At 35.4% G+C, this 116787-nt stretch overlaps 6 protein-coding genes and 1 non-coding gene across 13 annotated transcripts; 4 read left to right on the top strand and 3 right to left on the bottom strand.

The window, feature by feature from the left end:
* Positions 1 to 5811: 5811 nt before the first annotated feature.
* On the bottom strand, positions 5812 to 6999 carry LOC142639491 (F-box/kelch-repeat protein At3g23880-like). Its single transcript, XM_075813657.1, has one exon. The coding sequence runs from the start codon at positions 6997 to 6999 to the stop codon at positions 5812 to 5814; it is 1188 nt and encodes a 395-aa protein (XP_075669772.1).
* Positions 7000 to 59741: 52742 nt separating this feature from the next.
* LOC142639190 (formin-like protein 5) lies at positions 59742 to 68315 on the bottom strand. 3 transcript variants are annotated; one of them, XM_075813315.1, is made up of 7 exons: positions 67488 to 68315; positions 65228 to 65927; positions 64371 to 65145; positions 64081 to 64280; positions 62788 to 63023; positions 60388 to 61255; positions 59742 to 60219 (listed from the first exon to the last, which is right to left on the bottom strand). In XM_075813315.1, exons 1-6 carry the CDS (start codon positions 67635 to 67637, stop codon positions 60404 to 60406), a joined length of 2913 nt encoding a protein of 970 aa, XP_075669430.1. In that variant the 5' UTR covers positions 67638 to 68315; the 3' UTR covers positions 59742 to 60219; positions 60388 to 60403. The 3 variants fall into 3 exon arrangements, with proteins under 3 accessions (XP_075669430.1, XP_075669431.1, XP_075669432.1); XM_075813316.1 differs by having other exon boundaries at positions 64371 to 65118; positions 67488 to 68313; XM_075813317.1 differs by having other exon boundaries at positions 65228 to 65923; positions 67488 to 67622.
* Positions 68316 to 85177: 16862 nt separating this feature from the next.
* On the top strand, positions 85178 to 85747 carry LOC142639490 (uncharacterized). Its single transcript, XM_075813655.1, has one exon. The coding sequence runs from the start codon at positions 85178 to 85180 to the stop codon at positions 85745 to 85747; it is 570 nt and encodes a 189-aa protein (XP_075669770.1).
* A 7112-nt stretch (positions 85748 to 92859) lies between these two features.
* Positions 92860 to 94081, top strand: LOC142638846 (21.7 kDa class VI heat shock protein). 3 transcript variants are annotated; one of them, XR_012845069.1, is made up of 3 exons: positions 93145 to 93285; positions 93376 to 93447; positions 93671 to 93808. XR_012845069.1 is itself a non-coding variant. In XM_075812905.1 (2 exons), the coding sequence occupies exons 1-2, from the start codon at positions 92979 to 92981 to the stop codon at positions 93961 to 93963; spliced, it is 600 nt and encodes a 199-aa protein (XP_075669020.1). In that variant the 5' UTR covers positions 92860 to 92978; the 3' UTR covers positions 93964 to 94081. The 3 variants fall into 3 exon arrangements, 1 of the variants encoding a protein (XP_075669020.1); XR_012845068.1 differs by having other exon boundaries at positions 93369 to 93447; XM_075812905.1 differs by lacking the exon at positions 93376 to 93447 and having other exon boundaries at positions 92860 to 93285; positions 93671 to 94081.
* A 1610-nt stretch (positions 94082 to 95691) lies between these two features.
* Positions 95692 to 95764, top strand: TRNAA-AGC (transfer RNA alanine (anticodon AGC)). The gene has a single exon. It is a non-coding gene; the product is annotated as a tRNA-Ala (tRNA).
* Positions 95765 to 103127: 7363 nt separating this feature from the next.
* On the top strand, positions 103128 to 109421 carry LOC142640572 (kinesin-like protein KIN-14N). 2 transcript variants are annotated; one of them, XM_075814734.1, is made up of 17 exons: positions 103128 to 103319; positions 103538 to 103750; positions 104068 to 104212; positions 104291 to 104400; positions 104502 to 104621; positions 104748 to 104930; positions 105529 to 105738; positions 105851 to 105925; positions 106064 to 106210; positions 106283 to 106421; positions 106544 to 106653; positions 107002 to 107163; positions 107263 to 107468; positions 107804 to 107885; positions 107986 to 108090; positions 108184 to 108288; positions 109020 to 109421. In XM_075814734.1, exons 1-17 carry the CDS (start codon positions 103230 to 103232, stop codon positions 109203 to 109205), a joined length of 2388 nt encoding a protein of 795 aa, XP_075670849.1. In that variant the 5' UTR covers positions 103128 to 103229; the 3' UTR covers positions 109206 to 109421. The 2 variants fall into 2 exon arrangements, with proteins under 2 accessions (XP_075670849.1, XP_075670848.1); XM_075814733.1 differs by having other exon boundaries at positions 103129 to 103319; positions 103535 to 103750.
* On the bottom strand, positions 109132 to 110797 carry LOC142640574 (photosynthetic NDH subunit of lumenal location 3, chloroplastic). 2 transcript variants are annotated; one of them, XM_075814735.1, is made up of 4 exons: positions 110418 to 110797; positions 109995 to 110281; positions 109748 to 109899; positions 109132 to 109261 (listed from the first exon to the last, which is right to left on the bottom strand). In XM_075814735.1, exons 1-3 carry the CDS (start codon positions 110692 to 110694, stop codon positions 109801 to 109803), a joined length of 663 nt encoding a protein of 220 aa, XP_075670850.1. In that variant the 5' UTR covers positions 110695 to 110797; the 3' UTR covers positions 109132 to 109261; positions 109748 to 109800. The 2 variants fall into 2 exon arrangements, with proteins under 2 accessions (XP_075670850.1, XP_075670851.1); XM_075814736.1 differs by having other exon boundaries at positions 109151 to 109269.
* Positions 110798 to 116787: the final 5990 nt, after the last annotated feature.

Below are 116787 nucleotides of genomic sequence, written 5' to 3'. Positions count from 1 at the left end.
TTCAACCTTTTGAGATCAGTTTTGTTTCAAATTTTGTAAGGGCTAGGCTTTTTTTTTTTGTGTGGTAAAATTGGTTGGTTGGGCGAAAGTTTTTATTGGTGATTTTGTTGTTGGAATAATTTATTTGGCCTTGCTAATTTGTTTTATGGGATTTTAGATCAGTAAATTTTTTATGGGCTTTTTCTTCTTGTTTAAGAGGGCTAATGATGTTAGGGGGGGCAAATGTAGTTTTATTGGGTAAAATTGCTAAAATTAGTAATCTTTATATAATACTATTTTTTTCCAGAATTTGGGGGGTCCTTGGGCTAATGATGTGGATGCCACCTTTTGCAATCATTCTCACTTGGACTTCCACGACCATCATGGTTACAACTTCCATTATTTCTATTTAATTAGACATTTCCCTTAAATGGGTTCTAAAGCTTGTTTCTAAGCACAATATGGATATGTTAACAGGATAATGGTAGAGATCTTCAAGACTCCCATTTCCCAACATGGAAAAGAATCCATAAGCTTGGATGTGAAAAAATTTAGGGCTTATTTAGCATAAATTTCTTAAAAAGAAAGAATTCTTAATAAACCCATTTACATTATTTTCTTGTCTTTAAATTCCTTTTAATTCAAGTTTTTACATTATTGTTTTACTCTTAAATTCCTTTGAATACAAGATTTTACATTATGTCTTGCTCTTAAATTCCTTAATTTTTGCCTTTACATTCAAGTCTTTATATATTGTTCTCCTTTAATTTAAGCTTGTTTTATTTTCCATATTCCCTTTCTCATGTGTAAAAGGGTTTAAGGGTGCTAGCTCTCTAACTAGCACCATAAACCCTAGATTACCAAATAGTAAAAAGCTTGGGTAAATAGACCTTTAAAAAATATTTTTTCAAAAGATAAAAAAGGCTTTAATGACCATCCATTTTTCTTATAAACGAAGGTTTTCAAAGACAGTTAGCTTTTAAATTCATTAAAGCATTCCAAAGGGGGCCCATTTTCCAATCCTTTTCTCAAAACCTCTATTTTTTTTTTCCTCTCTTTCTTTCAAAATGATTTTTAACCTAAATTTTTGGGCATCTTCTTCCAAAAATATGAAAATCATTTTTTGAGTTTCTTTTAAATAGGTTTTAAACTTGTTCCTAAACACAATATGGATATGTTTCCGGGAAAATGGTAGAGGTCTTCAAGACTCCCATTTCCTAAAATGGAAAAGAATTTATGAGTTCGGATTTGGCAAGAGTGAGGATTTATTTAAGAGAATTCTCTTCAAAAAATGAGATTCTTTTAACAACCTTTTTACATTATGTTCCTTAAGATGAATAAAAAACCATGGATTTATTTTGAGTTTCTTTTGAAAAACCCTTTCATTTTAAACAACCAAACCCTTTTTCATGTAAAATCAAGTGAAACCTTTTTTCCAAAAAAAAAAAAAAGTGTAAACCTTAGTTTCAAATTAAAACTTTCCCAAAAGTCATGAGTTTTCCTAAAAGAAATTGCTCATCTTTCCAAAGTTAAGTTTTAAGGTCTCATTTTGTATATGCTATGTTTTAAACCTTTTGGAAGTGCGTTCTTTTTGAGGTTTGTGTCTATGGTTTATTTCCATTGAATTAATAGACACCAATCAAGCTAACATATTCTCTCCTCCCCTTTGCACAAATGCTTTGGTTCATTGTGTTTGTGCATGAGAGTGAGAAATTGGAGGATAAATTTGCTAAAAGGTGATATATTTATTTCCTTCTCTTTAATTTTTTATGTACGTATTCACATGTTAAATATGTAATAAATAATACTCACATGTTAAATTATATGTATTATTTTTGCAACGTAGTAAATATCTTTCACATGTTACTTGCATTTATTCATATGTTTTGCTTGTAAATACTTTTTGCAATAAATATTCACATGATACTTAATATGTAAATAAATACTCACATGATATTTGTGTGTGTGTGTGTGTACAAAAACTTTTCAAAACCAAAATGCCAAGTATTTAATTTGTTTTCCTCAAAATGTTAACATTAGAGTTAAATTTAAATGGGGTAATATCCTTTGGATAGGCGGCATGGGGTGAATAACACCTTCCCCACCCGTAATCGAAATTCTGAGTCCAAGAACTTTGGTTCAAAGTTTTGGTTTACCTTAAATAATTAATTACCCTTGAATTGGTTTTTAGTTAATTAGGTAACTAAAAAAGAATTAGAAAAATAGGTGACCAATCACACCTAATACAAAATCAATGGTTGGTGGCAACTCCTAAAAATAAAATAAGAAAAAGAGAATCACACACACACCTCACCCTAGAAACACATGCATGGAAAAGAGTCATGTCACCATGGACCCAATGTGCGACAAGCCAAGAAAGAAGAGAAAGCTTTAAAAGCTCTCCCCTCTCCTTTTTTGGGACATCCACACTATGCCAAATGCCATTTTACTATACCAAAAGCTACTTTTTCTATTTTACAATAGTATTTATCATTACACCATACATCGCATGTTTTATTTTTTAATATAACATATAAAAATAATACATACAATACATTAAAATAACCTTTAAAAAATGTCCTACAATTAAAAAAAAAATACAAAACAAACCCAAAACCCATCGCCCACCAAATCAGAACCCACTACCACCATCACAACCCCACCACTACCGCCAAACCCACAACCACCAACCATTGGCTGAAATCAACCAACCACTAGCTCAAAATAACCAACCACCACTAACCATCTCAACAACAACGACCAAAATCAACCCACAATCACTGCAACCCACCAAAATCAAATCAACCCAAACCGCCACAAAAAAAAAAAAAAAAAACCACAACCAGATTAAAATAAAAACAAGCTGGTAAGAGAGGTGGAAGATCGGCCAATGTGGTTGCTTTTTCAACAGTGATTGCTTTAGATTTGAGGTGTGGGTTCAGATTGGTGGTGGTGGCTTTAGAGTGGCTTCAAACGATAGTTGAGATGGGCTTTAGACGACAATGATGGCTTTTGGCCTTATTTGGTTGGAGAGAGAGAGAGAGAGATGGGTGGATAAAAAAACAATAAATTTTTTAGAACATGCTATAGTGCTTCTACTAGTAGAACAACACTGTAGCATATTCTAAAAAAAATTGTGATTTGGCACATCTCATGAAGCAAAGATTTTGGTGTTTGGTGTGCCAAATGCTAAAAATTTAGCATTTGGCACACCCGATGCCAATGCTCTAGACATTATCCTTCAATCTAATTGGTTTTATTTTTTTTATCTATATATACATAAGGTGGAAAGTACTCTCTTTTGCTGAGCACTAAAGTAATTTTGATCTTCCCAAGAGTCCCAACTACTAGCAACAACCCAAATGGTGCACTTGTGCATCTGCCAAAATCTTGCACTACTCAAGATTCAAGGCCATATGTGTGCAGCTAGAAAATTTTGACAGGTAAGAAAAGAGAAAAGAAAGAGCAAAGGAGAGATTGTAATGCCTGAAACAATTTAAATGAACCAAGGGTATACAAGAATTATAACAAACACTTGCATTGATTACTTGACTAAAAAACGCGGATACAGATACAGGTACGCATGGCAACACGACAATTTAATTTTAAAAAAAAGGACACGGGTGCAATAGGATAAGTCTATTAAATATAGTTTTATTTATATTTTCTATATATTATCAAGGACTTATTTTTCATATAATATTAAATATATAATAAATTAAGCAAATCCATAACTATTAAAGGATGTTTAGAAATTAGCTTACAAACTGAGAATAAATATATTTATTTATTTTCAAATGCACAATTACTATTCAAAACATGAATGCTCTCTTTGTTTTGTGAAAGAGTGTTTGATTGATTGATTTTTTTATTTTCATGTCTCAGCCATGTCCTGCATTGTTTTTTTGAAGGACATGATGCAAAAGTGTCCCAAGCATGTCTCAAGTGTATGACACAAGTACAACACTTTAAATGAAGTATATATACTTCCTAGCTTCATGAATTTTTGTCGGTAAACTTACTAGGATCCATAAATGTGTCAAAATTTAGTAGGATTTTGCTAAATAACATCTCTTTCGTTCAAACATAAAAGACAAGAGGACAATCTACCTTACAAGCATTAAGAAATTCATAGGTATTTTTGGAGCATAGGAAAATTGTACTCCCTCCTCTCACTGTTATGATGGATCCCACCATGAATTTATTTAATAGATCCTATTATGAAAATGAGAGGAGTGAACACCATTTACAGTGCTCCAAGAGTATCATTCATCGTACTCCAAGAACACTTAAGAATTACTCACAAGCATTAGCTATGATCGAAAGCAAATTATGTTTATTACAAATAAAATAAAGAGCTAATACTAGCTGCGTACTTTGCAAACGCATGGGCTGTAGCATTACACATTCTACTAACCCAGATGAAAACACAATCTAAGAACTTTCTAAACTCTAGAATACTACCAGTGATAGGTTAAATAGTCCAATCGCTTGTGAGTCATTTGTTCTCAGTGGGTTAAAGCACACCCTCAATAATCACATTTTTACATTTTCTCGGAAGCTACAAGCTGTATAGCCCAGTAAATGGCAGCAGCTTCTGCTTGTAGAGGGAAACTTAGAACTATTAGATATAAACTAAAACCCAAGGACCGACAGTAGGAGGTGATGAGTGATGACACAATGCCAGCGATCGCGCTGCAACATAATTACTAACTAAAACGTAATGTTGTCCCTCAACACCCACAAGAGAAATAAAACAAAATACTGGATTAAATTAAATCATCATTGTCAAATTGTACTAATACATTAAAACTCTTATAGGTTCCACTAATGCTTTACAACCATACTTATAATTACTAACTAACGGGCTGGGTGTCAGCAACCTCAAACACCACTATTCTAACTCAATTACTAAGGGGCTGTTTGGATCATCAATTTTCATAACTCATAATTCAAAAATAGTGGGACTCATAGCAAGAAGTCCATTTGGGAGCACCATTACTCTGTTTCCATCACTCAATTCTCTGATTTTTGAGTTATGAGTTATGAAAACTGAAAACACATTTTAGCTGTTTTCAATTTCCATAACTCATAACTCAATGGCAGTTTTGTAATTAAACACACATGGGGGACCCACTAGTCATAACTCAGCCGCAACTTTAGACCAAATGACTTTTTCTTTCTTCCTTCTTCTTTCACTGGGTTCGGGTTTCTAGGTTTCTTTTCTTTTCTTTTTTCACTGGGTTCGGTCTTCACCAGTTCTTCCTTTTTTTTTTTCTTTTTTTTTTCCCTTCTTCTTTCACTAGGTTCGGGTTTCTGGGTTTTTTTTTTTTTTTTTTTTTTCCACTGGGTTTGGGTGATCTGGGAACTTGGGGGAAAAAAAAAGAAGCTACACCGAGTGACAGGTATGGGACCTACAAATATTGTGAAAAATATTGAGTGATGTGAAGTGAGTGATGGTGCCAAACAGGTATGATATTTTAAAATGATGAGTGATGAGTGATAAGTGAGGAGTGATGAGTGACAGAAATTGGGTGACGAAAATTGAGTGACCAAAAAAAACATCTAAACAGCCCCTAAGGTTCAAACAACATATCTATGAACTTTCACGACTGATTGAAATGCTATAAGACAAAACCCATAAGAAATTAAAAATTTATTGAACAATTAACAAAATGCAGAGATTGAACAAGAATAGGGAATTGAAATTAATAAACACACCATCCATAAATATAATCTTCTCGAAATTACAAATTCCATTTTGAAGGACGAATTAAAAGCAAAAAAAAAAAACCTATGCTATACTAATAATTAGCTAGGAGTTGAGGCATACTAATATTGAACCACATTATCACCCTCGAATGAAACTAGACTCTCCACATAACCTATAGCTTCTGATGTTTTGAACGAGTTTGGAAAATCTCTAAATTGGAGATTTTTTATTTCTTGAGAATCAATGTTATACAAAGCTATTGTCTGGTCATCGTCACGAAGCAGAAGAAGAAGCTCTCCATTCTTGGCAAATCCAAGTGGATACCTAACTCCAAATAGGGGTCCTACCACAAGTTGTTTGGTCCAAGATTCCTGAACCCCAGATTCACGCATCACCCATATTTCAAGGTTGGCCTCCATCGTGGTCCTCTTATTATAAAAAATAAAAGCAAGGCACTCATTGAAGACAGCAAAAGTCTTAATCTGACGCGGAACACTGCGAAACTCTGGCAAACTTAGCATTCGAAATACCTCACTGGTCATATGAAAAGATAAAATTACTACAGAATTTAAAACCCGACCGTGTTTGTCTGTGTCCTCGAGGATACAGCGCCAATAATAGACTCCATTCAAGTATTTTTCATCAAAACTACTTAAAAAAGTAATTTTTGAAAGATCAATATCTGTGTTGATTTTTTGCCTCCATGAATCAGTGCTCAATGTGTAAACATGAACAAAAATGTGGTAGTCTCTCCCATAATTGACAATTCTAACTACCTTGTAATCATTAGAATTGTGATCATAACCAAATGCAAAGTTGCTATCAGTGCTGTAGTCATCAAGGCCAGGAGGATAATGAAGTGTAGGATAAGCAACGACCTTATATTGACGAATAGCTGGATTCCATAAGAAAAAGCCATCAAAGCCGCCACTGAAGGAACCACCAACGCAAATAATGCCGTTAATGCAAGTACAAATATTGGATCGAAGGAATCTCATGCTGATGAGATTCGTATCAAATCGAATGTTCATGTCCACGATGTGTACTTGCGTATCATCAACATCATTATGAGGAGGGTGCAGTAAGGAGATGATATCAATATCATCGCTGGAGTCGTCTCGACTCGTAATGAGAAAACTTGGATTTGTTATGGAACAACGGTAGCGATGGTGTTTGGCAATAAAATTAGGGTTTTGGAAAAAACAGGACCATGACTTTTTTACACACTTGAAACGTATGATAGATTTCACTGGAAGCCTTATAAGAATGTTTTCCAACAATTCACCCGCTAAATTGGTACCCCTCATTCTCTTCATTGAGCTCCCTCTTCACGCACTGAGCTCTCTCTCTCTTCACGCTCTCTTTTTATCGACGATCGCTCGCTATTATTTGAAAACCCTAAAGTCCTATATTCAAGGATAGATTTCTAGAAACTTAAAATTTTACTTCGAATAATAAAACTCTCCGAAAGTTTAAAGTCTCATTGATTTAAATCGTTCTTATCCACTTATTATCTATATATATATATATATATATATATATATATATATATATATATATATATATATATTTATAAAATGTTGTTATTTGAGTTGATGTTATCTTCTTCTTTTTTTTTAAAGAAACCTACATTTTTTTATTTCTACGTTTTGTTGCCACCTGCAAGAATCCTAATGAAAATAAATTCTAGATGATTTTAATGTTAATTACTATAAGAATCCTAGATGATCTTAGTTTCCTAAGTGTGTAAATTCTAGATGTTCTTTTTTTTTTCTTCTTTTTTTTCTTTTTTTCAGATAAGCATAAATTGAGTTTGGAGTCCACAAAAAAGGGAACTCCTTGATTACCTACGAAAAAAAATTATACATTGTCCCCGATTCATTGGATAGCCAAATATCTAGCCCTTACTCTGTTACTAGCTTCTAAGCACACACAAGAGGCTCTTCTAATTTTTTTTTGTAAAAATTAATAATTTACATCTATTATAATTTAGAAATATATATTTTTTATTTTTCAAACAAATAAAAAGAATAAATCTTAGAGATAAGCCCTGTAAATTCTTTTTTAGGAGTTTTCTTTTTGAATTCAAATGAAATTTGTTATTTGATAACCCTATATCTAAATGAAATTACCCTTCATTAATGAGGGTATTTTTGAACCATATAAAAGTCCATCTAAAAAAGAGAATCTTCTTCTATATAGTATAGATAAAATAAGTGGGAGAGCTTAGTTTTGGAGAATATTAAGTTGAATTTTATAGTCCAAACTAGAGTTATGCCCATGCTATGCACTATTTAATCAAGAGTTATATGTAACTTAAACAAAAGATAAAAACAACTAAGTTTTTGTATTTATCTAAAACATTGATTGAGATGTATGGAAAAAGTTGATAAGAATAATTATAATTTTGTGTCTATCTATGAGGTGTTTCAAAAAAAAAAAAAAAATAAAGGTTGATATTAGTAGTTGTATACGTGTACTATGATGTAAAAAAAAAAAAAAAAACTTTGATATGAGCAATTAGTGTGAAACCAAAATTCTAATTCCCTAAAAGGTAAGAATTCTTAATAATACCACGTGAATGATTATTATTATTCCTTTTAATAATTTAAACAATACATAGATGTACAAACTCATTAGGTTTCCCATAAGTATAAGCAGAATGTAGATATAAAAAATATTCATCCACAATGATAATCTCAATGTGAACTGACAAGACTATTTTGATCAATGAAAGTGTAACCTAGTTCTTTGTAATTGTTTAACCTATCATTTTAATAATTAAAAAATAGTAAAAAACAAATTAATAATAAAAGGATTAGATGAAAATTTTGGACTATTATCAAATTAAGATTTTTAGTAATTTAGAAATTATAGATAAATTAATAATAAAATGATTAGATAAAGAACTTGGATTGTAATGAACTTAAAATTTTTATCAAGTTAGAAATTATAGGAGAAGAAGATAAGAACACAAAAAAAATTTATATATATATTAAAAATTGAAAAACATTTCTGCAATTTATTAAAGTCATTTGACACAATCATAATATATTATATGATATATGATGATATGATATTATTGTTTTTCTACACCTTAAGAACAATTGATTCAAAGTCCAACTCCATATTATAATTAGCATTTCAGTAATTATCTTCATCCTTCTCTTTCTTCTCCCTCCTCTCTTAGCCTTATGTGTAGAACTGCAGGTTTTTATTTCTTCTTAAAAAAAAAAAAGTTAATTGTACATTGACATGTTTGGTTTTATGAAGTGTTGTCTTCTTTATTGGCAGCTGATAAATATTTTTTAGTCATTGAAAATTTTGTTTATATGTTTTTTTTTTTTTATCTAGAGAAGACTATCAAAATATGTCTCGCTTGAATGCCTTTTTTTTTTTTTTTGGATAGATGCTTGAATGAATTAATTGGTGGCGCATGAGGGCGAGTGTAGTACTCGATGTTGGTGATTTTTAGCTGGCAGGATAGATGGGAGAGAGTTCTTTCCAATGGTTGTAGCAGTGGCCTGATCGGAGATGTGAAAGTGACGACGTCCATGAGCAATGGACTTTGGTGTACTGATGGCAACATAATTTTAACAACGGTGGCGACAGTCAGTGAGAGACACGAGAAAAGTCAAGATTGACTGCAAATAGCAATAGTATTTTATTTCTCAAGTAATAAAATATACATGAATACTTTCATATATTAAGCAAAATGTGTAATGAAAGTATGTGTTTTATATAAAATAAATAAGATGTTAAAAATACTAAGGCAATGGTATTATACTTCTCTAGTAATAAGATATATATGAGTGTCTTTATATATGAGGTAAAGTATGTAGTACAAGTATGTGTACTATACAAGATAAATAAATAAGGTGGGCCTAAAGCACATATCCTATTACATGTTAACAGCCCAAAACCTTCATCATACTGCAAACAATCTAAATAGAAATCACCCTTATATCGTAGCTTGAGTTTCTGATTTCTTCGTGGGGCCAAAGCCCATGCATACATTGACTTCTAATTGGCAAACATGTCCACAGGATATGAGAAGTAGTCTCAATGCTTTGGTAGCATATTCCTCCACTTTAGATCCTCATCAATTAACTCCTGTACCATTGTGACATCTCTATCTCACCTCTTTCTTCCAAACCAGAGTCATGCCAAAGCCTAATTCTGATTTCTCGACAATATTTTAATGTTATAACTGAATCCTAGAAGTCATCAAATAATGAAAGCATTGAGGAACAATCCCAAAGTATGTAATTAATAATAACTTAATCTGGATACCACAGATTGTTAAAAAAATAAAATAAAATAAAATTCTGGATACCACAGAAAATCAGGAATAAAGTTAGAAGAATTGAAGCAAAATAAATCATAATGGAACCGATCAATCTTCAAAGCTTCATACAGTAAAAAGTTAAAGAAAATTAACTGTTTGTATCGGACTGAAAGAGAATTTACAACATGAGCACAAGAATTGAAAGAAGAAGCTCTAGAACATACTCCGTATGATTTTTTAATCAAAGCTGAAGAATTGAATTAGTAACCATGTATACTTGGAAGATTTGCCAAAACAAACAGTAGTACATCAAACCTCTAGGTGCAAAAATGTGTATCTCAGCCTTACTAAAGATGAGATGTGTATGATATTGGTAACCAAAACTTTCCTCATGAATCAGACTACAGAATAGGAAAGAATACTAAACTCCCTTGAATCATTGTTAACTTGGAAAAAGATCGATAACAAATTGACAATGGCTTAACTGCATCCGGGATCTCCACCTGCAGCATCGGGTTCTTCATCATCATCAGATCCATGTAGCACTGGTGCAATAATCCCCATTTTCAGTAACTTCCAATCTTCTTCTTTTTCGTTACTCCATAACTTGTGCGCTAAATTGAATGCCGTCTGATCACGAGCATCAGAAAAATTGCCACTCACACCCATCTTGGTATTTGTCTCCATGTACTTCTTTCTTAGCGTCACTATTACTTCAAGCAGCTTCTGATTACTGGTTTCGATTTGAAGCCAATTCTTGATGAACTGTTCTAAAGAAACAGAATCAAAATATGGGTACATCATATACGTCTCGTGGAAATTAACAAGGCTAGTCAAGAATCCAATCTCATGATCGATATCTGTCAGCACCATCTCAAGAAACGGTCTTGGGGGAGTGTCATCTTCAGGGACCGTTGTCTTCTGCTTTTTCTCCATTCCCTGAGTGTTTTCTTCATCAGAACCCTGGACTGGTCGTTTAGATGGCGACTCTGGAGGTGGTGAAACAGTCATAATGTCCACAAATTCATCATCTTCTTGTCCTTGTTCTTGTTCTCTGGGCTGTTCTGTAATTGCATGGGATGCATTGGGAGAAGCAGGAGTATGTTGATGATGTTCTTGTTGATGATCATCTTCTCTCTGTGGCTGTTGAGGGAGTCCTTGAAAGATCGGAACTTCTAGTTCAGAAATAGCAGTATCTTCTTCTTCTTCTGACAGGTTCGGAACTTCTTGATCGTGTTCTTCTTCTTCTTCTTCTTCTTCTTCTTCCTCCTGGGTCGTGTCTTGGATTGGAGATCCTTCACTTTGTTCTGACATTTTCGCTACGAGAGATTGTGTATAGAAGCAAGCAAGCCTTATGATTTTCAGTTGAGTGAGTGTCTCATTCATAAAGTTGGTTAAAGAGTAGAGAAGGAGATATGGTTGTGAGTTTCAACTGTAAAAAACGGTGGCAAACCAAGTCGGTGTGAGGTATATATAGGCAATAGAAGAACTTATTTTATTACCACAGCCCAATTCTAGTCCATTCCTGATGATACAGCTCCTCCTGTAATCGGTGACCGTGACTATAGTTAGTCTTTCTCTTTTCGTCGTAATATATTTCTGGGCCTTTCTTTTGGGTCTGGGTTCTCAAAAAATAAATATAAAAAAAACCCACCCAATTATGTTTTGTGCGAATGAACAAAAATGGAACCCAATTTAGAAATAATTCCCCTCTTTTGGATAAAATGGTCACTTATTGCTCAGAAATAATAATAATAATAATAATAATAATAATAATAATAATTCGTTTATTTTTGAAGCAAAGGGGAAAAAAAAAAAACTAAAGTCGGTGGGAGAAAGCATTCCGACAAGAATTGGTAAGAGCAGGGTTTTGTGGATGCATAGGTTTAGATTGAGAATCATAAGACTCTATTTTATTTTCATAAGAAAAAAAAAATCATGAGTAATGACAGTATATGTTAAAGAATTATAAGAATAAAAGTAAAGGTGACACAAATTGAAAAAATTCAAATTTCAAACTTACAAGTTTAAAGTTCCAACACTAAAAATATAGATAAAATCAACAAATCTGTTATGAAAATCATCCAAATTCCAAATTTACAAAGATTTTGCATATGTTTAAATTGTATTAAGATAATGAAAAATGCCATGCCCTTTAAAATTGATTACCACTTGATCAATAAGGATGGACAATCCTAATCTCATCATAGAGCAACATAATCACAAATAATTATAATAACTTTAATAAATGTCAGTTATGTTACTTAAATTCTATATAGGATCATAGGATCCATTATTCAAGATTGCGATACCATGATAATCCTACCTACTGAAAAATTCTCTCTCACACCCATATAGGGTAGGTTTGTAGGATTTTAAGATTCAAAGATTTGAGATCGAGAATAAGGATGGCAATAAAAGCCCGACTCGGCGATACCCAGCCCGGCCCAACCTGACCCTAATGGGATGAATTTTACTTGGTCTGATAAATAATAGGTTCGGATATGGATTTTTTTTTTTAAAACCGGAACGAGTCCAAGTCGGATCCGGGTTTTATGCATACTAGGCCCGAACCTGACCCGCATATATTAGAATTACCAAACTACCCCATGTGTGTGTGTGTGTGTGTGTATCACTAACTAAACCCTAACATCAACTTCTCATTCTCACTTCTCAATCTCCCTCAATTGCCCCCTCCCTTCATATTTCTCACTCTCACCGAGACACCCTCATGGCCTCACACTCTCTCTCTCAACTCGCCACCAACCACCCCCCATAAGCCTCCCCTCCTCCCTATGTTGACGCCATCTACCTCTCTATCTCACAGGTTCGTTCTCCACCTTTTTTTTTCTTTGTTTCGTTTCCATATCTAATGATGAACAAAAATAACTAGCTTTGAGTCTTGAACATATATTCACATGGATTGTGTTAAATTTCTTGTTTTAGTGTTTTACGTTTTTTTCATTTATTATTTCATCTTGAAAAAGATTTAGGATTTTTGTTTTTGTGTTTGTGATTTTGAAAGGGAAAATGAGAAATCTGAAATTATTGTATATTTGTGTGATATTATTTTTATTTATTATTTCATCTTGAAAAAGATTTAGGGTTTTTGTGTTTGTATTTTTGAAAGGGAAAATGAGAAGTCTGAAATTATTGGATATTTGTGTGATATTATTTGGAGTTTCATTTTTTTTTTTTCATCTTGAAAAAAAAAAAAGGATTTGTGTGTTTGTGTTTGTGATTTTGAAAGGGACAATGAGAAATCTGAAATTATTGTATATTTTTGTGATATTATTTGGTGTTTTACAGTTTTTTTTATTTAATCTTGAAAATATTTGGATTTCTGTGTATTATTTTATCTTGAAAATTTGTATTTTTATATTTGCTGGTTTTAATTTGATGAAGTTTATTCTATATTTTAATTCATTTTTTTGGGTAGGTTCTTCAACTATTCCAGGTTCTGTTGAGGAAGTCTCAAGCAATTTCCAAGTCTATTGCAAGCAATTGGAGGAAGCGTGGGAGGCTAAAAGTGTCTGCTCTAACAGATAGTTAGAGTCAAATTAATTAGAATTTTAACCAAGCACTAGGTGCAAATTCTTGATGATGTTGATCCTAATGAAGAGGATGAAAGATTAGTTTGAAGTTCTAGCTTTTGTTTCTTGATGTTGGTTTTTTATGATGTTGTAGTCTTTTGAACTTGTTTGTTGTAAATTGTAATAGTCCTTGATTTATTTTGTAGCTTTTTTTAATAATTTTTTATTTTTAAGTTTATCATGTGATTGATTGAAAAACAAAGAATTTCGAATTGGGCCCATTAGGACCAAGAATCCAATTTTTTGTTTTATTTTTTTGCATTTTATGTTTGATTTGAGTTTGTTTCATTTGGGCTAGGCTTAAGAGATTCATGCAAAACATAAATTATTTTTGACTGGGCCATGGATTGGGCCTTAAAATAGCACGGCAGGGTGGGGACCGTGGAGGCCCGACATGGTGGGTATGAGTTTTTTCAAAAATAAAAACCCATTTATTAAATGGGGCGGGTTCAGGTTTTTGTAGCAGGCCCGCGAGTTGGGTTCGGGTATTAAAAAACCCGGCCCGAACCCGACCCGTTGCCATTCCTAATCGGGATACGTAAAACCATGCTGGCCTTAGAGCATTTGCATCAGTTGATGCAAAATTTCTGTAAATTTGCATATCTAAAATCTACTTTTTACAAAACACCCACATCAGTTTATTTATTCTACACATTTATTCAATAAAATATTCATTTTTTTCCACTGTCATTTCTCTCACAGACCCAAGACAACCCACACAGCCATCATCATCCAACCACCCAGCCACCATCCCATTCAACCAAGCTACCATCAATGAAATTCACTTACCCATTCAACAGAGCCACCATCATCAACCTACCTAAATCCAAAGATCCAAAAACCCATTTATCAGAAAGAGTGAGGGGTGGTGGTAAAGGTCAAAGAGAGTGAGGGACGGTGATGACCTGAGCGACAGCCTGAGCAACAACAAGATCGACGCCGCTGGCTTGAGCAACAAGATCGAACCCACTGAAGAAACAACAAGATCTGAATCTTCGTTGGCCCAAAGCCCATAAATTGACTGCTAATTGACATACATGTCCACAGGATATGAGAAGTAGTCTCAATGCTTTGATAGCATATTCCACCACTTTAGGTCCTCATCAAATAACTCCGTTACCATTGTGGCATCTATCTCACCTCTTTCTTCCACAATAGAGTGAGAGATAACCATGAATAATTCCGAGGCCTAATTCTGATTTTTCGACAATATTTTAATGTTATAGCTGAATCCTAGCAGTAGTCATTAAATAACTAAACTCCCATTCCTATTCTTTTTATTAATGCAAAGCATTAAGGAACAATTAATCCCAAAGTACGTGATTAATATTAACTTAATCTGGATACCACAGATTGTTGAAAAAGAAAACTGGATACCACAGAAAACCAGGAATAAAGTTAAAAGAACTGAAGCAAAATATATCATAATGGAACAGATCAATCTTCAAAGCTTCATACAGCAAAAAATTAAAGAAAATTAACTGCTTGTATCGGAATGAAAGTAAATTCACAACATAAGCACAAGAATTGAAAGAAGAAGCTCTAGAACATATGATATTTTATTCAAAGCTGAAGAATCGAATTAGTCACCGTGTACAATTGGAAGATTTGCCAAAACAAACAGTAGTACATCAAACTAGATTTCCTCAAGGTGCAAAGATGTGTATCTCAGCCATTTTAAAGAAGATACGTAAGATATTGGTAACCACAAATTTCCACAATCAGATTACAAAATAGGAAAGAATACAAAACACCCTTGAATTGTTATTAACTTGGAAAAAGATGACAAATTGACAATGACTTAATAACTGGATCCGGGATCTTTACGAGCTTTGGCCCCTTCAAAAGGTTGATCAGGTCCACATAGCACTGGTGCAACAACCCCTAACTTCAGAAGCTTCCAATCTTCTTCTATTGCATCACTCCATATCTTGTGCGCCAGATTGAATGCCCTCTGATAACGTGGGTCAGAAAAATGCATACTCACATCCGTCTTGGCTTTAGTCTTTATGTATTTCTCTCTCAACTTCACTATTACATCAAGCATTTTCCAATGAGTGGTATCGATTTGAAGCCAATTTTTGATGAAATCCTGTAAAGCAAAGTATTCATAATATGGGTATCGCGCATTCATATCATGGAAGTCAATAAGGCCATTCAAGAATCCAATCTCATAATTGATATCTGTCAACACCTTCTCAAGAAATGATCTTGGAGTGTCATCGCGAGAGTCTTCATTGGAGTCTTGGACGGGACGCTTAGATGGTGTCTCTGGAGGTGGTGGAACAGTGATAATGTCTTCTTTTTTCTCTTCTTGTTGTTCATGTTCTTCTGCATGGCCAGCATTGGATGCATTGGGAGAAGTTGGAGTATGTTCTTCTTCATGATCATCTTCTCTCTGTTGCTGATGAGGGAGTTCTTGGAAGTTCTGAACTTCTTTTTCGTCTTCTTTTGCCTGGGTCATGTCTTGGATTGGAAATATTTTACTTTGTTCAGACATTTTTCTCTCAGAGAGAGAGGGAAAGAGGGAGAGAGGGAGAGAATTTCCCATTACGTTGAGAGTACAAGCCTTACCTTTTTTCAGTTGAGTGGCATTCATTTATATGTTCGTTAAAGAGAGGGGTATAGTTGTAAGTTTTAATTAACTGTAAAAATTGGTGCTAAACCAATTCGGTTTGAGGAAACCAATAAAACTGGATCAGATTCAGGTAGACAATCCATGCTGGGCTTGTCAAGTTCTGAGAGCCGAATCAGGACTATTATTAATACCTACTAAAGTTGGTTCCTAATTGAGTCAAAACTATGATTGAGCTGTACCAGTGGAACCATGTTTAGTTGCTTTATGTAAAATTCATTGTGATCAATATGAAACTTTTCAGTTTGTCACCAGTTGTAAGCTATTCTAAAGCAAGAATTCCATAAATTACTGCCATTTGATGAAGGTCCTTAGCATTTCTATATAGTATTTCAAAGCCTCGTTCTTTTCTTGAAGTGAAAGACACAAAATTATAATTGGATCATGGTTGGGATTTACCCTATCCATGTCCATGCAAAACTATAAGAGAAATGGTTTGTATAGCAGTCTGTTGTGCATGTGCTTCTTCGAGAAGATAATCACATGTGGAAATAAACATGGGTTGTTTGACAGGTACTCTTTGAGGAGGAGGTGTTTGACTCCTTCTATTGAGACAGAGTACCTGTGACCCCCATTAGATTTGGCCAATTCCAATCCACTAAGCAATGCCACTACTTTCGTCCATACATTGAGCTACTGTAGGCAATCAATTCTTATTAATTCCAAAACAACATTCCAATTTGAATCCACAATATATTGTACACAAAAAGTGGCACACTCATAGGCTAGCGCATGAGCATTCCACTTGATACTCTGCTTTAACAGGTTGCCTAGCCAACTCATAGGTTAATCCAACCTTTAAGTGACCATTCCTAGAATTAATCTAAATTAGCAGATCTAAGTGAACTAAGGTCCCCCAATGGGATCGACTTAAACGATTTGTCTACCAGAGGTTCATTCCAACACTTTAGATACACATCAGTTAACTCCCCTACCATTGTGACATTTATCTCACCTCTTTCTTCCACAATAGACTGAGATAACTATGTCCATTAATCTTTCCAAAGCCTTATTTAATGACTAACCTATTCTGTTAATTATTGCAAAGCCTTAAAGAAAAATCCCAAAGTAATAATAACCTAATGTGGATACAACAGATTGTTCAAAAAATAAAATAAACATCTGGATACCACAGAAAACCAGAAAATAAAGTTCAATGAATAGAAGCAGAATAATTCATAAAGAACAGATCAATCTTCAAAGCTCCATACAGCAAAAATTTAAAGAAAATTAACTGTTTGTATCGGAATGAAAGAACATTCACAACATTAGCACAAGAATTAAAAGAAGGAGCTCTAGAACAAATGATTTTCAAAATCAAATTAGTCACCACGCACACTAGAAGGATTTCCCAAAAGAATAAGTACATCAACTAGATTTCCTCTAGGTACAAAAATGTGTATCTTAGCCACACTAAAGAAGAGATGTATGATATTGGTAACCAAAATTTTCTTCAACCAGACTAGCTACCTACTACATATATTGAGCTCAAAAGTCATATCAAATTCCATTAGAAGAACACTATGCACTAAGCTATTAAAAATGGACGATTAGGCCTTGTTTGTGTGGGATTGAATCACTATGAACTAATACTAAACCCCCTTGAATCATTATTAACTTGGTTAAAGATCGATGACAAATTGACGATGGCTTAACTGCATCCCGGATCTCCACCTGCAGAATCAGGTTCTTCATCATCAGGTCCATGTAGTACTGGTGCAATAATCCTCATTTTCAGAAACCTCCAATCTTCTTCTTTTTCATTACTCCATAACTTGTGTGCCAAATTGAATGCCATCTGATCCCGAGCATCAGAAAAATTCTCACTTGCACCCATCTTGGTATTAGCATCCATGTATTTCTTTCGCAGCTTCACTACTACTTCAAGCAATTGCTGATTACTGGTTTTGATTTGAAGCCAATTCTTGATGAAATGCTCCAAAGAAACGGAATCAAAATATGGGTATAACATATACTTTTCGTGGAAATTAACAATGCTAGTCAAGAATCCAATCTCATGATCGACATCTGTCAGCACCATCTCAAGAAACGTTCTTGGAGGAGTGTCATATTCAGGGACCTTTGTCTTCAGCCTTTTCTCCATTCTCTGAGTGTTCTCTTCTTCAGAATCATGGAATGGACGTTTGGATGGTGACTCTGGAGAAGGTGAAACAGCCATAAGGTCCATATATTCGTCTTCTTCATCCTCTATTTTCTCTGCATCAGGAGGAATAGTAGTAGGATTCTCTGGGACGTTCGGAACTTCTTCTTCTTGCATTGGAGATCCTTCATTTTCTTCTGACATTTTTCACTCTGAGAGAGAGAAGGAAAAAGATTTTTGTGCAGAAGCGTTGTTATTTCCAGTTGAGTGGCAGTGGTATTTATAAAGTTCGTTAAGGAGAAGAGAAGAGAGGGATATATAGTTGTAAGTTGTAACCGTTAAAAATGGTGGCAAACCAAGTCGTTTTGACAAGCTAGCGTGCTGAGTCTATAATTCATAAAAGAGGGAAAAAGAATCTCATCGTTCATTTTTGGAAAAAAAAAATTCCCAATGTACCTTAAACATAGGTTTACTGTAGTTAATACTTTTTAAAGAAGGAAAATAGCTAATTAAACAGCCCTGAGTTCTTTGATATAATCATTTTGGAAAAAAATTATTATTTCATTATAGCAAGCGATGAAGTTTTTTTTTTTTTTTGGGCCTAGTGTCTTAATTTTTTCTAAAAAAAATTAAAATTTGAATAAGTTTATTTTGAAGACATTGATTAGTAAGAGAATGTCCTATTTTGAAGGCATTTTAAGTAAAGCTAAAGAGATATATTTTTACCGGATTATCCTCAAGTTTTTTCCCTGTTATACATAAGGTTTATGAATATTTCTGAACCACATAGAAGTTTAGTCTAAAGAGAGAAATCATCTTATAAATAGTACAGATAAATCAATTTATGCTTTTTTTTTTAATTTCACTTTTTATTCTACTAATTATTTTTTAGTTTTTTTTTTTTGGATTTTAAAAGTTTTATACTCATAATTATATTTATTTTCTAAGTTGAAATACAATGAGCAATCCCTCATGTACACCATGAAATGCACCTCTCTGTCTCTCTCTCTCTCTCTCTCTCTCTCTCCGGTTTTTAACATGTACTACACATTTTCTTCTTTAAAAAAAAAACTTTTAGATATGTATTTGAAAATACTATTCAAAATACACTAAAACCATTTGTAAGGACACAATTCAAATTCTCAAACTATGATTGGAAGGAAATGGGCTTGAAAGGCCTTTTTTTACAATAAATTTGTAGAGGATGGGTTTGTAATCTAGATTTCAAGGATGGTTTAGATAATAAGGAAAAGAACGGGCTTTGGGCCCAATGGCACAAAATAAAGAGTTGTTTGCAAGAGTAAGACTGAAAATTCCTCTTCGGACGAAATCCGAGGATAGTTTATAATAGTATTTCCTAAAGTTTGGATACAATTCTTGATTATCATATACTATTGGCCCTTTTTCTTACTGAAAAAGCCTCTCCCTTCTTCGTATGTCTTCCCCTTTATTTATACTTCTTTTTCTTCTCTTCATCATCTTCCACCTCATGGTTGCAATACTGATTTCGGATATTTGTCCCATCAATTCTTCCCTAAAGCCCGCTGGGGTTAGGGACCAAGTTCCAAACTCCATGCTCAGGTCTCATCCTTCCATCTATGCAGTCAACGTGTCAATTTACAGAGCTTTTAATGTATGGGCGGTGGTAGCAGTTTTACCTTAGATATTCCACCGCTCTTTCTATTGTCCTCCACGTGTACTGTGTATTCCCGTAGTCGTAGGATTCTTTATAACATAACCCGAGGACACTAAACCTCTCTTCCTATGTCCTCGGCTTAACAATCTGAGGACACATCTTCTCTTCGGACGTAATTGGTCATTTGTTTATCATATCTTTACTTGGCATTTCTTTATAAGATACATTCAGATACTCCAAGATCTTTTTGATATCTTCGGATTTGGGTTTCTAGCCCAAAGGACTTCGTTGGGCCATCCTTAGTAAATTATTGGGCCCAATGCCCCTACACCATTTTTTTGGAACACTATAAATTTATGTTTTGTGCCAAAAAAAGAGTAAACTTTGTTGCCTAATTACTAGCATCAGTTTCTTTTAATATTTTTACGAAACATACATAATTTGGACTGGAATTGGTTTAATTAGATGAGAATGATAATATTGTGTTTATTATATGCCAACTCAATAAATTAATTTTTTTATATACTTTGATAAATAAAAAAAGGCAAAAGATAATTTTTTTTTTAAAACTAATTGTTAAACACATACGTACTTAATTACACTCTCTCACCAACTAGTTTAAATAAAATATACACTACTTGAGCTGTGTACAAATTATAGCAAAAAACTTCCTTGTAGTGTGTGAAAATATAGCAGTGCACAACTTCAAGACTGCTCAAGACTTTAAATTTGTGAGGGGGAAGGAAATATGTGTGTAGATGCTCATTTTTCTGGGAAGCCCAAGAGGAAGAAGAAGCCCAACAACATGGGCAGAAGAGAGTTGGAGATTGGATAAAAAAGCCATTAAGCCCAAGCGGCAGGAATGATGGATCATAGGTCCATAAAGCAAACAAATAGATTTTGAGGAAGCAAACGGGCCTAAAAAGGCACGGAAAGAGAGAAGTAGCAAACATATGGGCAATATGGATGTAGAAAAAGTGAGAATGGACCACAGCTGCCACAATAGGCCCAAAGTAATGTAAGTAAGGAAAGTAAGGGCAATGGAGAGTCCATAAGCCCCAAGGATGAAGTATAAAGTAATTGGGTCAGGGGAGCCCAAGGAGTTAGTAAAAGCCCATGAGAAGCATAGAATTAGAAAGGGCCAATGATGTTCCAAGAAAGTAAATAGGCCAAGGATGCCTAAATGGAAGTAAACTGGACACGGGAGTCCGCAAGTAATGTAGTAAAAAGCCCAATGAGTTTATTCGGCCATTAGAAAAGAAATAAGTAGCAAGTCCAAAGAGACCCAACAGCTCTAGGTCAAACAGCATCACGCAGGAATAAGCAGAATGATGTGATAGGAAGTAACAGTAAGACCGTAAGAATAAAACACGGAGAATGACACGAAGGAGGGGAAGCCCACAATCGGGTAAAGCCCAACCCCTAAGGGAGCAAGCCATAAAGAATGAGAAATCAGAAAAACAACCCACACCATAAGAAGTTAAGGACAAATGGCAGAATTGGCAGACAAACCTTCAGACCGCAGCAAACATATGAGCAGCAGGCAAATTTTGGACAAACATAGAAGTGAGGCACGTGCAAGGCCCAGACACCACCAGCATGTACCCAGCCAATATAAGAAGTGGTGGGTCATGAGTTAGAGGTAAGAGTGCATGGTCTAGTGGTGGGGAGGGGGGAAAACCTATTTTGTGCTTCCTGCTCAGGCTCTTTTGGAGGAAGTGTCCTACTAGGATGACATACCACCTAAAAGAAACAAAATTGAGTTGAAACCACTAGGTGCATAACATCAAAGACGGAGAGAAGAAGAGAGCATTCACACTGTGGCAGGTAAGAATGTCACAGCAAGCAAACAAACAATATAGTCTTCTTTGTCTGGTGATGTAAAGTGGCGCGGCCAACATAGATAAGTGGCGCTGGCTGGACGACTGACCAATCAGTAATGGTCAGCAAGGACACTTACACCAGACAAAGACGATTAAAGACTAAAATGGTAAAAGTCAGCCGCGGCAAGTATTATATAAAGAACCCTTACTGTGCACAAAAGAAGGAGGACGGTAACAGTAACCTCGAAGGATAGAACCATAACAACTAAGCAAAAACCGGGAGATAAAAAAAACTAAGGGAAAAGAAAGAAAGAATCGAGGAGAAAAGGAAAAACAAAAAGGAGAGAATAGCATAGCAGGCATGCACCGAATAGGATGATTTTCGCCTCTCCCTCTCAAACCACGCTCTCTGCTAAAGGCAAGAGACTTTTCTGGGCACAAGTCATTTAGGCTTGTTCCCTCAAAGCAGTTATTTTCTTCACCGGAAAGATTATTCGCATTGAGGAAATGACTTCCTTCTTGACTTAGACCTCGTAACATAACTCGACACGGCAAATTGATATTTCTTTTTTATTCAATAAGCTTATTATCACCTCTTCCGTATTTATATTTGTTGCTATCTCATAAAACATGTGTTCCTTGTAATGACCTATTATTAACTTCTGTCTAAATAGTGAACAAATTTCTATTAATATCTTTATTATATCTGCTTGCCGTAATTACTATAGCAACTCTGCCTGCCATGGACATGTGATCAAAGTCTTGGCAAAACGGGGCATAGTTTGCGCACAAGTCGAACCAAGGTGAGTTGCAATTGGACCGGTCTCAACTCCCTAATCCAGAACACTTTGAGCCTAGCACAGCAGGAAGCAGTCCAACCCAATACTAGGAGTGGCAAAATTGAACACGACCCGCGAACTCGACACGACACGACACAAAATTAGCAGGTTATAGGTTGAGACTTAATGGATTCGTGTCATATTCGGGTTGACTTGATAAACCCGTTTGATAAGCGGGTTGGGTTAGGGTCCAACCTATGAAACTCGTTTGACCCATCTGACCCGTTTAATTAAATGAAATTTTACCAATAGACCATTCAAACTATAGGTATATAAACTTATTAGTTGTTGTAGTTTATTTTCTTTGACGTATTGTGATTGATTATTTATGATATTGAGATATGCTTTAATTTTGAATGATTATTTGTGATATAATTACTCATTAGTTCTGAATTTTATATTTAAAATATTTATTTGCTTGTTTTTCCATAAATGTTTTTCTTCATTTTGATAAAATCAGATAAACAGGTCGACACGACTGACCCGTTTTAATAAATGGGTCGTGTTAGGGTTGAAGAATCTTGACCCGTTTAATAAGCATGTCGGATTAGTGTTGACTCATATAATCGGACACGTATGAGTTAACACGACACGAACCTGACACGCGAACACGAATTGCCACCCCTATTCAATACTGCACAAAAGGCCCACCACAACGTGAAAATACATGAAACCAGTGATGCAGCTAGCATATATAGCTCATGACACAAGGCCTAATTACACACTCGACGTTGCATCAATACAGTAGAAATAACACGCTATTGCATCAATACAGTAGAAATGGTGACCTCGCCAATTCCTTTGCACAAGTTCAAGTATTTGTTGGACTCTGATTGGTATTTGCAATTTTTGATAGCCTTTAGAAGCATTCTGATTGGTATTTGCAATTTTTGATAGCCTTTAGAAGCATTATTGGAGGTGCTGGAGGAGTTTTGATCGTGTTGCCTAAATAGTGTACAAAATAATGTTGGTTGTGCCTGTTTGATGTCATTGCCGTATTAGTCAAAATAACCTTTTTATTCTATATATATAAACTTCAGTTTGTAAAATTAACACAACTTTGATCATTTGTACTCCAGATTTAGAAAATTAACATTTTTTTTTTTTTTGGTAGTGGGCTAGTTGTAGAGAGAGAGAGAGAGATCTTGGATGAGTTTGGGTTTTATGAAAATGCTTTTGTACCACTTATATAAATTTTTTTTTATTTTTAATGGCCTGTATGGATTGAGGGGAAGAAAAAGAGAATTAGCAAAGAAAAGTAGAGTTGAGTTGATTAGAAATTAAGCTAATTAGAAATTAAACTAATTTCCATTTAATTCCAATTTACTCCCCCTCAATACCATAAGTGAAAATTTATTCTCAGACTACATGTGTGATTAATTTCTCCATTTTTATTTCGCTTAAACCACTCTTTTTAACTGCACACGACACAGCTATCAAAAACTTAAGCTATCTCGACGATATCCTAATGAAAGAACATGCAAAACATGAGCACAAGAAACTCTAGAGCATGATTTTATTTTTAAAGCTCAAATTAGTGACCATGTACATTTAGAAGATTTCCCAAATAAAACAGTACATCAACAGGATTCCTCTAGGTTCTAGGTGCAACAATGTGCATTTCGGCCATACTAAAGAAGCAATGTATGATATTGGAAACCAAAATCTCCTCAATCAGTTTACAGAATAGGAAAGAATACCAAGCACCCTTGAATTATGATTAACTAGGCAAACATCTAACTTGGTAAAGAAGACAAATTGACAATGACTAAACTGCATATTCATAGGGTGCAATTTATTCAGATGTAATCATAACAGTGTCAGTGTCCACTCGTTATTCTTCTTCTTCATCTTTATTATCAGAGGTGAAGGAGCAGAGATGGTATTCACTTCTTCTTCTTTTTTCTCTTCCTGTTCTTGTTCTTGTTCTTGTTCTTGTTCTCTTGCATTGGATGCATCGAGGCGAGAAGTAGTAGTATCTTCTTCTTCTCTCTGTTGTTGTTGAGGGAATTCTTGGAGGTTCTGAGCTTCTTGTTCTTGTTTGTGTTCTACTATGGTCTGTTCTTCTGCATGGGATTCATTGAGAGAAGTAGCAGTATTCCGAAAATGCGTGTCAAGTTGTTCTGCTATGGTATTATCTTCTTCTACTTCTTCTCCAGAGACCTTTGTCTTAAGCGTTTTCTCATTTCCCTGAGTGCTTTCTGCATCAAAGACATCCTGGATTGGGCGTTTAGATGGTGACTCTGGCGGTGGTGTAAAAGTCATAATGTCCACTTCTTCGTCTTCGTCTTTTTCTTCTTCTTCGCTTTCGTCTTCGCTTTCATCTTCGTCTTCATCTTCGCTTTCGTCTTCGTCTTCATCTTCGTCTTTGCTTTCTTCTTCGTCTTCTTCTTCTTTGTCTTCTTCTTGTCCTTGCTCTGGTTTTCTAACTGCATCGGATTCATCGGGAGGACTAGAAGTAGGAGTATCTGGGAGATTCTGAACTTCTTGTTCGTGTCCTTGTTCTTGCTGTTGTTGGGTCATGTCTTGCATTGGAGATCCTTCAATTTCTTCTGACATTTTCACTCCACAGAGAGAGAGAGAGAGAAGGAAAAAGATATGTGTATAAAAGCGTTGTGAATTCCAGTTGAGTGGAAGTGGTATTATAAAGTTCGTTAGAGAGGAGAGGGAAATATCGTTGTAAGTTTTAACCGTTAAAAAATGGTGGCTAACCAAAAGTCTGTTTGTCAAGCTGTGCTGAGTCAGAAACATAATTAATATCAAATCAAGTTTTTTTTTCTTTTTTGGGAAGAAAATATCAAATCAAGTTAGTTTCTAAATTATTGAGCTCTACGATTTAATACAAACTATATATAGCACAAGTCATGGGACGTTACGTACGTAAACATGGGGAAATATTGATCTAAAAAAGTACTGCTTTCACAATATTTTTATAATATTTTTACAATAAATTATAAAAAATAATTTTTTTTAAAGTGAATAATAATTTATTATTGGTTCTCATTTGAATCTACAAATTAAATTACATTTTTTGCTCACTCGTAACAACTAATAACAACATGCTATTTAAAATTTGTTGTGAAATAATTATAAAAATATTGTGAACATAGCATTCAATGCTAAGGAAAATGTTAGAGCTACAATTTTTTTTTTTTACAAATTATTGATATAATAAACAATTATTGGTAAATGAAAAAATAATATTGACAATGGACCTAAATGAGAAATAGTAGAAATTTGCCATATCAAATGGTTTGTAAAATTGTTGTGAAATAATTTGTATTTATAGCATTACTTACTAACTAATAAGAATTAGCACTCCGATGAAAAATTTTCATTAAGTTCATTGCTTTTAACAACTCACCCCATTATAGGTAAATGACCTTGAGTTCTAGGCTGAATTAGAGTGAGTGTGTCTAGTAACACTACAATGGAGGTAAAAATAAGTTGTTTTAGCTTTTCACAAGTACTTTTTTTTTCCTAGGTTTAGGTCTAGAGATGAATGCAAACTGAGACCTAAGCTTAAATCAATTTGGTAAGATGACGAATGACACCACAATGAAGATAAGTAGGCACAAACTTAAATCTACCCTATTGCCTAGGGGAGGATCTCAACATGGGTTTTGAAATTTGAACTTCTAAAGATCCCTTGTCAATCCTACCCAAGCCATTCTTTCTTACACTCCAATCAACTAAGGATAAAAACACACTTTTTTCTTTAAGGGTAAGATTTTTTTTTTTTTAATTTCTTGATTTTGTCCCTTAAATCGTCAAGTGGTGATTTCATTGTACATCCTTCAATCTAAGAGTTTAAGCATTGTTAGTTGAAAGTGCACTATAAGACTCGCTATCCAGGGAAATATCCAAAAATTTTGGTCCCCTCAAGTGGTTGTGATTCTCATAGTGATGTGTATTTGCAATTGATGCTATATGTACATTCAAATTTTTAACATAACTTACTCTGAGTGAGACTTTATCATTAAAATTTCAAGAAATTTCAAGTACTACTCTGATTAAAACTTAATAATCAAATTTTAAAATATTTAAAAAGATTTATTTATTTATTTTTATAATTTATTATAATTTTTGTTATAATAATCAGTCTCACATGATATGTTTTAAAGTAAATTTGGTTTTTTTATTTATACTTTTTATTTGACTATAGTATTTTAATTAAATTATCAACTAGTAAGTTTAAATATTATTATTTTTATATTAATTCATGCACGATTGTAAATGTATAGTATTCATTCAATATGAAAGTAAAAATTATGAACAATGAAGGTATATTTGACCAAAGCACTACAGCATAGAAGTATTTGATAACTTAGGTTGCATTTGTATCAGAATAATGAAGGCAACAAACAGAAGCAAGGACAGATGGGCTCGGCTGAAATGAATCAAGAATGCAAGAGAAACTGCAGAACTAAGATAGAGCAAAACGACAGTAGTTTAGCTAAGAGTGATGAAAACGACTTGTAGTTTATTTTTACTCATAATTGTTGTTAGTGATGGGCATGTATAAATGTTAGTTAGAGTGACTGTACAACACGTGTAAATGTTAGTTAGTTAGTTTTTTTTGGTAGTTTCTCTTTCTTCTCTGTATAGCTTATATATAAGCTCTGTAATTCTTCTTTAATTAATATGATCAGTTTTACCAAAATTCTCTGATATGGTATTAGAGCTCATGCTCTAGAATTTTCTCAAAGGTTCTAGATATTTTCCCAAATTCCCATATAGGGTTTGGTTTTTCTTCGAATTTTCCTTTTCTCTCAAAGAATTTTTCTTGTCATCAATGGCTTCCACTGCTTCTTCATTTGTTCCCACTACAGAGAATGTTGCTCCATCTACACAGGATTCGCGAATGGATGATCCTTTGCTTTTACACCATGGAGAAAGTCCAGGCACAGTTCTTGTGACTCAACCTTTGACAAGTGGTGAAAATTACTTAGCTTGTGCACAAGCAATGTGGAAAGCTTTGCTCACTAAGAACAGGTTAGGCTTCATCGATGGCACAGTCACTCTGTCATCTCCATTGGCATCCACACCTTCAGCAGTTCAAGTTTAGATACGGTCTGATAATATGGTGGGAACGTGGTTGACAAACTCAATTTCTCCCAAGCTTCAAGCCAGTATCAACTATAAAGACATTGCTTTTGATTTCTGGAATGATTTAAGAGATCGTCTTGCTTAAAAGAATGGTCTAAGAATTTACAATCTTCAGAAGGAGATTGCAGAACTCCATCAATGTGAAGTTTCCATTATGGATTTCCTTACTTAGTTGAAAGCACTTTGGGATCAATTGCAGAATTATAGCCCTTTTCCTTCTTGTACTTGTGGAAAGTGTACATGTAATGTGAATAAAAGGCTTAATGACTTGCTAGCTCGAGAATCAATAATGAAGTTTTTGATGGGATTGAATGATTCTTTATCACAAGTAAGGACACAAATTTTGTTGATGAATCCTCTTCCATCCATCAACAAAGTGTATTCTTTGTTAATCCAAGAAGAGATGCAAAGGTTTGTTATTAATTCTTCTAATGCAAGGGTTGAATCAGCTGCTTTGGTTTCTAAATCACAAAATTTCAATGGTAATTCTGGAGTCAATTACAGTGGTAACAATGGAAACAAGGAGAAAGATAAACCAATTTGTAATCATTGTGGTAGATCTAGTCACACTGTTGATAAGTGCTATAAATTGCATGGATTCCCTCCTAGCTTCAAGTTTAAGGGAAAAAATCCAATGGTACATCAAGTGTCTCTTCCATAGCCCCAAGATTTACGTTTCTTTCCTTCTTCAGGTCCAAGTACTCCAAGTTTCACTCCAGAGCAATATCAGCAGCTTCTTGCTCTCATTGGTACTCCTAGCTCTCCACTAACTCCACTTGTTCAAGGGAAAGAAGCGCCCAACACTACTATGGCTAACGTGGTGTCCTCTAATGCCACTACAATGGCAGGTATAAATCTTTCTCGTTCAATCTTTTCTGCACAAGTGGTAAATAGAAGAGTATATGATTCTAATACTTAGGTCATTGACACTGGGGCTACTGACCATATTGTATGTTCTGTGCATCTTTTGGCCACTATTACTATTATTGCTCGGTCTATAGTTCAATTGCCAAATGGAGAAACTGCATCAGTAACACATATTGGCACTGTTACATTGTCATCCTCCCTTACTCTCCAAAATGTTCTTTGTGTACTTTCTTTCTTTTTTAATCTCTTGTCTGTAAGTACTTTCACTAAATCTCAGTCATATTGTCTTGTATTTCTATCTATCTTTTGCTTCATACATGACCTTACCTTTTGGAAGAGGATTGGAGTGGGATACGCAATTGATGGTCTATACCTATTATAGTGTGAGAGTGCTCTCCAGCAAGTCTCATCTACTTCCCTTGCTAATTTCTTAGCCAATAACAAATTAGGTGATGTTTTCCATCCTTTTTCTGTTGCAACATCACATAGTTCTCTTTCTTCACTCTAGCATGCAAGATTAGGCCATCCATCAGATTCTAGGCTATAAGCTTTGAGTCATATATTTCCTTTTCTGCAAAAATCTTGTAATAATCTTTGTAAAGTTTTCCCTTTGGCTAAACAAAAATGTTTACCTTTTCCCTTCAATAATAAACTTAGTGCTTGTGCTTTTGATTTGGTTCATTTAGATGTTTGGGGACCATATTCTACTCCTACTTTAGATGGTTTCAAGTATTTCCTAACTGTGGTTGATGATGCAACCAGAGCAACCTAGGTATTCTTAATGAAATCCAAGTCTGAAGTTCGGTGTCTTATTACTTATTTCTATTCTATGGTTCTTACAATTTCAGTCTAATATTCCAATTCAATTTTGGGATGATTGTATTCTTATTGCTACTTATTTGATAAATAGACTACCTTCACCTTTATTGAATAATAAAACTCCTTGTGAGCTTCTTTTAAACAACCTCCTTGCTATGATCATTTGAAGGTTTTTAGTTGTGAGTGTTTTGCTTCTACTATTGCTCAAAACAAATCTTAAGTTTTCTCCTAGAGTCAGGAGGAGCAAGCCTTTTAATGTCAAAGGTTATAAGGTGTTTGATCTTCAAACTCATTAAGTCTTAATTTCTAGGGATGTTTTGTTTCATGAGTCTGTTTTTCCCTATCAATCTAATTCTGGTACTTCTTCATCTGATCCTTCTATTCCTTTGTCTTGCCCTCCTTTCATTTCTTCTTATATTTTAGATTCAAATCTTCTCATTTAATATTACAAACTGCTCTTATCTCATCGGCCCATCTTGATAATTCTATCATTCAAGTTCATCATGAACTTGATGATGAATTTTTACAAGATGTTCCTACTGAACCACCTAAGCCCCTTGCGGATCCAATTCATCTTCGAAGGTCTGTTAGGATTTCTAAGCGACCCTCTTATCTTCAAGCTTATCACTGTAATCAGGTGTACCCTCAATTCCCACTACTATTGGTCTTCATTCAGGTACTTCACATCCTTTATCATCTCATCTCTCCTATCAGTTTCTTTCCCTTTCATATAAGCAATTTTGTTGCTCCATTTCCTCCATTGTTAAACCTTCCTACTATTACCAAGTTGTTTCTAATCCTAAATGGCAAGAGGCTATGCCTACTAAAATAGCAACTCTAGAGGCAAATAACACTTGGACTTTAACACCCTTACTTGCCAATAAGAAGCAAATTGGTTGTAAATGGGTTTACAAAATAAAGTACAAGTTTGATAGTTCAATAGAGAGGTATAAGGCTAGATTGGTAGTTAAAGTGTTCACTTAGAAGGAAGGGAATGACTATACTGCAACTTTTTCCCTTGTTGGCAACATGGTTTGTGTCAAGTGCCTTTTGGCAATGGCTGTAGTGAGAATGTGGTATCTTGGTCAGCTTGATGTTAACAATGCATTTTTGCATAGGGACTTATCTAAGGAGATTTATATGGCTCTTCCACCAGGGTTTCACACACTACAAAAAACGGGGTCTATAGCCGCGTTTCAAAAACGCGGCTATAGACCCCGAAAACGCGGCTATATCCTATAGCCGCGTTTTCTAGAGCCGCGTTTGTAAACGCGGCCTAAGCGGCGCAGCAACAGACCAAGCCGCGTTTTTGAACCACGGCTATAGGCGTCAGGTCATAGCCGCGTTTTTGGAAAACGCAGCTGATAGCTTGAGTCGCGGTTATTAACGCGGCTACAGGCTGCAGATTATAGCCACGTTCATAAAAAACGCGGCTATAGCCCTCTGTCAGTTCGTTTGCCAACCTTGCATAGAAACTATAGCCTCGTTTTTAAAACGCGGCTATAGCTTCTCTTTTTTTTTTTTTACTGCCCTCTTTTTTAGCTGTTTTCCCCACATGTCAAGAACTGAAGAATTTTTCCCTGCTATCACAAGTTTCCAACACAACACAACCATCCAAAATAAACAAGTTCCAACACAACACAAGTTTCCAAATTCAAAGAGAAATGAAATGAGAAAAGAAAGAAGGCCAAAATACCTCAATATTTTATTCATCACTACATCTATTCTTTCTAGTACATTGAGTAATATATATATATATATATATATATATATATAAGGGCCCTTTCTAAGTCCTTGGAGGAAAGTTAATTCTAAAAGTTGGCAATTGGATTTGTTCCAAAGCAATTACAAGGCCTTCACTTGCAATATTAACTTTTCAAGCATGAAAAGGTACTTCCATAATCTTCTTGTTTTTGGAAAATATATAAAGCTATATTAAAAATAATTCTTTCAAGTTGAGGGAACAAATAAAAGTAAGGGAAACTATTGTCTAAAAATAGTAAAAAATGACATGTCAATTATGAAAGTAATAGAGCGTACGACTTTAAATAGAATAAAATGACAAACAAGAATATTCTGATGCCACTCCTACTCAGGGCCGCAGCCGAATCCTCCTCCTGGGGCATGCCCCATCACCAGCGGCCCGATGCACCTGGCTCCTCCTGCACTGGGGCATGCCCAGCTGCGCGGCAATGATGCCTGCCGCCTCCTAGGCACAGCCCCAGCTGCAGGCCGATGCCTGTATGGGGCATGCCCAGCAGGCGCACGGGGCATGCCCAGGCACCGGCTGGGCATGCCCAGCTGCGGCAGCCACTGATGGCTGCTCCTGGGCATGCCCCATCACAGCGCCTGGGCATGCCGGCTGCGGCCACTGCTGCCTCCCTCCTGATGGGGCATGCCCAGGAGGGCAGCTGGGCATGCCCAGCCTGCGGCTGATGTCCTGCTTCCTGGGGCATGCCCCATCAACAGGCCGCTGCCTGGGCAGCAGCTAATATCAAAACCCTTACCAAGTTCTAGCACCACTTGTTATGCGATAGCACTCACAAGATTCAAACCAAAACAATAAAAGACAATAAATCAAGCACACACATAGAGAACACAAGAAGTTACGTAGTTTAGCAAATTGCCTACATTCATGGGTAACAAAAAGGAGAAACTTTCACTACAAAAATAGGTAGATTTCATAAGTAGCACAAAGGCACTCTCAAGAAGCCTAAACCCAATTACATACATATAGCTCTACCTTACAGAAACAACCAAGCCTAGGGATAATCTCTCCTTTGTAATGAGGAATCCTTTTTCTACTCAAATTTTATCAATCATGACTGACTTTACGGAAATTTCAAGCCACACTTCGAACTATATAGATCTAATAGCATAGACATCCCACTGCAACTAGGCATCAAGGGAATAGGTAGACATGGCAAATTATCGTCTATGTTTCCAAACCTATAGGTTTCTAAAGAGACATGTACATATTAAGCAAGAAATTGCCTTCCTAGATGGGAGCTCAATCATGATATTCATAAAGTGGAACTTTGGTCCCATTTGTGATCTTATGTTTCTCGTCTTTTGTCAAAGATCAAGCGTAGTGTTTGTTCTTCTTAGAGTTCATGGGACTTGTTGGATGATGCTTACTAAGGCATTGGGTCTGTTATCTGGTTCTCTATCCTAGTGTCCCAAGTGAGTTGTGAATTGTGATGTACTACTACTAAGAAAAAAATTTCAGTCCCTTTCAGTTTGAAAATTATTTTTTCCATTCAAATGTAAGATGAAAAAGAAGGGAGGCTAGCCAAAGTGGACTTGTAGTAAATACTGCTAAGACATTGAAGCAACCACCTTGGATTGGACCGCCTCTATAGCTATATTGAAATAACTTATAAATCTAGGCATTCATCAAAACATAAATTTGGGATAGAGTTTAGGAAAGATTTCTAACCTCTGCACCTCGCCATCCACGGTCAGGTGCCAAGCAATGGCTGTCCCCACAAGCAATTTGCTTTATCTTTAGACCATGCAATGCTTTGATTGGCTGAGGAGTGAACAAATCACTAGAGTTTCCATGACCCAACCTCCCAAAATCACCCCTGGAAAATAGGTAATGCACACAAGCAACATGAAACTCAAACCAAAAAAAATATCAACATATATTCGCATTTATTATTAAAATAACACAATGAGTAAAAAGCCATGTTACATGAACATCCAGCCAAGAATAGAAAAACTAATAGAGTTCTGTAAATGAGTAAAACAACATAAAGAATCTTACAATATGTCATGCTGTTTCCACAATCGATGATATATGATTTTTTTTTTCAGAATTATATATGAAAATCAGTAAGCAAGAAACGTAACTGCAAAACCATAGAATACTTATATGTTTTTTCTTAGGAAATATAATAAAATAAAACAATAAATAAAAACCAATATATATACATATCTCACCGCCTCCTAAAACAAATTTAACCCCATGAACATTAACAAGCATGAATCTTTAAGCATTGCCATAATTTATGAACGAAACCATTCAAAAAAGAGTCCATTCGAAGTTTCAAACCAAGAAGTGGACGATAAATTTAGCCATATTGCAATCAAGCAGGAAGCTAAAAATAATGTGATTTAAAAAGCAAAAGGCAAGTACAATTTTGCATATGACAAAATATTAGTGTTGGCAGCCAAGCATTATGCATTGCTGACACCCCCTCAGAGTTTATCGCAACAAGTGATTTATCTAAAAGGCCCAAACAAGCCCCACCCACCATGCTGACCATGGCACTGCATGGCAGCCCAGGAATGACCTACCTAATGTAAATCAGAAAGGGTTGTTTGGCCAACCTCAGGCCAAGGTGGCCCAAAAGCCCAACTCAAGACCTCCAGGGTTTCCTCAAGGACTCAATTACTACCACATACCCCTCTCAAATCTTACAAGCGGGGAGGGTGAACAGAATAAATGGAAACCTTTCTAAAAATAAAAGTTCCCTTTGACAAGAGGCAGGACAAAGAGACCATATTCTCTTATACCCCTTTCAACTTTTTTTTCTTTTCATCCATAATAGTACCACTATCAACAATCTGATCAACCACTTTCTTTCATGAAGAGTCAAATAAACGAAGAACATTATTAAACTAGATCTTAACTAACTTCTAAAACATGTTTAGTTTTTAAATTTAAAATCAATGCAACAATGTGGCAAAGACAACATATTTTGAGGTAAAATACCTAAATGGTGCATTAGGATAGAGGAAGTTACAAAAGAAAGATTTGGATTTCAATTTTAGGTTTAATGGCTTGAATATAGCACAAAATGCCAGATTGTTTTCTGTTGATGAAATTTATGGATGGACTTGAGCTCTGTTAATAGTGGATTTTAAATAAGTAGAATTAAGAATCTTAAGATGTCTTTTCGAATCCATAATATCACAATTGTTTTTATTTGAACAAAGTCTTCAAAACCCGCAACATCATGTGTTATATATATAGCAACTTATACTAGTGATGCTCTTCAAATCCCTTGATTTTAAATTTTCAAATCCAAACGCAATCAAAGTGAATTTCAAAAGACCAAATTGAAAGAAGATAAACAGACCATCCCCAACTATATACTTCCACATGTGACAGAGAATATGCAGTTGTATGATCAGCTCCACATGTAACAGATACTATTTCATGGTCATCCAATGAACTCAATTGAGTAGGTAAAAGTCTATCATGAGCATCGCCATGGCCTAACTGTCCATCCTCTCCTCGTCCCCAAGAACAAATAATGTCTCCAGCTGTATAAAATTAACAAAAGCACAAGAAACAAACGCGTGAAATTTATAACATAGGTATGAGAATGAAGCTGAACATGTTTCCAGAAGAGAACTGGCATCAACTGAATATATACACGAAGGACTAGAAGCCAACAAAAGAGCCATCCATTAAATAAAAGAATAAAGGAAGGTAGTCCTTATATATATATATATATATATACACATCTATGAAGGAAGATAGTCACATTAGAAATTATGGGCACACAAGTCATTCACAGAAGCAACAGTCAAGCCAGAAAGTTTGAAGATCAACAAAACAAACATAGCATCACAAAATATTTCATTGCAGAAAAGAAAATACTGCCAAGCAAATTGCTTGTCAGCAGTAGTAGTTTTTTTTTCTCCTTCAATAAAGGTGTAAATAGTTCTAATTAACTGGGAAAGAAAGTTTGATTACCAGAGGTCCTAAAACAAGGTGCTTGATAAGAAAGATGGCATCACCTTGATAGGAGACGGCAAATATTCCACTATTATAGATTTAGATTTATGTACTCTATTTTAATTGATTCCAACTTATGCTTTTAATTTATAATTTCAAATTTACACCTTTACTGAAAAATTATGTGTTGTATGCTAATGAACAGCGCTAATGAACAGCACCAAAGAACCTTCTTTCCAATTAATTGTTTCATCTATAACTAACACAAAATAAAGAACCGAAACAAACACACACTATCAACTAAAGAACCGAAACAAACAAACAAAGTTAGATCAAATACACCCAATCAACAAACAAATTTCAAAACCCAATCAACTAAAGAACCAAATGGGTCATCATTAAATCTCCAAACCCTCAAAAACTCAAAACGATCTAAAAAAATTCAAATGCGTACATGGTGGTTTTTTGTAGCAGATCAGTCTTGCTTGGTGCGTTTTTTATCAAATGAGTACCTTCAAAAACACTTTCTCAGATCAGAAAGTATCATAACTAAATTTTAAAAAAAAATTACAGATCGAAAAAACGAAGAGCAGAAGAGGAAGAAGAAGAAGAGGAAGACTTACCACAGAGAGATCGGTAGCACCACGGAGAGGCAGAGCAGAGAAGAGATGAGCTGAGATGAGACGGTTCTTCGGTAATCTAAGGAAGGAGTCGATGGAGGCTAGGAGTGGGTGCAGATGATTTAGGGATGATTTAGGTTTTTTTTTTTTTTTTTTTTTATACTAAATGTTGAAGCTGCGTTTGATTAAACGCAGCTTCAACATTTAGGAGCTGCGTTTAATGAAACGCAGCTTCAACATGTCTGGAGCTGCGTTTCTTAAACGCGGCTCCAGAAATAATGAGGAAAAAAAAAAAAAAAAAAACCCTGGAGCCGCGTTTCTAAAAACGCGGCTAAAATCCTACCAGCCAAACGCAGCCTCAACACTAAAGAACGCGGCTTCAGTACGGGTCTATAGCCGCGTTTAGTAAACGCGGCTATACATGTTTCCTGGAGCTGCGTTTTACATGAACGCGGTTCAAAACGGGGTCTGTAGCTGCGTTTTATAAAAACGCGGCTAAAAAACGCGGCCCAAAAGCGCGTTTTTTGTAGTGACAGCCAAGGGAAGATGGTTTGTAAGTTGAATAAGTCTCTTTATGGACTTAAGTAGGCTTCTAGGCAATGGTTTGCTAAGTTTTCAACCACCTTGATTCAGCTAGGGTTCGTTTAGTCAAAAGCAGACTATTCCCTCTTCACTAGACAAAAGGGACATTGTTTCATGGTTCTTTTGGTCTATGTAGATGATGTTTGATAGCTTGTAATGACAAGTAGGAGGTGGATTAATTCAAAGTATTGCTAGATCAAAAATTCAAGCTGAAGGATTGGATGATCTTAGATACCTTGGTTTGGAGATTGCAGATCAGATCAAGGAATATCCCTTTGTCAAAGGAAATACACTCTTAAAGTGTTAAGTGATGCTGGCCTTTTGAGGTGTAAACCAGCTAAAACACCAATAGAGCAGAATGTGAGATTGAGCAAATATGAAGGGGAAGAGCTCAAAGATCTAAGTGCATATAGAAGGTTGATTGAAAGGTTATTGTATTTAACCATCAATAGGCCAGACATCGCTTACACAGTTCATAGGTTGAGTCAATATATGGCTAAGCCCAGGAAGCCACATTTGGATGCAGTGCACAGAATTCTGCAGTACTTGAAAAATGAAATTGAGAAAGGCATCTTGTTTTCAACCAAGACAGAATACACATCAAAGGCTTTGCAGATTCTGACTGGGCTTCATGTCTTGATAATAGAAGGTCTGTAACAGGTTATAGCATATTCATTATGGACTCTTTGGTTTCATGGAAGTCAAAGATGTAGTCCATAGTATCTAGATTCTTAGCAGAAACAGAGTATAAGGCAATGGTTGTGGCTACTTATGAGATAGTGTGGATACTATATTTCCTTAAGGATATTAGTGTCGAACATAAAAGGGAAGCATTGTTATTCTGTGATAGTTAGGCAATTTTACACATTGGATCAAATCTAGTGTTTCATGAAAGGGTACTACAAAAAAACTGGCCTATTGCGGCGGGCCAAAACCGCCGCTAAAGCCCCAAAAACCGCCGCTATAGGTACATTTGACCTTTAGCGGCGAGGGCTATTGCAGCGGTTCTACCCGCCAGCCTTGAGGCGCCGCAATAGCTCTATTGTAGCGGTACAAAAAAGCGCCGCTGTAGAACTCTCTTCCTAAAGTATGCCAAACATGCATATAATTTTATCAATTTCATTTGATTGTCAAAACTGTTGGTAATTTTTCAGTGGAATAGCAAGTTAAAAGTTCAACATTGCAAACAAATCATATAAAAAGAAGTTAACTTTTTAGAAAAACATTCCAAAAAAATCGGTGAATAGAAAAATCCAAAAAAATAAAACCACTGTGAATGATCCAAATGGAGTATACCAATAGCAACAAAACAAAAAACAAAAAGTTAAAAGAGTAAGCCTTTAAACTAGTGAATCCTGGACAAACTTCCACACATTAGATGCATTTCAACCTGATAGAACCTAAAATTTGCTAATCGAGGATCTCCAGCAACAACACGTGCAACAAATGATGACCTCAACTTTGAGAAATCTCCCTTTCAGTTGCCCACTTCAGTGCTTTATATTTTTTCTCATCATTGCTAGACAATTCTCCTATACACATTAGGAGAAAGACACATATAAGTTTTGCAATCTTTTAGATTCATCTAGCTCAATTAGCAGCAAAAGGCACAAATACTTGCATAACCAAAAATTATCTTAATAAATATTAAACAATTGATGGGCCTAACAGCCTATTGCATGTAAATGCTAACCTACAAGTTACTAATGAGAATAAGCCTAACCTTGTTCATATTTCAGTTGTTGTAACTTGCGAAGCTCACTCTTTTCAGATGTGTCAAGATGTCGAACTTGCAAGAATGTAAAATAGGCTAAGAGTAAAACCAACTCACTAAAGTGAGATATCATCAAATATATAGTCACAGCCAATCATTCAAAATAGAGAACCAAAAAAATAGAAAAGAGAAAAACTAGGAAACTTAAGTTATGAAGTTATAAGATTTAATATAATTATTGCTATATAGAAAATAGGACTTTTTTTAAAAAATGGGGAGGGAGGCAAGAGAAAATATGCATATAAAATTTTAATTTTTTTTTCCAAGCCCAACTCTGATGCCATGCCAATTTACTGGTTGCATGTCCAGTGGCCTCTATAACAACATTGTATAAAGATATTGGAATTGTAGGGAAGCAAAATTACATGATAAATACCAAAACCACAACTAATTCTCTTTTTATCATCTACTCCTCTCTCTCTTCATCTCTCAACCTCATGTCAAAACCCATAAATCATAGCATTAGATAGAATGCATGCACAAACTTATGAGTAATATAAAATTGAAGGGAAAATTTAATATGTATATACTGCATAGTAAGGAATCGGCTTGTTAAACCCGCCTAAAGAAAAACGCCACTTAACAAAATAAAGCAATTCACTCATGTAAATATGCATAAAAGTTTCTAGTCTATTCATAGGATGCATCACAGTAGCTTAGTACACATACCAACAATCATTTGAATCAGTTGACACCAACACTCATCACATTATACAACGTGGTTAATCATTATTTTGAAGTATACAATAAACAAACTTGTTCTATAAAGGCCCGATCTACACAGCCAAACACTACAAGAGGATCATCTGATGTAGACAAGTTCCTATTATCTTGTAGTTCCAAAACTACCTGATCCAGAGAATAAATAAATAATCAGCTACTTACAATATATAACCATCTTTTTTACAAATAACTACAATAGACATTTTTTTTATATATATAAGTAAACATCTCTAGAGACATTTTACATATCAACATGCTTAATGAAGACATGTAAAGATCTTTTTGACCTTGAAGCCTACATTTTTGTATGGCATTTTCTTCAACCTAGTCAACAAGATCAAACTTTCAAAAGAATGTTGATGGTCATCACCTAGCATGATGCATATTCCAATTTTGAGAATTGTTTATCAGAGTTCATTCACCAGATTGCTGGTACAAATTAATCTTTTATCACAAAGCATTAACTTAAAGATGAAGGATAAACGAACTAACCCCAAGTCAACTTTATACACACACACACACACACACACACACACACACACACATATCACCAACAAAAGGATGGTATCAATGATACCCATTTTAGCATGAAGCAACATAGCAGGGCAGAAGAAGGTATAAACTAAATGGTTGAGGTTAACATGTGGCTAAAATTTCAAACTCTTCCTGGGCATGGCAGCAAGCATAAAATAAAAGTCAGAACTAACTATTAGCTAGCCCTAAGTTTTTTATTTATTCATGAACCTTAGCTTCCATGCTTTTACCAAAATTAAAAACACAAGCTTTACCATCACTATCAAATACAATTCCCCATGCCCAAGAAACAACTTCTTAAATGGTACAAGATCTCTACAGAAAGCAAAATACCATAGCTTTTTGTCTTTGCCACATTCCACTTCAACTTTCTCAATGAAAGACACCAAAAAAATATTTATCAATGCATTCTTACTAGCTATTATTTTAATCATATTCACTTTTTACAATTCTACAATGCACACATATGTGTGCCTCACCATCAAAATATCAATCTAGTGAGGTAATATTGCCCCACACACACAAAAACAAAGATACCCAACTAATAACAGACCTTATTACAAGCAAAAACTAAAGAAACCCATTAATTAGCAATGCAATTAGAGACTAAAAATCACAAATTTCCATTGATGACATAAAACCCACATCAAAAAATAACTAAAATAAACAAAACAAAAAGAGTTCAAAGAGTGTTATAAGGGCAAAGTAAGATAAAGGATTAGAAAGAAAGGCATACCGTTGGTGTTAAGCTATTAAGTCTGAACTGTGTAGTGGAATGTGAAGGAGAAGTCTGAACTGTGCACTTGTGGCTGATAATCAATAATCAATAAAAAGAGAAACTAAAATAGTACAAAATCAATCTTGAAAAGGAATAATTTTCTTTTACTTTAGATATCAATTAAAAGATAATATATAAAGAAGCCATTTAAAAAAAAAATACAACTAGATTTTAAAATTTTAAAAACAAAAAACACAAAATAAAACTAACCTAAAACCGTAGAAAGCATATGAAGAAGCAATCTACTAGACTGTATGCTCACCCATATCAAACAAGCGATTCTCAAGTATTTTGTCGAACAAGTGGAGGACTCTCTGGAATCTCGTTCCAATTCTTCCCTTGGACAAGCCCACGCTTGATAGTATGTTCTCTCTATTTCTTCCTCTCTCCAACCCTCTTGCCCTTGCCCTCTCTTGCTCGTCCCTCTCTCTCTCTCACCGACTTCCCATGGGTGCGAGTCACAGTGCTTCGGCGGTCACTGTGGGTCACTTGGTCATGGTGGGTCGGGGTCGTGGGTCACAGTTTGATGGTGGATCGGATTTGGTGGTGAGTGAAATTTTGTGATGGCTGGATTATGCATTTGTGATGGTGGTTGTTTTGTGATTTGGGGATTTGGTGGCTGGGTTTTTGTTTTGTGATTGGTGATTTGTAAATTGCAATGGATGGGTTTTGGTAGTTGTTTTTTAATTGGTGATTTGTAATGGTTGGGTTTTGTGATTTGGTGGTTGTTTTGTAATGGTGGTGGCTAGTGGTGGGTTGATTTTGGGTTGGGGTTTACGGTGGTGGAACTGGAAGGTGGGTGGGTAATGGTGGCTGGTGGTGATTGTGGGTTTGCTGTGGGTTTGGTTGGCTAGTGGTGACTGTGGGTTTACAGTGGTTTGTTTTTGTTTGTAATTTGGTGGTTGGGGGTTGGGTGGTGGTGGTGGTGGTGACTGTGGCTGTGGGTTTGTGGGTAGTGGTAGAGATGAGACAATGAAGAGATTTCTTCGGAGAGAGAGAGAGAGAGAGTGGGGGGGGGGGGGGAAGACTAATGAAATGGCTAAAAACCATAAGGCGCTAAAAATGAAAAGGGAAAAAAACCCAAGGGAAAATTTAGGGCTAGGTTGGGGCAATTTAAGGCCTATTGCAGCGAGTCATTGGCCCGCCGCTAGAAGTTGCCTATTACGGCGGGTCATTGGCCCACTGCTGTAGTACGCCCACAATATACCAGAACTATTGCGGCGGGCCAAAAACGCACCACAATAGGCGACTTATAGCGGTGTTTTTCGTACCCGCCACAATAGACCCGCTGCAATATGCCAGTTTTTTTGTAGTGGGACTAAACACATTGAAATAGACTGTCATGTAGTTGGGGATAAAGTGTTGGAAAGGATTATTAAATTGAATCATGTTAGAACTCACTGTCAACTTGCAGATTTACTGACTAAGGCATTGAGTTTCAATCAGTTTTCTAGTCTTGTTCGCAAAATGGGAATGATCAATATACATTCAGCAGCTTCCCTTGAGGGGGAGTATCAGAATGAAGGCTACAAACAGAAGCAACGACAGATGGACTCAACTGAAATTAATCAAGAATGCAAGAGAAACTGCATAACTAAGATAGAGAAAAACAACAGTAGTTTAGCTAAGAGTGATGAAAACGACTTGTAGTTTATTTTTACTCATATAATTGTTGTGAGTGACTGGCACGTGTAAATGTTAGTTAGAGTGACTGTACAGCACATGTAAATGTTTGTTAGTTATTTTTTTGGTAGTTTCTCTTTCTTCTCTATATAGCTTATATATAAGCTCTGTAATTCTTCTTTAATTGATAAGATCAGTTTTACCAAAATTCTCTGATAATTTGGTAACTATACTTTGGGAATGCATTCTAGCATACTAAGGATTTTGCATATATGAGAGTGTTACATCTCAACTAGTACTACCTAGACTGATCAAACTAACCCCAAAAAAAAAAAAAAAATGCATTTTCAAAAATGGATTTTGACAAAATTGTTCCTTTTTAGAAATTTCCTTTGAAATTATACTTACTAAAAAAATAATTATGCTAAAGAAATTGTAGTTAGTTATGAATTCTTGCAGAATTTCATACATTTTTGAGAGAGAGAGAGAGAGAGAGAGAGAGAGAAGAAGCAAGACTTTATGATTTTGAGTTGAGTGGCATATTGATATTCATTAAGTTAGTTGAAGAGAGATAGAGATATAAATGGTGTCAAACCAAGTATTTTTTTTTATTATATATATTTTGATACGAGATAGAAGTTCTACTCTAACATAATCTAAGTGTATATGTGTGAAACTCTCTCCTGGAGACTTGAATCCCGGTCTTTGCCCCCCGCACATACCCCACAAGCACTTATACTTATGGAGTGACCATCGCGCCAAGGGTGTGCAGTAAGTTGGTTTGTCAATCTTTGTGCCCAATTCAAAACTATTATTAATAACAAATTACCAACTCAGATTAGTTTCTAAAAATATCTAACCGACTCAATCATTTAATTTCCCTCTCATTTGGATAATAAACTCTTGTATTAAACACTTTTTTTTTAGAATACTAACTATTTTAACACACACACACACAAGAGGAAAAGGGAGAAGGTTTTAAAGAAGCTAAAAGTGATGTATATCCAAAAGAGCATAACTCTTGGAAACACAGCACAGGTTTTAAACATCTATAACTCACACTCATTTATTAAACACTTAGATTAGATTAGAATGGAATTTCTATCTTGTATAAAAAAAATAGTAATAATAATAACAACAATAAAGCTTCCTTTTGTAGCAAAGGGGAAAAAAAAACCTAAAGTCTCTAGGAGAAAACATTCTTCTGTCAAACATGGGGTGCTGGCCTTACTGCTGTTAATTTTGTTTGGCATCAAACTGTTATCACAACATAATAATAAGATATATTATTTTAAAATTGGCTAAAAAATTTATTATTTGGTCCCCTGCCAAATTGAAAATTAGCTCCAACAAATCCTGGCCGCTAACCCCTATATATGGTTATGGCTCCTCATCCCAAAAAAAAAATAAAAATCTATTTTTATTAACAAATAAAAATGAATCCCCCCATAAAAATTAAAAAAAATAAAAATGATTCCCTATTTTTTTTTTTAAATAAAATCTCCACTCAAAATAAACGGAAATATCTTATACATTATAACCATATGTTCTTAATAATATTTTAATTTACTTATATGAGACCCACAAAACTGAATTATGCAACCATAATTTTGCAAAAATAAAATTATAATAATACATTATGATGCAGTTACCCCTGGACTGACTTAATGCAGCACATATGTGACGTGTTAGAGCACAAATACAAAACTCTTTTGACTCAAATATCCGCACTCATTTGAAATTAAAACTCAATTATCGACAATTAAATGCACAAACAGCAGCACATGTTCCACGCACTCATTTAACCAAATTTACCTTAGTTAAGCAGTGCACAAATTATAGCAAAAAGTTGGTAGTAGTGTGTGAATATAAAGCAATGAGTAATTTTAAGACTTAATTTAAAGGTGGGTTCTAGTTAATTAATTCAACTAATAACGTCTCATATTGTCAAATAAGATACTCGCCTACACTAAAACTAGTTAATGTCTTGAGCCTAATGATAAAGAGAAGTTATCATTAAATTGACATAGTGTGAAATTCTATTGTATCAATAAAATAAATAAAAAAGTATAAAACCTTAAATTTGTGAGAAAGTGCAAGGGTAAGGCAATATGTGAAATCAAATGAAACCAGTGATGCAACTAGCATAGCTCAAAAGACAACGCCTAAACACACTCACTATGGCATCAATACAACATATAAGATGATAGCCCCGGTCTCTTTGCACAAGTTCAAGTCTTTGTTGGACTCGATTGGTGTTTACAATTTGTGGTAACCATTAAAAGCTTTGTTGGAGGTACTAGACCACTTTTGTTTGTGTTGCTTGATCTAATTTAAGTCAAGGTAGAGATTTGTTGATTCATGGCTTGAATGTTGCATAAAACAATGTCAGTTGTGCTTGTTTAATGTTAGACAAAATAACCTTTACCTATTCTTTACAGAATTCTGTAGCTTGCACAAAGCGCACAAAAAGACTTCAGTTTGTAACGTTAACACAACTTTGGTCTTTTCTACACCAATTTTAAAGAATTAACAATTTTGTGGTGTGCTAGTTGGGGTGAGAGAGAATCCTTTGCATGAATTTGGGGTTTGGATTATATGAGGGTGCTTTTGTTCCACCTTCGTAATCTCTCTTTTTTTGTGTAAGTGAAAATTTCTTCTCCATGCTGCCTATATGTGATTTTTTTTTCTTCTTCTATTTTTCCATTTTTAATTCATATAAACCCAATATTTTTAACTACACATAACAAACTGATATCAAAATTGCTGCTATCTCAATACTATCAGAATCAAAGAACATATACAAGAAACTCTAGAACATTTGATTTTATTTTCAAAGCTGAATCAAAATAGTGTCCATATACATTTAGATGATTTCCCAAAACGAACAGTACATCAACAGAATTCCACTAGGTTCTAGGTGCAACAACGTGCATTTCAGCCATACTAAAGAAGTAATGTATGATCATATTGATAACCAAAATCTCCTCAATCAGATAGATTACAGAATAGGAAAGAACACTAAACACCCTTGAATTATCAATATTGCAACAGTCAATTGCCGTGGAGTAATATTTGACTGCAAGCCAATTTTTGATGAAATCATCTACAGCAATGTAATCATAATATGGGTATCGCGCATTATTATCGTAGTAATCAATAATGCAATTCAAGAATTCAATCTCATAATCTAAATCTCTTAAGAAATGGTCTTGGAGGCTTATTGCGAGTGACCTTTCCTAGTCTTCATCTTCATCTTCATTTTCATCTTCATTTTCATCATCACCTTCACCTTCATCATCACCTTCATCTTCATCTTCATCTTCATCGACATCATCACCTTCATCTTCATCATTACCTTCACCTTCATCTTCATCGCCATCATCACCTTCATCTTCATCTTCATCATCACCTTCGCCTTCACCTTCACCTTCACCTTCCTGTTCTTGTTCTTGTTCTCTTGCATGGGATGCATTGGGGTGAGAAGTAGCAGTATCTTCTTCTTCTGCTTCTTCTCTAGGGAGCTTTCTCTTAAGCTTTTTCTCATTTCCCTGAGTGCTTTCTGCATAAAAGACATCCCGGACTGGACGTTTAGATGGCAACTCTCGCGGTGGTGTAAGAGTCATAATGTCCATGTCTTCATCTTCTCCTTCACTTTCGCCTTCTTCTCCGTCTCCATCTTCTTCTTTGCCTTCGTCTTCTTCTCCATCTCCATCTTCTTCGGCTCCATCTTCTTCTCCGTCTCCATCTTCTTCTTCGCCTTCGTCTTTGTCTTCTTCTTCTTCTTCTTCTTCTTCTTCTTGTCCTTGTTCTAGTTTTCTAATTGCATCGTATTCATCGGGAGGACTAGAAGTAGGAGCATCTGGGAGGTTCGAAAATTCTTGTTCGTGTTCTTCTTCTTCTTGGGATCCATCAAGAGGACTCCAAGAAGGAGCATCTGGGAGGTCCGAAACTTCTTGTTTGTGTTCCTCTTCTTCTTCTTCTTGATATCCAAAGGGAGGACTACAAGTGAGAGTATCTGGGAGGTTCGAAACTTCTTGTTCGTGTTCGTGTTCTTCTTCTTTTTCTTGAGATCCTTTACTTTCTTCTTTTTTCTCTTCTTGTTCTTGTTCCTGTTCTTGTTCTGTAACTGCATGGGATGCATCTGGACGAGTAGAAGTAGGAGTATCTGGGAGGTTCTGAACTTCTTGTTCGTGTCCTTCTTCTTCTTCTTCTTGTTGGGTCATGTCTTGCATTGGAGATCCTTCACTTTATTCTGACATTTTTCACTCAGAGAGAGAGAAAGAGAGAAGGGCAGAGAGATAAAGCGTTGTGATTTCCAGTTGAGTGGCAGTGGTATTTGTTGAAGCAGAATATCGTCAGTTGAGGAAGGTTCGTCCAGATGAATGCCAGCCAGTGGGAGTCCGCCCAGACGATCACTATATCACTCCTGCAATAAGACAGGTTTCTTTACTCGGCCACCGGTGTGGTGCCTGCCACAACACCTCCGATGCTAAAGTTAGCCAAAAAAGAAAATAGAGTTTTTCTAAGGAATTAATTTGTTCTTTATGTAATCATGTCCCCTATGTGAATGGTGCTTCTCCTTTATATACCTTTTTTTTGGTGTCTAGCCGTTGCTGCATTAATTCCTGGCTTAATTGTGCTCCTGGCCGAGTAATGGCTCTTTAATATCTTTCCAACGGTCTTCCTAGCTGGTGTTGTAACCGCTCGAGGTATTACTGCTGGCATTGAACCATTTTGGTGCCTTCGTCAGTGACGAGGGAATATTTATATCGTCATGGGGTGCAGGTCGTCTGTAGCATTATACCCGTCTGTGAGACATTCTCGTCATTCCCATCAGATGCCCCCCGGATCATGTGGTCGACGTGACACGTCACGTCGTCCACAGGATGCGAATCGTTCGAATGCGTCGTCCACAGAATGCGAATCGCTTGAACTGCAGATGACTTTTGGGGTTTCGTGCTGTAATAAAGGCGTAGTGGCGGCGCCATTCTGATTGTTGCCACGTGGCGCTTACTGGTGGGTGCAGTTACTGTTTCTTTTGTGCGACCCTTGGGTTTCCCGCTAATTTGCAGTTTTTTTCTGGGCTTTGTTTAAAAACTCCCACTTTTCTCTTTTTTTGTTTCTCATCTTCTAAAGTTTCCTGTTTGTGCTCCTTCCTATTCCTTTGATTTTCTCTGTGGGTTAGTGCGCATTCTCCATTCTTTCAAAGCTGGTGCAAGGCAGAGTTCTTTAGCTTCTCTATCCGAGGTGCGTTCTTTCCTTCTCGATTTTTTTTTTTTTCCCTTTCTTTTTGATAATGAGATTCTGATGCCCCCTTTTTCCTTCTTCTCTTTTCCCCCTCTTTTTTTTTTAGCTTCTTTGGTCTTTCTATGATAGATAGTTCTGAGGTTTGGGTTATTTGTCCTTCGGTTTCTTTCCTGTTCGCACGTTTAGGAGGGTTTGTAGGAGTTTCCCCAAACTTTGAGGGTTTTATCTCAGAGGGTAACGGTTTGGGAGTAGTGGTGGCCGATTTGTTGCCATTGCTTCGTCTATCCGTCAATTGGTTAGGGAATTTGTTAAGGGAGGAGGAAAGGATGTCTGAGGTGAGGACGAGTGAGCTCGAGACCGGGCTGTCATCCAGTGACGACCCAGTGGGGGGAGATACCGCCGTCTCTTCCTTCCGGGAGGTCAGGGCTTTCCACGCCCTTAGAGAGGTATGTGGGCTGGATCCTGAGACTTTAGGTAGATTTAGGGAAAGATTTCAGTTCCCGGAGCGGGTTAGGGTTCGTTTGCCAACCAAGGAGGATCGGGCTTGTCATTCTTTTCCTGGGGAGGTCTGTTTTTATGAGTCTTCCTTTATCTGCGGGTTGAGGCTCCCGGTCCATCCCTTTTTTATGGAGTTGTTAGATCGTTACGGCATTGCTCCGGGGCAACTTATGCCTAACTCCTGGAGAATATTGGTCAGCTGTATGGGAATATGGCTGGCCGCTACGGACGGGGGAGAGCTTAGGGTGGACGAGCTCACCTATTTGTACCGTCTAAAGGAATCTAAAGAGTTCGGGTATTATGAGTTAGTCCCATGGGAAAAGAGGACTCGGATCGTCCGAAATCTACCCTCGTCTTTCGAGTGCTTGGAAATCCCGGTTCTTCTTTGTGTCGGGGGACGATTTTGAAACCCCCTCTGGAGGGGTTTGGGGTGAACTCCCGAGGCTATCTCGTCAATGGAGGACCCCAAACTTAGGTGCGTCATTACTTATCCCCGTCACCCGAGTTTTGTTGAACTTGACTTTCTCCTTCTCCCTTTTTTTTTCTTTTTTTAACTTCTCTGTTCATTGTTTTGCGCAGTAAAAAGGCGTCCTAAGCTCAAGAGCAGATATAAGGAACGTGTGGAGAAGGCGATCGAGTACGCGCGGACGATTGTGGATTGGGACGACCTTGTAGATCCGCGCACTCTCGCGTTCTATTGTCTCGGCCCTGAACCTTCTGCTTTCGTGTTGCGTAACCTCAGGATCGAAGGAAAAAAAAGTAAGTTTCGCCTCGTGTATTTCTTTCTCATGCATGTTCCTTTCACATGTTTTTTATGTTCCTTTCTTGCAGAGATGACGACCAAATTTAACAAAGGTATGTATGACAAGATGAGGGCAAAAAAGGACGAACCTTTATCCCACCTTGGGAAGAAGGTGGTACGCATTACCGGGAAGGGCCCTCCGGTTACTCCTGCAGTTTCTGTCACACATCTCGCCTCCGGGACTGACACGACGAGGTCAGCCTCTCCTGCTGCCTCTATCGAGGAGATCCCCACTCCTGCTTCTAAGAAGCAGCGAACTTCAGACAAGGGGAAGGAGAAAGTTGACTCCCGTTCGTCATCAATCTGGGACGACGAAAAAATTGCTGTGGACAGGGCTCGTGAGGTGGTGACGGCAGAGGACTTGAGGGTCTTCTCGGGCTCATCAGCAAAGGACCTTGTGGGTCGTCATTTGCACAAGCTGGTCCAGGTAATGTCCTTGTGTCATTTTTGCTTCATATACCCGTTCATTTTTTTTTTTTAATCTGACCTCCCTATGTGTTCTACAGGTGTTGGGGGAGAGTATTCATCTCTCCTCTGAGTATTTAGCTCAAGAGGCCAAGGTCGAGTCTGCTTTATCGCAGATATCGGCCTTGGAGATGGACAACTCAAAGCTGAAGAAGGAGCTTATAGCCGTCGTGGGTGAAGCTAATGCGCCAAGGAGGAGGCCGGGAAGATTCGAGGACGACCTCGAAGCCGAGGCGGCGATTGGTTCTAGAGAAGGACGAACAACTTGCTTCTTGCTCGGGAGAGGCCGAAAGGGGTTGCTTGCAAGGAGCCATAGAGGGCTTTCGACAAGGCGAAGAGTACAACTCCGTCCTCTTCAGCTGGTACTTCAAGGGATTCGAGTTGCTGCGGAGATACCTGATCAAACACCCTTCTGGAGTAGACTTGGAGATGCTAGATATGGAGGAGGTAGATAAAGAGATGTCTGCTGACGAGGTTGCGCAGCAATCTGCTCCTGATGCTAGCACCCCAGCTGAAGTCCCCCCTGCTGATGAAAGAGAAGACGAATGAAAGCTTTTTATATTTTCTGCTTGTGTTGTTTTTTTTTTTTTTTTGGTGTGCCCCTTGTATTTTGGGCTTTAATTTGAGAACAATTTTACTCATATTTTGAGAATATTTTGCTTTAAAGTAATAGCTCACTGCTCTTGGTTTTATAGCTACTTGTTTTGTTTTGCTTAGAATATACATCTCTTTATCTCGTCAGTAATGCACACCTGTCATTACTTAGATTTTTAGGAGACACTTTGTGTCTCGTCGGTAATGTACATCCGTTGGTGCAAGATCTCATTCCTTAGATATTTTTAGGATTTTGTTCCTCGTCAGTAATATACATCCGTCGGCGCGGAATTTTATTACTTAGATATTTTTAGGAGACATTCTTTGTGCCTCGTCAGTAATATACATCCGTCGGTGCGGAATTTTATTACTTAGATCTTAGGAGACATTCTTTGTGCCTCGTCAGTAATATACATCCGTCGGTGCGGAATCTTATTACTTAGATCTTAGGAGACATTCTTTGTGCCTCGTCAGTAATATACATCCGTCAGTGCGGAATCTTATTACTTAGATCTTAGGAGACATTCTTTGTGCCTCGTCAGTAATATACATCCGTCGATGCGGAATCTTATTACTTAGATCTTTCGGAGACATTCTTTGTGCCTCGTCAGTAATATACATCCGTCGGTGCGAAATCTTATTACTTAGATCTTTCGGAGACATTCTTTGTGCCTCGTCAGTAATGTGGACTGGTCTGTTTGCATGACTGTAGGCAATGCTTTTATTGATTTCAGAAACATGAATACATTTGCTTGTTACACCTTTTGATGGTACTTCTTTAAATGTTCAATGTTCCATGGTCGAGGAAGTGCTTTCCCGTCCATGGTTTCCAGGTGATAGCTGCCCTGCCTGGAGTAATGAGTGACTCGGTAAGGTCCTTCCCATGTCGGGCCGAGCTTTCCTTGGGTGGGGTTTCTGGTTGCCGTCGTCACCTTTCGCAGGACGAGGTCACCAACGTGGAGTCGTCTGAGTCTCACTCTTCTATTGTAGTACTCGGTCATTTTCTTCGTATGATGCTATCTGTTCGAGGCTCTGTCTCTCTTGCCCGTCCGAGGCCGGTCCGGAGTTTACTCTTAGCTGTTGGTTATTGCTTTCATCGTGGAATGCTTCTCGCACGATCTTGGTTATTACCACTTCGACCGGGATTCTTGCTTCGGTGCCATATGTAAGCCTCGAATGGGGTTTCGCCCGTTGGAGTTCTTCTTGTAGTTACGTAGGCCCGCGGCACGTTGGGTAATTCCTCCGGCCGGGTACCCGCCGCATCGTCCGGCTTGGTCTTGATCATGCGGAGCAATGTCGATTTGTTACTTCGGGTCTGCCGTTCGCCTATGGATGCCCGGGGATGAGAGCGATTTTTGATGCGAGGCCGGAGCGAGAAATCTGCGAAGCCTTGGTTATCAAGCGTCGCCCATTGTCCGTGACGATCGTCCGTGGAATCCCGAACCTGCAGATGATACTCTTCCATACGAAGCTTCGGACTCGTGCTTCGGTGATGGATGCCGTTGCTTCGGCTTCCACCCACTTTGTAAAGTAATCAATAGCGACGAGTAGGAATTTTACCTGTCCTTTCCCCGGGGGCAGCGGCCCGACGATGTCGATTCCCCATGTGCAAATGGCCACGGGGATGATATGGTCGTCAAATTCTCCGCCGGTAGTCGCTGGATGTTCCCAAATCTTTGACACTTGTCGCAATTTTTGATGAGTTGCACTGCGTCTGTTTGGACGGTTGGCCAGAAGTAACCTGTTCGGATGACTTTGCTTGCCAGGGATCTGGGGCCGGCGTGGTTCCCGCACACTCCTTCGTGTATTTCTTCTAGGATGTACCTGGCTTCGTCCTCGTCGACACACTTCAAGTATGGTAGGGAATAACCTCTTTTGTACAATTGGTCATTCAAAATGGTGAATCTGTTCGCTCTTTGCTTGATTCTCCTGGCGTCTTTGGGGTTCTGGGGGAGGTGTCCGTCTTGGAGGAAGGATATGATTGGCGTCATCCAGCTGTTTATTCCCTGGACTGTGAATATCGAGGTTTCTTCGATGCTGGGGCGTTCTTGTATCTCCATGGTCAGCTCCGTGCATGCTGGTTCATCTTCTGACGAGGCTATCTTTGCAATCTCGTCTGCTTCCATATTCTGGCCTCTCGGGATCTGCATGAACTCCAGTTTGTCGAATTCCCGGGCCAAATGCTTTGCTATCTTGAGGTATTTCTGCATTCTTTCCTCCTTCGCTTCGTACTCCTCCTTGATGCTACTACCGGCTTCGAGTCACTTTGGACGACCGGGTTTTTGCTCGATTGCCTTCCTTAGTCTCGGCCACTTTGTCGGTATTCCTTCATGTACTCGGCTTCGTTATTGGTGGTGGGAACTTGAGTCGAACTCCGTACACGAGTTTTTCTCCGTCGGGGAAATTTGTTATAACGATCCCTACTCCTCCCCTTCTTCGAGTGATGATCGTCGATGCGGATCGTCCATCGTTCTACGGCGTCTTCCCAATTGTCGTCGTCTTTAGGGGTGAACTCGGCGGCAATGAAATCCGCTAATGCTTGGGCTTTGATGGCGATTACGGGAAGGTACTCGATATCAAGCTGGCTAAGTTCCACGCCCATTTGAACCATTCTCCCTGTTGCCTACGGCTTGTTCATGGACTTCACGATCGGTTGGTCCGTCATTACCAATATTGGGTGCGCCTCGAAGTATGGTCGCAGCTTCGTGAGCTACTTATCAAGGCGAATGCAATTTTCTCAATTACGGGGTATTTGGCTTCTGCCACTGGAAGGCTTGGCTTACGTAGTAAGCGCGAGTATCTCTTGTCTTCTTCCACGATGAGGGCCGCGGCGAGCTGGTCCCCTACTAGATATAAGTAGAGGTTTTCCCCTTCTTTTGACGGACTTAGTAGGGGTGGATTGCTTAGGTAGCGTTTGAGCTCTTGAAACGCGGCTTCACATTCGTCAGTCCAAGCGAAAGCTTGTTTCAACGTTTTAAAAAAGGGGAGGCATTTGTCCGTTGCTTTGGAGACGAACCTGTTCAGTGCAGCGATCCTCCCTGTGAGCTTCTGGACATCTTTGACGGACTTCGGTGACGTCATGTCTAGTATTGCTCGTACTTTCTCCGGATTGGCCTCTATCCCTCTTTGAGACACCATGAATCCCAAGAATTTCCCTGACGTTACCCCAAAAACGCACTTGCTAGGATTCAACTTCATCTGATACCTCCTGAGAGTGTTGAATGTTTCTTCCAAGTCGTCCAGGTGTGCCAGTTCTCTTTTGCTCTTGACGAGCATGTCGTCCACATATACCTCCATGTTTCTGCCGATTTGCTTGCTGAACATTTTGTTTACTAACCTTTGGTACGTTGCCCCTGCGTTCTTCAGTCCAAAAGGCATTACCTTATAGCGGTAGAGCCCACGGCTCGTGATGAAGGCGGTTTTCTCTTGATCTTCTTCACCCATTTTTATTTGTTTGTATACAGAAAAGGCATCCATCAACGTCGAGATTTTATGCCGTAGTGGAATCCACCGATTTGGTCTATCCTAGGCAAAGGGAAACTATCCTTTGGGCATGCCTTGTTTAGGTCCGTGAAATCTACACACATTCTCCACTTTCCATTTGCTTTCTTCACCAGCACGACGTTGGCAAGCCATTCGGGATAGTACACTTCCCTGATGAAGTCTGCCTGCAACAATTTGTTAACTTCGTCGTTGATCACCTGGCTTCGTTCGGTGGCAAAGACGCGGCGCCTCTACTGGACGGGTTTCTTTTCGGGATTTACGTTTAATTTGTGCTGAATCACTTGTCGCGAGATGCCGGGCATATCCTCATGACTCCACGCGAATACGTCCTGGTTTTTCCTGAGGAATTGAATGAGCTTCGTTCTCGTTTCGGGGCTTAGTGCGTCCCTATCCTCGTCATCTTCGCGACTTCCCCCTCCTCGAGCTCAACGTCTTCCAAAGCCTGCTGCTTTGTCTTCTTTCTCTTTTTCTATCGTCCATGTATGGTTCTCCTTTGTGGCCACCACGGCCTGGTAACATTCCCCAGCCAAGACTTGGTCTCCTTTAGCTTCGCCGATTCGTCCTCGGTTGGGAATTTCACCTTCAAGCAATATGTGGACGTGGCCAGCCTTCCATCTGTTTAGCGTAGGTCTACCAATGATTACATTGTACGGCGGCGGGCAATCTACTACCCGAAGAAGTCCAGGTGACGTGTTCTTCTTTGTGGGTACGTTCTATCGTGACTTTTAGTGTTACTATACCCACACGGGGTATACTTTGTCCCAGTTTGAAGCTAACGAGGGGAGAGTCGAAGGGCGCAACCTCTTGGGATCAAGTTTCGAGTTCTTTGGAAGGTAGCAGGTACATAATTTCTGCAACGAGAACTACCATTATCTATAAGTATCCTCTTCGTGTTGAATCCCTCGATCGTGAGTGTTATAACCGGGGGGTCATTGTGTGGCTGCCTTACTCCTCGCGCATCTTCTTCGTTGAAGGATATGTCGTGATCTGTTCGTCTCTGCTTGAACGGGGGTAACATATGGACGCTATTCACTTGTCTCTAGCATGCTTTCTTGAGGGACTTGCACGACCCTCCCGACGGTGGCCTCTCACCGATCGTGTGTATTTCTCCAATCACGTCTTGCGGTCGTTGAGGAGTGCGGCCCCATTCTTTAGCGAAGGCTCGCGGCCCTTGTCTTCGTCTTTGAACCTGCTCGGTTCTCCGCTTCTTGACATACTTCTGCAATTTTCCTTTTTGTATCAACTCTTCTCTATCATCCTCTTGGGTCTCGGCAATCCTACGTATAATGGCCGTGATCCTTGTGGAATCGAGCGGTATTTGTTCTTGTCCCGCACGTTAGGGGATGAATGTAAAGGCTTTGGCCATGAAGGTAATGTTGATCCGGATGCATGTCAAAATTTTGTCAATAGGCATAATCGGAGGGGTAAACTTTACCGTTCGTGGCGTCTTATCTTCCTTTCGTTTGTGCGTCACTTCCTCGACGATTTGGACGCTCCCTCTTTTGCCCCTACGTTCGTCTTCGTGCCTTCCTTCTTTTTTGATCTGCCCTCGTCGATGTCATTGCCGATGCGTCCTCGGCATTCATGTATTTTTGCGCTTTCAGGAGCATTTCTGCCATCGTTCGGGGCGGATTCTTTGCCAATGAGACAACGAATTCTCGAGACCTAAGCCCGGCTTTAAATGTCGTCAGCTGCACTTTGTCATGCATCGTCCACTTCCAAGGTCTCTCGAGTGAAGCGCTTCACGTATGAGCGCAAGGTCTCCTTTTCACCTTGTTTAATAGTGAGCAGGTGGTCCGCGGGTCTCTTGGGACGTTGCCCTCCGACAAAATGGCGCGCTACTTAACTGTTCGAAGTTGTCAATAGATGAGGTGGGCAGCCTCGTGAACCATTCCCTACCCGGCCCCGCCCGGCGTGGTAGGGAAAGAGCGACACATTATCTCGTCGGGGGCATTGAAGACCCAATGTCGTCTTGAAGGTGTTAAGATGGTCTTGGGGGTCCTTGAGTCGTCGAAGGGTTCGAGTTGAGGTAACCGAAACTTTGGTGGCATGGCCGTTCCAAAGCTTGCCATGGTAAAGGGTGAATGTTGCCACGACCATTTTATCTAAACTCCGATCTTGTCTTCTCCTTGATGGAATTTTTCGGCTCGTTCATCTCCTTCCTCATCTCATGGAGGAGATCGGAATGTTGTTCCTCGGAGTGATGGTTCTTCGTCGATCGGTTCTCCATGGCTATCTCCTTGATCTTCTTGGGTGCTCTCGATCGGTTCTCCTCCTCCTTTGAAGCCTTTGCTTTATTTCTTCGTTTTGTCTGGTGAGCTCTTCCACAGTGGCCACAAGGGTTTGAATTTGCTGAGCCAAAGTTGTTGGATCTTGGTTGGACTCCATCTGGATGTTGAAGTTGGTAGGAACTGCGTTTTCGGATCGTAGCGCGAGCACGTCGTTCCCACAGACGGCGCCAAGCGGTGAAGACGGGAATATCGTCGGTTGAGGAAGGTTCGTCCCGGATGAATGCCGGCCGGTGGGAGTCGCCCGGACGATCAGCATATCACTCACCTGCAATAAGACGAGGTTTCTTTACTCGGCCACTTAGGTGTGGTGCACGCCACAACACCTCCGCTGCTAAAGTTAGCCAAAAAAGAAAATAGAGTTTTTCTAAGGAATTAATTTGTTCTTTATGTAATCATGTCCCCTATGTGAATGGTGCTTCTCCTTTATATACCTTTTTTTTGGTGTCTAGCCGTTGCTGCATTAATTCCTGGCTTAATTGTGCTCCTGGCCGAGTAATGGCTCTTTAATATCTTTCCAACGGTCTTCCTAGCTGGTGTTGTAACCGCTCGAGGTATTACTGCTGGCATTGAACCATTTTGGTGCCTTCGTCAGTGACGAGGGAATATTTATATCGTCATGGGGTGCAGGTCGTCTGTAGCATTATACCCATCTGTGAGACATTCTCGTCATTCCCATCAGTATTTATAAAGTTCGTTAAAGAGAAGAGAAGAGAGGGATATAAATAGTTGTAAGTGTGTAAAAATGGTGCCCAATTCAGAACTATTATTGATACCAAGTTATGGATCAGGAATTGGAATTGGGCCAGCTCATTGCTTGGCATCCGGGGGCCTACTCTATAAGCGACTTGGACCTATAGCTGGATGTAATTTCCCTCACTTTGAATAATAAAGAATTTTTTTATTATTAATAAAATAAAATAAAAACCAGTCAAAAGTCAGTTGGGGAAAACATTCTGGCAAAAATGGGCTAGCTCATTATTACTACCATTAATTTTGTTTGCAATCAAACTGTCATCACAGACCCGGAATCTTTGAAAAAAATTTAATAGTACATAATAATAAGATATATTGTTTCTATATTGGCTAAGAAATTTATTATTTGGTCCCCTACTAAATTGAATATCAGCTCCCACAAATTCAAAAATTAAAGTGGTCGCTAACCCATATATAATGTGGTTGATGGCTCCCTCATCCAAATTAAAAATAAAAATGAATCCCTTTTTTAAATATAAAAATTTAAAAAAAAAAAAAAAAAAAACTCCATTCATAATAAAATAGAAATTACTTATAGATTATAACTGTGCTTTGTATACTATTTTGGTTGGCTTATTTCAGACCCAGAAAGGCAGAAAACAGAAATATGCAAAACTAGAATTTTGCGAAAAAAACAATGTAATGCAAAAATTTGTTTGTTAGAGCACATACATATCAAGTGTAGCATGCAAAAGTCTTTCACTCAACTGATCCACACTCGTTTGAACTCAAAATCTCAACTGTAGAAAATTAAATTTTATAATACCAACACAGGTTCCACACACTCATTTAACCAAATTTGAACAAAAAACACATTACTTTAGTTGTGTACAAAATTATAGCAAAAATTTCCGTGTAGTGTGTGAAAATATAGCAGTGAGCAATTTTGAGACTTTAAATTTGTGAGGGGGAAGGTAATTTGTGAAAACACATGAAACCGGTGAGGCAACTAGCACAGCTCATGACACAAGGTCAAAACACACTCACTATTGCATCAATACAGTAGAAATGACGATTTATTGGACTCAGATTGGTGTTTACAATTTGTGATAGCCTTTAGAAGCATTATTGGAGGTGCTGGAGGAGTTTTGATTGTGTTGCTTGGATAGTGAACAAAACAATGTTGGTTGCTTGTTTGATGTCATTGCCGTGTTAGACAAAATAACCTTTTTCCTTTTCTTTATAGAATTGTGTTGCTTGCACAAAAAGCACAGTATATAAATATATATATATATATATATATATATATATATATATATATGACCAGACTTCAGTTTGTAACATTAACACAACTTTATTTTTTTACACACCAGGTTTAGAAAATTAACAATTTTTGTGGTGCGCTAGTTATGGTGAGACAGGGAGCTCTTTGGATGAATGGGTTTGGATTCTATGAGAGTGCTTTTGTACTAACTTTGTAGTCTCTTCTTTTTTTTTTATGTGAAAAATTTTAGCTTCTCGGACATGTGTGATTAATTTTTCAACTTTTCTATTTTTATTTCGCATATACTCACTCTTTTTAACTACACACGAGACAGATATCAAAAACTTATGCGATCTCGACAATATCATAAGGAAAGAACAGGTACAAGATGAGGACAAGAAGCTCTAGAGCATATGATTTTATCTTCACAGCTGAATCTAGGTGCAACAACGTGCATTTCTGCCATACTAAAGAAGCAATGTATGAATTGGTATTTAAAATCTCCTCAAATCAGTTTATAGAACAGGAAAGAATGCTAAATACCCTTGAATTATCATCAACTTGGAAAAGATGGTGAATTGACAATGAGTTAACTGCATATACATCAAGGGTGCAATTATCCTCCAGCTCCTTATGGAAAAGGTGATGCAATAAACCGTGATTGCTTCAGATTCTTCCAATCTTCTTTAAATCCAGAATTAGTCCATATCCTTTGTGCCAAATTGAATGCCCACTGATGACGGGGATCAGAGAATTTCTTAGCCACACCCATCTTGGCCATAGTCTCCTTGTATTTCTTTCTCAGCTTCAATATTACATCAAACAATTGCCGTTGAGTAGCATCGACTTCAAGCCAATTTTTTATGAAATCGTCAACAGCTATGTAATCATAGTATGGGTATCGCGCATTATTATGGTAGTAATCAATAATGCAATTCAAGAATCCAATCTCGTAATCAACATCTGTTAGCACACTCTCAAGAAATGTTGTTGGAGACTTATTGAAAGTGACCTTTGTCCTAGTCTTTTTCTTTATTCCCTGACAGTCTTCGTCTTTAACATCAGATTTCTGGGCAGGACGTTTAGCTGGTGTCACTGGAGATAATCTCCACTTGTTCATCTTCATCTTCATCATCAGAGGTAAAGTAGAAGAGGAAATGTCCACATCTTCCTGTCCTTGTTCTTGCTCTCTTGCATTGGATGCGTTGTTGTGAGAAGTAGCAGTATCTTCTTCTTCTTCTTCTTCTTCTTCTTCTTCTCTCTGTTGCTGTTGAGGGAGTTCTTGGAGGTTCTGAGCTTCTTGTTCTTTTCCTTCTTCTTGTCCTTGTTCTGGTTCTTTGGGCTGTTCTGCTATGGTCTGTTCTCCTGCATGGGATGCATTAAGAGAAGTAGCAGTATCTTCTTCTGTCTGTTGTTGTTGAGGGAGTTCTTGGAGGGTCTGAGCTCCTTGTTTTTGTCCTTCTTCTTTCTCCTCGGTCATGTCTTGGATTGGAAATCTTTCACTTTGTTTAACTGGTGTCTCTGAAGGTGGTGAAACAGTGATAATGCCCACTTCTTTGTCTTCGTCATCTTCTTTTTTCTCTTCTTGTTCTCCAGGCTGCTCTTCTCTAGTCTGTTCTGTAATTGCATGCGATGCTTTGAGAGAAGTAGAAGTATGTTCTTCTTCTTCTTCATGATCATCTTCTCTCTGTTGTTGAGGGAGTTCTTGGAATTTCTGAACTTCTTGTTTTTGTCCTTCTTTCTCCAGGGTCATGTCTTGGAGTTGGATCGGAGATCTTTCACTTTGTTGAGACATTTTTCAGTCAGAAAGAGAGAGAGAGAGGGAGAGGTGAGGGAAAAAGTTTATATATATACAAGCCTTAAGATTTACAGTTGAGAGGCATTCATTATAAGTTCGTTAAAGAGAGGGAGGTATAGTTGTTAACTGTAAAAAATGGTGCCAAACCAAAGTCGGTTTGAGTTAACCAAATAAGCCAATGGAAAAACAAGGTCATTTTTTGGGGTACTGGCCTTGCTGCCAAAAATTTCGTTTGGCATCAAACTGTTACCATAGATTGAATAGTGTAAGGGTGATTGTTAATGTGCGTATGATGTGTGTAATAAACACTGCCGTATAATAGGCAGTTGCATAGAGTGACAAGTACATGTTTTTGTATTTGTAGTCGAGTCTTTAGACCTCTCTACACATAATGGTCCTCTGCCCATTGAAGCTAATACCAGAGCAACTTCAATGGGGGGAAAAAACACTAGAGCAAGTAAATGGGTGTACACAACAAAATTCCTGCCCATGTGAGTGTTCCACTTTATTCTTCACAAATTGTGTTCCATTGTATGCCTCACCAATTGTAATATTTAATGTCTTATTTTTATTTTATTTTTGATGAGATCATGTGTCTAATTGATAAATTAATTATAAGGACAAAAATAAAAGAATATTGTGGCTAACTATGGTTGGTGAAAATAACATAGATCACATTGAGATAGAGAATTTCGATTCGGGTGAACTTTACAGGTAAAACATAAGTTATCTGGCTGTGGACTTGCTTAACCCTTGATTGTGGTGTAGTTTGTTCGTTCTGTTGTTTTGGTTGAATTTCTTCTTACTTTGTCCAAGCATTTGGTTTGGGAAAAAGTAATCATAAATTTGAAGACATTTCTCAGAAAAAGTTATAGACTAGTCACTTAAATAATCACAAAATTTTTTTTGCCTTGACAAAAAATGAGCTATTCTAAATCTTTAAAATGGTCTTGCTACATATTCCACTTCTAAAACATAAGAATCTATCAACAAAACAAAGAAATATAAATGAACAAATATATATATATATAGGGACATCATTTAATCTAACTAATGATTGATAAGGGGGCTGCGCTAAGGCAAAATCATGGTGAATCATGAATCCATTCGATGAGTACTCCAATGAGGATTAATATCTGTACTATTTCGAATTCAGATTCAATCAAGCCTCTGTCCCAGTGGAATTTTGCCTCGAAGAGGAGGGTCCAAAGCCATGCTCTCGACCACCTCTCAGCTGATCCTTTGTAGGATACAGTTTCTCTTCATCCATCCATACATACACCATTGAAGGACTGAAAGAGCATATTTCTTGAAATTCTGTTATAAAGCCACCTGTATCAATCAAAATACAAGAACCACTTAGATTTCGATAGTGATGACTAAGAGAGGAAGGAGGGCAACCCCTTCCATTCCTCAAGACAATAATATCTTGTTAAATCTGCATATACGTTGCATTTAAGGCAAAGAAAATCTGCTTGGGAATGATGATAATTGTGATACCTCTTCTAAAAGAAATTTATGGACTATCCTCATCTGAACTAGAATTATCCACCCGTCTATCTGTTATTGCTGGGAAAAGCAGTTGACGGAAATCAGGAGAACGGCGTGGATCAGATGAAGCTGGTGCTGTAGGAGCCTCTTTTTTCTGTGTTTTCATTTGCCTCTTTGCTGCGTCTCTCACCTCTCTGCATGACTTATCTAACATTATCAAAAAATCCCTTACTATGACAAATAAACGTAAGCCCTCATCCTTCCCTGCTTTCCCATGGAAGTAATCACCAGTGCTCTTTACCAAAGACATGATTCTCTTTTCTTCCTCCAGGAGCCACTTGATATCAATCTCAGCTTGCTGCAAAAAACTCTTTAGTGATTGGTGGAACCCACCATCTTCCCCCAGACTCTTCAAGTCTGAGTTCAGGAAGTCTCGAGCTTTAATCAGTTGATGACCAAGTTTGGAAACAGTTCCTCTCAAGCTGTCAGCATCCAGAATCGCTGCTTTCTTGACGTTCTCAAGTTCATCACCCAAACCTGAAACCACCTGCAAACCTAAGCTTCGGTAGTGCTCTTCTGTGTCATGGGAGGTTTCCTCAAGCAGATCATCTGATTTGATGCTGGAGAAACTCTGGCTCTCTTTGGCTGCACGAGCAGCTCTTACACCTTCAGATCGGATTATCTCTTGAACTACAAAATGCAAAAGCGTGGTCTTGCCATCTGTTCCTTTTACATCTGACAATTTCAAAAGTGTGTCAAGCTTGAATGCTTGTGCACCACCACGAAAGGTTCCATCATTCATGCGATTTCCAGTTTTAAGAACAGCTTCAAGAAGTTTGAGGAACAGTCTACTGTTTCTGAGTTCCTTGCAGGCAACCTGGTATATAAGAAAGACAAGCCAAATCAATCAGAGATTACCAAGTGAAGAATCTAGAAAACAATAACCACAAAGCATCCTCAGATGATTCCACATGCAGAAGCAGATGACATCAAGAAGCCATCTGCATTTGCATGGAACTAACAGAAAATTTTGATGTACTCATACTACATATGCATGAATGAATGAATTTGTGCAATCATGTGAGCTAATACATACATATTAACAAATTTAGGATCACAGTGACCTCAAGTGTTTCCAACATTTCCAACTCTTCCATCTAAACATTTCCTCTGTGATCACAAACACCATATGCCCATCAATTGTATAGGCCGCAACTAATATAGAAACCCCTTCACTAGACCATAAAATATGTCTAATGTATGCAAGTGCAAAAGATGGGTGCAAACTCTGATGGGGGCACACAGGAACCCTTACACTATTGGATTGACATATCTGTACGATGTAACCGTGTAAACCATGTGATCCATCATACAGTTTAATATAACGATAGACAAAACATGTTGAACCTAAGTCATTGACTGGCATCCATATTATTTTATTCAAACCATAACAAGAGAGTCACCCAAGCATACAGAATGTATGGGGACCAAAACAATCAGGCACAAATGAGATAATACCAAATATAGATCAAACCCTTTGCTTTGATATGATCAAAGCCTTCTATAAGGTAGGAAAAAATTGAAGATCCAGTCCATTTCAAACAGGTCTGTCCTTTGCAAATTAGCAGAATTGAACAATTGGCAAACATAGGCCTCTCTTCAAGGATTCAGCAAATGGCAACAAGTATGTTCTTATAATTTTAAGGCTAGTTCATTGACAAAAATGCAAGGATTTGGACTCCGAAGGTCATACTGAATCGAAAGCACCATACTTTGCTACCATAACGTCACTGTATAAAATGTTGATCAAATCCTTTGCTCTTGTCCTCCTGAGCACAACTTAGTAAGAACCATTGTTATTTATGCCATCTCAGCTTTTTATATTACCTTGTCTTTTGGCTTGTGACTCCATATTGAGTATCATTTCATTTTAGCTTTCTGCTTTACAAAGCTCCAAATAAGTATTTGTCTCTCAGCAGGTTGTCATGATCTGGTGCTCGTTTAACACAAGCCTTAGTTATGCTCAGCAGTTTGCCATCTCATTATATTACTAGCAAATTTAGGTAGTTTATTAAATTTTTTTGTTGCCAAGAATTTTTTTTTTTTTTTTTATGACATAGGAAAACTTCACTCAGATTAGTTACATGTCACATAACATACTTTACAACAATCCTCACTGTTAACCAAACTCCCACGGGCAACTGACCCCACCTGCCAGAACCTGTTATCGAGTAATCCAGGGGCTTTTCACCCCTGACGGGCAAAGCAGTTTATCCTCATGCCTAAGAGGCCCATTGCCAAGAAAATTAAAGTAATTAATTAGTTCCATTTCACATTTGCCCAATTTGTTTCTTAAAATGTAGAGTTGAAGAGCTACAAACAGTGAGACATGAAAATATCAGTTCATACCTCTAAGGTTGCAAAAGACTCCCTAGTGATGGTAACCTCCTCCTGAATGGTACACATGAAAAGCAATGCATCCATTCGTTTAAAAGCAAATGGGATATCAACCAAGGCTTTTAGGAACCGCTCAGCAGGCCCAAGTTGAGCAATTTCACCATTGAATAGCCTAAGCTTCAGTTCTTCTTCTGCAGTTGGTGCCATCTTCAACAAAGTTTGAAGGAGTTCTGGTGGAAGCTCATTTCCTGATTCAACTAAGGCAATTAGAATACGGTTATTATGCATTGACACACAAACTAAAATGCACTACAGGAAGCATGATCAATTTTTCTCTACATTGAAGAGATTATTTTTCTTGACCACATGATGCAGCCAGCAAAAAGCTCTCAGAATGCAGAACAGCAAGACCAAAGATCACGGTAATTCAAACTTAAAACATATGGTCTAGTTTTGATGTGAGACATAATTGGCACCCTTCAGGCTACTTTAGTTATTACAAGTCTTAGTGATTGTTTGGATTCGGCTGAATGCGTCTAAGTTTTGCTTTCAACGCGTTTCAGCCCTTTTTTTTTTTTTCCTGCTGCAGCGTTTCAGCTTTTAAGGGGACAAAAGTTACCGTTCATCCACTGACGACACTGTTCACACACTGTTCAGCAACTTTTTCATTAAAAATGAGTCCCGCAGCACTATTCACACATTTTAAAATTATTCTGTAACAGTATATTCAGTTTTCAGTTGTATCCAAACAGACCCTTAGTATTATGTTTCTTTAGATTAGAAAGCTGTTGGTTCAGTTTTAATTGAGTTTTACAAGAGTATGGATAATATCACAATTTCAAATTTTCCTAGAACTGGCTGTAATGTGTTACACCGGAGGCCCATGAGTTTTATTTTATTTTATTTTTTTCAGTTCATAATTTACACACACACCCAATGGGTCTTGAAACTTTGACCTCATCCTCCATCTAAAGCTTATAAGGAGAGGAGGCGTCAATTGAGCTAGAGCTCATTGCAGAGTTTCATTTTATGTTTTGGAGTTATTTTCTGTTTTGTTTAAGTTGTTTCCTACTTGCTTAAGCAATTCCTATCCTTTTTAATCTATTTAGAAAAAGGATTAAGAATATCCCGTATAAAGGCTTTTATTTAATCATTCAAATCATAGAGAGATATGAATTAATAAATTTCAGATTTTCTTCAAGCTTTGCAGGTGTGACTGTCTTCTCCTTCATATGCATGAGTGCTTAAGAAAACTAAGTGCAATTGCCTAGGGTTTGTCTTCACCCCTGGCAAGGCATAGATTACCATCATGAAGTGCATCATGAACTTCCTCTGTTGTCACATTCAATGCTCGCAGTTGAATTGCTAGATTTTGGGCTTTTTTCGGATCAATGATCTGAATATGCTGGGGTGAGGGATCTTGCGAAGAAGACTCCTTGTGTGCTTTTCTGTTTTTATCAACAGCATTATAACCAAACAGAGTTTCTATCATCTCCTCATTGAACCTGAAAAGTATAGACAAATTGTATTCAGTAACTAATTATCCATATTGATTCATGATGAATACATAAATAATAAAGATATTTGCAACTTACTGGAATGATCCAGATTTAATCTGATGCCAAACCATAGATTGATCAGGGCTGGCTAGGACCTTATCCCAGAAAAATGGCTTCAGTTTAGCTTTAGGAGCATTAGCATCATCCTCCAAGCCAGCTTCCTCACTAGAAGTAGCATTTGATGAATTTTTTTGTCCCAGAGGAGGTCGAGCTACCTTTGAGCCTAAGGGAATTGGTGGTGGCCGAGGAGGAGGTACGCCACTCTTTGGAGGAGGTGGTGGTGGTGGTGGACGAGGACCGAGTTTGGTGCCTGGAGCAACAGGTGGTGCTGGTGGTGGCGGTGGTGGTCCAGGAGGGTGAGGGCCAGCACCACTAGAAGCTTTCATAGGGGGAGGTGGTACAGGAGGTGGAGGAGGATGAGGACCAGCCTTGCTGGGGGGAGGCCTAAAGGAAGAAGGAGGTTCAGGAGGAAGAGGATCTGCCCTGCCAGGAGGGGGCTTCAGCGGAGGCAGTCCAGAAGTGATCACTACCTGCCCAGGAGGTGGCTTTAGAGCAGGAGGTGGTACCTGTCCATTTACATTGCTTGATGGTTCAAATGAGTTGGGTGAGAATTTGGCAGCAGCAGCACCAGCTTCAGCTCCCACTGATGAAGTTTCATGCAGTGAACTGTGGAAAATATCAGACTCAATGTGGAAATTCCCTTCCAAAGATGAGGCCTTTTTGTGATGACTGGAGTTATTACCATACGAGTGATGCCCAAGCTTCTCTTCTTTTAATGAATTTCCTAAAGCAAAAGATTTTTGTGAGGAACCTGAAAGACAAATGCTAGAAATAATGTCATAATTGTGTCAAACAATTATAGAATTACAAAAAGAAGACTTATGGAAACCTACCAACAGAGTAGTCGCTTAAGCTCAGGCTGAGAAGGGGCCTCTCATCATTTCTTCGAACTCCTGAACCTCTCCTACAAAACTTGCAGCAGCATAGGAAGAACAGTGCCGCAACTACAAATGTCACTGATGCAGTTACAACAACAGCAATAACAACAGGTTTACGGCTAGCTCTTTGCTTATTTGCCTGGACAGTTGAATTAGAATCCTGATTAGCAGAAGAATCGTTTGAAGTTGGTGGGAAAAAGGGCACCTGTGGAGAGGGATGAGAATTAGAATCTGGAGGACTGGAAGGTACTGGCATGGGTGATGGTGCTGGACCAGGAGATGGTGTTGGACTTGGACTAGGTGATCCGACTACTGGGGCTGGGGCTGGTGGTACAGCCACCAAATTCCTTCTAGGAGAGTCAGGCCTGGGATATTGGGATTCAAGATTCTTAGCATACCAAACCTTGGCGCCACCTTCTTCTCCAGAGACACGAAACTGAATACTAATCTTTCTTAAACAATCTAAAAGAGTTCTTTCCAACTGGGGATGCAGAACACTAATTATTTTCTGAATGTTTTCCTTTGCTAATGACTGGGATTTTGAATTGACTTCATTCGCACTACTAGATGAATCCTCCAGACAGTATAAGTCTAGCTCGTTAGCTCCCTTCAAATGGATCAAATCTTGCCTGCAACTGATCCATAGTAGTGCTGCCTGCGGTAGGAGAATGTCAATGAATTTTTGTTTCTTCTTGTGCAGTCTTAAGGACCATAATGTTTTTTTATTCCTTTTTGATACTAAACTTAAGTAACATAGTATAGCCAGTTGTTCTCTCAAATCTAAGGGTAATCTCTCTACACTTGAGATTTCAGATGAGTGTTGGAAAATGATACATAAGTACTATATATTACACCATACCCTTCTTATATCCACCTATGGGAATCAAAACTTCAAGGAAATATTAAATTTTGCATTTACATGAGATGCAGAGCAACAAGATCAGCAGAAAATTCTAAATAGGGAATTAAGAATCAACAAGAACAGAAATAAATAAATAAATAAATCTAGGAGTCAACAACTAGGATTGCTTGAAGTCTGCACCCAGTGAGCTGAAGAACCTAGGAAGTAGTACTTAGGGTTGCCTACCTGGAATCAGCGCCAAGGCATTGGAAATTTTCCAATTGAAATTATATTCATCAAGCAAATTATCTCCAGTGGCACACTTATATAGACTACTAAAACTAAGCCTAATCATAATTGACTTGGCAAATCCCAATTATTGAATTACAAAAGAATTACAAACATAATAATGAGTTGTGCTCCCAACACATTTTTTTGAAGTTTTGAAGCATACTGATGATATTAATGCAGAATTACACATGCATGGAGCATTTTATAACATGTAAAGAATTGAATCAGTGTCCCATAAGCTCGGTAGCCTTCCTATCATATCAGAAACTTGAAGAACTACCAAAATATTCATTGTATTTCCACATTCACTCACTCACGAATACAGACAGTAATGAAAGTCATTGACAGTTAGCAAAATTATTAGTAAGAGCTGGTGCAAGCAGAAGATTTAAACCATTATCTCATATAATTTTTTGCTCCCTATCGTTTACATCTTTCAAGTAAAGGGTAAAGCAGATTCAAATTTTATAATTACAAGACAAAACTTCCTACATCACAGCAAAGAACTTACCACCTATGGAATTAAATGTAATTACTTCAAACAAATCATTATAGAAAACGTTCACAATATGACAATCTAGAATAAAGAAAACTTTTTTTTTTTATGATGTGGAACCTCACTGAGGTAAGCCCTTTGGATCCACCCTTGAAGAGTAAACCACAAATACACGACCCCACCAGTCAAAATGGTGCATAAGGTAATTTAGGATAACTCCTAGTGGGGATCGAACCCAGGATGTTTCTACAACTCATCCCAAGCCTCCAACCACTAGGATGCACTATGACTGGTTATCTAGAATTAAAGAATACTCCATATTCTTGAACTGATTACTGGAACTACTATAGGCCCTACCATGTCAATTTTGATCAAAATGGTATTTTCATCAGACCTAATTTCCATTGTCATTATCCTACTCAGTGCACAAAACACCTATTTTGGCAGAGTCAAGGAGAGGCCATCTATCCATTCAATATGAAGCATTGCACTATAAAAAATACATGAATGCCTTAAATCAAATTTACCAAATTGCATTTAGAATAACAATACCCAAATACAATTAAAACAAAACTATAGTCACTAACCATGTCCTCATCTATCTCCCCGGACGCTGGATCAACAATTTGCCTGAGAAACACTTCCTCATCACTTTTCCTCTCTTTTGAACTTACTGCTGCCAAGGTGCAAACCAAAACTGCCAAAGCAATGAAAACCCATATCTTTATAAGACCCATAAGTAGCTGAACTGTTATTACAAACGAATACTATCCTTCTCATTTCATCAATGATTAACCTTTCACAAGTAAAGCCCTAAAAGAGCTTTAATCACCCAAAAGCTTCAACTTTTTCACAATATGCCACCGACCCAGTTCGATTTTTGCCAAGATAAACCCTATAAAACCGCAATCACCAACACCTATATCCAAATTGGCAAACCCCCACTTATCCACTAAGATTTTAGGAGGAACAAAAAAACCTGAAACTTGGAGTCCAACAAAACCCAATTTATTTTTCTTCTTCCCAAAACAGCCAAAATATAGAATCAAATCGGTCACAATGAGAAACCCACCAAGAATAAAAGAAAAGGGTAGGCTCAAAAATGAAACATTCTAGATCAAATTCTCTTGTTGAAAATTCAAATTGTGAATGCCAAAAAAGCAATAGCCCTCTCTCTCTCTTTGTGTGAAACCTTCCAAGAAAAGTCTTTGTTTCTGACCAGATCCAAGAAAAGGAGCACAGGAAAAACTTAGCAGTGAAATGTAAAAATATGGTATGTACAAGCAAAAGCCCTCTTGTCCTGTTGACTAGAAAACATGAATAAACAAGCTTCAAATTCTTTTCATTTAATTTGAAAGGGGTACTGTTTCCTACGAAAGCTGCTAACAAAATTGAATCGGCTGACTTTTTTAATTCTTCTACTTTTTGAATTTATATTACTTTTTATTTTAAATAAAAAAGTTTGCCTCAAAATATATTTGACACTAACTTAATCACATTAATTTAATATTAACGAAAAACTTATTTTTATCTATATATTTTTATTCGATTTTCACTTTGACCCTTAAATTTTTTTTTTCTCACCACTTTTAGTTCTTATTTAAAAAAACAAATTCTATTTTAACCCCTACCGTAAAGTTCTAACAGCAAAATTCTAACCGGCAGACAAAACACAATGTTAGCTTACGTGAGACTGATGATGGCGATTAAAATATTATTTAACATTCTTATATACCCATCAGTATTTTAATTTTTTATAAAAAGTCATGTCATTCATCTTTCTTTTCTTTAATTATTTTAAAATAAAATAAAATTTTAGTTATTATTTAATTATTTAAATAATAATTAATAATTAACATAAAATTTTCTTTTCTTTTCATTATTTTGTTGGAAGATCATCTTTGCGTTCTTCGTGTTCTTACAGTTTATATTCTTCATGTTTTTAGTAAATTAATTCCTATTTTCTTGTCTTTTCTTTTCTTTGCGTTTCCAGTACTTTCTTCATAACCAAACAAATCAAAATACAAAACTTAGATCAAACAATAATCAACATACACCAACCAAAATCCAGAAATCAACATACACTTACCAAAATTGAAAACCCAGAAATCAACATACACCAACAATCAAACCTAAAAACAGATCTGCATATTCAGAAATTTTAACCCAACATACACCCACTAAAATCAAAAGACCTGCATCCTCTTTGTTCACAAAATCAACACCAATCTCCAAGTTGGAAACCCACCAATCCATCGAAACACAAAATCATATCCAACTTGGAAACCCACCGATCTCCACCATTCTCTCAAACCCAGCCTTTGAATCATAACCCACAAAATCGCCACAGATCAGTGTACCAATCCGCCACAAACCCAGATCAACAAATCTCACAAACCCACGAACCCACAAATCCGCCACAAACCCAGATCAGCAAAACTCACAAACCCACAAACCCAGGTGGTCAGAGAGAGACTTGAGCGAATCGTGAGAGTGGGTCGGTCATCCTCGACCTTACTCCCACCTCCTCGTTGTGGGATGAATCCACCACTAACGCCCATTTCCGTTCACCAGTAAGAGAGGAAAAGAGAGAGAGAGTCTGAAATTGCATTTTGAAGAGAGAGTCTGAAGAATCTGATAAGGAATCTGGGGTTCTGAACGTGAATAAAGTTCAAGCAAATGAAGTTGGGATTATGCTGTCTCGTTTGATCCTTGATTTCATGTTTCTGATATCTGGGAAAGAACAATGGGTCACTAAATTTTTTATAAACACTGTCTGGGTTTATTTACTTATTTTCCCATATTCAAAATATATATATATATTTTTGATAATAAAGGGTTTTCAGCTGATATTGTGTTTGGTTGCAAACACAACAATGACTGGGTTGTGTTCTTATCTGTTCTTACTGAAAATAAAGCTAGATCACAATTTATATTATTTTTTTATTTTATTTCTGTTTTTTTTTTTTTTTTATTTAGTTAAATTTATAAATTAATTTTGTTTTTTAGAAGATGGGTGACATTTTTAATATGCTGAATAATATATTATATTATTATTTTAATGCTGACATCAGTATTTAGTGTGCCAGCGATGCACTCTATCTATCATCTAAGATTTTGCTGTTAGGACACTAATGATTAGAATTAAAACAGAACGTATTTTTTTAAATAAAGACTAAAAACGATGAAAAAAAAAAAGTTAAAAAACAGAGTGAGAATTATGAAAAATATATATTAACGAAAATGAATTTTTCACTGTTAATATTAATAAATTATGTGCGACTTATTTGAATGTTGTGTAATAAATTGAAAATTATATTTTAAGATATATTCCAAGTATTTTTGTTTTTGCTTACACTGATAATTATCCTCGGAAATAGGCCAATGGCATTGTCGTTTTGGATGGGACCTAAAGTCCTGAAGTTTCAAATTTGATTCCTTCAACCATTTATTTATCTATTTTTAATAGTAATCAACTAATCATCACGCGTTTTAATAATTATCATGTTACAGCTAGCAATTGATCAGGAAAACCTAGATAAGTTTGCTTAGCTTAATCAATTTCCATGAAATTCTTTTCTTTTTCTTTTTTATGAATAACCAGTTTTCATTAAGGTGTTGACCTTAATCTTAGTCCCATCTTTTTAGAAACCCAAAAAAAAAAAAAAATGTCAGTATTTTTTTATAAGATAAAACATGTCAATTGAGTTACAAAATGTTTATCTGGTTATATAATTAAGAGATAAAATTACCAAGTTAATATCTTTTTTTTTTTATTGAGGAACTACTAAGTTAATATCAACTCAACATTTTCCTTGTTAATCAAAAACCTTAAACTCAATTATTCTAAATAAAAGCTTTTTAATGGCCCAATGAAGCAGTTTGTTTTACTGCCAATACAAGGTTTTTAAGGCGACAAATATGAAATTTTCACCTCAAAAACATTTTTAGTAATGATCAGGTAAATTCTGCTTTACAGAAAGATGTTTCTACTTTCTAACTCTGTTTTTTTTTTTTTTTCTCTCTCTGTCTATTTCTTTTAAAAGCCACAATAGTGTTTTTTTTTTTTTTTTGGGTTACCTTTTTTCTTTTTTAAAGCATAAAACTTTATGTCTTCGAAAGGCCATAACTTTCTATTTTACCATTTGTTTGTTGCAACTTTTTTTTTTATCAACATCTCAAAAAAAAAAACAAAACAAAATAAAACAACGGTACACATAAGAATAAGATATTAAAAACAATTATAAAAAAAAAAGTAAAAGTGTCAAAGCATGGAGATGTAAACTTATGAGATGGAATCATGGAACTAAAGAATCAAAATTCCAAAGTGTACTTGTAGTAGATTCTTAAGAACTTTTTTTTTTTTTTTTTAATTTGAAAGTTGGTGGGAGTGGGAAATTAAATCATTAATATCTCCCTTAAAAACACTAAAATATAACAATTAAGCTACAAAATTTTGGCCATAATTTATTATTAGTCAGTCCGATTATATTACATCTCGACACGATATTGAATTTTCTTTGAGTAGTTTTTATTTTTTACTATCATTATGCTCGTGCAATGCGCGGCTTAATCAAAACTTATATATAAATAATTTTTTATTAATTTACTTAAAATAAATAATAAAAATAAATGAATATTTTACTTTTAAGTTACATAATGAATGCATGTTATGTGAAACTAAGGTATCATAAAATACATACATATATATATAATTGAATAATTAAGAACAATATAAATTATTAAACATTTAAAAATTTGAAATAGAGAGAAATTCACATGAGAATTTAATTTTTGTCCTTGAAAGTATGAAAGAATTCATTGAAACTTGAGTGAGTTTCACCCTACCAAGTTTAAGTTTAGACTTATAGTTTAAGTCATATACGTTGCACGCTACATGTGTGTGTAGTCTTGTTCCTGTCTAGCTAATTCTTGTTATAATCTTTTTGTTTTGCAGGAAGGGACAAAACCCTTCTTTTATTATAAAAAAAAAAAATTTAAAAGTCAACGTTAATATATAATAGCTAAGATATTAATCTTTGGAAGTAGTATCTCATACAGATTAATATTTCAATTGTGGGTTCTGATAGTTAAAAGTTAGTGCATAGTAGTTAATAATTAGAAAATTACTTTGAAATTTTTTTAAACCAATCCCTTATAAAAGTTTTAGTAGATTTTAAATCACTTTAATAAATTATCTCTCTATTCATTTTTTTTTAAAATCATGTTAATAAAATTTACTAATAAAACTATTATTAGTAAAAATTTATGAGGCTTATCTATTTAGTTTTGTTGCCAAATTTATATCAACTCTTTTATTTTATTTTATTTCTTTTTTTTCGAAGAATATAACACAACCAAAAAACTGTAAACAACAATTTAAATTCAATATAAAAAATATAATCAAAATTATTCATAATTTAAACTTAAGAAATTAAGACAAATTATAAATTAAGATATAAATTTAGAAAAAGAACAAAAAATAAACCTATTTGTTTTCTCTATCACTTTAAGAGATGAAAGTGAGTATGTAACTAAAACCTAAACTAATTATAGTAGAAGAGAATAAATGAGTACAAAAGTTTAATATTATGAGTTGGGTTAAAACGCATGTGAGAGGTTTTTATTAATTTTTTTGAAGTTAAAGAAAAATAGCTTAAACAAAATGAAAAATAATAATAATGAAGAAAGAATGCATACCTGTCATAGGATTTAGGCATTCACATATCGGAATAAATTTCACTTCAAAAAGGATATATATATATATATATATATATATATATATATATATATATATATATATATATATATATTAATATATGGGTAGAGTTTCATTTGATATAGAATTTAAATTCTATTGGAATTAAGATTTCTAATCAATTTATTTGTTGCTATCTCATAAAGCCCATAAAAAGTGGATTAAAAAAAAGGAAATATGAATAAAAAGAAAAAAGAAAACATTTTTTTATTGAAAAAATGAAACTTTTCTTTTATAAAAAAAAAAAAACAAACAAAAGTTTTTTAGAAGAACAAACATTTATTATATATAGAATTTTTTTTTTTTTTTTGAGAAGAAAGAGAAGCTATTTAATTTAAACTCTAATATTTATTACCTTATTTACAATTTTTTTTTTAACTTTATCCAAAAAAAAAATTTTGGTAAATTGGTATTAATAATAATTATCTTAAAAAAAAGGTCACGTGTGAAAATGAAGATTTTGTTGTTGAATATGTTGTTGTTTTTCTTTACAGGTGTAAGGGCAAGAAAAAATATTATGGCTCATGGCCCACTTAGAGCAATAGCTGGATCAATTCATCTATGGTCCAAAACAAAAAATTTATAGAGAGAGAACAATACAACAAAGAAATGGATCGGTCTGAGGGTCAGACAATAAAGAATAAGGCAAGATCCATATATTAAATGAACCAATATCCCTCCTACAAGTCTTCCCGAGAAGGTTGGAGTTTCAATAAAAAAGTATTGTTCGTTACCCTATTCTCACTATGTTCTTCTTGTCTTCTCTACTCTTCTTTTTTTGATCTTTCTTTTCTTTCTTTTCATTTTACAATCTCTCTTTCTAATATATATACTCTTTTTCCCCACTTCTCATCTCCACCATCCATTTCTCACCTAACCAATCTCCTTCTTTGACACTTATCCCTTCCTACAGTTGAAGAAGATGGTGGAAAGAACCTACTTAGCTATGACCCGCATTGTTCAGGTCACTTCTTCATCAATGCAGCGAAAAAGCTGTTGCCTACCATTCAATGTGGCCAAGAAGCTGGATGCAAGGCATTCAATATGGAGCCCACAAGCTGCCCTTATTTCCTCGAGCAACCCTCCTCCTCGGCCCGTGGTCCGTGGCCATATCACCCTAGGCTGCGACCCTTAAGCTTCATCCTTGGTCTTCGGGCCCCCGCACACTTTACCTCTTAAACCCATCATTGGTCCTTGGCTCCCCATAATAGGTATTATGTTGTTTTTTTTACACGAAGTAATATCATTTAAATTTAAAAGAATGAATAGATGAAGATTGTTGTTGGTTTTTTTTTTTTACACATAGTAATATAATTTAAATAAAAAAATGATTAGACGAAGAGTTTGAATTGTAATCAAATTAAAACTTTTTATTTACTTATAAATTATAATAATAAAAGGATTAGATGAAGAGTTTGAATTGTAATCAAATTAAAATCAATTTAAAAATTATCAGAGAAGAAGATAAGTAAAAAATAAAAATATATATTATTTTTAAAAAATCTAAAAACTTTATGCTATATAGTGCAGCCACTTGGCACAATTACGACTTCTAAGTCCAACTTTTTAAATTGTAATCAAATTAAAAATTTGTATCAATTTATAAATTATAATAATAAAAGAATTACATGAAAATTTTAGATTGTAATCAAATTAAGATTTTTATCAATTTAGAAATTATAGGAAAAGAAGATAAATACAAAAAAAATTATATTAATTTTTAAAAAATTCTAAAAAAATTCCTGTAATTTAGTGCAGCCACTTAGCACAATTACGATTTTTAAATTCAACTTTTATTATATAATAATATGATTTTTAATACACTCTTTGAGTAGTTTTGTGATAACGAACAGAGAAATAAAATAGTGATTGCCTATTTTTCCTTGGCCCTTGGGTGGTTCAAAAAGCTTTAGTATGCTGCGTGCACTAAACTCAAAATGTGGTGAAGCACTCTACGCTAATTGACAAATAGTTGTGACTTGTGACTTGTGAGCAGTTGTTTTTCAAAAAAAAGAATAAGTTGGTTTTTAATAAGAATAAAAATTGGGAAAATGTTTGTACCAAATGTCAGATCTCAGATGGCTAATGAGTCTTGTAAAATGCCATTTCTATTAATAAGAGCACTGTGATGAGCTGTTAGCAAAAATTTATGTCACATTTTAGGGCTTTCCCTTGTCTTCTCTGTTCAACATTTATTTTTAATGATTAGTTATTACAATCGAGATTGAAGAATGAATAATAGAGATTTGAATTACAAATGTTTTTCTGTTAAAAACACTAGGAGGTGTTCTGTATTACAAAACTCTTAGGCCCCATTTGGTAACGCTATTGTTTAAACACCTAACACGTATTTCTATAAAACTTAAAAAATGTTATTAGAAGCCCTTAGTTGTTTAATATGTTTTGATACTATATTATTTTAGCCCAAATTAAAAATAGTACACTCCAATTTTGACATGTTTTTAGTCTACTTCTTCAAGTTTTCTTTCTTCATTTCAGTATTTTATGTTCCATTCATTTTCAATGTATTCATTTCATTAAATTTGCACCATTAAATCCATTAAAACAACCTCATTTTGAAAAAGTGAAAAATACTAAAATTAACCATGAGATTGGATGGAACTAAACAAAAAGATTAAAATAAAAGGACTGGAAAAGGGAAAAAAAATCCCCTAAAAGGATTGATCTTTTTATTTTTAAATCAAATTTAGGAGTAATTATACATTACTATAGGAGCAATGCTCTTTTTTTTCACATAATAGTAAATTTTATAAATTAAATTCATGATAGAACTTACCATTAATGCGAAGAGAGAATATTATTTATGGTGTTGAATAACTTTCCCAAGGTTGGAATGTAGTATATAATTCATAATTTAGCCTACTTAATTTCATTCCCTAGTTTAATTAGAATGAATATATATATATATATATATACATTCCCCTTTTTGCATAGCACATGTAAGCTATTAGTTTAAAATAACACTTTTGGAACTACCATCAAATTGAAAATTGATTATTTTTATTTTTAATTCTTTAAGGAAAATTCCCTGGATGTGTGGTCATTTGCCTGCCATGTTATTGTAGTCCTCGTCAGCATATCTTATGTTAACTTAATTATACCTTCAGTTAAATTTGTTTTTTTTTTTAATTGTTTGAAGGAAAAAGAAGTTTATAGGTGTGGTCATTGTTTCCACACTATTTAAAAAGTTAAAAGTTAAACTCCCGCATTAAGCTATGGTGTGGAACTATTTGCGTACTAATAGAAGTTGTTATAACTCAAAACCACAACCCTCAGACTAATAGATATAATGGATCAAAAGAATTTCTTACTACTAAATCAAGCGATATGGAATTTGCATTCAGTTATTTGGTGCATTGAATGGGCATCATTGCAAGTCCTTAATTCATGCAGCCTTAAAGTAGTTAAAGTTGCGGATCATAACTTCTTTAAAGATCACCTAGAATCAAGTCTTTATAGGGTTGGATAAAAAAAAAGGACTTTGGGATTTGGGTTACGAGAAATGATATGTCCACAACATTTTCACAACATTTTTACAACAAATCCTAAGTGGCAGGATGTTACTAGTTATTATTGTTGGGGCCAAAAAGTAATCTTAGTGTTAGGTTCAAATTTGAACCAATAACAACTAACCACCTATGATTTGTTGTAAAAATGTTGTAAAAATATTGTGGACGTAGCACCTCTCTTTGGGTTACTCATGCTTACTAAGAGCATCCTTTGTAAAACAAGAAGGCTTGAAGAAGAAGGGGCACATAAAATGCTTGACTTCATTTTCGTAGTATGTAATTAGATAATCCCAATTCTATAGGGTGTTATTACGAAACCGAAGTCATTAGTTAATCTCCCTTACCCATTATGATAGGCAAAATAAATAATTTCATTGTCAAAATAAACCGTAATGAATGCCTATTATTCATATCATAATTATCAAATTTCACAATTAAATAAAAAAAATTAAAGAGAAAAAAATCATATGCAAAAAATAAAAGGAAAACAATCATATTTTGTTAAATTATAAATTAGATTGTTCCTTAGAAATCGAAAGTGTGGAAATCAATTAAGTGACCCAAACTCTCTCTCTCTCTCAAATTTTATTACTCTCTTCATCCCAATTTGTTTGTCCTGTTTGAAAAGTTAAACTTTTTAAGGGAATATCATTTATTGTCTTATTTGCCTTATAAAAATGTATAAATTTACAAAACTACCCTTAAATAAATTTATCAGCTTTTTTTAAAAGAGTTATTCTTAATGAGGCAACTGAAAGGTGCCCCAATTACATTGATTTTTTAATAATATTTGTTAGTTTTCTTTTCAAATAGTTTTGAAAATAAAGCAGAGGTATAATAGGAATATTAGTAAACTAATATATTTTATTTTTAGAAATAGGACAATATTTTAGGACATCTCAAAATGAAATAAAGGACAATTAAACTGGGACGAAGGGAGTATTTTTTTGGTGTATGACATTAGAGCATTCCCATTGGAACTGTCAAATGGGATATGTAGAAATGATTTAGCATTAAAGCCCAAAAATCACCCAACATTGGAACTTGCAAAATCTTACAATTGCAAAAAAATTTGCAACTATGCTTCATCCCAACTTGTTTGTCCTTTTTGAAAAGTCAAAAGTTTTAAGAGAATATCATATATTGTCTTATTTGCCTTATAAAAATGTATAGTTTACAAAACTACCCTTAAATAAATTTATCATTTTTTTTCAAAGAGTTATTCTTAATGAGGCAACTGAAAAGTTGCCACAATTACATTGATTTTTTAATAATATTTGTTAGTTTTCTTTTCAAATAGTTTTGAAAATAAAGCAAGGGTATAATAGGAATATTAGTAAACTAATAAATTTTATTTTTAGAAATAGGACAATATTTTGGGACATCTCAAAATGAAATAAATGACAAACAAACCGGGACGGAGGAAGTATTTTTTTGGTGTATGTCATTAGAGCATTCCCATTGGAACTACCAAATGGGATATGCAGGGATGATTTAGCATTAAAGCCCAAAAATCACCCAACATTGGAACTTGCAAAATATTGCAATTGTAAAAAAATTCTCAATTGTGCTACAATACCATCCTATGACACTATAACGCTTTAGTAAAAATTATAATATATTTTATTGATAAAGTGGAAGAGAGATGGGTAAAAGAAAGAAAGAAAGTTGTATTGGAATATATTATATTATTTTAGTGAGTAATATATATTATTTTAATGAGTAGAATAGGAAAATAAAAGTTGGGATGTTGGGTATATTATAAAATGGTATGGTACAATTGATAAAGTAACTTTTTAGGAACGTAAAATAGGATAGGATGACATTTTCATTGTGAGTGCTCTAAGTCACTAGAATGTTAGTGAATCAATGATTTCTATAAGGTCCTCCAACACTGGGTTACTAAATTTTTTATAAACACTATCTGCGTTTATTTACTTATTTTCCCATATCAAAAAAAATATTTTTGATAATAAAGGGTTTTCAGCTGATATTGTGTTTGGTTGCAAACAAAACAATGACTGGGTTGTGCTCTTGTCTGTTCTTACTCAAAATAAAGCTAGATCTCAATTTATATTATTTTTGGTTTTTATTTATGTTTTTTCCTTTTTTTTATTTAGTTAAAATTTATAAATTAATTTTTTTTGTTTTTAGAAGATGGGTGGCATTTTTAAAATGCTGAATAATATATTATATCATTATTTTAATGCTGACGTCAGCCTTTAGTGTGCTAGCGATATACTCAATCTGCCACTTAGGATTTTGCCATTAGGACGCATTTTTCTAAATGAGAACTAAAAGTGATAAAAAAAAAAGTTAGGGACCAAAATGAATATCGCGAAAAAATATATGACAAAAAAGGGTTTTTCACCTTCAATATTAATAAATTATGTGCGGCTTATTTGAATGTTACCGTAATAAATTGAAAATGATATTTTAAGATATATTTCAAGTATTTTTGTTTTTGCTTACACTGATAATTATCCTCGGAAATAGGCCAATGGCATTGTCGTTTTGGATAGGACCTAAAGTCCTGAAGTTTCAAATTTGATTCCTTCAACCATTTATTTATTTATTTTATTTTTATTTTTAATAGTAATCAACTAATCATCACGCGTTTTAATAATTATCATGCTACAGCTAGCAATTGATCAGGAAAACCTAGATAAGTTTGCTTAGCTTAATCAATTTCCATGAAATTCTTTTCTTTTTCTTTTTTATGAATAACCAATTTTCATTAAACTGTTCACCTTAATCTTAGTCCCATTTTTTTAGAAACACAAAAAAAAAAAAAAATGTCAATTGGGTTACAAAATGCTTATCTGGTTGTGTAATTAAGAGATAAAATTACTAAGTTAATATCTTTCTTTTTATTGAGGAACTACTAAGTTAATATCAACTCAACATTTTCCTTGTTAATCAAAAACCTTAAACTCAATTATTCTAAATAACAGCTTTTTAATGGCCCAATGAAGCCGTTTGTTTTACTGCAAATTAAAGGTTTAAGGCGACGAATATGAAATTTTCACCTCAAAAACATTTTTAGTAATGATCAGGTAAATTCTGCTTTACAGAAAGATGTTTCTACTTTCTAACTCTGTTTTTTTTTCCCCCTCTTTCTATTTCTTTTAAAAGCCACAATAGTGTTTTTTTTTTTGGTTACCTTTTTTCTTTTTAAAAGCGTAAAACTTTATGTCTTGGAAAGGCCATAACTTTCTATTTTACCATTTGTTTGTGGCGATTTTTTTTTTTTATCAACATCTCAAAAAAATAATAATAATAACGGTCCACATGAGAATAAGATATTAAAATTTTTTTTTTTTTAAAGTAAAAGTGTCAAAACATGGAGATGTAAACTTATGAGATGGAACTAAAGAATCAAAATTCCAAAGTGTACTTGTAGTAGATTCTTAAGAACTATTTTTTTTTTTTTAATAATTTGAAAGTTGGTGGGAGTGGGAAATTAAATCATTAATATCTCCGTTAAAAACACCAAAATATAACAATTAAGATACAAAATTTTGTCCATAATTTATTATTAGTCAGTCCGATTATATGACATCTCGACACGATATTGAATTTTCTTTGAGTGGTTTTTATTTTTTACTAGCATTATACCCGTACAAGGCACGGCTTAATCAAAATTTATATATAAATAATTTTTTTTATTAATTTACTAAAAATAAATGAATATTTTACTTTTAAGTTACATAATAAATGCAGGTTGTGTAAATCTAAAGTATCATAAAATGCATATATATATATATATATAATGATTTTCAATAATACATTGAACTTAGTATTCTCAAAAAAAAAAATAGTGGGTTAATCCCACATTGGAAAATAAGTATGAGTTAAAGAGGTTTAAAACTTGTGTTGTGTATCTAAGAATTAAGGCCTTTTGAATATACACCACGTTAGTTTCTTTAAAATCTTTTCCCCTCTCTCCGTGTGTGTATGTTAAAAATACTTAGTATTCTTAAAAAAAATATAGTAGGTTAATCTCACATTGGAAAATGAGTATAAGCTAAAGAGGTTTAAAATTTGTACTGTGTATCCAAGAGTTAAAAAAACTTTAAGGCTCAATTAATCACATATATTTAAATGGAAAACCCTTGTATTTAATAGTTAAAAACTATCCAAAATAATAATTGAGATCATGTTTAAGTGAAACCTCAATTCAATAATTAAGAACAATAATTATTAAACATTTAAAAATTTGAAGTAGAGAGAGACTCACATGAGAATTTAATTTTTGTCTTTGAAAAGTATGGAAGAAGGCACTGAAACTTAAGTGAGTTTCACCCTACCAAACTCACTCAAGTTTAAGTTTATACTGAAAATTTAAGTCATGTACGTTGCACGCTACATGTGTGTGTAGTCTTACCCCCTGTCTAGCTAATTCTTGTTATAATTACTTCGTGTAGTGTGTGTATATGTATGAAAAATGGTTTGAATTTAACATTTATTTTAGAAAAGAAGCGGTGTAGTCTTATCCCTGTCTAGCTAATTCTTGTTATAATCCATTTGTTTTGCGGGGAAGGAGAAAACCCTTCTTTTATAAATATAAAAATAATAATAAAAAAAGTCAGCATTAATATTTCAATTGTGGTATTTCATACAAATTAGTATTTCAATTATGGGTTTTGGCAGTTAGAAGTTAGCGCATAGTTGTTAATAATTAGAAAATTACTTTGAAATTTTTTTAAACCAATCCCTTAAAAAAGTTTTAGTAGACTTTAAATCATGTTAATAAATTATCTTTCTATTCAATTTTTTTTTTTAATCATGTTAATAAAAAGTTACTAATAAAACTATTGTTAGTAAACATTTTCGAGGCTTATCTATTTAGCTTTGTCGCCAAATTTATATCAACTCTTTTATTTTATTTTATTTCTTTTTTTCCGAAGAATATAACACAACAAAAAACCTATAAACAACAATTTACATTCAATATAAAGAATATAATCAAAATTATTCATAATTTAAAATTAAGAAATTAAGACAAATTATAAACTAAGATATAAATTTAGAAGAACAAAGAATAAACCTATTTGTTTTCTCTATCACCTTGAGAGATGAAAGTGAGTATGTAACTAAAATCTAAACCAATTATTGTAGAATAGAATAAATGAGTACAAAAGTTTAATATTATGAATTAGGTTAAAACGTATGTGAGAAGTTTTTGTTAATTTTTTTGAAGTTAAACAAAAATAGCTTAAACAAAATGAAAAAATAATAATGAAGAAAGAATGCATACTTGTCATGGGATTTAGGAATTCACATATTGAAATAAATTTCACTTCAAAAAGAATATATATATATATATATATATATATATATATATATATATATGTGTGTGTGTGTGTGTGTGTATAAGTGCACAATTGCACCTGGACCCAAGAACAGTTATGGGCTCAGGCCCAATGAGCCTTAAACAATATGAATTTGTAGAGTGTGGGCTTGAAACCCAGGTTAGAAGTATGCAATGATTAAATGACAAGCCAAAAACTAGTAATACTTGGAAACAACAACAAACGTTATGAATCAACCTCCTCGGACGTAAGCCAAGGGTTGTTCTTATATTATCTCTTTCTTTTTGTTTCTGTTTCTTTTTTGATTACAAAAGAGTCCGTCCCTATTTCTGTTCCAGGTCCCTCTTTAAATACTTCTCTTCTTAATACTTTATACACGTGTTGCCCCAACTCCTCCTTTAGCCTAGATATTTCTTTTCTTAGTGCCTTTGAACAGTAACTAGAAGTTTCCCTTCCACTATTCAAGTGTCACTTCCCCATTAATGCGGCCAGGGTGGTTGGTGCAGGGTCTTTAATGTGGAGGTAGCAGCCTTTATCTTTGATATTTCTCCAACATCGGTGCTTATAGGACATTCAAGAATTCACTCCCTCTAACCATTGGTCTTGACCATGTCCTTCCCTAACCTTTACCGTGAAGTCCCGGGTTATTCGGTGTCAGTCCGAGGGGAAAAACATCCTCGGCTGGATCCTCGGATCCTCGGCGTATGGGCCGACCCGAAGTACTAACAAGCCCTAAACTCAAGAGCAGGTCGGCCTTCCTTAGCAAGACCCAACGGCCCATATTCTTATCAAGGTCTTTTTACTCCCCACAATATGGGTAAAGTTTCATTTGATATAGAATTTAAATTCTATTGGAATTAAGATTTCTAATCAATTTGTTTGTTGCTATCTCATAAATTCCATATGAATAGAAAGAAAAAAGAAAACTTTTTTTTTTATTGAAAAAATGAAACTTTTCTGTTATAACCAAAAAAAAAATGTTTTTTTTAGAAGAATAAACGTTTATTATATATAAATACTTTTTTTTTATTTAGAATAAAGAGAAGGTGTTTACTTTAAACTCAAACATTTATTACCTTATTTACAATTTTTTTTAACTTTATCCAAAAAAATTTTTGGTAAATTGGTTTGAACAATAATTATCTAAAAAAAAAAAAAGTCATGTGTGAAGAGGAAGATTTTGCTATTGAATACGTTGTTTTTTTTTTTACCGGTATTATGTTGTTTTTTTTTTTAAATAAAGTAATATAATTTAAATTTAAAAGAAGGAATAGATGAAGATTGTTGTTTTTTGTTTTTTTACGTGTTTTTTTTTACATGTTGTAATATAATCTAATTTAAAAGAAGGAATAGATGAAGATTGTTGCTATTTTTTTTTTTTTACGTGTTTTTTTTTTTTTTACACGTAGTAATATAATTTAAATAAAAAAAGGATTAGACAAAGAGTTTGAATTGTAATCAAATTAAAATTTTTATCAACTTATAAATTATAATAATAATAAAAGAATTAGATGAAGAGTTTGGATTGTAATCAAATTAAGATTTTTATTAATTTATAAATTATAGGAGAGAAGAAAAGTAAAAAAAAAATTATATTAATATTTTTAAAATTCTATAAAAAAATTGCAATTTAGTGCAGCTACTTGACACAACTATGACTTCTAAGCCCAACTTTTATTATATAGTAGTAATATGATATGATATGATATAATATAATTTTTAATTCATTCTTTGAGTAGTTTTGTGATAACAAACAGAGAAATAAAAATAATGATTGCCTATTTTTCCTTGGCCCTTGGGTAGTTCAAAGGCTTTTAAGTGTGCTGTGAGCACTAAACTCAAAGTGTGGTGAAGCATTCGACGCTAATTGACAAATAGTTATGACTTGTGACTTGTGGGGAGTTGTTTTTCTAAAAAGAGAATAAGTTGGTTTTCAATAAGAATAAAAATTGGGAAAATGTTTGTACCAAATGTCAGATCTCTGAGTCTTGTAAAATGCCATTTCTATTAATAAGAGCATTGTGATGAGCTGTTAGCAAAAAATTATTTGTCACCTTTTAGGGGCTTTCCCTTGTCTTATCTGTTCAACATTCTTTTCTTTGTTTTTAAATGATTACTTATTACAATAGAGATTGAAGAATGAATAATAGAGATTTGAATTACAAATGTTTGCTATTAAAACCACTAGGAGGTGCTTTGTATTACAAAACTCTTAGGCCCCGTTTTGTAACGGTGTTGTTAAAACACTACAATACGTATTTTTATACAAAAATTCACTCACACATATTTTTATAAAACCTAAACAATGTTACTAGAAATTTCTTACCAAACGGGTTCTTAGTTGTACTTATTCAACATGTTTTGATACTATATTATTTTATCCCAAATTAAAAATAGTACACTCCAATTTTGACATGCTTTTAATCTACTTCTTCGAGTTTTCTTTCTTCATTTCAGTATTATAAGTTCCATTCATTTTCAATGTATTCATTTCATTAAATTTGCACCATTAAATCCATTAAAACAACTTGAAAGCTTGGATTTGTATTAAAAACACAAGAGCTATATATATCCCAAATTAAAAAATCACAACTCGGTTGATTTTACTCCAACTTATCTAAATGCAGAAACAAAAGTAAATGAAGCGCAATCAACCGATATTACTCTAGTGCATAAACATGAACAACAAACAATAGAAGTAAAACACAAGAGTAAGAGAAGAAAGATGCAAACACAAGATAACATGACGATGTGTTATCGAAGAGAAAACCAAAGAACTCAGCGAAAAACCTCTCCGCCGCTCTCCAAGTGATAAATCGATCCACTAGATAATAAGTTGGGATACACGAATAACAAAAGACCCTCCAAGCCTAATCTACCTAATGTACCTAAGCCTTCCAAGTTCCTATTCCAACAAGGCTTCTCGGAACTGTGTCTTGTTTAACTTTTCGGATCCCGCAATATGCCCGATTGCATCCGCCAAGCCTCACTGGCTTCTTTTAGCAAATCCTCAAAGTTTCCCAAACTCCAAAACACTCTCTATACTCTGAAAGGGTGTGACTTATGTTTGGGTACAAATATTCTCTCAAGATATGGCAATGGGAGAGGGAAGGAGAAGATGTTACAATGACTTTCTTACTAAAGATATGTAGCTCTTTCTCTCTAAAATATGGGTGTGTGTGTTGTAGAAAACTTATCTAAGGTTTTTTTCTCTGAATGACCTCTCGTACTTTTGTGGATAATGAGGGTATATATAGTATGAGTGAAGGGTAAAAAAGTCACACTTAAAAATCTTCCAGGCAAAGAGTTTCGCGAGTAACTCGCGGGAAGGCCTTATCTGCGAGACACTAGTGGAATTGACAGCTTGGCACGACTCTTCAGCTTCCAGTCATGTGCTCCTCACATGCTTTTTTTGCGGGAACCCTTCTCGCAAACTTCTCGCGAGCTAGTCGCAAAATGCACTGATCTTTGATTAAGCTTGAGTCTTCACCAACTTAATACTAAACCCAATACAATAAAATCCCACAAAAATACAAGGAAACAAATTTATGCAATTACAACACTTTTTGTCATGGAATAAAGCCAACATAAAATATAGTTGTAAATCACAACTTTACACAACTTATCCAGATAGTTGGTTGAAACATCCCATATCACCACTGAACCATGTTCCTATGGAAGCCCATCACTATCTGTCCGAGTATAAGGAGTTTAATAGAGCAACGGTGAAACACCTTAAGCCTTGGACAGTGAGGTGGAAACTACCAAACCCTCACTACTTCAAAACAAATTTTGATGGAGCGGTTTTCGCAGAAACTAGAGAGGTGGGTATCGGAGTGGTTATCAAGAATGATATGGGCCAAGTCAAAGTTGCTCTCTCTGAAAAGATTCATGCTCTTGCTTCGATCATAGTTCTGGAGATGCTTGTTGCTAGGAGAGCAACTGCCTTCACAAGAGAGATGGGAATAGGAAATTGTATCTTGGAGGGGGATTCACAGATTGTGATTAAAGCATTGCAAGATGGAGATAAGACCTTCTTAGAGTTTGGTCATCAACTACAGGACACGTTGTCTCATTTAAATTCTATAAAGAATTGGTCGCTCTCTCATTCCCTTAGGCAAGACAATGCGGTAGCAGATGCTTTAGCTAGGAGAGCAAAATTTTCCTTTCCACTTGCTATTTGGTTGGAGCCTGTTCCGCCAGATTTACTAGCTTTTGTAAATGCTGATTTACCTTCCAGTTAATAAAGGTATCCACAAATGGAATTCTCAAAAAAAAAAAAAAAAATCCATTAAAACAACCTCATTTTGAAAAAGTGAAAAATACTAAAATTAACCATGAGATTGGATGGAACTAAACAAAAAAATTAAAATAAAAGGACTGGAAAAGGGGGAAAAAAATCCCCTAAAAAGATTGATCTTTTTATTTTTAAGTAAAATTTAGGAGTAATTATACAATACTATAGAAGTAATGTTCTCTTTTTTTTTTTTTCACATAATATTAAATTTTATTAATTAAATTCATGGTAGAACTTACCATTAATGCAAAGAGAGAATATTACTCCTATGGTGTTGAATAACTTTCCCAAGGTTGGAATATAGTATATAATTCATAATTTAGCCTACTTAATTTCATTCCCTAATTTAATTAGAATGAATATATATATATATATATATATATATATATATATATATATATATATATATATATATATATATATATATATATATTCCCCTTTTTGCACAGCACATGTAAGCTATTAGTTTAAAATAACACTTTTGGAACTACCATCAAATTGAAAATTGATTATTTTTATTTTTAATTCTTTAAGGAACATTCCCTAGATGGTGTGGTCATGTGCCTACCATGTTATTGTAGTCCTCGTCAGCATATCTTATGTTAACTTAATTATACCTTCAGTTATTTTTTTTAATTGTTTGAAGAAAAAAAACGTTTATAGGTGTGGTCACTGTTTCCATACTACTTAAAAAGTTAAAAGTTAAACTCCTGCATTGCGCTACGGTGTAGAACTATTTAAGCACTAATGGAACTTGTTACAACTCAAAACCACAACTCTCAGACTCATAGATATGATGGATCAAAAGAACTTCTTACTACTAAATCACCTCTTAAGGATTTGGAATTTGCATTCAGTTATTTGGTGCATTGAATGGGCATCCAATGCATGTCCTAAATTCATGCAGCCTTAAAGTAGTTAAAGTTGCCGATCATAACCTCTTTTAAAGATCACCTAGAATCAAGTCTTTATAGGGTTGGATAAAAATAAAAGGACTTTGGGATTTGGGTTACTCATGCTTACTAAGAGCATCATTCCTTTGTAAAACAAGAAGGCTTGAAGAAGAAGGGGCACATAAAATGCTTGACTTCATTTTCATAGTCTGTAATTAGATAAATCCCAATTCTAAAGGGTGTTAGAGACCATGCTTTATGAAACCGAAGTCATTAGTTAATCTCCCTTACCCTTTTTTTTAGAGAGTTTTAACCGGAGAGATCCGCTCCTAATAATCGCTCTTTATCATCAGACCAAGACACCAATTAGTTTTTGGTTTAGGCGGGTATTGAACCCTAGATCTCTTACCAGTTGAGCTAACTAAAACCCATCTCCCTTACCCATTATGATAGGCAAAATAAATAATTTCATAGTCAAAATTAACCATAATGAATGCCTATTATTCATATCATAATTATCAAATTTCACAATTAAATAAAAAAAAATTGAAGAGAAAAAAAAATTATATGCAAAAAATAAAAGAGAAACAATCATATTTTGTTAAAGGGTCATGTTAACCAATGCCCTTAGGGCATTGGTTAAGAATCCATTTTAGGAAAGTTTTGACGTCATTTTTATGGGAAATGAAAAAATCTGTTAAAACATTAATTACTTTTTTTTTTCTCATAAAATTTTTCTTTAAATAGATTATTAACCAATGCCCTAAGGGCGTTTGTTAGCATTTCCCTTTGTTAAATTATAAATTAGATTATTCCTTGAAATAGAAAGTGTGGAAATCAATTGAGCGACCCAAACTCTCTCTCTCTCTCTCTCTCAAATTTTATTATTTTTTTGGTGTATGGCATTAGAAGTCACTAGAATGTTAATGAATCAGTTCTTTCTATAAGGTCGTCCAACACACAATAAAGCACAAAAAGAAGAAATGAACAAGTCATTTTACTACTTGGTTTAGGGCATTAATTCTCTCTCACTCATTAGTGTATTTCATTCGTACACGTCATTTATTTCACATTTTAAACGTGGACATAATTAAAAAAAAAATTGTTTACATTGTCTGTGAAATATAACTATATAATCATTAAGTGTACAAAATGTATAACAATGAATATGAAACTATATTTTCTGCGCCTTGGAATGTGTCTAGCAGCAATTGTATCATAGACTAACATTTACAAGTCTTGATGGACTGGGCTCAAATTTAATGATTTCGCACAATTTGTCCCTTGAGTCATTTGACCCATCTATTCCATGTGTGTCAATTTTTTATACTATTTAGAACACTAGTTTTTATCGTCTTTCGTCAAAAAAAGAAAAAGAAAAAAAGAAAACTAGTTTAAATCCGACTAGAAAAAAGAAATTTGGGACAAGAATTAATTGCACTGCTTTCAGAACTGGACTGGACAGGGAGGTCAGACAGTAGAAACCAGGAACCGAGATGAAAACTGGTTTTTTAAGCATAAAGAACTGTATTTTTAGTTAATTTCGCGAACCCCTAAAACCGGGGTTGGACCGCACGAACCGATGTCAAGAACCAAGCAATCCAAACCCTTAGCAATTTTTTTTATTATTTATAAAAACAACTTAACACAATTTATTCTACTTAATTAAATTATCCATCTTTTACAAGGAATAAAAAAATTATAATTAAAATCTTTCCAAGATATTCAACTTTACTTCAAAAATTAATCAAAAATTTTAATTTTTTCATGGCTATTATTTTATTTTATTAACTTTCTTATTTAATTATTAAATATATGTTTGAAAACCATTAAATTTCCCTCACATATATAGATATATTATTCAATTTTGCTAGTTTTATAAATTTAATATCTATATTTAGGCTTTAATTAATTATTAAATTAATTATGACATTACGGTTTGACCCCAGTTCAACCTCAGTTCGACCCCAGTTCAACCTCAGTTCAACCTCAGTTCGACCTCAAAAATCTTGAACCTCTTTCTTTTACAGTCAATGAACGGTCTGGGTTTCAAAATCTTGAGCACTATTTTCAAAACCGGACAAGACCGGGAGGTTGGACCGTGAAAACCGAAAAACGGGATGAAAACCGATTTTTTAAGCATAAAAAATTGTATTTTTAGTTAATTCCGTGAAACTCTAAAACCGAGGTTGGACCGCACGAACCAGTGTCAAGAATCGTGTGGTCCAACCCCTTAGCAATTTTATTTTTATTTTTTATAAAAACAACTTCACACAGTTTTATTCTACTTAATTAAATTATGCATCTCTTACAAGGAATAAAAAAAATTATAATTAAAATTTTTCAAAGATATTCAACTTTACTTCAAAAATTAATCATAAATTTTAATGTTTTTATGGCTATTATTTTATTTTATTAACTTTCTTATTTAATTATTAAATATATGCTTGAAAATCATTAAATTTCCCTCACATATATAGATATATTAGTCAATTTTGCTAGTTTTATAAATTTAATATATATATTTAGGCTTTAATTAATTATTAAATTAATTTTGACATCATCACGGTTCAACCTAGTTCAATTTCGGTTCGACCTCAAAAACCTTGAACCTCTCTTTTTTACGGTTCAATGAACGGTCCGAGTTTCAAAATCTTGATTAACTGTAGAATTATGATTGTTCACTTGATAAAAATTTCAAGAATATAATTTCTTTGAACAACTCAAATTGCCGATCACTGCACTTTTTAAAGATCGCCTAGAATCAAGTCTTTATTGGGTTGGATTAAAAAAATGGGGAGGACTTTGGGGTTTGGGCTACTCATGCGTAAGAGCATCCTTTGTGAAATATAACAAAAAGGGGACCATCAACTTTTTGACTTCATTTTCATAGTGTGTAATTTGATAAGCCCAGTTCTAAAGGGTGTTAAAAGACTATGCTTTATGAAGCCGAAGTCATTAGTTTGAATCTCCCTTACCCATTATGATAGATAAAATAAATAATTTCATAGTCAAAATTAATCATAATGGATGCCTATTATTCATTATCATAATTATCAAATTTCACAATTAGAAAAAAAAAACATTAAAAAGAAAACAATCATATAGAAAAAAAGAAAAAAAAAAAAGAGAAACAACTTTCAAAAAAAAGAAAAAAAGAAAAAGAAAAAGAGAAACAATCATAATTTGTTAGATTATAAATTAGATTATTCCTTGGAACTCAAAAGTGCGAAAATCAATTGTCCTACCCAAATTCTCTCTCTCTCTCTAAAAAAAAATTTAATCGATTATTTTTTTGGGTGTATTAGTGTATGGCAATAGAAATCACTAGAATGTTAATGAACTAGTTCTTTCCATAAGGTGCTCCAACATGCAATAAAGCACAAAAAGAAGAAATGAATGAGATATTTTGCTACTTGGTTAAAGGATATTGATTTTTCTTACACTTGTTAGTGTATATCATTCCTACACACCATTTATTTTATATTTTAAACAAGAACACTAATAAAAAAATAAAATAAAAAATAAAAATGTGTACACTGAATGTGAAGTATATAAGCATTTTTTTTTTTTTGGATAAACAATAGGGGGCAGGGGCGACTATATGTGGCTTACCCCCCAGGACATGACCTAATAGGGATACCCTCTGCTAAGGAATGTTAGATTGAGCCATAACTACTGTAATCGGGGTGCCACAGACCTCACCTTAGCACCCCAAGAGAGCCAGCGGAGGAGGCACAAACTAAGTTAGGAGCCCACCTCCCACATAGTACCCGCCACGACTCGAACAAGGAACCTTGTGCTTACTTGCGAGATCTCTACCAACTGGGCCACCCCTCTGGGCAAGTATATAAGCATTATGTGTACAAAGCGTACAACATTGAATTTGAAACAATATTTTTTGTGCCTTGAAATGTGTCTAGCTGCAATTGTATCATATTCAGCGAAAAAAGCTGCAGTTGTATCATAGACTAACATTTACTAGTCTTGATGGACTGGGCTCAAATTTAATGATTTCGTACAATTGTGATTTCAATCATTTGACCTCTATTCATGTGTGTCAATTTTTTTTTCTATTTAGAATACTAGTATAAATCCGACTAGAAAAAAGAAATTTGGGACGAGTTATTTATTGTGAAAAATTTGTCAAACTATGATTGTTCGCTTGACAAAACTTCAAGAATATAGTTTCCATGAACAACTCAATTGCCATGAAGCACTAAGAACTATCAATTCTTGTATATCTTGTATATTTGAGAATTGCTAATATGATATATAATTAAATTTATCTATTCACTTTTTCTTTCTTAAAAATAACTATGTATAGTTAATATTTATTTTACACAAATAATATGCTTATTAATGTTCCAGGGTAATTTTTTTTTTCTTTTAAAAATTATTCTTAATCGCCAAATTATGAATTCTTTAGTTACTGAAATAATATGTATATAAGATCATTTTAAACAATTAAAATTTCAATTCTAAGTCTATAAATGTCTAACTCTCAAGAAGTTTAACTATTGTGAGTTAAACTGTAAAAACGTGCAAATTTGTTTTTTTTTTTTCCCTCCTTTATTCTTTACCTGATTTGGTACAATAAGGCTAAAGTGAGAGTCCTTAAATAAAGAAGAAGAAAAAAAAATCATCAACTTTTATTCCCAACTGCTAAATGCGTGAACTTTATTTGATATATGTGAACAAAGAGATTACCTTATCCTCTCCATTCAGTGGCTGAGCCTTTTTAATCTATATATGGGTTTAGTAATGGTGAGATTGGCAGTACATGTTGAGCCCTTATCTTTAGGATAATTTTCTCTCAATTTTTAATTGGGAACACAGCTTCATAGCCATACTCCACTATCCAAAGTGGTCGCAGAATTCTCTCATGGCCATAAATTCAAACATCTATCAAGCATATACTAATCCTGCTTTTGTAAAAAGTAGTCCTCCAGAGATGCCTCTACAATATGCATTGCAATGCATAAAGCCTCATTTCCAGTAGTCCAAAAAATTGTTGCCACTAAAACAGACTTTATATTAAAAGTATTATGTAAAGCTTGAGAAGGTGCAATGTGACACTAGGCACCCAACACATTTTAAAGATTCCTTTCACACGGCTCTGTGTGATGGGAGTTTTTTTTTTTTTTAATTTTTTTTTTTATTCATTTCATTTCCTTTAATTTTGCAATTGCATTGAGAAGGACTTGCAAATCAAAGGATGGAATTGTTCCTAAAAAAAAATTGAGATCAACAATTATTGTACTAAAGCATTCTAAATTAATTTACAAAGGAACATGGCCCGAACTTATTATAGAGTTTTTGACACAGTGGAATCACATCCTGTAATTTTTTGTACTTTTACCTAAGGATATGGAAAATCTAAAATTTGAAAGGAACCTGCTTCCCCTTTGAAAATTTTAAGCCATTTAGTCAAGTGCAATCCTTATAGGTTAAGGCAGCTCAACATGACTTGGCAGTTTTTTAATGTGTAACAAATATTCCATTGGACTACTATACAGTATACAGTCCAAAACATTCTATTAGTTTATCATAGGCACAAACTTCATGTTAGTAATGAGACAAGATCTTTCCTAGATTTTCACACACACACACACACTCACACACACACACACAAAATAATAGCTTTGCCAACAAAATTCACTCAAGATTTTAGATGGACTAACCTGAAAAAGAACAACATAAGTTGGCTATTTAATGGACTTAGAATGCCAGGACTGTCTGGCTCAACAAGTATTCTTCTGGATATTTTGGCAAAAGCTTCTTAGAACCAAATTGGTTAGCTTATAATAGTGGAAGCAGTGCCTTGAATCTTATCTCCTAAACTGTGTCACCTGTGAGCTGAGGTTAAAGAATTTGATAATTTTCTTTAAGTATAATGAGTAATCAAAATTATGTGGACAGCTAACCCTGATGTTGATGATTCTATAGATTCCGAATGAGTGACTATCAGAGTCACATGTTAGAATGAGCTTTGTTTAATACAAGTTCCATTTTGCCACATCCTCCATGCTAGACCAAGTAATTTGCCATGGCCCATAGGTCACTTCTACATGGCATCTTTGTGTGCCTAATCTCTACCATGATTTCATCTTAACAATGAGCAACTTCTAGAAAAGAAATATTCCTAATAGCTTTACAGCACTCTTAATATTCTTTTGGAATTTGTCCACTGCTTTTTCCAAAAGGCTCCTTTCCCACTATAAGAGGAGAAAAACTTCAACACTCTCTCCACCAATTCTCAAAATTATAATTCTCTAATCTTCAATGGCAAGTCGCAAACAGCTTGAAGTTCATTCAGGAGATCAAACTCCACAGAAATGGTGTATCTCGTTAGGAGAAGAAGTCTTCAAAAGATTCATCTCTCAGGGCAGTCCAGCAGTGCATAAGGTCTTCAATGAAGGTTCACTTTTCAGTCCACTCTTGTTTGGAAAATTCTTTGATCCTTCAGATGCTTTCCCTCTATGGGAGTTTGAGTCAGATATCTTGTTATCTAATCTCCGGAGCTCCGGCCAAAGCACTGTTGATTGGTCTCAGACAGATCAAGATTATGTACTAAAAGCAGAACTACCAGGTAAGAGTCCTTTAATTTCAATATCATATGGCTCTGTCATTTAATTTCTAAACTAAAGTTGATTTCAATGTTCATGCACCAAGGGGACAGCTACTATATATGAAGTTATCAGACTGCAAGATATAAACCTAAGGAGTAGAGGCAATATTCCTTAACTCAAAGGTAAATCTTCTGGAACAAAGGGGACCCTGGTGTCTAAATTTTTTTATAATAATATTGGGTTCCATTTTAAGGAATGAGAAGAGAATAGGTTTATTCATGATCCATCCATATGAGTTGGGGGATAAGGCCAAAACTCCATAGGTTTAGTCTAGAAAAGGCTGTACTTTTACCTAGGGTGGTGAAATGAATTGCAATGACACTAGTTCATTATATGTTAAAACAGGAGTTGGGAATAATGTTCAAGTCTGTGTTGAAAAGGGGAAGGTTGTTGAAATTAGCGGGCAATGGAAGCAGCAAAGGGAGTCCAAGACAAAGGACTGGAAAAGTGGCCACTGGTGGGAGTATGGGTATGTTCGGAGGCTTGAGTTGCCAGAAGATGCAGATTGGAGGAGGATAGAGGCATCTGTGAGTAATGACATGCTCATAGAAATTAGAATTCCCAAGAACATTATGGATGGTGATGCTTCTCAAGGAAATGATGCGGCTAGGAAAGATTCTGAAGCTGGTGGAAGTTAAGATGTGTAAAGCAGACTGCTTAGGACTGTTTAATTTGGACTATCTTCCTCGCAGTCAAGTTACATGACGTAAACTGTATGAGTATATATATATTATAGATTCTACCAAACATTTTATATTTCTGGTGCCAATCACTTCTTCTAAACCCACCAAGAGTGGAGTTTTAGTGCGCTGATACAACCTTTTAAAATACAATAGGTCTACAAACACGACATTTATCGCAACTGCTAATATGACCTATTGTGATTAGTGCATAATAAAGAATATGTCAGTAGTAGATATAGGTGAAAACGATATTGCTATGATCACAACAAACCATATAAGCTATTATGAAAAGTGTGTGTTCCTAGCATTACTCTTTAAAATTAGGATGTGCATAATGAAGAATTTAAAACACATTAAATAACTTAAGATGGATCATGATGTATTGATGTTTTTTGTTGAACACAGCATATTTATAAATTATCAATCATAAATTTTCAGTAACCATATGAAAGTCTTAGTAGTAATTAACTAAGTACGACAAGGAACAACAGTAATTATCACAATAATAAACAACAATATTAGTTACTTTTAGAACTTGGAAATCGTACTTCATAACACTATCCACTCTAGGTAACGTGCATTTTGATGATAAAAAAAAAAAAAAAATGGAATTCTGGCATGAAATCCAAGACAAGTACAACTATCAGAGTAAGTTAATCATGTTTGTCCCATGCCCTTTCACAGAATGGGTATTGATAAATGATAATGATTATACTGTCTTCCCATAATTTCGCTTACTAACACCTAAAGAACAAAACAATAAAAGAAAATGTGAAGTTTTCTTACAGTCAATCGAGGCCCAAGTACAAAATTTTTCCTTCAGTATTGGATGGAAACGCAGTACATAACATATGAATGAAAACAGACTCCGCAAAAACTTTGGAGTACTCTACTGTCAACTCTTATGTAAAACAGAATTGCAATAAGGCTAGGTATTGACATTGTTCTAGTTAGATGTCATGTAACCCTTAAATTCATAAGAAAAATTATTGTTTCACACAATGTCCACACTTTCATACCGGGTGTTCATATTTTAAAAGAATGTCCAGAATTAAGACATCATGTGTACAAATAGTGTCTAATTGGCACATCATAATATTAGCATTATAACTTAGGGACCAACTAAAATCAAGGAAATTAAACCTTAACTTTTAGGGCCTAAAACTAAATCCCCTCTATTGGCTACAAAAAAAAACTCATGAAGAAGAGAGTCCACAGCAAGACCAAGCCATTCACGCCTTGCCTAGACAAATGGGGTAAATCCCTTCCTTGACAGATATCTCCACATCATCAAGCACCATTGGTCTTTCATGTACAATCATAGCTTGTTCCTTAGTTGTTCAACTTCAACCCTATCAAAAATGACATGTGATGATTAGTTGATTACCCTTTGCAAGTTTTATTCCTTGCACAAACATGTAGAATAGTGATTTAATAGCATAATAAGTAATTATAGAAGGCCCTCAAGTAGCCCATCATGTCTCCACATTTGCAGTGGATTGATTCAAATACAAAGGGAGAAAATATGGGAAAAAAAAGAAGGTACCTAATCAAGTATTGATTCAATCACAGGTCCAGTGTTCACATGAGTTTGGTTCTATTCTATTATTTCTTTAACCAGTGCTATATTAGCCATAATATTGCTTAGTACTAACTAATATTTGGTGGATGTAAAATCAAACAGGGGATGTAGCTCAGATGGTAGAGCGCTCGCTTAGCATGCGAGAGGTACGGGGATCGATACCCCGCATCTCCACCATTTCTGTTTTTACGTGTTGAATTTTTGGACACTCGAGTTGATGACATGGGCCTGAGGACTGGGTCAAGTTAATGGAGGTCCAGCTCGATTAAACAAATGGAAAAATGTTTTTGCCTTAGTGTTGTTGAATTGTTTTTGTGGCTTTTTAATGACAAACAACCCAAAATCGCAGCTGGTTCAATGGAATAAAAATGCATTTTGAGATCCATCATTTACTTGTTCAAGATGTTATTAAAATAAAAGAAAATATAAGACTAAAAATGGAAATTTAGGTTCTCATTCGAAATTAGGGACTCTTGGACAATGGACTCTTAACCAAATTAGGTTCTCAAGGATTCTTAGGGCGGTAAATGAACCATTGACTCGATAAAAAGCTCGTTCATGTTTGTTTGTTTATAAATAAGCCAAACTTAAACTTTATTTTTAGGCTTGTTTAATAAACAAGCTAAGCCTAAGTAAAAAATATTGTTCGTGAATAAGTTTGTGAACACCAAGGTTCGATACAAAAGTAACAAAACAAGTTGAGCCTAGACTTATTTATGAGTTTGGTAATAAAATTGATATGAGTTTGACAAATAAACTCATATCCTTTCAAGACTTTAATCAATATATATATATATATATATATATATATATATATATATATATATATATATATATATATATATATATATATATATATAGAGACCTGCGTGAGGTTTTGTGTCTGGCGCTCTACTTTTACATTTAGCATTTTCTTTACCTCTTTCATTAATTTTTTTTACTATCACCCAAAAGTTCACATTAATTTATTTTACTATTATCTCATTAATATCTTATTAATTGTCTAAACTTACACCACACACTATTTTAGCATACCCACTATTTTAGTATTTAAAGAAAAAAAAAAAGAGTAAGGACTAATAGTAATAAGGTTCTACCAAGCAGCGCATTCTATGCAAAGAGAATTGAAATATTCTTAAGATAAGAATAAATTAATTATTGATTTTTTTGTTCAATGTTTTAAAACTTTTCTAATTAAAAGATAAATATTATTTGTATCATTTGGTTCAATATTTCAAGACATTTTATCCCTCACACATACACACAAACTTCTTTGCATTTTAATTCACAATTTTCACCTCTTGCACTTCTACCCCTTTATATATACCTAGCCATAGCCCTTTAAGCCATCCCATGTCGAATATACACAGACAAAAAGCGATGTCATTTACCTTCAATCTTTCGATGACACCCACCTAACTCTAACATTGTTGTTTCATTTAATCATAATCCGTATGAGTTGCCTAGAACCAAGGAAAGGGGGGCTTTCATTTTATATTGGGTGACAACATACGACAATTACTATTTTAATGTTAATGTTGAACGTTGTGAATTTGTGGTTTTTGTAAATGATGTAATTGACCGTGAGTGTTTAGTATGTGTATTTGTTTTTAGAATTAAGAAGAAAGAGAAAGACACATTCTATATCAACTTTTATTCTATAATATTCCTTCAAAGTTTTGTTTATTTATTTTATTTCTCATCATTGCAATTGACTATTTATAATGGATATATGTGTAAAATTTATAACGGTTGCTTTTTATAATAGACTCATTACAAATAAAGTTCTATAATAATTATGTTATAGTATTTATACAACATTCTCCAAAACCATCTTATATAAAATATTACAATATTATTCGTGCATCGCACAGGTAACTTACTAGTTAATTATAAGTTGAGACTACTCATCTAAACCAAATAGGCTAGATAATAAACTTGATATAGGCTTGATAATATACTTGTGTTGGATCTCAAGCTTAAAAACATGATATTGAGCTTGAGTTTGGGCTTGATATTGAGCTCGAGCTTGGCTTGATATTGAGCTCGAGCTTAGCTTGACCAATGAATCAAGCCAAACCAAGCCAAACTCAAGCTTTTATACTTTATAACAAGCTCAAGCTTGAACATTGTTTGTAGGCTCGTATCAAGCTCAAGCTGAAGCCAAGCCTGAACATTCTATTTTTATTGTCGGGCTGAGCTTGAACATTTATTACTCGACAAAGCTCGGTTCGTTTACAATCTTAAGGATTCTCTTCACTAAATAAAATAATATTAACAAAAAAATTATGCCTAGACCCACCACAACTCGAAACAAAGATGCTATGAAATTGTAAGAATTTGTTGTATCTTATGCTTTCTTTAAAAAGAAAATCATCATTCTCTTCCATTTCGATTTTGTATAAACCTCCCAACACAAAAGTATCATTACGCCAATAGCCTTTTAGCGTATACTCAGAATAATTAGACTTTCAAACGTCCAAATGACAACTATTTTAAGAAAATCTAAGAGTCATGACTCATGCCACTACATTGTATGTTTCAACAAACCTCAACTAAGTCAAATAATTAAGCTTAATCAACTTCCTATATAAGTGCATTTTTATATCTCTTCAGGCCCTCGACAGTTAGCAATCTAATTAAGATTCATAATTTTAATGTTGTTATTCCTTACTTCTATAAACATTATCTTTTGGCTTTATCTTATTATCTACTACTTTCATGATTCAAATTGAGAATAAAGAAAAGTCACCAAATGATTGATCATAAGTTTAAAATGTCCCCAATCAAGATGGTGGTTTGAATCTAATCTTCACATTATTCCCTGACATATATAACGAGAACTGTCATAAGTACTTAAATAAAGAGAAGTATTTCTCTATCCTAAAAACCAAGAATTCATCCTTTAAAGTAAGCATCAACCATTGCTGGCCCAATATGTTTTACATGTGCCTGTATTCTGAGTGTTACATAATGGTGGAATATGGTGATTATGGCTGCCAGTGAATATAGTAAAATGGCCATTGAATTAGTCTAAGTTTGAAAACCTTTTGAGTAAGCCATACAAATGTCCTGGAAAACATGCTTTGAATATTTTGCAGGCCATGACAGTTGTTCCTATAAGCTTGGGAGCCCCAGTACGTACTAGACAGTTATTGTGGTCAACCCTGTTGGTCCTGTCCGGCTCTCAAAAGCATTAGATTCAACAGCTCTCAAATAGTGCCATGTGCCTAGCTATGGTTTTTGTGATCCCATTAAGCTAATAAGGCTCAAGTAATCAAAGTTCAACCATGCAAATTATCTACTCCAAAAAAAAGATAAAAGAAGTAAATTGTGAACCTTTGATTTATTCTTCTTTTTTTTTTGAAAATGTGAGAGAGAGAGAGGTAGACTCATGCCTCAATTATATTTATGTAGAAATCAACCAATTGCACCAACAAAATCAAACACAATTGGTATTTGTTAATTCGGTATATGTCTAATCAATTATCGGCATTGGATCACTAGAATAGTATTATCTTAATAGTCAAAAGAATAATTATAAGAGTATCGGACAAACCAAAATTGATTGGTGCCTCCTACAATTAGCTGATCAAAGTTTATACCATAACTTACAACTTACAACTCTTTTGCTATTAGACCAAAATTAAACATAAGGATTTATAAATTCCATTCATGGAAAAAAAAAGGTTTTGAATGATCATAGTAGTTGCAGGCTGACATTTTTTATTTATTTTTAGTGACTTATTGACTCACATGTTTCAATATTTATATTCAGATCATAAAAAACAAATAATTAGTTATTACTCATCACACCTAACTATTTGTTCTTATAATTATAAGATTGTAATTGCTCTTTATTTGCCTCCATGTACATGTATTTGCTAGAAGAAAAGGAACTTTCATCATCTTTACGATAAGTCATAAAGGAGCACTATGCATTGCTTGTCAAAGCAGTAAGTTCAATTAAATGCCACTAAATTCATATCTAGAGTTGAATGCTACGAACTTACCAAGTTACATTGCACAGGCCACCTAAATTGTCAAAAATTTTGACTCATAATTTTTTGTCACTTGTACCGACAAACAGTGTTGCATTTTCTTTCAGCAGTTTCTGATTAGCTATCAGAAAAGGCAAGCTATGAACATCAAGACTGACACACAGAATTTTGGCCTTTATTCCCTTTAGTAAAGAAGGCTAAGGTGTTGCTTAAGCTGGAAAGTGATATATCAAATCTATGATATATCACCATGAAATTATATTTTTAAGTATTATCTCATCAACAAGTTTAGCACAAAACTATATAAAGAGGGAAAGTCAATTTGGGCAATGGGTAAAGAACAAGGTTCCAAAAAGGATTAGAAATAATTATATAAAGACAGTTGAGATTGCAGCCCTGTACCAAGAATTGAATGGTAATACCAACAACTAGTACCATGTGAGATAGATACTTCCACTCTTTCCAAGTTTGTTACCTTACCAAAGAGTGTGTGAGAGGTCCCAAAAGTTTCATGGGAAAGTAAAGATGAAAATTCTTGGCTCCCATCTAACGCAAAGAGAAAGTATATTTGTTTAATCCCAAGCTGGTGTGAAAGTTTAGGGACCAATATATATGAATCTATAACCATACCAATGAATAATGGGAACCTTTGGTTTGGTACGGCAAAAGATAGAGGATACTCCATGTGTGGCTCTTTTATAGACATGCGTATATAGCGAGCTTATCTTTAAGGTGAAGGCATTTGGTGACAATGTAAGACATTGTGTTAGGTTCTAACGTTTTTTCTTTGTATTGGGATTTACTCACTACTAACTGCAGCTGTGAGTGTGATCAAAGGTCTTCACCATAACCAATTAGAATGATGCTTTAGAAAACAACAACAATGCCTGAGCTTGTATGGGACACAATCAATCACTTTATCACCTAAGATGATATTATGATCATTTGAAAATCTAGAAAATTTTCTTTTAAGATGAAAAATAATTTCAATCAAACAAATATTAAATACAAGAGGTTGTTTGGGGCAGTCCTATCAGTACAAATTGTGGCTTTATTATATCAATAATTTTTTCTGATATAATGAAGCCACAATTTAGAGTACAAAACTATATGTTATATAAAAAGAAGAGTTAACGGGAGATGGTTCAGTTGGTAAGGTTCGGACTTTTTGTCTAAACCACCTATGTTTGAGTCTCGCAGCCAGTAATTTTTCATTGGTAGGCATCCATAAGGATTGGCCTGTGGGTCTTAACCTAAGCGCCCTACCCGAGAGTTGGCGTAACTTAACTAACCCCCAATTTTATTTTTTTTAAAAAATACAAATTGTATATTGGTCAAGTTCGACAATTGTATGTAGCTAGAAAAGTTAAAAAAATAAAATAAATAACGACTACGACTGCTGTGCGACCTCGATTCTCAACATAATTGATTTTTTTTTTTCATAAAGATGTTTTTAGTCATTTTTTAATCAAAACAATTATTTTTATCTTATCATTGTTCCACATATTTTTTATTGTTTATTGCATAATTATTTGTTATCCGCATGAAAAGAATAACTCAATTTGGTTAGAGGTTGGTATAGTTTCGGTTGTGGTTGATACAATTTCGTTCCATGTATAATAATTAAATAAAAGAGGATATTAAAAAATAAACGAGGATATTTTAAAATTTTTTATCACCAAGAAACATATAAATGTGAATTTTTTAATAAAAAAATTAGGTGTGAATACAGTGTCAAGTTCATTTATTTAATAATCAAGGTGTATATAATAAAAGCTTCTCATTATAGCTTCTTTAATTTTTGTTTTAAAAAAAATTCTTTTTTTTTAATTAAAAAAAGTGTAACAATGTCAAAATTTAAGGGAGGTGGGGGGATTACAAACTTGATTTAAAAAAAAAAAAATTTATTTACGAAAGACACCTATTTTTTACAATAAAGAAATTATTGGAGCTCTTTGTTTCAATAAAAAAATTTGCATTTTCTAATGTTTGGTATAGTAGGAAAAATACAATTTAATAGGAAACATTTTTAGTGAATAACGAAAAAAAGTTGATAAAGAGAAAAACGTATTCCATTTTTAAGAGCGATTTTTTTCCCCGGAAACATACACACTCAAAAATAAACTCCACACCTCAAAAACTCTCCCATTGATATCCTATCACTATTTGCTCTATCTCTTTTTTATTAATCGACTGTTGACCAATTGTTGATCAACGATGATTGATTAGTAGCTTTTTCATTTATTTATTTTGTATACATTTTTAATTTTGAGTTTGTTTTCCTATTTGAGGCTCACAAATGACCAAGAAAGATAGAAAATATTTTACTAAAGGTTCTATTTTCGTGAATGAAAATTTTGTTTATAGAATTATTTAAAATTATAGAAAATACTAATGATTATCTTCTTAAGTCAAAATACTAGAGAATATTTTTTTTAAAACTCATTTTCAGGGTCTTAACCAAAGATTGAGAAAAACAAGTCAAATTTAATTTTTTTTAATATATTCTTAGAATAGTTCCAGAAAAGCAAGTTATTATCAACCCCAAAAAAGAAAAAGAAAAGTGAATTGCACAATAAAATTTTTTCAATACACATGAAAAGTTCTTAATAGCCTCAAGGCTTGGTGATCTAGTTGTTCTTAGGCTTAATGTGATTCATGACATCTTGCATATGGTAAGACACTCCAATAATTATATATTGTGCGGGGGCAGAAAACCATATGTATAATAAAAGATTATTTGGCTACTCAAAACTCATTAAGAGTATGTTAGACACTTGGGTGTGTATTTAGAAACAGATTATAAGCCAATATTTTGTTTTTTTAGCTTTTATATATAACTTTTTAAAACTTCACTTTTTAAAATACAAATAAACTTTAACATATTTTTAGCAAAAATTTAAATAATTTTTTCTCATTTCTATAAAAGTTCTCTAGTGGTGAATTCATTGGTCCGAAGTATGTTCAAATTAAATCCATCATACTATTGATCTATGGGTTTTTAGGATATCTCATGATACAAAATGGAATAGTAGTGGGTTACAGTTTTTTTTAGAGGTTTGCAACTTATAACATTTGCTTTTAATGATAGCTCTTAATCATCACGCCAAGACACCAATCAATTTTTGGTGTAAGTGAAAATTGAACTTAGATATCTTATTTCACTATCATGAACTTTATCAATTGAGTTAATTAGAACCAATAACAGTAAGTTACCGTTATTTCAATTAATTAAAATCGTTTATTGTTGAATAAGTTTGACATCGGAAGCAGAATAGTAAAAGCTGGGAACAGTACAAACAAAAACAACAGAACAGTAGATGAAGTGAGTTAAGATAAGGGCAATATAGGAATAACGGCATTCTAACGAATCTCTCACGTGCTACCGCCTGATACCATTTCAAAAGAATTCAAATCAAATCCCAAGAGTTTTTTTTTTAATATTCCAAAAGAAAAAACATTTAAATATTTTTCACTGTCTCTCACACCCGTCTTTCTTGATCTTCCTGCTCGTTCAAGCAACGGCTCTGATACACTGTTAGCTTTCATTGCAATTCATGGTCCCACTCTAAACCTTACAAACAAACACACACTCTCTCTCTCTCTTTCTCTGCCTTTGTGCTTATTATTCAAACAATATGGCCTCGGAGAACCAGAACAAGCGTCCATTTCCACACAACAACAACAACCCCACAACAAGAGCCTCGCCCACATGCCCTTCTTCTATTGTAAGCTTTCATTTACTCTTTTATACTATCTTATACACTTTCAAATTTCAAGACCTGGGTTTCATTCCCTATGCCATTTATAAAAATGGGTTGCTTTTGTTTTTCTCTTTTGGGTTAAGATTTATTAGCACTTCCCACTCTTATTTATTTTTAATTTATTTCTTCTTTCTTTTCTTTTTCTTCAAATTTTTCTGGGTGAATTTTGTTTTTATCAGAAGAAGTGTATTGGTGATGAAAAAATGGTTGGAACGGCAAATAATGGGAGGTTCAGGCAAGCCTTTTCAGTTGTAAATGGCGGCCAAGATCTCGGCCCCAATAGCGCTCCGGCCAGCAATGCTGGCTCGGAGTGTGGAGGGATTGAGTTTACTAGAGAAGATGTTGAAGCTTTGTTGAATGAGAAACCCAAAAGGAAGGACAGGTTCAATCTTAAGGTAAGTGGGTTTTGAGTATTTTGAGTTCATGTGTTGATTTTTTTTTCCCCTTTCTTTTGAGTGAATTGATTAATGGGTGTTGGGTTTTATATAGTTTAATTGAATAGGATTTAAGATTTTGGACTTTGCTTTATCAAGTTGTTGGATTTCTAGGAAAGATGTGATAATATGGTGATTCAAATTTTTTTTGTTCTCTTTTGGGAGGGTTTGAGTGTATAAACTTATTGGGTCTTTAGTATGCACTGGTTTAATTAAATAGGAATTGGACTTTGGACTTTGCTTTATCAAGTTCTTGGTTTAAATTTTTGGATTTCTAGGAAAGATGTGATAATATGGTGGAGTATATCAAGAGGCTAAAGTTATGCGTCAAATGGTTCCAAGAGCTTGAGGGAAGCTACTTATTAGAGCAAGAGAAGTTGCAGAATACGTTGGATTCAGCTGAGCAGAAATGCAACGAAATCGGTATGATTGATTTCTTTGGTTTCATTGGGGTTCTAAGTAAACTTGACTGGTGATGTAAATAGATTTTTTTGATTTTAGAGGTACTAATGCAAAACAAGGAAGAAGAATTGAATTCAATTATTATGGAGCTAAGAAGGAATTACACTTCTTTACAAGAGAAATTTACGAAGGAAGAATTGGATAAGTTGGTAAGAGGACAAGTTTCAAAGCTAATACATTCTAGTCATGAAGTTATTGTTTAAATGATTGTCGTTTGTTAATTATAAAATGTCTTGAATATCAAAATCAGGCTGCAATGGACTGTCTTGCAAGGGAGAAAGAGGCTAGACTGAATATTGAGCGATCACAAGCTTCTCTATCAGAAGAGCTTGCCAGAGCTCAACGAGATCTTTTAAGCGCTAATCAGAAGGTAAAGCAGATAGTATAATTCAAACTCACCTGCCTAGTCCTATTTTGTTTTTCCTTATTCCTTGGAAGTTATTTATACAGAAGTACCAACTTAAATGTTTGCATTTGGGTTTGCTGAACTCTGCAGATATCATCACTTAATGATATGTACAAGCGATTACAGGAATACAACACAAGCTTACAGCAATACAATGGTAAACTTCACACAGACCTTTCTACGGTTGAGGATGAGCTTAAGCGCATAGAAAAAGATAAGGCTACCATGGTTGAAAACCTCAGCATGTTAAGGGGTCAACTTACTATGTCCAGAGTAAGTTTATTTTATTTTTATTTATTTATTTTGTATGGATTGTGATTTTAATGTGTGTACTAGTAAGAAGACATAGTTATCTACCTTTACTCCACCTGCAAAATTGGGAATGGCTGGATAAATTAGAAGATTGTCAAAGAACTTGGTCTGAATTGTGTAATCAGGAAACGGTTTGTTCTTGCAGTGAAAAATTTATTTGAAGTTTTTGATATGGTGTATGTGTTCAAAATTTCAGAAACCCCACAAATAACTAGACTCCACCCATCTGTCCTGAAAGCTTTTTACTATTGGGAACCAGGCCAATAATGGATATCAAAGCTCATAAATATACTAATACTTACAGTGCTCTTACAAAAGCTTTCTTTAGGAAGATTTATCAAAATAATTGAATGTTATGTTTGCTATGTTATGATTGTGTTGGCAGATTGTTTTGGATAAATGAAGGATTTTACTATGCACCATGGAGTTTGTAGTAATTGTGCAGTTTGCCTCTATAATTTTGGGTTCAAGAGTGAACATATATTTCCCTCTTATTTTTATCTTCATTGTTAATATTTTATTATAATTTTACCTCTTGCATTGAATTTGATGCTATTAGGCTTCTCAAGATGAGGCTATAAAGCAAAAGGATGCTTTGGTGAATGAAGCTGCTTGTCTTCGGGCAGAGCTATACCAAGTGAGAGATGATCGTGATCGGCTACAATCACAAGCACAGGCTCTTACAACTGATATGGTGAAATATAAGGAGTCCTCAGAAAAATACAGTGCTGAGTTGGACATCCTGACAACAAGAACAAGTGAACTAGAGGTTGATTTCCCTGTTTTAGTAACAATGTTGGTTTTATTTGTTACTATTTATAACATCTTACGGATTTACATTTAAAATGAAAACTTTATAAGATGTTGGGTTTCTTTTACAGGCAACTTGTTCATCACAAAATAACCAATTAAAGAGACTACATACTCAACTAGCGACTGCAGAGGAGAAATTGCAGGTAGTGATATCAAGTTAAGCAAAAATTGTGTTTATTTTATATTTCATATGCGCCATTGTGGTTTTAAAATTTTAAGGCATGAATCATTAGGTCATGTTGGTAGATTTATAATTGATATCAAATTTTCTCTCTTTATAGCTTTCTGATTCATCTGCATTGGAGACGAGAACTGAATATGAAGGGCAAAAGAAACTTATAAACGAGTTACAAACTCGCCTAGCAGATGCAGAATTCAAACTTGTGGAAGGAGAGATGCTACGCAAAAAATTACATAATACCATCTTGGTAATACTCTTGCCATACGAACTTTTATTTGCTGAAAATATGTATATCTCACTAAGGTATCTTATACTATAGGAACTAAAAGGGAACATACGAGTATTCTGTAGAGTGCGGCCTCTTTTGCCTGATGATGGTATTAGCACAGAAGGAAAAGTTTTCACTTATCCCACATCAACTGAAATTCTTGGACGGGGAATTGACGTAGGGCAAAATGGTAAATTCCTTGGTGAAAAGACTTTTAGACAACAAATTTCTTTTCTGCATGATAGCAATTATATGAAAATTCATATTGGAAATTGAAAATTATGAACTCACTTAAGTTTATATTGCAATCAGGGCAAAAACATTCTTTCACATTTGACCAGGTTTTCATGCCTGATGCAACGCAAGATGATGTTTTTGTAGAAATCTCACAGCTTGTACAAAGTGCTCTCGATGGGTATAAGGTGATTAATCAGCTCCATATGTTGAAGTCATTTTATGTATATTATCAAAGTAATACATTTATAGTTTTTGTTTAATCATTTAATTTTCTTTCAAGTAATGTGTGTGTGTATGTATATATTGTGTGTGTATTTTACATATATGTATATACACAAATAGTATTGTATTTGTATGCTTATATATCTCTGTTAGAATTTTGTGAGATAAGAGTTTTTCAATATTATAAAAATTCCATTTGCCTATATATTTTAATATTTTACATATAAAGTTGATAAGTGGGTAGCTACTTGAAATTTAGTAGTCAATATGATTGATACATGATAGAATTTTGCCTTGGATGCATGTTTCAGGTTTGCATTTTCGCATATGGTCAAACAGGTTCTGGTAAAACATATACCATGATGGGCAGGCCAGGAAATCCTGAGCAAAAAGGTTTAATACCTCGTTCCCTAGAACAGATATTTCAAACAAGACAAGCTCTTAAAGCTCAAGGTTGGAGATATGAAATGCAGGTGAGCAAGATGTCTTTTTGTTAGGCTCTCGTTTTCAGAGTACATGACTGCATTCCTATACATAATTATTGAAAATTTGAATTTTATAAATATCTGTAGGTGTCTATGTTGGAAATATACAATGAAACAATTCGTGATTTGTTATCAACCAATCGATCATCTTCAACAGACAATGGTGTTGCTGGAAAGCAGTATGCAATTAAACATGATGGGAATGGAAACACACACGTCTCTGATCTTACAATTTTGGATGTCCGCAGTGCTAAAGAGGTCTCATTTCTTTTAGATCAGGCTGAACAAAGCAGGTAAAAATTTAGAACATGCATATTTCAAAGTTGATTTTCGTTATGCCATATTTCTACGTAAGGAATTCTCTTTTGTTTTATAAATATGATTTCTCTTTATAAGGGATAGCTATTAAATTTTACTTTTAATGTTGTATGTTTTGTTCTACTAAATTTAACTTCCCTAGTGGTACAAAGGCTTGCTGGATGTGATTCAATTTCAGTCTACGAAAGTTTTTTAAATGATACTATAATGCAAAATTGTTATATTAGGTTTAAGGGTTTTTTTTTGGTCCCAAAGCTCCCTGTACTTCACAAGAATTTATCATTAAAATATTTTACTTATATCCTTTTAGGTCTGTAGGCAAGACCCAGATGAATGAGCAATCATCGAGAAGTCATTTTGTTTTCACCCTACGAATATTTGGTATTAATGAGGTACAATCATTTAGCATGGTCCGGTTCTCTTTCTTCTGTTTCTTAGATGTTGTATTGTTGAAACTTATTATTTTTCTTAATTTCTACTCTTGTGTGCTAGAGCACTGAACAACAAGTACAAGGAGTTCTGAATCTTATTGATCTTGCTGGGAGTGAACGACTTTCTAAGAGCGGATCAACTGGGGATCGATTGAAAGAAACTCAAGTATTTTGGGAAAACTATTTCGATTCTATTTCTTTTCTGCTATTCATTTTGTGGAATTTTCTGATATTTATTTATGTTTTGCAATTATAACAGGCCATCAATAAAAGTTTATCATCCCTAAGTGATGTTATATTTGCATTGGCAAAGAAGGAGGACCACATACCTTTTAGAAACTCGAAGCTTACATATCTTCTTCAGGTAATTACTTTAAAAATTTATAAATTAATTTCCTAGCTTCAATATGAATCTAGAGTTTTTTTTTTCTTTTTTGTTTTTTTGGGGGGGGGGGGGAATATTTTTCTCATAGTATCTTTATGATAGAGGAAACTCAATTATCATCCTTGAATGCTAATGCTGAAGAAAAATAAAATAAAATAACCTCTAGCTCTAGAATTTATTGTGCCACTTTTTACAACAAATTTTATTTATTTATTTATTTAATATTTTAATTTCTTTTCTCTACAGCACTTATTTCATGACATGGCAACATTTGTGTGTTTAATTATCACTGTTAGAGTCAACTGACTGGAGAATCACTAACTGAATTTTGTGATTCAATTACTAGCCTGATTTAGCAATTTTCTATTGAAAAATGTGCATGCCTTGGGATGATATGCTGTCTACAGTACACTGCTTTTATTCGATTTGTGTATAAAGAGCAGCAAGCTAATCAGTTGCATCTGATGAATTTGGCCATGGTATTTTTTTGGAAAATTCTTCGTGCAATAGGTTAGAAACTAATATATTATGGCTTGGATATATGATTCGAACTTTTGCTTTTTAATGACACTCTTGAATCAAATTAAGCAAACATATTGATAAATAGGCAAAGAATAGATTATGGTTAGTCAATACTGTTTCTTGCTATTCTTCTAGTTGCATATGATCATTTGAGATGTTCTAATCTTGTAAAATCACTGGTTGACCAGCCTTGTTTAGGTGGGGACTCAAAGACATTGATGTTCGTAAACATCTCTCCTGATCCCTCCTCAGTTGGGGAGTCACTTTGTTCACTCCGTTTCGCAGCCCGGGTAAATGCTTGTGAAATTGGGATTCCCCGGCGTCAAACCAACAACAATGTGCGCCCTTCAGATTCTCGCCTAAGCTATGGCTGATCTTTTGATAGATTAATAATTCCTTTTCTTTTATGGGGCAACCAAATTTCCTGTATCTGCATTACTTGTATCAAAATTTGAAATGAGTGATTCTAACATAGGTCTATATTTTGTATAGCAAAAAAAAAAAAATATTGAGTTTGTATTCATTAAAGAATGTGCGTTTCTGATTATAGGTTCCAATTGTGTTGAAAGCCTGAAACTGATTTTTGATAACTTTCTGCTTACTGAAGTCTTTCTTCTGCCTTTCCTTAGCCAAACGATAACTATAGTGTTTTCTAAATCATATAATCTACAAGTACACTGTACACCCTGTACTTTTATTTTTGAAGTAAAACTAACCATGAATCCAAAATGAGACCTCAGAAACATGCTAACATGGCTGTTTTGTCATTTACTTAAAGAAGAGAAGAAAAAGAAAGCTGGTTTTTTTTTTTGTGTGTGTGTGTCTATTTAAAAGAACTTGACTATTTTAAATATACCGAGTGTTTTTGAAAACTAATATGGAAGAGCAAAGTGCAATTTAATATTTTCAATAGTACCTCAAAATTAGGTACACTGACTTTGTTTAAACTACAACAGTAGCTTCCATAGATTATGCAAATCTTTCCATGACCTCTTGGAGGATAACTGTTGTGTCCTGATAAGATGATTCTGTCCGAGGCAGATTTTTGTTCTTTGCCGCATCTTCAAGCTGTCAACACATTGGATTACAATTCTAAGCTATTATGGTTTTAAATTGAAGTTGCAAGTGATTATCATATAGCTTTTAAGTGACAAATGATTTACCTTTTCAAAACTGTCGAACAGTCTGTTAGCCAGATCAGTCAGAGGTTGTTTTTCGTTTTCTGATGCAGCTGAGATCACTTTGTCAAAATCATAGTACATGAAGGTGGACTTATATCTCAAATACTTCCTGACATAGTTTAGAGTGTCTTGTTTGATCAAATCTGGCATTGATAAGAGATCAAAGGCGGTTTTCCTCAGCCTATATTCACTACCTTTGCTTCCTATATTTGCCACATAGAGTCCAATTTTCAGAAAAGAACGTGTACCCGTCTTCTCATTTGCAATCTCTGTAAGAAAAAGAACAATTATGAAACAAGTAGAGAAGCCTAGCTGCACTGGGAAGCAATTTAAGCAGTTTATAAAGAAGCAAACACGGAGTAAAGTGCACATTTTACATACTGAGTTGCTAATGAGAAAGCTTACTGTTATAGACAGGAGGCACAGGTATAGGGCCTTCGTACCAGAACCCATTATCCTTAGCTAGAGATATCCCCTTGGTAGAATCTCCAATAAGAGCTATGGAGGCAAGGCCTATCGCTAATCTTCTTGTAGTTTGTAATGGGTGTTCTTGAAAATCATCTTTTTTCTTGCCAAGAAATCCAACTATTTTCATCCTATTTGGTATCCTTTGAATTTTGGAAAACTTTGGAAGGGCTTGTAGAGTTTTGGAGACAACATTTATGTCTGGCAAAAGAGCCATTTTAGAGGAATTGAGTGAGAAAGGAAGTGTTTTTGAGTAGCTAATAGAATGAGAGTTTCACTTTCGGTTATATCCGTTTGCAAAGTGTTGGCCACTACTGACCACTAGGAATGGATAATCCTCATTGAAGGTAGAAATGAGAAATAACACTCTAATTTTGCATTTTACCGGGCCACATTGGAGAATACGAAAAAAGACCATCTTTATTTGGTTAAAAAAAGACCAACTGATTTCAGACAATCAACCGAAAGCTAAAACCAATTGCCTCACAACGATCAAACTTTTATAAGATCTATCCAATATCCATATGAAAAACTCTTTAAATACCCATCTAATTAGAGTCATTATTGAGCATATGGCATGAACTTCAACTTTCTAAAATATTGCCCATCTGCATCGAATAGAGATTGCAGTCCATTATCTATTCAATCCGTGAACTGGTAGTGATTTGGGCCATAAATCTCCATTGTCACTTTTTTTTCATAAATCATCACTCATTTACCTCCCACAATCTCCATTAGCCATATGCGGAGTACTTAAAAATGAGTTTTAGTATGATTTTTTAATTTGGTATTTTCAAAACAATACTGTGAAGGACAAACAATTTAGGTACTTAAAATCATTTGTTTAATAATAATAATAACCGTAAGCGGACAGAAATGATCTTAACCCTCTTAAAATAGAGAAATTAGGTATGATCGTCCAGTACAATTAATTTGTTAGAGAATAGGTTTTCAAGGTCAACCTTGGTGTGCTTGTATGGTTTAGCTTTTAAGTTAATGGAAAAAATTAAGTAACTCATAAGAGAGAAGTAAATTTTTGAGATTAATATTTAAGTCTTTTTAGTTCATATAATATTCAAGTCTCAGTTACAAGCAGTGTTACACATGGTATGTTTCTCTTTTTAGTTTTTCAGCCCCTAATCTAGAGATGTTTCCTTTCTTTATATAGCTAACTGAATTGCTTCCTACCCCTCTACTTGTACAACCACAAATCTTCCTTTGAATGCTTGTCACATCAAGGTTTTATTGGAGGTGGTAGAATGTGCTGCAAGCTATGAGGGTACTATTCATGGGTAATTCCACCATTAATGCGACTAGCTAAGTTGGTGCAGTGTATTAAATACGGATGTGATGATTACTTTATCTGAATATTTCCCTTCTTCTTTGCTTGCACATATCTACTGTCTTCTTCGATATTTTGTCTTCTAGTGCAAGTGGACTACTCGATGTCTCTCGAGGAACGCTCACTCTTTAGACTCCTCGGGCGGTCGGCCTCTATTCTTGGGCTCTCATTTGTGTATTGGGTTAGGACTAATGAGGGGATGGGCGCCTCCACCTCCTCGAGCTGGGCCTATCGAGCTCCATTTGATACTCAAATCTTACCCCTCCCATAATAACTACTTAGCATTAGATGTTTTGAGTTTTTAATGGCAAGCCTAAGAGTAGTGCTTTTGACCAAATGGTTTTATATTTTGAATGACAAGTGTGGGGAGTAAAAAGACCCTGATGGGGATGTGGGCCTTTGGGCCATGCTAGGGAAGGCCGACCTGCTCTTGAGTTTAGAACTTGTTAGTACTACGGGTCGGCCCATACGCCGAGGATCCGAGGATCCAGCCGAGGGTGAATTTCTCTTCGGACGGACACCGGAGAACCCGGGACTTTATGATAAAGGTTAGGGAATGACACGGTCAAGACCGATGGTTAAAGGGGGGAAGCCCTTGAATGTCCTAGAAGCACCGATGTTAGAGAAATAACAAAGATAAAGGCTGCCACCTCCACATTAAAGACCCTGCACCTACCACCCTGGCCGCATTAATGGGGAAGTGACACCTGAACAGTGGAAGGGAAACTTCTGGTTACTATTCAAAGGCACTGAGAAAAGAAATATCTAGGCTAAGGGGGAGTTGGGGCAACACGTGTGCAAAGTATCAAAAAGAGGAGTATTTAAGGAGCAACTTAGAACAGAAATGGAGATCCCTTCTTTGTAACCTAAAGGAAAGAGAAAAAGAGAGAGAGAAATAATATAAGAACAGTTCTCGACTTACGTCTGAGCAGGTTGACTTACAGTATTGCTTGTTGTTTTCAAGTGTTTATAATCTTTGGCTTGTCATTTAATCCTCAAACACTTCTAACCTGGGTTTCAAGCCCACACTCTACAAATTACATTGTTTAAGGCTCATTGGGCCTGAGCCCGTAACTGTTCTTGGGGCCAGGTGCAATTGTGCACTTACAATTGGCGCCGTCTGTGGGAAATCTAGTCTAGAAGGGACAGGGATACTATGGCAGGCTTAGGTGATCACCATGCTGAGTCACAGGGATCACAGCCGGAAGATCATTTCGAACGTCTTGAACATCGAAGGGATCGTGAGGGGAGTGTCCATACAGAATATCCAGGTGCTAGCCATATTCATGAAGGGGGTAGCACCACCCACGATGAGGGTTCTAAATCCATGCAGAAGGAAATCAATCGTTTAAAGAGAAAGCTACGTCGCGCTAAGTGTAGGTTTTCACCGTCCTCATCTAATTCTTCCTCAGAGGAGGATGGGGGAGCTGGCTACAGCTCAAGGTTGCGCTCTCCCACCGGTGCAACATCCTCCAGTGAGGAGGGCGACCAGCCAACTCGCAGACGTAAGAAGCCTCGTTCTAGGGGCTTAGGCAACGATGCTATGAGTAGGGCGTTGCACCAGCTCTCCAAATCTCCATTTGCACGGAGGATTGAGAAAGGAAGGCTTCCCAGAAGGTTTACCCAGCCCACTTTCACCATCTATAATGGCCGGACTGATCCGGTGGAGCATGTGAGTCACTTTAACCAGAGGATGGCGGTGCACTTTCACAACCGGACCCTGATGTGCAAAGTTTTCCCCTTTAGCCTGGGACCTGTTGCTATGAGGTGGTTCAACGGCCTTAAGTCGGGGTCTATAAGTTCGTTTGGGGAGCTTACTAGGGCATTCGCTTCACGGTTCATCACGTGTAGCAGAGTACCTCGGCCATTGGACTCGCTGTTATCCATGACCATGAGGGAAGGGGAGACGTTGAAAGCATACTCCGATCGTTACTGGGAGATGTTTAATGAAATAGATGACAACTTTGATGAGGTGGCACTTAATACCTTTAAGGTGGGCCTCCCTACTGATCACGACCTGAGAAAGTCTTTGACTAAAAAGCCTGTTCGCAGTGTACGTCGCCTCATGGACCGTATTGACGAGTATAAGAGAGTGGAGGAAGACCAACAAAGAAGGAAAGGGAAAGGAGAAGGTTATCCCGCAGGAGAGAAGGGATTTCAGGTCGGACAGATATCACAATAACAGGCCGAGGAGAGATTACGTTGGACAGTCCGCCTCGGCAGCACCTCAGGCCGTGAACACTGTATTCCGGGAACCAGTACATCAGCTGTTGGAGAAAGTTCGCAAGGAACCCTTCTTTAAATGGCCTGATAAGATGGTAGGAGACCATGCGAAGAGGAATCACAACCTCTTTTGCCAGTACCACCGGGATGTGGGCCATACTACCGAGAACTGTCGGACCCTGTGGAACCATCTGGAGCAGCTCGTCAGTGAGGGAAAGTTAAAGCAGCACCTGTGTCAGCCCACTGGGCAGGTCAGTCAAGTAGGCTCAAACAACCAGAGGAACAATACATCTCGGCCAGCCTTGGGAACAATTAATGTTATCTTCGTTGCCCCTGGCAGGACCGGCTCAGGTCCCACTAGGGTGATGGCGGTTTCCCATCCACAGACCGAGGATGTTGGTCACAGGCCGAAGAGGTTGAAGGGCACTTTGCCCGTCCTAGATTTCTCGGAGGAATATAAGGTAGGGACTATCCAGCCCCATGACGATGCTCTTGTGGTTACCCTCAGAATTGGGAACTATGACGTGAGAAGGGTGATGATAGATCAGGGCAGCGGTGCAGATATCATGTACCCTGATCTATTTAAGGGGTTAAGGTTGAAGTTGGAAGACCTTACTCCTTATGACTCGCCACTTATAAGCTTTGAAGGGAGAGCCGTTGTACCAAAGGGACAGATCCGTTTGCCCGTTCAATCCGGCTCAGAAACGGTTGAGGTGGACTTCATCGTGGTTGATGCGTACTCTCTATACACGGCCATCCTTGCCAGGCCTTGGCTGCATGCGCTTGGAGCCGTCTCCTCTACCTTACATGTTAAAGTTAAATTCCCCTCGGGAGAATGTGTTGAGGAAATCCTCGGTAGCCAATCGGTAGCCAGGCAGTGCATATCGGCTGCAGTACTGCATCAGACAGAAGCCGAGTCTTCGGCTTTGATCACCAAAGACTTATAGCAGTTAACGGCTCCTGATTCATCTGGAATGGTGACAGGAGATGAGACACAGTGCGAGGGATTAGAGAAGTTTCCAGTGGCCGATGACCCGGAGAGATTCTTCCAAGTCGGTGTACTTTTGCCACACCAAGAGAAGATGGAGTTGTTAGGGTTCTTGAAGGATAATGTTGATGTTTTTGCGTGGGATCCTTATGAAGCTCCAGGCCTGGATCCGGGCTTCATTTGTCATCACTTAAATGTCAACCCGGCTATCATTCCGAGAAGGCAGCCACCTCGGCGCTCTTCCAGGGAACATTCCGAGGCTGTGAAGGAAGAGGTGCTTAAACTCAAGAGGGCTGGGGCCATCAAAGAAGTTTTCTACCCCGAGTGGTTGGCCCATACAGTCGTCGTTAAAAAGAAAAATGGAACGTGGAGGGTATGTGTGGACTTTACTGATCTGAACAAGGCCTGCCCTAAAGATTCGTTCCCAATGCCACGTATTGATCAACTGGTGGATGCCACTGTCGGACATCCTCGGATGAGTTTCTTAGACGCCTTCCAGGGTTATCACCAAATTCTCTTGGCACTAGAGGATCAGGAGAAGATTGCCTTCATTACACTGACGGGGAATTACCATTATAAGGTCATGCCGTTCGGTTTGAAGAATGCTAGGGCTACCTATCAAAGGATGATGACCAGAATGTTCGAACAGCAAATGGGGAAAACCATTGAAGTATACGTTGACGATATGGTGGTGAAAAGCAAAACAATACCCTCACACGTGAAAGATTTGGCCGACACTTTTCAGATACTGAGAAGGTACAAGTTGCACCTCAACGCCTCAAAATGCTCTTTCGGCGTGGGGTCTGGAAAGTTCTTGGGATACATGATTACTCATAGAGGCATAGAGGTAAATTCAGTGCAGGTTAAGGCTATTCAGGACTTGCAGCCTCCTCGGAACCCAAAAGAAATTCAAAGGTTGACAGGAATGATTGCCGCTTTGAACAGGTTCATATCTCGGTCAGCTGACCGGTGTCGTCCATTCTTCCAACTGTTGAATAAGTGGAAAGGGTTTCAATGGACCGAGGACTGCGAGTTAGCTTTTCAACAGCTCAAGCAATATCTTTCCCGGCCACCCATTCTGTCTCGTCCCGAGGCGCATGAGATTTTGTTTGCTTATCTGGCAGTGGCCGTCCACGCGGTTAGCCTGGTCCTGATAAGAGATGATAATAGGGTGCAAAGACCGGTATATTACGTTAGTAAATCTTTGGGTGATGCCGAGGTGCGTTATCAACCATTAGAGAAAGCGCTCCTGGCCGTGGTTCATGCCACGCGAAAGCTTCCCCATTATTTTCAGTCCCACACAGTGGTTGTTCTGACTCAATTGCCCCTTAAGGCAGTGCTGCGTAGTGCCGACTACTCAGGAAGGATAGCAAAATGGGGGACCATCATGGGGGCTTTTGACGTTAAGTACAAGCCTCGCACCTCGGTGAAAGGCCAGGTTCTCGCTGACCTGGTGGCGGAATTTACCGAGCCCTTACTGGAAGAAACTCTAAAAGAAGCACACATGGATGAAAAATCAGTTGGTGTGATTACAGCTGCCATGCCTCCGATTTGGAAAGTGTATGTGGATGGGGCGGCTAATCAGAGAGGATCTGGTGTTGGACTTGTTTTGACGTCCCCAGAGGGAATTGTCTTCGAAAAATCTTTGAGATTGGCGTTCTCGGCTACTAACAATGAGGCCGAATACGAAGCGGTCTTGGTAGGCATGAAAATGGTGCATAGGATGGGTGGAAGGGAAATCCACATCTTCTCGGATT

This window comes from Castanea sativa, chromosome 6 (assembly GCF_040712315.1).
Source record: "Castanea sativa cultivar Marrone di Chiusa Pesio chromosome 6, ASM4071231v1".
Lineage (NCBI taxonomy): Eukaryota > Viridiplantae > Streptophyta > Magnoliopsida > Fagales > Fagaceae > Castanea > Castanea sativa.
This window is presented reverse-complemented; position numbering and strand designations above follow the sequence as displayed.

Bases quoted from the DNA above. Each gene is read 5' to 3' on its own strand.
- LOC142639491 (XM_075813657.1), bottom strand. From the start codon at position 6,999: ATGAGGGGTACCAATTTAGCGGGTGAATTGTTGGAAAACATTCTTATA.
- LOC142639190 (XM_075813315.1), bottom strand. From the start codon at position 67,637: ATGGGTCTTATAAAGATATGGGTTTTCATTGCTTTGGCAGTTTTGGTT. The intron at 64,281-64,370 runs GTAAGTTGCAAA...TATACTTTTCAG, and splicing joins ATTAAATCTGGATCATTCCA to GTTCAATGAGGAGATGATAG. The intron at 61,256-62,787 runs GTATGAACTGAT...CTTATATACCAG, and splicing joins AGTCTTTTGCAACCTTAGAG to GTTGCCTGCAAGGAACTCAG.
- LOC142639490 (XM_075813655.1), top strand. From the start codon at position 85,178: ATGGAAGCCCATCACTATCTGTCCGAGTATAAGGAGTTTAATAGAGCA.
- LOC142638846 (XM_075812905.1), top strand. From the start codon at position 92,979: ATGGCAAGTCGCAAACAGCTTGAAGTTCATTCAGGAGATCAAACTCCA. The intron at 93,286-93,670 runs GTAAGAGTCCTT...ATGTTAAAACAG, and splicing joins ACTAAAAGCAGAACTACCAG to GAGTTGGGAATAATGTTCAA.
- LOC142640572 (XM_075814733.1), top strand. From the start codon at position 103,230: ATGGCCTCGGAGAACCAGAACAAGCGTCCATTTCCACACAACAACAAC. The intron at 107,164-107,262 runs GTGAGCAAGATG...AAATATCTGTAG, and splicing joins GTTGGAGATATGAAATGCAG to GTGTCTATGTTGGAAATATA. The intron at 107,469-107,803 runs GTAAAAATTTAG...ATATCCTTTTAG, and splicing joins GATCAGGCTGAACAAAGCAG to GTCTGTAGGCAAGACCCAGA.
- LOC142640574 (XM_075814735.1), bottom strand. From the start codon at position 110,694: ATGGCTCTTTTGCCAGACATAAATGTTGTCTCCAAAACTCTACAAGCC. The intron at 110,282-110,417 runs GTAAGCTTTCTC...TTTTTCTTACAG, and splicing joins TGTGCCTCCTGTCTATAACA to AGATTGCAAATGAGAAGACG. The intron at 109,900-109,994 runs GTAAATCATTTG...ATGTGTTGACAG, and splicing joins TGTTCGACAGTTTTGAAAAG to CTTGAAGATGCGGCAAAGAA.